The following is a 144,179-nucleotide window of genomic DNA, read 5'->3' on the forward strand; positions in this document are numbered from 1 at the left end:
TATGTTGTTGACACCATGTGCTAAAATAAGAGTGTGAACTACTATGTTGTCTACATGACAACTCAGTTAATTATGCAAACTACAGTGTTGTAGACACCATGTACTAAATTAGAGTTTCTTACTCCTGTGTTGTCAACAAGACAACTCATAAGAGTACGTAAACTCCTAGGTTTCAAACTATTAAATAATTAAATAATGCATTGGCCTAAGTAAATTAAGTAAAGTGTAATAAGTAAATACTTATTTACACTAACAAACTTAAGTAAAGTGTAAATAATAATTATTTACACTAACACCCCCACTTAAGTGCAACTATGGGGAATGCACTTAAGCTCACAAAAGCTATGATAAAAATGCATGATGGGTCTCGGCTACTAGGCCATGTTAGGTACCCAAGTACAAATGCAATGTTGTACATACAATGAAATGAAATCTCTCTAAAAATAGAGAAAGAGGGAAAACCTCATGCGAAAAACCCTTCCCCAAAAAGAGAGATAAGGAGAATAAAGAAAGATGCATGTATGGATGGAGTAATCAAGACCCCCCATTATGACATAAATCAAGCATATACAATAGAGTATCCCTCCATGAAATCACCCCCTTAGTGAAGGATCTCCTGATGATGAGTGCTTGAAGACAAAAGAGAATCCATTGCCTACAAACAACATTTCTCCCTTTAGGAAGAAGATACACCAAGTATAGGTGCAAGTATGCTTCCCACTATTGATAAGAAGATGGAAGAGGGATCCATATGTAGTATGTTGTGGATGCTACCTCTAAAGTCTACTCATATGTTGACAAGACCTTGATGAATGTAGATGCCAAGAACCAGTCTGGTGAATGCCCAAAAGAAGGTGGCAAACAAGGTAGCATGTCCATGTATGAAAGTGAATCAACCTGCAAAGACAATGAAGCATTCTGATAGGAAGATGTAGGAAGAGAAGAAATTTTTCCTCCCCTCAATAATGAATGCACACCCATGAAAGAATCTCATTGATGACTGGAGAAGTTTCACCATTAAAGTTGAATGAAGTTCCTTCTTATAGGAGGAAATGGTGACATAGTTGTAATAGAGAATACTCCCCAACTTGTAGGAAGAATCCTCATAAGATATGATTTTTGAGGACAATGGAATATAATCTCCAAAGAATGATGTGTCTCCTCTGAAGCAAAAGAGCCCTTCTCTGTCTATTGTAAAGAAATGTCCACAATCAAGTCAGTCTCGTAAGAAAGCTCAAGTGGTTGAGGATTAGAGTGTTCCCTTCCAACAAGTGAAGAAGTCTCCTCAACAAAGAGAAGATTGATGTCATTGATGATGTCTCCCACATCTTCAATGTGAGACTCCACAAATAGCCTTGTAATGTCTGGAAGGAAGTCATTCCATGAAGCTAAAGTAGGAAGACATGGTAATGCCTGTTGCACTGAATCAGGAGCATCTGTGGCTAGAACTAGATTAGTCGAAGCAACAGGAGCATCAAGAGGTGGGATCTCATCTAGAGTTGAAGGTACCATAACTAGAGTGACTGAAGATAGAATGTGTTCTAGAAATGGAGGAACGGTTGGATCTCCATATGCTTTCCAAAGATCCATTCAAATGTCATAAGGTTCAATTATCTTTCCAATTACATCAAGGAAATAAGCATTGATACTGAAAAAGATTACATCTAAATTTATTTTAAAAATTGTCAAATCATTAGAGGGCAGTTCTTTGGAAAATCGATAAGGAAATACTTCCTTATGCTCTCTTCTTAGATGATCAATTATCAAGGCACTCCATTTTTTATAGTTCCCATTTGTCAATCTCTGTCTAACACCAAATTGACACGTGAAACAAAACTCCATGAGATCAATAAGTTTATGCACCCTCCAAAATGCAAAAGTAAGCAATCAACCCCCCCAATGTATGATTTGACACTTTATACTTAGTGTGATTACAATAGCCACTTGCCAATTTTAGGCCTTAGTGGACTTTTGATTTTGCTGGTTACAACAACAAGTATGAAGCTATATCAAACTCAGCAAGATAAGACACAAGACCTCTCAAGGATCTAATTAATTACAAGTGCCAATAGGCCAAAATGAGACCAAATTATGAAAGTACTATGTGTACTTAGAATTATCCAAATTGATATCAGATCTAGAAAGTAGACAAAAAATCATGCACTCTCAAAAAAAAAATAACACCTAAATATGTGTCCAAATGAACCCAAACTAAGCCTCTAAAGTTGCAAAAATTAGGATTTGTAAGTTGCAGAAAAATATAGGAATAGAGATCTCAAACAACCTACACCAATGTGTAGATCACAAAATTCTGCCCCAAAAAAAAAAAAAGGAGACAATATGAGGGAGATATCACTATTTGAAAATCACCTCTATAATTATTTTTCCTAAATCAGCACCGTCACACCTCCAAAAATCAACTGACTCTAGATTTCACCTCAGATGTCCAATTTTGATGAAACAAGAGTCAATTTTGGGGTTTTATGACCTTCTAAATATGATGCCAATATCTTATTGTAGATTTGAAAATTAATTGCATAGATCTAAAGAGATCATACCAATTTTCGAAATCGAGCCTTCGGGTTTCAGTTTGCAAAAAAAAAGAAGCCTCAATTTTGACTACTGCCCAACATAGGCAAATTTATAGTCAAATTCATCAAATCAGCACTCCAGATGTAATGGTGAGGTCCTCTTTAGCTCTAGACACTCCCTAATGACTGTAGATTTGCCAAATCTAAATTGGTGGCCCTCCGAGAGGTGAAGCAAGAATGGTCTCCAATGACTATGAAATGACACTCCTATGGCTCTAATACCATGTAAGAATTTGTTATAGCTATGACACCATGAAGAATTTTTCTTAGGGAAAAATAACGCCAAGATCAAGAAGCACAAGACTAGCACAATATGGACCAAATAATGTATGATCATAACAATATGAATGAATAACTGATTATCTTCGGAAATCAAATTATTCAATCATAGATAATTAATGTTGTATTGATGTACAAGTACAATAGAAGTGCCTATATATAAAGGCCTCTAGAATGACTAGGAGTTAGCTAAATGATAAGCCTCACAACTAAGCACATGTCCACCAAGAGTGGATTATCCTCCATTGAGCACAGGAGTTAGTGCGATGATGAGAGGATAAGCCTACATAGGTGTGTCAAATAAAATTATGTTGTAGACATTATGTGCTTAATTAAGAGTGTGAACAACTATGTTGTCTACATGACAACTCAGTTAATTATGAAAACTCCAGTGTTGTAGACACTATGTGAAAAAATAGAGTTGCTAACTCTTGTGTTGTCAACATGACAACTCATATGAGTACACATACTCCTAGGTGTGTAACCTAATAGTTATTAATGCATTTATCCTAAGTAAACTTAAGTATAGTGTAAATAATAATTATTTACACTAACATTGGTAAGGATAAGTGCTACAAGAGGAGTGTCATTGGCAAAGAGGTTCCCTTCAAGGTCTCACTGATCTAGAATGTCCCATGTTAGCGAATCTACACAGTCACTTCACACCTTGGGCTAGAGCTAAGGGCGAGAAGAAGGTTGTAATAAGTTGTGCCTAGGTCTAACTCTTGGGAAATGATAGTTGTAAAGTATGGTCATGAAGCTATAAGGACTCATGGAGATAGAGCACAATGCAATGTTTATCTGTGTACCTAAAAAAATCTGAGAGGGATCTATAATCTCTAAACAAACAATAAAATCTCCCACTAATCCTGTAGTATATGGGGCATCTTAAAAGGAAATTGATCTCATATTTTGCCTTTGCTAAGGTATAAAGTCTTTGAGAATATTTCAAGTGAAGAAAGCTTCATCTAATTCTAGAAAATAAGAAAGCTCATGTCATATTTTTGGTACTTCTTCAGATCATGGCTTAAATAAAAATTTTATTATTAAAACAATGATTTATCCAAGTTTAAAATATATCAAGAGTAGGTTGAGAAAGTGCTTTTAATTTTTATATAAGTCATTTATCATGGATATGTCCTTTATCACCTATTACTTCCAAAGATTCTAGAGTAATTCATAGTAGGTGCATGTCAAAACCAAAGTACATAAGGTGTCTTACTAGTGCCTTGTTTGATATACACTCTATTCATAACATATACTATTGTATTTACCACTTCTCTCCAAAAGATATGTGATGCATTGTTTTTTAACATCATTTCTATTGTTGCTTCATTCATTAATCTAGTTCTCCATTCTACTATCACATTATGCTTTGGTGCCTTAGGGGCTGAAAGTTGTCTCTTTATACCATTGTGTTTATGAAAATTGTAAAACTCATTTGAAATAAATTATCCTCCTCCATCAAATCTCAAACATTTAATTTTAAAACTAGATTCATTCTAAAATCTACTCTTAAATATCTTGAATTTCTCAAAAACTTCATATTTTTCTCTAAGAAATGCAACCCACATCATTTTATTGACATCATCAACAAGAATAATAAAATACCTTTCACCATAAAATGCTCTAGACATTGTAGGACCATTCAAATCTATGTGCACATTCTCCAACTTTACTGAAGTAGAAAAAAAATTGCTTGGAAAAAAAATTATCTTCTGTTTTGCCAACACACATTATGTGCACATCATGTTAGTAGGCTTCACAATCTTAGGCAAGTCTCTAACTACAAATGTGATACTAACCTTCACAATGTTATCAAAGTTGATATGATAAAATCTCTCATGTTATAACCAATTACCATCATTATTAGCAACTACACATTGGTTCTATCATAATTTCTCTTATGTCATAACAATTGTCCATCATGGGAGTAGCCATGACAGACATCATGCTAAGAAACTCTAGTATGATGTCACATTGAGTAATTCTATAATGGGAACTTATGCATATGCTTCTTTCCACACATGGGAATAACCATGGTGGACATCATGTCAAGTGAATCCATAATATTATCATGACTCCTTAAAATAGAAACAAGTACTAACCATTGAAATATTAAAAAATATGACTCCTCTATATTTACACCCCACTTGTTATAGCACATTAGACCAATCCTTTGTTACAAACTTGAAAAGTTCTTGGGTGATATCAGAATATTCTAAAATTGCATCTTTCAATTAGCACAGCTAAAGCCTTCATGTGTGGTTTATCGACAACCTTCCATTTAGATAAGTTTCATTCATTTTTTGCCCCTTATGTTTTTCTTTTTAAACATAATCTTTTATAATGAAAAAGATACTTTTCTAATTGATGTATTAATCAATTTGAAGTATAATGGTTGTACCTTTTGGCATATTGAATTGTTTAGAGAAATTCATAGGGTCTTCACTAAAGGGGGAATACAATACCACATGTGTTCATATTGGAGCATTTTAAATGGGAAAAAAAGGGGGCAATATGTTGCATAAATGGGGTTAGCTAATACTTTTTGGGGGTAGGGTTAGGAGTTTATATAGGAAAATGGTGTGCAAGGTATTTAGTGAATATTAGAGCAAAGTGACAAAGGAGGGGCAATATTTTAAAAAATAGGTTAGATTCTTTAGTATGCCATGGATTCATGTTCTATGATTTAGGTTCACTAAGTGAAGCCCCATGGGGAGATCCCACCAAAGTAATTTTGTTTGATTTGGTAGCTGATTTATTTTTAAAATTAGGGAATATCTTCAACATGATAAATTTATCTATTAGTATCTAAGGGATAAATTATATTTTTGGGCACATGGAATTACAATAAAATGGGGATCATGTGTTTGATTTTTTGAGAGCTTTTTTTACCATAAAATAACTACAAGTATGTGATTCTAACACAATATTTATGGAAACATAAGTTAGAATCTTTAATTGTTCCAATGCTAATTTTGAATCTTGGTGATAATTCAATGCTATGATAGTTGTAAATTCAATGTTATGATAGTTGTCTATTCAATTCTAAGCACTTGTATAATGATTTTATCATCTAGAATTTGCATCAATGTCCTCTTACAACCCTAGAGAGGAGGCTGTCAAGTTTTGAAGGAGCTTTCTTACTACTACTCAAATTATATGCATAAATAGAGGATATACCATCTCTAAGAAATTTCAGTGAGTTGTTTAAATAAGATCAATTGGTGTGACCTTTTGTGAAGAATGCTACTCTTGTTGAGAGGGATTCTTAACATTAGTGATCCTTGCTATGTGCTAAAATGTGTATTTTTGGAGACAAAAAAAAATGAGGTGAAAGCCCTTGAGAGATGTTTCTCTTTAATGCATATTTCTTTGAGACAAAGAAATATAAGGTGAAATCTCTTGAGAGACGTTTCTCTTTAATGCATATTTCTCTAAGATGGAGAAAAAGGAGGTGAAAGCCCTTGAGAGTTGGCAGTGCTCTTTCCACTCATGGGAGTAACCATGGTGGACATCATGTTGAGAGACTCCATTAAGATGTCACATTGAGGGACTCCATGATGGGAGCTTGTGCATATGCTTCTTTCCACACATGGGAATAACCATGGTGGACATCATGTCTAGTGAATCCATAATATTATCAAGTTGAGAGATTCCATGATAAACATTTTTCCACAAATGGTTGTAATGTTGAGGGACTCCATAACATACTCTATGACATTATCACTCTAAGGTTTTCTATGATAAAATATTTTCCACAAACTTGTGAAGCCATTGTGAGTGTCATGTTGAGAGACCATGACAATGATATATATGGAAAGATACCTCCCTAGCTAAGAGGGATTCCATCCTTAAACATCACACACTAAAGGAAAAATTAAGCTTGGAAAAAAAAAAAATCAACTTTGACTATTTAACACTATTGATCTAGAACATCTTACCTCGTCATAAATTTGATTCAAAGCAGCACACATAATCTGTTGGAGCTCGATTGTTGTCTATCACTATGCCTTATATTACAACATTGTAAAAAAGCCTCTGCACCCAATCATAAATAGCAAAATATTTTCATTTAATAGCTATACATAAATAGCTTACCAGTACAATTTTGAAGCAGCAAACAAAAATAAATCAGATGTTTTTAGTTAAGTAGTTATTTACCCTTTGTGAAGATGAAGATTAATAAGATCGGATATACCTGTGACCATAAATATACACTAACTAATTTATTTTAAACTTCTTTGTTGGGGGCCGCGCGAACGCGAGCCCCCTCTGTCACAAATAAGGTGCTCTCCCTTCTTCATGTGCAATGAAGGTGCTCTCCCGAAGCCATCGGCCTTCCTGATCACCGATTGACCCCGCCCAGGTAAGTATGCTTTAAGCATGCGAGAGGTACGGAGATCGATACCCCGCATCTCCACTGAGTTTGTTTTCCTTCGTACCCTGCATCTCTGCACTCGATATTCTATGTTTCTTAAAACTGACATTTTTGCTCGAAAACATGCGAGAGGTACACGCTCTTCCTCTCCTACTTGTACTTACCTCCTCTCAATTCTGTCAACTCTTCTCGCGCATGTGGGATCATTACAACACTCGCTATCTGTCTCTTCATTGTCTAAACAAATGCAAATTCCATCCAGAGGGAATGATCAATGTGTCTCTGCTAGGTACATTCAATCAAACAATTAAATACAATGCCGCTCTTGGTTTTTAAACAAAATCGTCCTGCCCCTACTCTGCCCAAAACCATCATTGCCTTCTTTGCCTTCGCAATTTTATCCTCTCTTTTTAACCCTTCAAATTTTTGGAAGAAAAGTTATCATGCCCTGCACACTCTGTGCTTGTTAGTATGTAAACTGAGGTAGAACGCTCGCTTAGCATGGGAGAGGTACGGGGATCGATACCCCGCATCTCCACTAGATTGGTTTTCCTTCTTACCTTGCGACTCTCCAAACCATATTTGATGTTTCTTAAAATTGACATTTTTGCTCGAAAACATTGACCAATTGAAATCGATCTAATTGCTATGCAAATTTTCAACCGGATGAGAAAATGTCGAACAATTCTAATCTGATCTCAGCATGCGGCCCAAATTTGAATTGAATCAAGACAGTGAATTAAAAATTGAAGAGCATACAAAATCCCAATAGAGATGCAGGTCCTACTCAATACTAGTATGCGTTAGGGTTGTGCTTGTTCATTCATCTCTTCAGTTGTTAGTTTGTTGTTCTTACAACCATATTACTCTAGCATTTACTATGCAATTGTCAGTAATGATGATTCCTCCAAGCAAAGAAATTTTGAATTTTATGTTAATCTGCGGCTATTCATGGCAGCCCAGTATTTGGAGCCTTCACCTTGCATTACCCTTTATTACTACAGTTGTTAAGTTGTAAATCTAAGTTCCACCCCAAAATACAAGTCAAAGTAGTTACAAGATATCATAAAGCACCACACAAGCCTCAAAGGTTGTTGCACCTCCTAGCACACCAGTCCAAGCCATTGGTCAGTGGTACAGATTTAGCTGTAAATGATGTAAGTGTATAGTTTACAAATATTTCAATTTTCAAATATAACCATAAAAAAATATTTTACAAAAATTCATATAGATATCGTACATAGATCTGTTATCATATTCGGTCATTGTGGCATGGAAGACCTAAAAAAAACCTACCATTATAAAAAATTTCATCCAAAGAACATATCTGTGTTTTGGGGGTTTACATTTGTTTTTTACTTGATTGACGAGGGTTTGCAAATTCTCATATATGGTTGATCAACATTGGTTTTCGTCACACTTTGGCATTGCAATTGGGTATTGGAATTAGTTTATTATTTGAGCTTGCACATTGCTTAAGATTTCATCTATTTTCTTAAGGTTGCTCGACTAGGGAAATTATAAGATTTTTCTTCTTTAATATTTTTATAGAAAAATAAGACAAAGAATGATTGTCGACTCCCTTGCTATAATCAAAGACACAACGTTATGATTTGGAATCACATGCGCTAGCAAAATGAAGCTGAGTTTTCCACATTGGATCACTTCTCCAACCAAATGTCCCTCCTAAATAGACGAGGGAAATTTTTTCCTAGAACTAAGCATACTCATTGCATTCATACGAGGAGGAAAGGGTTGGATGTTGTCACATTGCATTCCTTGCAGACGGAAAAAATGTATCCAAGCACCTTTGCAATCCAACCAATGTTAGATGATATTTTTCGTTGCTTAGTTTTTGGATGACAACATTTACATCTGATTATTGTAAATAGTTATGTTCCTATAGTCTGTAGATGTTGACTATCCCGAAACAATAATTAGAGTTCCTGAAAGGCTACCACTGATTCAAATACCAAGTTGATTGTGCATATCTATTGGAGAAAATATCGATCTAAACAGAAGCACTAGAAATGGTAGACTTAATTGAAGGTTAATGAATCTCCCACCATCAATTTTTGTTCATCAGGAAACACCCTCAATCCATGGTTTTTGATACCATTGAGCAGAGGTGGTCGAGTGGAGGTATGGGTAGGGGGAGCTCAAAATTTGTTCATTTCAATTAATATGTAATGCTCATTTTTGGAACTTATTTAGAATGGAAGACCAAATTTTGATTTTAGGAGGTAAATGAGGATATCAATTTTTTTTTAAATTCCAATTTTGATTTTGCACACCCAAACATTGGATTAGAATTTTTTTAAAATTGCAAATACGAATTTGTGTCCAATTCTAGCAACCAAATAGGCAAGTGATTCATTCATACCAGTACCCATCAAAAATTTCTCTCTTCCCTACTTATAATAAAAATAACTAGCAATCACACCTTTGTGTGCAATAGGTACATCATAGAGGTAGTAAGATCATTTTATGTATTTCATGATTTACATGTCTCTTCCTCCCATACTCTCTATATCTCCTTATATCTCTATCAAAATATCGTACCATCTATATATGTTACTCTTTATCTCTCCCTCTCTATGTCTCCGTACATCTCTTTCTATAATTACCTCTTAATCTATCTCTATCTATCTATATATTTTTCTCTCATCATCGAACTTTATATTCATCTCTATCTCTATCTTCTTCTCTCCCCTGCATATCTAGATACATCTCCCTCTCCTTATCAATCTACTCTTTCCACCACTCCCTCCCTATATTTTTAAATCTCTACATCTCCATATTTCCTCCCCCATCTCTCCCTATATTTCTATCTCATTATCTCTCTATCCCTATATATATATCCCTTTTTCTACCTCTCTCAATATCACTTTCTACCTATCTAATTCTTTCTTCTTTATATGTTTATATCTTCCATGATCTACACTATCTCACTTTCTCTCTTCTTTATATTGCATTTCTTCTCAATCTCCATCTCCATACCCCCCCCCTCCCCCCCTCTCTCTCTCTCTCTCTCTCTCTCTCTCTCTCTCTCACACACACACACACACACACACACACACACACACACACACACACACACACACTCCATCTTTCTCTATTCCTATAACCCTCCCTCTCTATCTCTCTTTATATATCATTTCTTATCTATATCTTCATCATTCTCTCTCAATGACCTCTATTCAACCCTTACCCCTCTCTTTATCACTCTTTTATTTTTTCTATATACCTTTCTTTTATCCATTCATATTCTTGTGTACCAAACATATGCATTCATTATACATATCTTTTATATACCATAATATACAAAGAATGGTGGTAAGAATAAGTACATATCAAATAACATATGAAGTATTAAAATAAGACCTTTTGTGTAAGCTAAAAAGAAGGTAATTCAAAGATCACAATTAAATGCAATGTATAGTCAAAACTTTTCCTTGACTTGTTTGATTCTACACTATCATGATATTCAATATCTCCATCCAGTAGATGCCAAACCCATTGACTGAATACGATGCTCAAACTCAAACATGAAATCTTAAAATTGTTTTCGAGGGTCGTCCTTAAACATCACACACTAAGGGAAAAATTAGACATATAAAAATTAAATCAGTTTTGATTGTTAAAACTTTTATCCTAGAAATCAAGCATTCATGTGTGATGTTTAAGTTGTCCCCTTTTGAGTATACATCATAGAGTTTTTTATAATTTATAATATTCCCTCTATGAGACCCAAGATCTAGAAGCTTGTTGCATTTGATCTACTTCCTTGGCTATGAAAAGCCCTAAGATTGTTGTTAGGAATTGTCTGGCCTAGCAAATGTTGAAAGTGAAATAATCAAAGGTGCCAATATTGAGATGAGCAACATGGCTAGAGCCCTTGTTGTAGGTGATTCATTTCCAAGAGCAATAGTACAGCCTCTTCCATGAAGCCAAGTGGTCATCCATATCATTCAACTCTTGTTTGAAGCAAAGGAGGGCATCTTCCTCAAATAATGAGGAGGTGGAGGAAGAGCAATAGCAGGTTCCCACCAAGATCACCACCAACAAAAACATGTACTTGCACATGTTTTACTTGAGGCCCTCTCAATTTCAATAATACTAGTAATAATTATAGGGACACTACAAATTGATGCTTCTTCTTTGTATGAAATTGGTTGCAAATTGATGAGTATTTATAACACAAAGCCACACACTATGTGCATAAGACGTAGAAGTAATTGAGTGATTGCTTTCCCATTTCCAAAGTAATAATCAATTTAACAATAAAGAATAATTGTTATGGAATGATGCATAAGTTTATTTATTTATTTAGAATATAATATGATTGATTAAAATTCAAATGTTTGTTAGAATTTTCATATATAAAATATACTTAGTTTTTATTTTACACTTATTATTGAGCGAGTTTAAGAAATCTCACACCCATTTAATACATTCTTCTTATTTAAATAAGTTTAATTTAGTTAATTAAATATATTTTGTCAATAATTCTTTTTATTGAAAAAATAAAGTCATGAAGCAGCAACTTTTGAACTTTATGCAAGAGCGAAAAGTTATATTAATGATTGAATGATAATTTTTCAAATATTCAATGTATATAGAATTATAATTATAATAATATATTGTTTAAAATTTTGACTAATTATTAGTTCAATTGATGCTTATGTCCAACATTGAAGCTCCCATTCACTGCTTATAAAATATTTATGTGGTTAGAGTGTGAAGTAGTGGTATTATTTAATGAAATCTACTTAACATTGCACCAAATAGATTGAATTTAGAGTTAATGGTGATGAGCAGCTACTCTAGTTTACCGTCGTAATAGAGATGATGGTTATTTACTGTCTGCGCTTTTGATGGATACTGAATTTGGTTCAAATAGAGGTTGTTCTAATTTATTGCCATGGGAAGAAATTAAATGTGGATACTAACTATTTGGTTCATCCTTACCTACTTATGTTTCTTCTTTCACACTTCGGCTTTAGAATGGATATCATGAACAGTAATCATCAAGTTGACCTAACAGATGCCAATCCATGCTTTTCTTAAAAGGTAATATTGTGAATAGTAATCATTTGAATGGGCTAGATGATTTCAATGATCGTCCATTGTTATGGAGCATTATCAACCATCTATTGTCCAGATAAGGTCAAACATCTCATATAAGGAAAATGCCTATAGCATTAATTACAAGAAATTATCATTTTATGTTAAATAATTATGCATTTAATGTGGAGAGTTCATACGTTATTTTATTAAACCATAACATAAGTTACACGATTGATTCTTTACATTATTGAATAAATTGATATTATAAACTTTTATAAATGTTATTTAATACTTAGAATTAATAGATCTAAAATAGAAAATAATCTTTACTAATTTAATGATCTATGCAAATATGATTAGTTACTTACAATTTTTACAATTTTCTAGTGATAAAATACAAGAATTTACATTTTCATATGATCAAGCCAATGATAATTTTTTATATTAATATGTCAAAAGAGGTGAGTTATAGTTTAGAATTGTAATATTACTTTAAGAATATATAAATAATCATATTTTGAATATGCATACGATAACTTCTATATTATAGATTAATTAGTAAAGTGTTTATATTTTCGTGTAATTAATCCATTAACATGAGGTTTGATGCCTCTTCATTGGTGGGGGAATTTCGCCATTGGTGACCAAACTAACAAGAGCTCTAGAGGAGCTAGAGTCCCTACCTTTTGTGGGGAATAGAACATGGATTTAATTTTATAGAAAATAAAAAATATTTTTTGGTTATCAAAAAACTATTTTGGTCTTGGAGTCATTTTTCTTTATTTGTATCATTTGTTTCGAGCTATTTTGATGTGAAGCTAATATCTAGTTATTTTGATTTAATGTAATCATTTTTCATTATTTGTAGCATCTGCATATTTAGTTATATTAAAAATGGTTCTACAGATTTAAATACTCACTAAAATTCATTGATAAAGATATAAAAGAATATTAAAATTATAAAGATATGAATGTTGATTCCTTTTTAAAGAATTATTTAAAGAGTGAACTTTTTATTAATATTTTAACAAAAATCTATTTATTTCATAAAAATGATATTAAAATAGTATAATTATAATAATTTTAATTTAAAATTTGAGTTTGAATAAAATGTAGATTTAAAAATAGATTTGAATGATATTGAAGGTATTTGGTAAAGATTTAGAAAATATTTAAAATGAAAAAATTAAAGATGTGAATGTTTTAAAGATGAGTTAAAATTTCTTGGATTTGATTGTGTGAAGTTTTTTACCATCAACATTTTGGATCATACTACATGATCCATCATTAGGATGCAAGTGCAAGAGAACATGAAGAACAATTTTTTTTGTTCTTCATGTTCTCTTGCACTTGCATCCTAATGATGGATCATGTAGTATGATATGAAACATTGATGGTAAAAAACTTCATACAATCAAATCTAGAAATTTTAACTCATGTTAATGGATTGTGGAAATCTTATAGGTCTGTTTTAAAGATATTTTTATAAATTATTTGAAGAATGATTTTTTTTTTATTATTTTTTAAATATCTATTTATCTAATAATAAAGAAATAAAAGATTATTATTTTTTTTTAAATTAAAATTTTAAAATTGAATGATATGATTTTAGTTTAATAGTTTGTAATAAGATAAATAATAATTTAATTTTCTAATCAAATGACACATTCAATAAAAAGAATTTCTACTATGATATAAAAAAGGTTTTTTAAGTCTTTTTCCTTTATTCCATTCATATTTTATTTTATTATACTTTGTATAATTCTTAAGAGGAAGAAGCTGAATGGTAATGCCAAAATATATGTAATTCTTTTTTTTTCTCCCCTATAGTAGTCTAGGATTGTAACAACCCATGCTGCCATGTGTCTCTTGCTTATCCCACTCTGAATGGACCTCCACAGTAGGGATAGAAAGAATAATGTTGGAAAATTGCAGGAAGTTGTAGATATTGAATCGTGGCATGACATAAGTTGTAGAAAATTTAGGAAAGACACAAAATATGATGTACTTCTAAGTTTTGTGTATGCAGGTGCTAAGAAAGCATTAAATTAATAAAAAAACAACATTATATTGTATATAAATCTGCATAACGCATTAGTTGGGCAATGACTACCCAGGCAGTAGGATCGATTGCCTAGGTATGCCCCATCCACTCATGCCATGCCATACAAACATTGTAACTTGTTCCACCATACCTCCATCGTTGCAGTTTAGATTTGACTATTTTTTGCACGCATGCGGCATTAGTACTCTGTTCAATGGAGAAGTAGGTTATGTTCTAAAATTTTAAAAATAGATAAGTTAGAATCATTTTTTTTATGTTTTATTATTTATTGTAGTTAAAACTTTAACAATGTAAATTATGTTATTGGTATATTTATATGATTATATGAGCTATAAAAAATTATTTGATATTATATTTTATGACTTATAAAAAAATTATGTTTTTAAGATGGTTTTAAAACTAATATCATAAAACAATATTTATAACATTAATTTTTCACATTCATTTAACATAGAAATAATGGTTTAGAAATTTATCTATATTACAATTAACAATATAAGTAACATTCTTCATATTTAAAATAATAATAATTAAATGTTGATAAATATAATAATTAAATGTTGATAAATATTTTTATCAATCATCTAATTGTAATTCAACTATTTTCAATTCAATATTTTTAGTATTTATATTTTTACTTCACCTCTGACTAAAAATATTGAACTTAAAGCACTCAAATTACAATCATTAGAATAATTACTATAATATTATTAAAAATTTAAATGTTATTATTTTAATTTATTAAAAATAATACTATAGTTCAATTTTTAAATGTTATTATTTTAACTATAAGTAAAATATATTTAAAATGATTGTAAAATATTTTAACTATAGTTAATATAATTAAAAAAATAAAATTTAAAAATTGAACTATAGTTATTATTAAACTATTATTTTTAATAATTTAAAATAATAACATTTAAATTTTTAATAATACTATAGTTATTATTCTAATGATTGTAATTTGAGTACTTTAAGTTCAATATTTTTAGTTAGGTGTGAAGTAAAAATATAAATGCTAAAAATATTGAATTGAAAATAGTTGAATTACAATTAGATGACTGATAAAAATATTTATCAACATTTTATTATTATTATTTTAAATATGAAGAATGTTACTTATATTGTTAATTGTAATACAGATAAATTTCTAAACTATTATTTCTATTTTGAATGAATGTGAAAAATTAATGTTATAAATATTGTTTTATGATATTAGTTTTAGAAACATCTTAAAAACATAATTTTATTTATAAGTCATAAAACATAATATCAAATAATTTTTTATAGTTTATAAAATCATATAATTATACCAATAACATAATTTACATTTTTAAAGTTTCAACTACAATAAATAATAAAACATAAAAAATTATTCTAACTTATTTATTTTTAGACTTTTACAACATAACCTATTTCTCCATTGAACAGAGTACTAATGCTACATGCATGCAAAAAATAGTCAAATTTGAACTGCAACGATGGAGGTACGGTAGAACAAGTTACAATGTTTGTATGGCATGGCATGAGTGGATGGGGCATACCCAAGCAGTCGATCCTACTGCCTGGGTAGCCATTGCCACATTAGTCCGCAGTGCACATGATTTCTTTTTCTACAATTTGTCTGACGCACAATAAATTCCTCCTTATCTCCTCATGGTCAATATGACTTTATCTCATTGTCCTTGTCTTTTCACAATTTCTTTTTATTTTTAATTCACAAAAATTCCAAAAAGCCTAGTAAAATTCGATTCATTCAATCACAAATTAGAAATATGCATTGAATAATTGCTTTTTTAAATATTGCTTTTCCTAACTTTAGAATATGACATCGCAGGAGGAAAAAACAAATTCAACAGGGCCACCGAAAACATTAGTTCGCTGCTAATAAAAAATGGTCATTCGTCACTGGTGACGGAACTAATAAATAGTCTCAAAAAATTGTCGTCCTTGATTTCCGGAACCTTGTAGATTATTCCAAAATACCTATGATCGACGGGATCGAAAACTTCAGATTCGTTCACAGCTACTAAGAAATTCCAAAATTCCTCGCAATGTCTGTTTTTGACGCGATCCAAAAGTTTCAGAAACATTCACACTAAACGGCTCCCCAGAAATCCCAATTTTTTCCCAAACCCTTCAAACGGCCTCTGGAAATGGGCACTGAAATTCATTCATGATCATGTCAAAGATGAACAATTACGAGAAACTCCATGTCGTGGCGGTGCTGTTCCCGGATCTGGGTCACGCCATTCCCTTTCTCGACATGGCAACGCTTCTGGCCTCCAATGGCCTCACAGTCAGCTACGTCACAACCCAGGCCAACGCAAATCGCATAAAACACCCCATTTCAGAAGCCATCTCCAATGATCTCGACATTCGCCTCGTTGTGCTCCCCACGCCCGCCGTGAAAGGCTTACCCGCGGGCCTTGAGAGCTCAGATCTGATCCCAATGGAAGCCTCGGACCTAATTCGCGAACCGGCAGAAAAGCTTCAAAACCCCTTCAATCGTTGGATTGAGGGCCAATTGGAACGAGAAACGAATCCTCCGGTTTGCATCATCCACGATCTGTTCATCGTCCGGGCCCCGCAGTCGGCCCAAAAGTTTAATTTGGCAAGCGTTTTGTTCAACGCCTGCGGAGCCCTACCGACGGTGAAATTCATTTTAGGGCGCTTTCAATCCGTCGGCCATGGCGCCGTAATGTTGATCAATAATTTTCATGATCTGGAACCTGGGTATTTGCAGGACTTGAGAAATGTAACAAATAAGCCGGTTTGGGGAATCGGCCCTGTTTTTCCTCCAAAGGGATCTGACATGGTCGGCATGCGAGGGAGAGTGGCGGACATGAGCTTGGATCACTTTGAATTACAATTTTCCTCAACTTGGATCACTTTAAATTACAATTTTCCTTACCTTGGACCACTTTAAATTACAATTTTCCTTATCTTGGATCACTTTAAATTACAATTTTCCTTATCTTGGATCACTGGAATGAAATGAGCTGCTTGGGTCACATCGACTTACAATTTTCCTCAACATTTTCTTTTTAAGCCCACCCATCCGACTTTTTAAGCCCACCTATAATTAATCTTCAACTTTTTAAGCCCACCTTTTAAAGCAGAAATCAAAAAGTAATCTTCAACCCTCCCAACTTTGAAGAAAAAAATCTTTACCTGCCCTAACTTCGAAGCAGATTTACATCAATTAGATCGGATATATCTGTGACATATATAGACTAAGAAATTTATTTTTCGCTTAGTTTTTGAAGGCCGCGCGAACGCGAGCCCCCTCTGACACAAATTATGACGTGCACTCTCCACAATGGGAGATGCTAGGTAGAGCCCCCTTCTTCATGTGCAATGAAGGTGCTCTCCCTAGGCCATCGGCCTTGTTGATCACCGATCGACCCCACCCAGGTAAGTATGATTTGCTTATGCTCTTCCCCTCAACATTGTACTACCTCTCCTCCCTTGTCTCACCTTTCCGCCCGCATGTGGGATCATTACAACACTCGCTATCTGCCTCCTCATCGTCTAAACAAATGCAAACTACAGTCAATCAAACAGTCAAATGCAGTGTCACTTGGTTTTTAAAAAAAATCGTCCTACGCGTACTCCACACAAAATCGTGTAAAGCACATATCGTCTTCTTTGCCTTTGCAATTTTAACCCCCCTCTTTTTCCCTTCCAATTTTTTTTGTTAAGGAAAACTTACCTGTTATGATACGAAGAATATACGCTAAAAAAATTACAGAAAATGGGGAATGTAGCTCAGATGCTGGAGTGCTCGTTTAGCATGCGAGAGGTACAGGGAGCGATACCCCGCATTTCCACTGACGCAATAATAGGGACTGTGAGCCTGCAACTACAATTATTTAAATCTTCTTAAAATTGTCATCTTTTCCTCCAAACGTTGTTGACAAATTGAAAGCGGTCTAATGATACCTGGTCTGCAAGTGGAAAATATTATTTTCCAGTCTGCAAAACATTACAACCGAAGGCTTTGAGATGAGTCAAATTAATTAGCAGATGCTAGAGAGTGGATTGAGAGACTTAAGACCTGGTATTCACCTATAGTGTGGAAACAAATGGAATTCGCCCTTCTCCAAATGTGGAGTTCTGTTTGTACAGAAGAGAAAAATTGGAGCCCCCAAAATTCGAACCCTAAATGTTGAAGGGGTAATTTATGTTGTCATACCCACATTTCTAAGAAGACAAAAAAAAATCATTATTCATGTAGCTGGGAAGTTGTTGGCAATGCAGAGAGGAGTATATATAGAACAGATTGCTGAAACTGTCAATTTCATTTACTGAGGGTACGAAGTCGTCGCTTAAAAGTCTACTGCAAGTGCAGAAAATGTCTTCACAAATGTTCAAGAATTTGGAACTATTCCAAAAAAAATCAAATAAACCAGCGATGGTGGCTTTGTGTGCAATAGGTATGCTGAAGATATATTTTGAAGATCAATTATGAAAAATATATATAAAGAGGAGAGGGGTAGATAGAGACCTCTTTGTGCTCTAACTCTATTTCCCTCTCTCCCGCTCTCTCTATAACTCTATCTACCTCTATCTATCATTTCTTAATGATATCTCTCTAGCTCTATCTGGTGCAAGAGCACCCACATAAAGTATTTAGGTCAAAGTTTTATATAAATTATTTAGGTCAAGTTTTATGCATGAGCCAACTTGAGAAATTTATCTTGATTTCGTCATTAGGATAAGATAATTTTCTTGGGATTTGTACAGATCATTATGAGGTCACTCTTTTCCATTCTATATCAATCTAGAGTATTCTATAGACTATTTTTCGCTATTTTGCAATAATCTAGAATTTTCTGTAGACCATCTTAACAAGTATAAGTAGAGTTTTAGGTTTAGGTTTAGGTTAAGCTTGAGAGCAAAGTTTTTGAAAACAAAGTTATGAAGAGAAGAAATTTGCAGGAAGAGCTAATGTATGTATTGTTCATTTGATGAATTAAATAGAAGAATTTTATAATCTATCTCTTGCTGGTGCTAGTTCTTATTGCGGTTGTGTTTGCTTCCATTGCATTTATCTCTGCATCATTTTTTGGTATCCAAGCTTGGGGAAAGCTCTTGAGGCAATTAGATTTTATGTCTAGATCGGAGTCAAAAGCTGAAACATCAAACATGGTCACCAATGTTGAATTGGCAAAGAAGATGCAAGAACAAGAGAAAATCAATAAGTGGTTATTAGATAAATTTGAGAAGATGAAGGGCTGGATGGAAAAGAAAGCAAAGGTTTCCTCAAAGCAAGAGGAAGAAGGGGAAGAAGAGGATACCCCTGAGCAAGAGGTGGTTAACTTACCTACAGACTAGAGATACTTTATAGAAGCCCTTGAAAGAGTTGGTAAGAAGGATGCCAAAGGTGACCTACCCATCTTCTCAGGAAAGATGGATGCTAATGCTATTGTGGATTGGATAGAAGCCTTGAACAACCATTTTGAATGTGAAAATATAGTAGAGAAGGATAAGGTAAAAATTGCCAAGTCAAAGTTGAAACGACCAGCCCTCACTTGGTGGAATTTCATTCAAGGAGAAAGGGTCAAAGAAGGTAAGAACATGATAACTTCCTCGGAAAGGATGTGTGTCAAGGTGAGAAAAACATACTTACCTGAGGATTATGAAATCCAACTTCATTGAAGGAGACAAAGTTTAAGACAAAAGGAGCTAGATGTCACTGCCTATACTAAAGAATTTCAAAAATTAAGCCTGAGGTCAAAGCAGAGTGAATGTGAAAGTGTAAAAGTTGCTAGATATCTCAATGGATTGAGGTTGAACATTCAAAAAGAACTTAATTTATTATGTCCAGATACAATATAGAAATTTTATCAACTAGCATTGAAGGTGGAAGCCAAATTGAAAAGAAGACAAGAACAAAATAGTAGAGGAAGAGGAAGAAATCAAAGGGGAAGAGGAAATTTCCAAGGAAGAGGACAAAACCATGAAGATCGTAAGGAGATAAAGCAAGAAACCAGTCAAAGTGAAGGAAATTTCAGAGGTAACTTTAGAGGTAGAAGAGGCAATTCAAAAGGTGGATTTGGTGGTAGAAGGGCAAGTTCAATTGTTTGCTTCAATTGTAATAAGGAGGGACATTATGCATCTAGGTGTCCAGATAGAGCAAGTTCAAGTTCACAAGGTGAAAGAAGAACACATTTGGTACAAGATGATGAATACCAAGAGAAGGAGATGGTTGACTCAGATAGTGTACCTGAAAGAGGAGAAAGTTTAATGATGAGAAGAACACTTTTGAAAGTGCCTACTACCATGGAACCACCACAAAGGAAAACTATCTTTAGGACTACTTGCAAATCTAGAGGTAAGGTATGTAAAGTCATTATTGATTTAGGATCTAATGAGAATTTAGTTTCTCTTGAGATGGTTGAGAAGTTAAAACTTAGGAGAATACCTCATCCTTTTCCTTATAAGGTTTCATGGCTAACAAAGGGTCAACAAACTCTCGTAAATGAGCAAGCATGGGTTGATTTTCAGATTGAAAAGTATAAGGGCAACATTTTGTGTGATATAGTTGATATGGATGCATGCCACCTATTATTTGGTAGGGCCTGGCAGTATGATTTCTAGGCACAACATGATGAAAAACTTAATATATACACCATCAAGAAGGATGGAAAGGTGATTAGATTGATTCCATTTGCTGATCATGAGGAAGTGGAAGAAAATAAGGAGAACGAAGCCAAAATTATGAAGGTTAATAAAAAGGAATTCTTACAAGACATGAAGGATGAACCTAAGCCTTGTTTTCTTTTGATGCCTAACCCACAACCACAAGAACCCATTGGAAAAGATAGAAAGGAGGCTGAAACAAAGAAGGCAATTCCTAATGAAGTGAAAGAACTTTTGGATAAATATGAAGGTTTGATTTCAAAAGGTATGCCAAAATTTTTACCACCTGTACGAGACATTAGTCATTGTATTGATTTCATTCCTAGAGCTACTTTACCCAATGAGGCTGCATACAAGATGACACCACAAAAAAATGAAGAGATTGCTAGACAAGTAAAGGAGTTACTCAATTCTGGCTTGATTACAGAAAGCTTAAGCCCATGTGCTGTACTTGCTATTTTGACACCCAAGAAGGAAGGAACTTGGAGGTTTTGCATTGATTCTAGAGCCATTAATAAGATTACAATCAAATATAGGTTTCCAATGCCAAGAATTGAAGATTTGCTTGATTGTTTGGGAGGTGCAAAGTATTTCTCCAAGATTGACTTAAAAAGTGGGTACCATCAAATCAGGATAAGAGCTGGAGATGAGTGGAAGACAGAATTCAAAATGAATGATGGATTATATGAATGGAAGGTAATGCCATTTGGACTCTCTAATGCTCCTAGTACCTTCATTAGACTTATGAATAAAATACTCAAAGACTTCAATGGCAAGTTTGTCATAGTATATTTAGATGACATATTAATTTTCAGCAAGACAAAGGAAGAACACCTAGAGCACATTGACATGGTTTTGAGAAGACTTCATGAGGAGAAATTGGTAATAAATTTAGAAAAATGTTTGTTTATGCAAGAGGAGCTGACATATCTAGGTTTTGTGATCGCCCAAGGTTGCTTGAAGATGGATAAAGAAAAGGTAAGTGCTATACTATCCTGGCCACCCCCAAAAATATTTGGAGATGTTAGAAGCTTTCATGGTCTTGCTACATTTTACAGAAAATTCATAAGAAATTTCAGTCATATATGTGCTCCTATGTTAGAAACTATTAAAGGAGGAAGGAAGTGTAAGTTTGCATGGAGTCAATCAGCAAATGAAGCTTTTGAGTTGCTTAAGAAAAAGGTTAGTGAGCAGCCGATTCTTTCTTTACTTGATTTTAACAAAGTTTTCCAAGCAGAATGCGATGCTAGCAAGGTTGCTATAGGGGCAGTTCTTAGTCAAGAAGGAAAACTAGTGGCTTTCTCAAGTGAAAAACTCAATGAAGCCAAGTAGAAATACTCCTCATGTGACTTAGAAATGTATTTATTGGTTCAAGCTCTCAAAAGGTGGATACATTACTTATTGCCAAAGGAGTTTGTTGTGTATACTGATAACCAAGCACTTAGTTTTCAAAATAGCCAAGACAAATTAAGTCATAGGCACATGAAATGGATGGAGTATTTACAGGCCTATACCTTCACCATCAAGCATAAGAAGGGAATATCAAACAAGGTTGCTGATGCTCTTAGTAGAAGGAATCTAACTATCTCCCAGATATAGCTAGAATGTGTGGGAATTGAAGCAATCAAGGACATGTATGTAGTAGATCCAGAATTTGGTGACATCTACAAGGTATGTATGGAGTTTGGTGAGAGATACCATGTCGATTTTCCTGATTTCTTAATACAAGATGGACTTCTTTTCGAAGAAGGACAACTATGTGTACCTAGGTGCTCTATGAGGACAAACATTATCAAAGAGAAGCACAGTGGAACAATGGATGGACATTTTGGTTTGGATAAAACTTTAGAATTGGTTAGAAGGTACTACTATTAGCCTAAACTTTAGATTGTTGTGAGAAACTTTGTGGAAACATGTATGATTTGTCAAAGGGCCAAAGGAAGGACTACAAATGCTGGGCTTTATCAACCTTTGCCAATACCATCTAGACCTTGGGAAAGCATAACAATGGATTTTGTAATGGGGCTGCCACGGACACAAAAGGGGTATGATAGTGTATTTTTTTGTAGTAGACAGGTTCAGCAAATGCCTCACTTCTTACCCTGTAAGTCAACCAATGATGCTTCTCATATAGCCAATGTCTTTTTCAAGGAAGTCATAAGGATTCATGGGCTACCCCTCAATATAGTTTTAGATAGGGATGTGAAGTTTGTAGGACACTTTTGGAGAACTTTATGGAGGAAACTTGGAACCAATTTATCATTTTCATCGCCCTACCACCCTCAAATTGATGGCCAAACAGAGGTAGTTAATAGAACATTGGGCAATTTGTTAAGAACACTCACAAGACAACATGCAGCAAAATGGGATGTAATCCTACCCCAAGCTGAATTTGCATATAATGACTCCATCAATAGAAGTACATGAAAGTCATCATTTCAAGTGGTGTATGGAGTTCATCCTAGAGGGGTTTTTGAGTTAAGAGATATGAGTTCACAGCAACAAGTTAGTGCCCAAGGAGAAGAATTTGCTATTGCCATAAAAGAAATCCATGATGAAGTCAAAGCACAACTCCAACAAACCGCTAACAAGTATAAGAAGCATGTAGATTAGAAACAGAGACACTTAGAATTTGAAGTGGGAGATTTAGTATGGGAAAATCTCAAGAAGAAGAGGTTACCAAAAGGAAAATCTACCAAACTAATGTTGAGAAAATTAGGTCCTTGTCAAATATTAAAGAAGTTTGGACCAAATGCTTATGAGATTCAATTGCCACTTGATATTGGCATTTCTCCCATCTTCAACATAGTCGACCTCACACCATTCAAAGCACCCATTGAAGAAATTGATACAAGATAGATTACTAATATCGTAGACATTCAACGTCTACCATTTAAGCAGACACCACAACTAGAAAGGATACTTGACACCAAAGTCATTAACTAGTGAAGAGGAAAGGAGTCCAATCAGTATTTGGTAAAACTCAAAGGTTATTCTGATGAAGATGTTGTGTGGATGACTAAACAAGATATCAAGAAGAAAGGTACCACTCTACAAGAGCTCATCTCAAGTGGGCGTGAGATCAAATTTCCTGGGGAATATGGTGTAGGAGCACCCACATAAAGTATTTAGGTCAAAGTTTTATATAAAGTATTTAGGTCAAGTTTTATGTATTTAGGTCAAGCTTTATGCATGAGCCGACTTGAGAAATTTATCTTGATTTTGTCATTAGGATAAGATAATTTACTTGGGATTTGTACAGATCATTGTGGGGTCACTCTTTCCCATTCTATATCAATCTAGAGTATTCTCTAGACTATTTTTTCCTATTTTGCAATAATCTAGAATTTTTCCTAGACCATCTTAGCAAGTATAAGTAGAGTTTTAGGTTTAGGTTTAGGTTAAGCTTCAGAGAAAAGTTTCTAGAAACAAAGTTATGAAGAGAAGAAATCTACAAGAAGAGCTAATGTATGTATTTTTCATTTGATAAATTAAATAGAAGAATTCTATAATCTATCTCTTGCTGGTGCTAGTACCTATTGCAGTTGTGTTTGCTTCCGTTGCATTTATCTCTGCATCACTATCTTTCCCTCTCTATATCTTTGTGTCACTCTATCCATCTCAACCTCTCTATATTTCTCTCTATTTATGTCATTCCTTCCCTCCTCTCTCATTCACTCCATTACTCATAATTTTATTTCTCTCTCCAACTCTCCTATCTCTCCTTTCTCTATGTACCTCATCACTTGCTTCCTCTTTGATTCACTCCATCTCTACCACTCTGTATATGTATCTCTACTCTATTTATTTCCCTTGCTCTCCCCTCTATATTTCCTTATATCCATATCTTTCTCTGGATCTATCTCCCTATGTAAATTTCTTATGATTTATTTTATAGATATTGATGTGACCCAATGGAAACACTAATATAAAACTCTATTACTACCAATCCTAGTGACCTAGAATTAAATTTAAAATATAAATTTTAGATGATAGAATTTATTTTTTATTTTTTTATACTAAGGTGGGAGAGGTGAATCAACATATGCAACAGGAACTTAAATTAACATTAATTGAGTTCTCTATACCATAACCTTAGGAATTTAATGCAACTCTTATTTTAATATTATGAGAATGTAATAAAACATCCTAATGCACATAATGACACCTGGTATGTGTATAGAAACCTAAGATCGTGAAAAGGCTTGTAGTGAGAATTAAATGATTAGATTTACCATCCAAATTCACAAAAGTACTAAACCACTTGCAAAATGTAGGCACTAATCTACTGGAGACACCAGTCTCTTATTTTTATATGTGAGCATCAACCCAACAATTTTATAGACTTCTCTTTCCTAAAATTTGAGTAACAACTTAGATGACAGGTACTTAATCTCAATAATAATAATGGATTTTAGAACCTTTAATTTACTAATCAATTAAAAAACCTTTTACTTAAATGTTAAATGATATTAAATTATAATGTTGGGCATAAAACATCAATATGTGGTTTACATGTTTTATACTTGTATCTACAAAAGTACTTCAATACACAATCCCTTTGGAGGGATTTACAAGAGCTTTATATGTGCATCAAAAGTTGTAATTACAAACATAGGTTATTTGGATCTAAAGATTAATACATTTTCTAGTTAGCTTCAAAAATACTTTGTAAAAAAAATGCAGCAAGCTAGGTCCAAAAGCTCGAACATAATGTGCAACCCAATGTAGCATTATCTAGCTCCAAAAGTCATGTTTGTGCAATCTCCAAAAGATATATTTATGTATCGCAAAAAATATTAAAGTTGACAAAGGTAAATATGAAACAGATCTAGCCTAGAAGGTTTGCACAAGGTTCCACACAATGAACGTGGCATTTGATTCCTACCAGGGATCAATGTGATCCCAAGAAACATCCACCCCTAATTACTAGTATTCACAACATAGAACACCCATTGCATCATGCTAAGAACTTATACAAAATTTTTTCATCAACTTACTAAAGAAAATAATGTTTTGCCTCTTCTTTCTTCTTTCTCCATCACCATTTCCCTCTACCTCTCACTCTCTCTCCTAACTCTCTAACCCTAATACACATATAACATGAGCCTATTTGATAATGAAGTGTTATTATCTTCTTGATTATCTTATTGACATACTGTGCTAAATGACCTTCTAGTTGATCTCATTTATTGTACAAAACCAATAGACTACCATTGCAATGATCTTGATTGTTTATTTCGTTGTTTATAAAAATTTAGATAGGTATGATTCTAGTAAATGTGATTAACAATGACAATCATTAATTTTTATGACTGAGAATGTTTGTACAAATTTCTCATTTGGTGTGCATATCTATTCTAAAAATCATAACAATATATTCAATTTATTATGCACAATAATATTCCTTCACAATCCTTTGATACATAGTTTTATTTAGAATAAATGAAGCATTATAATTTTTTTACTCTTTATTTTAATTATTGTTTTTTTTTTAAATTAGATGTGTATAAACTTTTGAATTAATGTTATATCACTCTACTTACTAACTAAATTTTAGGAATATTAGCATCTTAATAAATTAGGCTCTAGGCTTACTAGACCTATTAAGAATAGGTAAACAAAATTTTTGCAATATGAGATTCTCTTTTGCAAAGCAATAAGCCCTCCAAAGACTTCAATAGTATAAGAATGGGTTATCTTATCAAAATTAATTTTCAAAATCTTTTGAATTTCTACCTTGGATGACAAAATCAATTCTATGGACATTTTCCAATGACATCAACACTTGAGGAAAAAAAAAGCCCATAGTGAGATTGAACATTTTTCATTGTATAGGGCATATACAAAACTTTCAACTTCTTTGAAGCCCATCAACCAAAAAAAAAAAATTGATTGGAACACAAAAAAGTCTTAATGGGAGCACTTTCCATAGAATTTGAATCAAGGAACAACAACCCATAGTTTACCCACAACCATAGCCTAGTTAATGTTACTTGAGACTTCAATTTAGCATGTATCTAGAGTGGGTGATGGACTTGCATGGTGATAGCGCATTCACCATTACAACATCCCTATAGTTAAACTCCATGTCATCACCACCAACATTAGCATTATTGTAGGCAATCATGAAATAATTTTGTAAGGAAAAATATTAGGAGGAAAAATAGTTGAAATGCAGTCAACACCATTGAAACCCTCTCCACACAAGATGAAATATTGTGAGCAATAGGGGAGAGGACCTAGTACTTGAACACCCTAACTTCACACTTATCAAACCCTACGTAAAAATTTCAAATTGCTCCCAATCTTTTACAACAACTTACTTGGCGAGACGCCTACTTATAACTAAGGTTTCAAGTCCATGTCACCCATTATGATGCCACATCAACATGCTTTTTGCCAAGTTGTCCAAAACAGCCAAAAAAAAAAAAGTGACACCAATGGTCATGCATAAAGGGTAATCATAGTTGAACAGTTGATGTGGCATCACATCATTGGTTAATTTTTACAACTAAGGGTACATTTTTTTCAATTTTGGGTTGTTAGCATAGTACTAACAAATTTAAAGCCACAAGTATTGGTACAATGTTGTCAAAAAAATTGGACATTAAGTCAGTAAGTGTAGGTATCAAGTAAAGAACTCCTATCACAACTATTGGAATGCATTCAAGTACTGGGTCCTCTCCCCTAGTGCAGAAATCTATTGCTATTATCTTGCCCTACGAACAAACTACTATCTGAAAATGCAGGTTGCAGAATTTTTTATCAAAAAGTTTGATTAGATTAGATTGGAGACTGTTCAATTAGTACCCAAATGAAAAAGAATGTGCCATTGACATTTTGGCAACCTCTTTGATTGGGCAACTATAATCTATTATCAAGGTTTGACTTAATGTTTGTGATGTGGAAAGTACATGGCTCGGTGGTGGAATCTGGATGGATGTGATGTCTTGAATGGTCATCCATCCCACTTATTCATTGACAATAGTTGATTTAAAAAAACACAAGTTGTCCTTTTTGTTGATATGATAGAGGAGTGAATTGTACAGAGAAAGAATGGATGGCAGGGATATATTCCATGGTCGTTCATCCCATTAAATGAACTATCCATCATTGATGTAAAAAAATAGGCCATCGAGTTCATATAAGGAAATTCCTACAATGTAATTATAGAAAATATTAGAAGATCAACACATTGTCCTTAATAGTGCATTATCATACAAGTAACCATGGAAGATATGAAGACATTTTTTTTAGCACTATGTTTATTAGTTTTTATCTTTTGTAACTTAAAACTTTTATTTTCAACCAACTAAGATAAATTTCTATCTAGTACATATTTATTCTTTATTTTTGAAAATTATTAGTTTTATTAGTGTATTTTGATATATTTTGATTTCACATTTAATTTACTCTATTTAAATACAACTTGAGAAATAAAAGTAGAGATGGGGAGAGATATCTAGGAAGACATATAGAATGCTTATTTTCTCTATCTTTATTCATCTATATGCATATTTGTTTCTCATTCTCTCTATCTTTATCTTTCCCTATCTCAATCTCTCTTTCTCTTTACTTCCATCTCTCCATTTATGTGTTCGTTTCTATTTTTATCTCCACCCCCACCTTCATCATTTTCTTCTTTTATATCTTGGTCTCTATCTCTTATTATCTTCATACATATAATTTTTTTATACATGAAACATGGTCATATATATCCTACAATTTTCTACACATATTTGAAATTTTTAAAAATTGATCACAATCAATTGTATAAATGGCATATGTAGCTCACTTGACATATTTAAGGGTTGTTGACATGAAACATGCTTTAATACAACCCATCATCAATATAGTACAATATGTCATACTATTGGGTTGTTATGTGTGATCATATGATAAAATACACTCCATAATTGATATACTACAAATCATAGATTACATTTATAAGATTTCTAAGCATGACTCAAAAATTAAATGTGACCCATAATTGATATAAAATATGAACCCACATTCCTAAACAATAAAGATTATATTGTTTTTCATTGAATATTAAAAATATATTTTAAAATCTATTTTATTCATAGATCATTTACATTGATGAACATAACAAAAGAAACAACAAGATGCCTTCTACTTTCCATGAGCATTGTTTACTTAGTACATGAAGGATATTTAGTAGGGAGGCGAAGGTTCCCACATATACCATGTTTCTCAATCAAGAGCTCAAGTGGAATTCTACCATTTGTTCCAAGGCTTCTAACACAAACATCTCATTAGGTTAACCAAGCAAGCTTTGCAAGAAGATGGGGATTTGGTGCTTTATTATGTGGAATGAGTGGGCAAGCCTCAAGATACTTATTGGACTGACAAAAAATCAAATGGTGGTGGATACTTCAAATTTGATAAGAGTAAAAACCACCAATATGGTGGTTTCCACACTTACACAAGGCAAGGCTAGAGATGGGAAATTTCCTTGCAAAGTAATGCTAGAGAGTGATGTAATCCTTGTATAGTATATTATGAACTTGGACGATGGATCCATGTATGGAAGCCTGTGAATGACCCATGCAAAGATGTCAAGGGTGGAGATTTATTATAGAAATTAAATATGGATATAAAATCTAATAAAATATGACAATATATGGAGATGTGATAATATATATTATGTTTGAAATATGGAGAGAGAGGGATCTAAAGGGACATAAAGTAATCGAAAGAGGCAACTATAGAGGTGAAAAGAATGAGAGAGGAGAAGATTAGGAGATAGAAATAGAGGGGACGATATGGATAAAGGTGGACATGGATATGGAAGAGATGGTTATATGCAGAGAAGAAAATGGATTGATTGAGAGAGAGGAGAGATGGGTGGATAAAGATCATGGAGACAATTATATATATAGATGATACATATAGATAATATGAGAGAAGGAGAAATAAAAATATTTAGATAGAGATAGGTAGTGATATAAATATAGAGATAGAGACAAAGAGAGAGGGATATAAGTATTGAGAAAGATGACAAACCCATTGCACACTAAAGTAGGATTGCTAGTTGCTATCCAAAAACATCTAGAAATAAAAATCTATAAACCTTGAGCAATTAAAATTGGAGCAATTTCTATCAAAAATTTAAAATGAGTGAGAAAACATCAAGAAGTTAAAATCTATGCTAAACTAGAGGTGTTACCATTAATCTACAAGGGCCTCAAAGGTATCTTAATTGGAAAGAGGCTCTCTTGGGGTTGGACTTTATAGTAATATAATTATTGATGGAGTTCATCACGTTATTTTATTTTATTGAAAGAAAAATAAATGTAAACTGATCTTTAATAATATCAATAATCATTAAATAAAAAATTATAGTTATACTTGCATTTATTGTGCGCCACCTATTCAGTAACAAATTCGTATGGTATATCTAGGTAACAAATGGAGACCGCTGACTACCCTTTCAGCTTTAGGTTTTTCTTCCCTCACAAACATGGTTGACAAAACTAAGTATGTGAAAACAAGAAAGGTTCTCCTACAAACCCTAAGCCAAAACCATTTATTTTTGGCATTGTCAATGAAAATGGAGAAGGTGGAAAGTTATTCAAATAGGTTATTGAAGGAATGTGTGAGATCTCGGAGGGTACCAAGTTCATCACAAGTGAAGAAGAAAGCAATGGAGAATGACTTACTACAAGAGGTGGAGGTAATATGTCATCCTCTACTAATATTATCATCAAACCCCCCAAAGGTCTATAGCCATGTAGAAGGAGATTTGCAAACTTAGGGATTCTATAATTTCTTTCGTTGTTGTGGATATTTCTACTTTTCCCTCTCACAAATATCTTGATGAATGGGTTCATAATGTTTGGAAAAAAAAACATGTTCTTCATTTTACTTATTATTGTATCTTTTCCTTAGCCATTCTTTCATGTAGGTGAAGAAAGTTTCCTCTATTTAGCCATCTATAATCCTTTGTTATAGATTAATAGAGAAGTTGAATGTTAATAGGAAGAGTGAGATAAGGATGAATACTATAGTCATCATTGCTAGATTAGGAAATGTGAGATCATTCTATCATGTCAATACTAAATTAGTCCTTGATGGAAGGAGGAAGGGAGGCTTGTGAAACTTTGGGAACAATATAAGGAGAATTTCTCCAATGATCAACTAGCACACCAAATTCCTTCGATTGCATGAGTTAAACACTAGAGCCAATGTATCCCTGATCTGAAACTATAGATCACCCTAGATCATCAATGGATTGGGATCTAGCAATAGACTCCTGCGAGGGTAGGTCTTGCTCTCTAACTCCAAAACCTAATGAGCAATTATAGAATCCCCCTAAACCCTAGTTGAGGACTCCTTAGTTTGGAAGCTTACTCCGTTAAGGGACTTCATGATGAAGTCAACTTATCTTTGTTGCCTTCGAGGTGGAGAGGCCCAAGGAGATTGGAGAAAGGTTTGGCACCCACGGATCCTTCCTAAGATAATTTTTTTCTAATGGATGACTTTACATGGGTCTATCCTCACTATGGATAATTTTCAAGGATAAAGCTTCTGCCAATTTGGAGGTGGCTCAATAGGTTATTAGACTCCTAAAGGAGTGTAGTGGAATCTAGCAATGGAACCCCTCCAAATCCCTTGTGCAGACTTGATACGTAGTGGGCTTCTACTTGGGGAGTGGGGCAAATGGTTGCATAGATTGATAAATCCAAAGCCTTGGCTAGGATGAATACGGTATAGAACCTAGCCCCTGAATCATGGTTTAAGCTTAATTTTGATAGCTTAGCCATAATGGGAAGTTGTATTGTTTGGGGTGTCTTATGCAATTCTATAGGGAAAATGGATATGGCATATTCTGGTAACTGTGGAGGTGGCTCAAATAATGAAGTTGAAGTCAAGGCTCTTCTACGGGGATTCAAACTCGTAAGGAAATATGGAATCAATAGGCTGATGGTCAAGGAGGATTCATTGTTAATTATCAATGTTGCTAGAAAGGATAGTCAAAGTGGTTGGGAGATCAAGGTGATAATTAAGGAAATTAGTAAGTTGATGGAGGAATATCAAGAAATCTAGGTGGATCATATTTATCGTGAAGGTAATTGCGTGGTGGATGAGCTAGCTAAATTTGGACACAGTGTCACAAGGCTAACTGAATGGGAGGACATCAATTTAATTCCATCATCAACTAAATTCTTAATGGAACATGAATGTACTTTGAAAAATGTCATATGAATCATCACTCTAAGTGGCACATCTTTAAGTTTCCACATGGGCAGGAAAGCAAATGGTCTCATAAAGTTTATGTTTGGAAAGATTATATGTGGATACACTTTAATAATTTCCTTGTCATAAATGTTATTTATTTATGCAAAAGGACAAAGGTGTTGGATTTTCTAACAGTCAAAAAACTAACTAAAAAAGTTAATAATGACATCTTGTGCATACCCCACTACAGTTATAGTTTGCATCAAGTGATTAAGGAAAGAAAAGGATAGTCTACATGTGCTAGGGAAAGAAATTTTCTGGGCTTCAGGAAACCTTATGACCATATGATGGTTTTCATCTACCTTCACATTTGCATCTTGGGTATTTTTAATTTAAATTCTAAAAACTGCCTTAACTACAACTCAGTGATGTCAAAAAGTTCAGTGGAGTTGGTGGAGAATTTTGAATAGCTGGTGGTTGAGTTGGGTGGTGGTATGGGAACCAACACTCATATTGAACCTGTGGTAGTTGAGGAGTACATTTGCAATAGTGAAGCGACAACAATGTATCTACAAGAGGGTGGCCTATTGCCCTTTATGGAAGGAATGGTACAACATGAGGAAAACATTTCTATGTAGTACTTCAATTCCTAGGACTGAAGTGTGGTTGCTAATGAGATGAGTTTTGAAATTATTGAGCATCTTATTGCTAAGGTTGGTGGGTTTTATGTTGGTGGCAAGAACTGGCGCAAACAAGCTGGAGTGAATGATGAGACTAGCTTGCAAAAATTCTTCAAATTTAATGAGGAAGCAATGCATATGCATGGTGGGTTTTCGAAGGAACACCTTCCTAATCCCTAGGACATCGTCTGCTATGCTATTATGAGATACATTACTTTGGAGGATCATTTTTAGGTACTCTATTTTTACCATTTCCCCATCCTTAACCATTTTAGAAATATTGACCAAATTTCTTTTCCATTCCTTTTGCTAAATTCCATGGAATATAGTATTTTCAAGGCTGGGAGGAAGTTGGAGGAGGGAAAAACCTTTTACCTCATCCACCAAGGTTTCATGAATTAGTTGTTTATCCATCACCTTGCCCAAAGCTCACCTCTCTTGGTTAACCCTCTAGCCACTACTACCCCCTAAGTCTCTATTGACCCTGGTCCTGGCCCTAGCCATAAAAAGATCAAGAAAACCCCCAATCCTAAGGTCAAAATTAGTCTCATAAACTCAAATACAAATACTAAGAAGGGAAAATAGAGCACTCATAGATCAAGTAAACATCTCCAAATGGAGAAGTTTAAGTCCCCTCCTAAATAGCTCTTCAGCTTGGAGTCTATGAAAATTGACATAAAACCCCTAAAGAGCAAGAAACCCCATCAGGATATTAGCGAGAATCTTGGCTCCAATCCCCCAAGCCCATCCCATATTTATGATACCTTGGAGGCTAATCCTTCCCTAGCTAGAAGTGGGGGTGAGGATATTACTTACCCTAGGAAGGACATTCCCAAAATGGGGAGAAAAAAGGGAAACACAACCATAACCAAAGTTATTGCAAGGGTCGGCTTGATAAGCTTGAACAATCAATGAAGGAGTAAGCTGATAATCATCCTAGAATCTACCAAATATTTGAAACCTTGGCTGAATTCTCCACTAAAGTGATGCATTCCACGACTACCACCCTTTACTTTCTTCATGTGAACAAATATGTGAAAGACTTGGACAAGGAGAGTGACACTTCTCGCTCTATATATGGCTTCTTGGTGGAAGACTAGATGAAGACCCTCCTGGAAAAACCTATCAAGGAGGAGGGGATGACTATGGATAGGGATGGACTTGAGGCGAAGGATGTTGAGGAACTAGATAAGAAGGAGGGCAGTTAGCACTTTTGGCTATTTTTGTTTTGTCTTTAATGATATCATTTAATCTTAACTTGATTCCCTATGGGGCATTTTCTTATTTGTATAAGTTTAATTACTGGACTGATTGTAGTAGTATGTTGTTTTACTATTGGAGTACTCTTCCTGATAATCTTCTTTATCATAGTAGGACTGATATAGTTAGGGTTTTTATGGATTATGTCTATTTCTTGAAGTATAAAATTGGTATCGGTTAGTAGATAGGGAGGTAACCTCCGGCGATTCCGTCAGCCTTTTTGTAATTTGGGGTGAACCCCCCATTTCTCTTGGTTGCTATCTATATACTTCAAAAACTAACGCACAAAGGTGGGCTACTTCAAGTGTATTTTTCTTAACTTGCATGTGTATCTACATTGATAGAAATTACAATCTTAGGTTACTAACCATTACAAATAAACATAAATCAATTAAAATGAGATCTATAAGATACACATGCATACAATATCAATATATACATGGAAAATCACTCTTAGGTTAAAAATCCTATAAAATATAATTTATTATTTACATACTTACAAAAATTGTCTAAATAAATTATAGATAAAACTTATAAATATCACTCAATTGAATAAAGTACGTTTCATTATAGAAAGAAGGAAAAACTAGAAAATCACACTTGTAACTCTACATATGACAAAACCCACATGACTCCACATATCTCACATGCAATATTATATAAGTTTTAAAATTTGTATGATTAGTACACAAAATTAAATCTTTGTAAACTATTTTTCTCAAATGATTTAATCCTTACCACCCATATACTATTTTCATTGACCACATTATGAATGATTTAAAATAATTAATTTTTTTATTAACTAATTTATTTGTTCAAATTTATCAATAATTGAATTATGAGAAAATAATTCATTTTTTTTAACAAATATAATGTTATATATTTAAATTTGTGAATATATCTAAACTTTATTAATTTCTAAAAAAAAATATAACTCATTACTAAAAAGCTTTGCCAATAAATTTACTTATTAGATACAATAATTTATAAATTTTTTTAAGGATTTCTGAGAGTTATTATGATCTTCTAATCACTTTCTTCAATTGTGATTTATAATGCATTTGGTAAGTTTAGAGCTTGAGATTAACCTTCTCTATCTAAATAGGTGTAACTATTTAATAGGGGAGAAATAATTTATATAAAGCAATACAAAATAATCTAGTAGGTTTTATCCAACTTTCAAATAAAAGCCAATCTTTAGGTTTCATGATTTATACAAAGCAATTGAGCACAAACTAGAATTACGAACAATTTATATATTTTAGGATTAAAATTTACATACTATCTTTTTCCATTTCAAAAGTAACAATAAAAATAATTTCAAAAATAAAATGTTGTCATTGTTAAAATTCAAACATGAAGATCTAAGAATTATTCTTCTGAAACTACACATAAGTTCATTGTAGCATGGACATCTTCTTCTAAACTTTTAGATCCAATGACAATCACCAGAATATATTTATAAAATAAAACTTAAAAGACATTCATTTTTCACGAAATCTAAACTCTAGGCCTCCACCCCAAAGTTTCGATATCAATCACTGTATTTAATGCAAGCTAAGTATAATAGTTAACTAATTTAAAGTATACATTAATAACAAGACACTGAATGTCAATTTTTATATTTAATATAAAAAAAATATTGAGAATCTAACTAATATTACTATTATTTGTGAGATCTTTGTTATAAAGAACTTTTCTAAATAGATCAAATATATCCACAAACAATAGATAGCATATAAGGTTTCTACACTTTCAAGGAGAACTAAAGCTAAAACAAGATCAGCACCTTATGCGTCAAAACATTCAAAGCTAGAATAAATTGTTTTTAAGCTTTCGATGTGAACTCGAGTTTTGCTGAAACAAGTGTTGTTTTGAAAGCTTGTGAGCCTAAGATTTGGACAACCGATGGAGTTCTCTGAGAAGGGTCTCCAGTACTGAAGCCTGACTCAAAAGTCTTATTCGATACTTGGATTCATGACATCTGATTCTGCCTCTCTCTCAAGCTTTTGTTCTTCTTTCGTCATACCTGACACTTTTGATGCCAGTAATGGGAGGAATAATGGCATGCAAGCCAGGTATTTGACTAACGATTGCCGCTTACTGCAAACTATGCTGATGCGGCCAGATTTTGATGTCGGTTTTTGACTACAAATTATATAGATCATGAAGATCAAATGTTAAAATTTTCGAAATTTTTTATGATGTTCTTCATTTTTTGAAAATTGATCAACTGTACAATTTTAATGAAAGATAAAGGCACCCCAAATAGAGGAGGGAAGTGACTACATTGTTGAAGTCTTTTCATAGTTTAGCCTATTCTACTAGTAGGTGGAGGGAGATGTAGGAGCTATGTTATAATGTTGTGATTTGTACACATTCTAAAAGTGTTCTATGATAGGCTTTGCCCCCCATGCTGGATAATAAATAGGACAATTCGCAAACACAACATGTATATGTCCTAGTACAGTGAATTTGTTTGACGGAAATTTGATTTACTTTATTTTTATAGTTTGTATACCAATAAACCATAAGTAGGAAACCTGATATGGATCTGAAACAGATTTGCTTTTCTTATAAATTTTTTTTCATCTTAGCGATGAACGTGCCCTTGTTTGCACGCTGGTCAACCTTTAATACTAATCGCATTTTTTGATGTTTCCACGGCATTTTCTCCTTACACGGCACCACGAACTGACACTTTGTGAAACCGGGATTTCACTATTATATTCTCTCCTAATTTGCTCACTTCACACTCCCTCTCCGTCAGCTATGTCACCACTCGCACCATAGCGCATCATCTACGAGGTCTCATCGACGAATCTCACCAGGTTCAGCTGATCTCGACATTCAGCTGGTCCGCCTAAGTCCTCTCAACGCCATGCAATAACTTGAAGAAAATACTGCTTGCATATTCGAGGTTAGGTGAGATGATGAAATCTTTTCATATTTTTTGCTATTCATTTTCGCTTTAGTTTTACTTTATTATCTTGTTGAATAATAAGAATTTCTATTGCTTATGATTTTGAAAAGATGGAATAGTAACATTTCAAAGTTTATATAGTCAGAATTTTAAATAATGAATAATAAATAAACTTATAAGTATTTAATTTTAGAAATTTAGATTATATTTAGTACATTAGATAATTTATCAAATATTTGATTTTTGATAATTTTGCACTTTTTCAAATGGCTGATTATACTTGATCTTCAATAAACTTAAACTTTTCTAAATTAGTGACTTGTTAGAAGAAGAAATTGTTAGAGGGGGGTGAAGAAAGTTTCCACTATCTAACCATTTAGGGGGTCCTTTGTTGTTGATCAATAGAGAAGTTGAATGCTAATAGGAAGAGTGACACTAGCACAAACACTATACTTATGACTATTAGATTAGGAAATATGAGATTATTCTATATGTCAATGCCATCATTGAATAAATTAGTCCTAGATAGGAGGAAGAAGAGAGGCTCAAGGGAGGCTCGTGAAACTTTGGGAATAATATAAGGAGAATTCTTTTGGTAATCAAGTAGCACACAAAGGTAGGTTGCTTGAAGTGTAATTTTAATAGATTGCACTTTTATCTACATTAAAAGAACTTACAATCTTAGGTTACTAGCCATCACAAATAAATATAAAGTAATTAAAATGAGAGCTATAAGATACACATGCACATATTACCATTATATACATGGAAAAACATTTTTAGGTAAATAATTTTATTAAAAAAATCTATAAAATATTATTTAATATTTACACACTTGCAACTTACATAAACTATAGATAGAACTTATAAATAACACTCAATCAAATTATTGAGAAGACACAACTAACAAATCACACTTTTAACTCTACTTATGACAAAACCTATTTGGATCCATATATCTTGCATGCAATATTGTGTAGGTTTTCCAATTTTGTATGATCACTGCAAAAAATTTAAGCTTTGTAAACCCTTTCTATTGTCTTATTTTGAAAGCTAAAGACCCTAAGATCTAGACAACTGTCTGAGCTAGTTTTTTGAGAAGGGACCTATTCATTACAAAAGACTCATTCAAAAGCTATGAAGTCTCATTCACTACTTTTATTCGTGAGTTCCAATTGTGCTTCTCTCTTGTGCTCTATTAGTCTAGCTAGAATTCAACTTGTACATGTCATTTATAAAAGCTTCCAATTCTATTTCTGAATAACCATTCTGTCTGATAGTACTTATAGCCATCTCCTTTAATTTTTCTATGTGATCTCTCATGTCTTCTCATTTCTTTCCAACTAGAGTAATTCTCATAGCTTCCTTCACTATTTTCCTCCTCTGGCAAACCATCCCTATGTTCACAAAACTAAATTCCTATGCGTAATTTAGGAGACACTAATAGGCATGGTGACATAAATGACCTCAAGGCCTTTGGGAGAGAGGAGCTAAGTGAGGTTGAAGAGAGGAATTAGGTGACTCAATTCTTGATAAGGCACTTCCATAATATGAGGCTTCTTCAAATTGCTCATATTTGTTGGCCAAAAAAAGTTGTAGATAAATGAAGTTAGAATATAAGACTGGAGTGTTGTAACAAAACTATTGATGGTTTGTTACCATAGCAAACTTGGGGCAGTTGTTGTGAAATATATTGCAAAAATAGAACAACAAAAAAATAATAGAGAAAGAAAGAACTTCTAGCTTAATTTTATTGAATAATAGATGTCAATTTATACAATAGCTTGACTCAACAACATTCCTAAATGACTGCTACTTAGATTGACAAAAAAGTACTTCATGATTGACAACACACACAAACTAGACAACTAACTGAGACTTATGGACACCTAACTCAAGCACATCTACAATAAGAACTTGATTCAAACTAGAACTCTTTAACTAAATCCCAAACTAAACTTGTGTTATTAGAAACTCAACAAGTTTTGCCACTTGTGCAACAATTATTTATTGACTATTATTGGAACATTAACTCCAACACCCCCACCTTAATGTGACAACTAAAAGAAACATTATGTAGAAATTATACTTTAGAAATATGTCATAGAGGAGTAAGACTTTCTTATAGTTATATAGCTATCATCTAGCTTTGAAACACCATTGCGCACATCATCTCCACATGAAATTTCTCATAAACAATGACAAGCTTCTAGACTTTTAGATCTCCCTAAACTATTGGACACACCATCTCCACATGGAATGTCTCATAACCCTCATAAAGGTATAGCTTCTCTAATCCTATAACACCTCAAACTATTAAACACTTATCTACATCCTTTCCTATTTTCCTAGCATAGACTTCTTCAAAATAAAACAAATTCTTCAATGAAATAATAATCATCTAGTGGTTCCTCTCTAGGCCTCATCTTCTTAACATCTTCTTCTCTAACAGATAGAAATTAATAGGAAGATAGCTCTGATACCATATCGGAAAAATAGAATAGCAGAAACATATTAGAGAAAGAAAGAACTTCCAACTTAATTTTATTGAATACTAGATGTTAATTTATACAATAGCTTGACTCAACAACATTCCTAAATGACTGTTAATTAGATTGACAACAAACCACTTCATGATTGACAACACACACAAACTTGATAGCTAATTGAAACTTATGGACACCTAACTCAAACACATCTACAATAAGAACTTGATTCAAACTATAACTCTTTAACTAAATCCTAAACTAAACTTGTGTTGCCAACAACTCAACAAGGTTTGCCACATGTGCAACAATTATTTATTGTCTATTGTTGGAACATTAACTCCAACACCCCCACTTAATGTGACAACTAAAAGAAACATTATGTAGAAATTATACTTTGGAAATATGTCATAGAGAAGTAAGACTTTCTCATAGTTATGCAACTATCATCCAACTTTAAAACACCATTGGACACACCATCTCCACATGAAATGCCTCATAACCCGTGTAAAGGTATAGCTTCTCCGATCCTATAGCATCTTAAACTATTGAACACTTACCTACATCCTTTCCTATTTTCATAGCATAGACTTCTTCAAAATAAAAAAAAATTCTTCAATGAAATAATAATCATCCGATGGTTCCTCTCTAGGCCTCATCTTCTTAACCTCTTCTTCTCAAATAGACAAAACTTAATAAGAAAATAGCTTTGATACCATATTGGAAAAATAAAATAGCAAAAATATAATAGAGAAAGAAAGAACTTCCAGCTTAATTTTATTGAATAATAGATGTCAATTTATACAATAGCTTGCCTCAACAACATTCCTAAATGACTGCTAATTAGATTGACAACAAACTACTTCATGATTGACAACACACACAAACTTGACAACTAACTGAAACTTATGGAAACCTAATTCAAGCACATCTACAATAAGAACTTGATTCAAACTAAAAATCTTTAACTAAGTCCTAAACTAAACTTGTGTTGCCAGGAACTCAACAAGGATTTCCACATGTGCAACAATTATTTATTCACTATTGTTGGAACGTTAACTACAACAAAATAATCAATTGATCTTGTGGTATTTGGAATAGGCTATCTATCTCTTGTGGGCACAATCAATTAATTTTGAAATGTAGAAATGGTATTTGTTTTTTGCAAAAGATAAATGTATAATTAGTGATAGACATCCAAAAATTGTACTAATGATTGTAGATTACATTAAATTTGTGATGGAAATAATTAAAAAGAATGTGCCTGATAAATATGCTACGACTGAATTAACTACATAATAGAGGGTTTAAAGACATTAATTTTAGACAACATTTAAATTTTTTCTTAAAGATACATTATATATATATAAGGTATATTTTTAGAGTTTAATTGAAATAAAAAGACAACAAACAAAAATAAGTTTTCTTAGGCTAGATAGCTTTTACTTCATTTTCCTCATCTAATTATGCCATTGAACTTATCTCTGAACTCATCGTTTGTTCCGTTGAAAAATGATAGAAATGCAATGATCAATGGTAGGAATGGGCGGTTACCACTGCAAAATCGTGGAAATAGTGATCATTCCATTAGATATTTTGATCAGGGTATATATAGAAACATCATATTTTATATTTTTGATGCCCTAAGATGCTGTCTTCAACATTTCTACCAGTAAACTCTTCTTCTTCCAGTCATGTAGCAACATATTGATCTGGTTTCAGCAATTGTGTAGCTGCTTGTCTTCAGTCTCACACCTGTCGCGCTTCCTTTCGTCATCTCCATATGACTTATGCCCTTCAATCAAACCTGACCCTTAGTCCCGAGTCTCCTGACACCAAAATTCTCTCTCATTTCACTTTTTGAATACTATACTTTTTTGGTTTTTAGATACTAGGATTTTTATTTTCTTGCTTATATTTCTTATAGATTCAGCCAGAGGATAGAGAAATGTTTGAGATCTAAGAACTTTATGCTGAAGATTAGGGTTTTGGCTATAAGGGACTAAAATGCACCTACATAACTAATAACTAATTTGTTTGTATTTTTTAACAGATTAACATTCATATAAAAATTTATAATTAATTAATAAAAGTGCATTTTGGCCCCTGTATAGACAGTGCCGAAGATTATTAGCTATTGTGAGGGCTTGTTTTAGCTGAAAGTTTTTATTTTGATTTTTTCTCCTACCTAGGGTTTTCTTCTTTATCAGACTCTAAAATGGGAGGAAATGCTAAAAGACTCTATCAATGGCTAGTACCTGGCTGCAAAGGTTGTGTCATTTGCAAGGGTCTATAGCCATGTCGTAAGAAACATGTCACAACTTCTAAGATGGAAAATTTAATTGGAGAGCTTTTTTGTATGGAGAGTAATACATAGTAATCGCGATTCCTAGAGAAAATATCATCAAATGCATGAATGGGTTGGCCACCAAAATGCAATTATGATTTGTGACCATACAACATGAATATATATCCAAGATCTTCCTCTTTAAAATAAATGTTTACCCATGTAAGAGATCGATTTTTGCTTACATAAAAGTCTTATTTAATTTTTTTTTAATTTAAAAATATCTTCGTGTATATTATGACATTATGACGCTTTGAATTTTATCTTTTATATCATTTAAATATATTTCCATTCCATCTTATATTTTTCTATGAGTGGAAAATGATTTGAGGGGACATTTATGAATTCATTTCTATTTTTATATGATGCATTGAATTTTCTTTTTCAATTTTTTTTGTTTCTAACTTCTTTGATATCTAAATCAAAAGAAACAAAAGATTATATATATATATATATATACATATGTATATATATGTATATGTATATGTATATATACATACATACATATATATATATCTATATATATATATATATATGTGTATATGTATATACATATATATGTATATATATATATATGTATATACATATACATATATGTATATACATAGATGTATATGTATATACATATATATGTATATATATATGTATATACATATATATTTATATACATATACATATATGTATATACATATACATATATATGTATATACATATACATATATATGTATAACATATACATATATATATATGTATAACATATACATATATATGTATATACATATACATATATATGTATATATATATACATACATACATACATACATACATATATATATATATATATATATATATATATATATATATAATAAAAAAACAATTCTAAGATTAGAAGATGAATTCACTATGACATGTGTAGTTTTAATATGTTATTTTTCAATTTCTTCCTTTTATTTGTAAATGAATTTATTTGAAAGTTTGAAAATTTAAAATGAGTTAAATACCATAAGTTTTGCATAGTAAAAAATCACCTTGATAAGTGAGCTTAGTTTCATCTCCCATTTTAGTTAATACATTAAGATTTTGGTAAACACATTTTATTTGTGCAATAATTTTTTTACTAATATAATTTTTTTTTTAAATTTTAAAAAATCTATAAACCTTTTACCCATCTAAGTTGATTTTTTATCTATCTAAAATAGAATTATAAAGTAAAAATGATTCTAAAAGTTTAAATCTATACGCATAAAAACATACTAATAAAAAATTATCTAAAGAAGTTTTAATCTTCAAATAAAGAATATTTATTTTAAAATGATACATTAAATAAAATAAAATTATCAATAATATAAGTATAATTGAATAATATTTTATTTAATGTAAATATATAAGTACAAATTATAATGATATATATATATATATATCTTAATTTGAATATTCTTGTAAAACATAAAATAAATTGTTTTAATTTATTCTGTTAGCTATTCATATTTAATTTTAAATAACAAGATATCATTTTAAAACTTTTATCAATTTCTAAATCTTCTAGAAAATGATTTTTGAAGATGTTAATTTTTTTAAAAATAATTCTTAGCCTGTGATATTGCTATCAGGATTTAACTGTGTGATTTTGAGTCAAACGCATTGACCCATGTTTCATGAGTAGTGATTCAACATGAATCCATCTCTCATGAGAATAAATGGAACACTTAGCACTCATTAGATCTAGGTGATGCTCATAGGGGTGAAGCACCGAGACTTCCCAGGAGGCCACCCATCCCAATACTACTCCAGCTTGAGCACACTTAACTACGAAGTTTCCTCCATGCTTCAACCCAAAGCTTGCAACCCCATTTGCAAAACCTTCACCAAGTGTTGTGCCTTATGAACCATTCATTAGAAAGCCCCTTAAGTACATCAATTGATAAGTAGAAGATAATTTCCACAGCAAGTCATATTGTGATATTGCTATCAGGATTTAACTGTGTGATTTTGAGTCAAACTCATTGACCCATGTTTCATGAGTAGTGATTCAACATGAATCCATCTCTCATGAGAATAAATGGAACACTTAGCACTCATTGAATCTAGGTGATGCTCATAGGGGTGAAGCACTGGGACTTCCCGGGAGGTCACCCATGCGAGTACTACTCTAGCCTGAGTGCGCTTAACTACGAAGTTTCCTCCATGGTTAAACCCAAAGCTTGCAACCCAATTTTCAAAACCGTTACCAAGTGTTGTGCCTTATGAACCATTCATTAGAAAGCCCCTTAAGCTCATCAATTGATAAGTAGGAGATAATTTCCACAGCAAGTCAAATTGTGATATTGCTATCAAGATTTAATTATGTGGTTTTGAGTCAAAATCATTGACCCATGTTTCATGAGTAGTGATTCAAAATGGATCCATCTCTAATGAGAATAAATGGAAAACTTAGCACTCATTGGATCTAGGTGATGCTCACAGGGGTGAAGCACCGGGACTTCTCGGGAGGTCACCCATCCTAGTACTACACCAGCTTGAGCGTGCTTAACTACGGAGTTTCCTCCCTGGTTAAACCCAAAGCTTGCAACCCCATTTACAAAACCTTCACCAAGTGTTGTACCTTATGAACCATTCATTAGAAAGCCCCTTAAGTAAGCTCATTAATTGATAAGTATGAGATAATTTCCACAGCAAGTCAAATTGTGATATTGCTATCAGGATTTAACTGTGTGATTTTGAGTCAAACTCATTGACCCATGTTTCATGAGTAGTTCTTCAATGTGAATCCATCTCTCATGAGAATAAATGGAACACTTAGCACTCATTGGATCTAGGTGATTCTCACAAGGGTGAAGCACTAAGACTTCTCGGGAGGTCACCCATCCCAGTACTACTACAGCTTGAGCACACTTAACTATGGAGTTTCCTCCATGGTTAAACCCAAAGCTTGCAACCCAATTTGCAAAACATTCACCAAGTTTTGTGCCTTATGAACCATTCATTAGAAAGCCCCTTAAGCTCATCAATTGATAAGTAGGAGATAATTTCCATAGCAAGTCAAATTGTGATATTGCTATCAAGATTTAACTGTGTGATTTTGAGTCAAACTCATTGAACCATGTTTCATGAGTAGTGATTCAACATGAATCCATCTCTCATGAGAATAAATGGAACACTTAGCACTCATTAGATCTAGGTGATGATCATAGGGGTGAAGCACCGAGACTTCCCAGGAGGTCACCCATCCCAGTAATACTCTAGCCTAAGCGCGCTTAGGTATGGAGTTTTCTCCATGGTTAAACCCAAAGCTTGTAACCCCATTTGCAAAACCTTCAACAAGTGTTGTGCCTTATGAACCATTCATTAGAAAGCCCCTTAAACTCATCAATTGATAACTGGGAGATAATTTCCATAGCAAGTCAAATTGTGATATTGCTATCAGGATTTAACTATGTGATTTTTAGTCAAACTCATTGACCCATGTTTCATGACTAGTGATTCAACATGAATCCATATCTCATGAGAATAAATGGAACACTTAGCACTCATTGGATCTAGGTGATGCTCACAAGGGTGAAGCATCGAGACTTCCCTGGGAGGTCACCCATCGCCGTACTACTCTAGCCTGAGCACGCTTAACTACGGAGTTTCCTCCATGGTTAAACCCAAAGCTTGCAACGAAATTTACAAAACCTTCACCAAGTGTTGTGCCTTATGAACCATTCATTAGAAAGCCCCTTAAGCTTATCAATTGATAAGTAGGAGATAATTTTGACAGCCAGTCAAATTGTGATATTGCTATCAGGATTTAACTGTGTGATTTTGAGTCAAACTCATTGACCCATGTTTCATGAGTAGTGATTCAACATTAATCCATCTCTCATGAGAATAAATGGAACACTTAGCACTCATTGGATCTAGGTGATGCTCACAGGGGTGAAGCAGTGGGACTTCCCAGGAGGTCACCCATCCCAGTACTACTCCACCCTGAGCGCGCTTAACAAACTTATACAAACTTACCAATTAATTCTTTATGCATACAACTCTGATGTTTAATTGAAATATTAAATTATTTTCATAAAAGAAAAGTTAAGGCCTTCTTCTACAAACTTACCATCTAACTCTTTACACATACAACTCTAATGTTTAACTGAAATATTAACTTATTTTCATAAAAGAAAAGTTAAGGACTTTTGAATATTTACCAAGGGCATTATTATTTGATTTCTTTGGGTTAGGGTGCATACTGATATGAGTAAAGGTATTTTTAAACTGTAATATATTTTTTCACTTTTCTAATGCACATTGGCACTCCTTAAGCGAACTTTCATTTCTAGAAAATTCACGTTGTAGAGTGTGATGACCACATTTGAGGCTCAGTGTCAGGCTATTTATTCCAAAAATAATTTCTTGACTAAGGTTTGTCTACACTATCACATTTTTTTGATGTCTTCAATCAAACATCCTCCACTTATAACTCCATGACTGACTAAATTTTGTGCTTAACTATGGTTTGCAAGTAGTGGCTGACATTTTCAATAGTAAGGGTGTGATCCCATAAGGGGGGTTGCAGGATCTATTTTTGTTGAGTGGGTGGTCCTATGAAATAAAATAAAATTTTCCTGTGGGATTAATTGGAATCTTCTCCTCAAAAGTAGCAGCCTCTACTTTTTAGAGTGCAGATTTAAGCGGGTGGAAAAGATGGGGGGCTAGAAATTGCCCCACCAACTTAGGCTTGTTATGCCACTTGTCAATCATATACCAATTTCTAATTTTTATGAATAAATTTTTTAAACATATTTATTTATTTAGTAAGTGAATTAAATATGTTAAAATTTAAAAAAATCACGAGACCACTAACTTCCATAAATTATGGGGTTTAAACTTTTTAATAATAACTCCACTAAAAAATTCATGGGACCTCCCACTTTAAAATAATCCTAAAAAATCTCTAGAGTATCGACTAAATATTTTTAGGAAGCCCCCCTCCATAGGACCGCACCCTAACAATATTCCTTGCATGCACCATATTGTGCGCAGGCACATTTTAGTATGTGTGACAAATATTTACTTTCCACCATATTTCTTGCCTAGATGTATTTTGCGCTATCTGTGGTGGTAGAGCGCATTTAGAAAGTAGTGAAAGATTTTTCTTGGTTGGAGAATTTCATGACTGAGGTGAAAATTGGAATGGCTTAAACATCACACACTAAGCTTAATTCCTAGACCAAAAGTGTTAAATAGTCAAAGTTGACTTTTTTTTCCCAAGCTTAATTCTTCCCTTAGTGTGTGATGTTTAAGGGTGGTAGTGAAAACCTGTTATCATTTGTTCACCCACCAAAGATTCAAATTTCAAATGTCCAGCCCATCCAACGGCTAGTCCTAGAATTAATATTATTTTAATGCCTAAGAGACATCAAAAAATCTAAACGATCAAACCTTGTAAAAGTTTCCACGGCCCACAAGTTCTCTTTCGTCAGATCTAAGTCAGATCTATGGTTGGCACTATCTCGCCATCCGAAGGTGCATAAGATTTACGTTTGCGACATGGCGCTTGGAGGACACGTGTCCTTGTGGGTCCATGTTTGGAGGTGCAGGAAATACAGACAGTGATACGTGGCTGATTTCTATTGATCGATGCACTAAGGAGCAGTATATCTTGCTTGCCGTTGGATTAAGTCAGATTGATGGAAGGCGCCATGTCGCCATGGTGAAGTTGCATTATCTTTACCATAGCGACATGGCACCCTTTTTCCACATGTCAGGGGGGCCAGGTCTCGCTAGGGTACGTCGGTCAGATATTGTCAGGTGTCATTTGGGTGTAGTATGGTTGCTAAGGTGGTGCCAAATATGATGGGCCCAGGGTAAGGATAGCACAGAGGATGACGAGTCTTCACGATCGTTAGATCAGAGCAGGTCAATGAAAGGAACTATCTCGCTATGGTGAAACTGCATGACAGATACCATGGCGACATAGCGTCTTGCCGACATGTGTCTCGCTAGCAAACCGGGGTTGATGGTTAGTGGCAGACAGTTAATGTCGCGGTCAGGTTGTAATCGCCATAGTTAATGATAACAGTTCGAGGGTGGTGCGGTTAGTCCAATAACAGAGGGTCAACCACGGAGGACTTCCCAGGTGGCATAACAAAAAGAGGTGATCGGCCCGCATGGCCCAATCGGTGCATAAGGAACTGTTTGACTTTCTCTAACCCTGCTGATTCATGAACCTAAGGGGCGAAGGTGATCGATTTTATCTTGCGATCTGATCTTCATGATCAATCCCGACCTACCAGAAATGAATGCAAAACATAGGGAGACACTCCACCATCTCAGTCGATCCATCTACCCAATCAGAACATCGATGGTGACGTTCTCAGTCCTCTTCGGACACCTGTTGTAACAAGATCAAATTTTCGTCAGATTTCCATGATTGTCCTCCACGAGACTTAATGGCAGATAGCTGCAGGGTCACTTCAGCAACAAAAGATCTCAGTTATGCCTAAGCTATAAAGGAAAATTTTATTATTTTTGTAAGGGACCCCTTTTCTGATTTCTCTGCAGTGTAAAATTCCCTTTGTCTCTGAGATGTATAACATTTTGTATCATCTCCTTCAGCCACCAATGCGTATGTGCGTTCATCTTGCCACTTATTGGTGTATTGTTGAGATTTGTGGCTCGCATACTGTGTCTATTTTTGGCCTATTGGATAATATATAAGCAAAATCCTTTCCTTGTGTTATTCAGTTTGGTTTCCTTATCTGTATGCAGTTACTGATTGACATAAGTCTGGTTGTGTATGTCTTTTGAATGTTATCTTGGTTTTGTAGTGCATATATGGGCAGAAAAGAAGTCTGAATACTCTATTTTGGTGCATCACCTCTCTAGTTTAGGTAGGGTAGAGTTGTTTTCTACATCTCCTTCTTCCCCTTTCCTTCTGGGAGTAGTTAGGTGCACCCTGATAGTAAGAGGAAGCTGGCCTTCTCCGGAGACTCAACCTCACAGTTCAAGTCCCACAGCTTGGAGGTTGTTTCCATGTTTCACTAGGTTGTCCTCGTGCATAGGCCTTGGACAACAATGCAAATCTAAGTGACAACGATTTTTGGCATGCCCAGTGAGACACTTTTTCAAACAAAATTTAAAGTCTACTGGTGTCAAGAAGAAAGAGTTTCAAAGATTAATGCTGAAGAAGTAGTGCTGGCTTCAGTATTCAAGCCTTCAAGAGGCTGATTCTTCAAAGTACTTGGCGACTTTGAACATCAAGAAATCTGGTTCAAGGCCAAAGTTGCAGTGATTCATGCCCAGAGTTGAAACAAGGGCATCTTCTAGAGGTAAATTTCAATATCAAGAGCTTTCTCTTTCAAATCCTAGAAGAAGGAGGACTAGAACTTCATTATCATCAGTTAGGGGTGTAATAACAATTAATATACCTGTAAGATCTGTCTCTACTCCTCCTATTGCTCGAACTCAGCCTAGATTGCCATCAACACTCATCAATAGAACACTTGTTTACATGGCACAGCCAAGAGTTCATGCTTTTGCCACCTTTAATGGTGGGAGTCCTCTATTGTTATCCCAAAGACATGATATACCAATATCTGCACTCAGAAGCATACCTGATTTTACTAGTGAAACTTCCATCTCCCCTTTAGAGCATATCCAAGAAGTAGCAAATGTCTGTAATATTCATGGTATTACAGAGGATGGTGTTGCTGTCAGAATTCTAGCCTCATCTTTAAAAGGAAAAGCATTACAATGGTAAAGAGGCTTAGCTCATGGTTCTATAACTGATTGGGATGGACTAGGAGCAGGATTATGCAAACATTTTGAGGATAGAAGTGACCATTTGTCACTTTTAGAGCAGCTGACTACTATAAAAAGGGCCCCCCATGAATGTATGACTGATTTTAACTATAGATTTCAAAAGAAATGGGATAGAATACCAACTACAGTGAAACCTACCCCTGGTAATGCCTTCTTCCTTTACCTTAGAGCTTTTAATAGTGATATTGCCACTACAATCCAAACTATGGGAGGAGATACCTTGCCTAATGCTTATGAGATAGCCATAAAAGCTGAGAACATCCTGATACAAGGAGGAAAATTGGCTCCAAGGCCCCCTATGCCTTTCTTTCCTAATGTTCCCAACCACCAACCAGCAATAGCTCATCTTGCTACAACTTCTACATCACAAACCCTTACTCCGGTCCCTCAAGCTTCCACATCTTCAAATGGGATAGATGAACTCAAAGAGATACTCCAAGGTCTAGTGCTGAATACAGATAAGAGAGAGAAGACCCTGGATAAAAAATTGCAAGAGCAAGGGAGGGAGTTGAAGGACCAAGGAAAGAGATTAGAGGATAATTTCTCTATGATACAAAAAATGAGTAACAAAGTAGTGGCCTTAGAAAGGCAGCAAGCTCAAGGTGGAAATCATCCCCAATTGCAATATCAAGCTCCAAATTGTGGTAGGCCTCCTAATCAATGGAATAGCTCTTTTGATCAGGGTAGGCAAAATAGTCATGCTTCTGCTTCAAGCTCAAATCAGAATAGAGCTATAGTCCCTCAAAATAACTTGGCCCAAGATCAAGATTTCTGTCCTTCTTGCAACTATTCTTATGCCCATTGCATGTGCTAGAAGGTAGAATCTTATTTGGCCCTAACTAACCAAGAACCTGCAGCAAAGCAACCATACAAGGAAGATCATCCCAAGGAGGCCTCATATATTCAAGGACGTGATGATTTCTCTTTCATGAATCATCAGATTGGGGAGCATTGTAATGTAAACCAAGATTTCGTTGCTCATAACACAAGAAGCAAAAGGAGAGCTATGGAACATGCTGCCCCTCGTTCTCCTAAGTAGGCCTCAACTTCAAGTGTTGCACCTCATGCACATGTAACAAATGAACAAACAAGTACTTCACAATAGCAAAAGCAAGATTGTAGAAAGAAAGATGCAAGTGATCCTTATGTTGCCCCATCTCAACCTCTTATAAGTGCAGCTCCAAAAGTTTCTACCAAAGTCCCTAATACACCTTTCAGTGTGGTAGAGCAAATGAAGAAGACAAATGTGAACATTTCTATGTGGGATGTTGTTACTACCATACCAATGCAGAAGAGGATGCTGCAACAAGAATTAGAGAAGGAACCCAAGGATTAGCCATCTACCATGGAGAGTGCCACAAGTCTAGTACAACCAGTAGGAGATGTGGAGACAAATAAAAAGGTTGGACCTCCTCCATTCTATGTTTCTCTGATTATAGGGGGCAAATTAGTCCACAATTGCATGATAGATTCAGGGGCTAGTAGCTCAGTAATGCCTAGGTGTGTTGCTGATGCTTTAGGAATGAAATATGAGTCCATTGTTAGGGATGTGTTACAATTAGATGGCAGTACTGTCAAAACTATAGGTATCCTTAGGAATGTGGAGATGGCCCTACATGCATGCCCTGGTTGCACTGTGATTCAAGACATTTCTGTTGCTGAAGTCAAGCCCTATTTTGCCATCTGTCTTTCAAGAGACTTCACTGGTCAAATTGGTGGATTCATATCTGCTGATTGGTCATATATGTCATTTAAGACCAGATATGGAGCCAATGCCTCAATTAGAGTAGAACCTCAAGCCCTTCATCACACTGAATCCTACACCCCCAATCCCATCAACATGAATTTCCCTATTCTAGAGATGGATGAAAATGACATAGTAAATGAGCCTGCCACTTCCATAGCAGAGATTCCTGATTTCTTCTTGGATGAGTGGGCAAATGCATATCAGTTTGAGCCTATGTTAGAGACTCTTGAGACAGGCCTTAGTACATATTGCATAATAGAGAAAGATGCTCAAGTTCCTGATCTTGTTGGGACTAATGATGAAATAAATGGAACATGGAGTATGTACTTTGATGGATCAAGGAATAGAAATGGATCAGGGGCTGGTGTTATGTTGATCTCTCCTGCACAAATAAGATACTACTTCTCCTTTAGACTCCAATTTAGTTGCACCAATAATGTGGCTGAGTATGAATCTTTGATTCAAGGTCTCTTACTTGCCCAAAAGAGAGGAATTCAAGCCTTGAGAGTATATGGGGATAGTGAGTTGGTAGTTAACCAAGTGAGAAATCAAAACATCACCAAAAATGGCCTACTCAAGTCTTACAAACACAGAGTTTGGGATTTGCTTGAGGGCTTCAATGCATTTAATATTCAGAGCATTCCTAGGAAGGAAAATAGACATGTTGATAGACTTGCAACAATGGGTGCAGCTTATGATGTACCAAGGAATCTTGAGGAGAGGAGGAAGCAACAAATTAAGGTTGTAGTGAGGCCTGCCATCCCTAACAACAACACTCATTGGAAGGTGTTTGATTTTGATGAGAAAATTGTGAGTTTCTTGCAGAATGAGGTAGAATTCTCAGATAGAAACTAGTCAAGACTTCAAGACCAGTATGGTGGTCAGATCATTCACCTCAGTTCTAACAAGTTGCCCAAGGGTCTCATTACCTTTGAGAGTGTCTTTAATCCTGATGATGAAACAAGAGGCAAAGGAATGAATCTAGTTGCAGAAGAGGATGATTATGCCCCAGTTACAATTGCTGATGGAAAATCTCTGAATATGGGGAAGGTATGTTCTAAAACTGAGCAAGAAAACTTCATTCAGTTATGTCAAGAATTTAATGATGTATTTTCTTGGACATATGATGAATTAAAAGGATTTGATCCTAGTTTGTTTTAGCATACCATAGATTTAGTTGATAAGGCCAAACCAGTAAGGCAAAAATAGAGGCGAGTGAATCCTAAGATTGAGCCCCTGATGAGAAAAGAACTATCCAAGTTGATAGAGGCTAATATAATATTTCCTATCAAACACTCATCATGGGTAGTTGACCTTGTCCCTGTAAGGAAGAAGAATGGAGAAATTAGACTGTGTGTGGACTTTAGGGATCTTAATCAGGCTTCTCTTAAAGATCAACATCCTCTCCCTTACATGGAGAAAATTCTATCCAAGGTCAATGGTTCAAGGAGATTCTCTTTTCTTGATGGGTTTTCATGTTATAACCAAGTATTGGTTAAAAAATCTGACAGACATAAGGCAACATTCACTACTAGATGGGCACCTATGCTTATTGCAAGATGCCATTTGGACTAACAAATGCAGGTGACACATTTCAGAAGGCAATGGAGATGGCCTTCAAAAAATTAATTGACAAGTTTGTCTTAGTATACCTTGATGATATAACTGTATATTCAAAAAATGTAGAAGATCATTTTAATCATCTAAGGCAGGTATTTTTAAGATGTAGAGAGTTTGGGGTTTCCCTTAACCCAGCCAAGTGTGTCTTTGCTACAAGCCAAGGAAAATTATTGGGACACATTGTATCTGAGGATGGGCTGACCATTGATCCAGAAAGAACAAAGGCAATACTTGCCCTTCCTCTTCCTAAACACAAGAAGGGGCTGCAAAGTTTTCTTGGTAGAATAAATTTTGTGAGAAGGTTTATTCCTAATCTTGCTACCATGGTGAAATCTCTTACAGCTATGCTTAAGAAAGGTATGGTCTTCTCATGGACCAAGGAAGGGAAGGAGAGTTTTGAAGAAATCAAGGTAGCCATAGCCTCAGCCCCTACTCTCATGACTCCAAATTTTGAGAAAGATTTTATCCTCTACACTCTAGGTGGTGAGTCAAGTATCTCTACTATCTTGACTCAAACAAATGGCAAGGATGAGGAGCAGCCCATAGCCTTCTTCAATGAAGGGCTCAAGGAATATGAAGATAAGTATAGCTTTGTAGAGAAGCAAGCCCTTGCAGTCATCAAAGCCTTGAAGAAATCCAAGCACCTCTTATCCCACAATAAGATCCATTTGTTGGTGCCCCATGCCAGTGTAAAAGACTTCCTGTTAAGCAAAGATATCAGTGAAAATAGAGCTGGATGGATCACTAGGGTAATGGAATATGATGTTGATATTCAGATTACCAAGCTGGTAAGGGGAAGAGGATTGTGCAAAGAAATGTTATCAGGCCAGGATTCTGATGAAGAGACTGCTATGATAGTAACAGAGCAACAGGAGGAAGGAAATGTTAATGGTCCAAGGAGCTAGATAAATGACATGAAGAGCTTCTTATCAGGGGATGGATACCCTCAGGGATTGGATAGAATCAAAAGGAGACAATATAGACTGCAATCCATTCCCTATGTTGTAATTGATGGTATCCTATTCAGGAGAGATTTTAATGGGATCCTATTGAGATGCATTGAAGAGGATCAGGCTGAAAGGATGATTAAGGAACTTCATGATGGCCCTGATGGTGGCCATTTCTTTGCAAGAACAACTACCATGAAGATCATGAGGGCTAGTTATTATTGACCATCTCTATTCCATGATTGTTATGGATATGTGAGAAAATGTGAGAAGTGTGCTTTCTTTTTAGGCAAACAGAGGCTTGCAGCTCTCCCCCTTCATCCTATTAAGGTGGATCAACCCTTTCGCCAGTGGGGGTTGGATTTTATAGGCCCCATTAATCCTCCATCTAGTGTAGGTCATAAATGGATTTTGGCTGCTACTGATTATTTCACTAGATGGACAGAGGCAGTTGCCTTGAAGGATGCCACAGAACCATCAGTTTTTGATTTCCTTGATGGAATTGTATCTAGAATTGGTGCTCCTTCCACTATCATCTCAGACAATGCTAGGTCTTTTATTGGAACATAGATTTGTGCATGGATAATGAATCACAATATCTACTTGAGCACATCATCAAATTACTATCCCCAGGGTAATGGTTTGGCTGAGTCTTCCAACAGGAATCTAATCAGAATCATGAAGAGGATAATAGAAGACAATCAGAGGGTCTAGCATAAGAAATTAAGAACTGCTCTGTGGGCTGATAGGATAACACCCAAGAGATCTGTTGGGAATTCACCTTTTGTGCTCGTATATGGTAGGGAGGCCAGACTCCCAATTTCATTGAAATTCACATCCTTGGAATTGGCTCATCGGCTAGAATTGATTGAAGATAATGCCATGTCAGTAAGAATGGCAGAGCTGATTGAACTAGAAGAAAAGAGAAATAAGGCTATGCAAACCCTAGAGATACATCAGCAGCAGATGAAAAGGAGTTTTGATAAGAAAACTAGGGTCAGAACCTTTAGAGAAGGAGATTTAGTCCTAAAATGGGATTCAGATAGAGAAAACCCAGGAAGGCATTCCAAATTTGACCCACTATGGAGTGGCCCCTATCTGATTGCCATTTGCAAACAGGTTAATGAATTCTAGCTGAGTAGACCCAATGGTGAAGTTTTTCCCATTCCAGTCAATAGGATTTATCTGAAGCCCTATTTTTAAAAATGAGGGTCGAGTTCCTGTATATAGGTAGTTTAGTTTCTTTTCTGTTGTTTCCTGCTTTTCAAGAAGTGTGCGGGCACAGTCGTTTTCCTGTGAGGTAGCAGGTTTTGAGGTGTCTTAGGTTGCAAAGGAAGTTTTGTTTTTGTTTCCAGTTGTAGTTGCAGAACTAGGGTTTTCAATGTTTTGATCTCCTCACAGATGAGTTAGGCTTTTGTAGTTCTCAGGTTCATATTTTTTGACTCCATAGCCCAATGGATTTTTCGTAGGCACTAGTCTGATGCATAGCAGGCTTGCATCCCCTGTGAGTCAACCAGAAATGTTATCATTTGTTCACCTGCCAAAGATTCAAATTTCAAATGTCCAGCCCGTCCAATGGCTGGTCCCAAAATTAATATTATTTTAATGCCTAGGAGACATTGAAAAATCTAAATGATCAAACCTTGTAAAAGTTTCCACGACCCATAGGTTCTCTACCATAAGATCTAAGTCAGATCTATGGTTGGCGCTATCTCACCATCGGAAGCTGCACAAGATTTATGTTCGCGACATGGCGCTTGGAGGATACGTGTCCTCGTGGGTCTAGGTTCGAAGGCGCAGGAAATACAAATAGCGATACATGGCCAGTTTTGATTGATCGATGCACCGAGGAGCAGTATATCTTTCTTGCTGTCGGATTAAGTCAGATCGATGAAAGGTGCCATGTTGCCATGGTGAAGTTGCATGATCTTTACCATAGCGACATGGCACCCTTTCACCATGTGTCAGCGGGGCCAGGTCTCGCTAGGGTATGTCAGTTAGATATTGCCAGGTGTCGTTTGGGCATAGTACAGTTGCTGAGGTGGCGCCAGATATGATGAGCCCAGGGTAAGGATAGCACAGAGCATGACGAGTCTTTACGATCGTCAGATCAGAGAAAATCAACGAAAGGTGCTGTCTCACTATGGTGAAACTGCATGACAGATACCATGGTGACATAGCATCTTGTCGATACGTGTCTCGCTGGCAAACCAGAGTTGACGGTTAGCAGCCGACAGTTAATGTCATGGTCAGGTTGTAATCACCACAGTTAATGATAACAGTTCGAGGGTGGCGCGGTTAGTCCAATAAAAAAGGGTCAACCACGAAGGACTTCCTAGGTGGCATAACGAAATGAGATGATCGGCCCGCGTGGCCCAGTTGGTGCATAAGGAACTGTTTGAATTTCTCTGACCCTACTGATTCATGAACCTCAGGGATGAAGGTGATCGATTTTATCTTGCGATCTGATCTTCATGATCAATCCCAACCTACCAAAAATGAATGTGAAACATAGGGAGACACTCCACCGTCTCAGTCGATCCATCTACCCAGTCAAAACATCGATGGCTCCATTCTCAGTCCTCTCCGAACACCTGTTGCAACAAGATTAGATTTTCCTCAAATTTCCATGATTGTCCTCCGTAGGACTTAATGGCAGGTAACTGCAGGGTCACTTCAGCAACAAAAGATCTCAGTTATGCCTAAGCTATAAAGGCAGATTTTATTGTTTTTGTAAGGGACCCCTTTTCTTATTTCTCTTCTACTGCTCGCAGGTCTGTAGTGTAAAATTTCCTTTGTCTCTGAGATGTATAACATTCTGTATCATCTCCTTCAGCCACCAATGCGTATGTGCATTCATCTTGCCTCTCATTGGTGTATTGTTGATATTTGTGGCTCGCATACTGTGTCTATTATTGACCTATTGGATAATATATAAGTGAAATCTTTTCCTTGTGTTATTCAGTTTGGTTTCCTGATCTGTATGTGGTTATTTATTGACATAAGTCTAGGTGTGTATGCCTTTTGAATGTTATCTTGGTTTTGTAGTGCATATATGGGTAGAAAAGAAGTCTGAATACTCTATTTTGGTGCATCACCTCCATAGTTTAGGTAGGGTAGAGTTGTTTTCTACATCTCCTTCTTCCCCTTCCTTCCAAGAGTAGTTAGGTGCACCCCGATAGTAAGAGGAAGCCGACCTTCTCCGGAGACTCAACCTCACAGTTCAAGTCCCACAGCTTGGAGGTTGTTTCCGTGTTTCACTAGGTTGTCCTCGCACATAGGCCTTGGACAAGGGTGCAAACCTAAGTGACAAAAAAACCCACTATCTTAAACCTGACATGATGATGGTAGTTTGCGCGCCTCTTTTTGAAATATTCCAAATACTCCTCACATGCTTGCTCTTTAGTCTGCATTTTTAATTCCATTTACTTGTGCAAACAAAAATGACAAAGCCTTGTATCGGATGCGAACAAACTACTCGTAAATAATGTCCAACACCTATGCATACATCCCAAGCAAGATCATGTTATGGAGTGGGTGAAAAAAGATAGGTGAAAAGAATAGAGGGAGAATGGGGTTTGAATTGTGTATAATGTTTGGCAAACTAAACCATACATCTCTTTCACATTCCAAAAATTGTTACCCATGGTTTATGTTGAGATAGTGTTTTTCCTCTTTCACATGTATAAAAGGAATTTTGATAAAATTGTCAAAAGAGGGTTTTATTTCGTTGTAGATTAAAATATACATTCAATTGAATTTTGAAATTTTAGTATTAAAAGAACTGTGAAGATTGAGGTTTTTTTTGCTCTGCTAGGGTTTCTTGCTTCATGTGAACTTTTAATTTTCTTGTGTACAACTCTTCTTCTAAGCTTTCCTTCTATAGGCACCACTTGTCACACCACATTTACTATGCCAGCTTTTAGGTTAGGATATAATGGCTCTGGCTAGGGGTGAATTAGATATTTCTGGTGTTCACGCTGCTACTTTGGACTGCCATGGCACCACCTCAAAACAAACGCCCACACAAGTTCGTCTTGAAGGTTTTTCACAAGGTATTCCTAACATTATCCTTCCTTTGCAAGAATTTGATGCTACATGTGACTGGTTAGAGCAACATACCTTGATAGGTTATTTTTTTGGTAGGACTCCTCCTGAAGCTATGCTCAGAGAATGGGTTAACAAGTGCTGGACTCCTCATGAAGTCCACCTTGATGCTGTGCAAAACCTTACTGAAGGTTTTTTTTTATTTCGCTTCGCTAACCCGTCGCAAGCAGACACGGTCTTTAACAATGGACCTTGGTCTGTGCGTTCCTCTCTGCTTGTTTTCCAAAAATTGTCCCGAGACTTCACAATCTCGGATGATAAAAAGCTTAGGGTTCCTGTGTGGGTCGAGTTCCTAGGTCTACCCTTTCCATGCTAGCCTTTCATTGAGTCCATTGCCAAAGCCCTTGGAAAAGTTGTCACCAAGGAGCTTGAGAAATTTTTTAATGCTCACCTATAGTGATGCGTTTGCATCGAAGTTGATCTTTCCAAAGATCTCAAGGATTCTATGGAAATCTAGATTGGAGCTCAAACCTTCTCCTAGAAGGTGCTTTACTTGAACCTACCTAACACCTATTATAGGTGCCAGTCCATGGAACACAAGATTAGGGATTGCCCTTTGGCTACGCCTAGGGTCAAGCTCATGCCTAAAGAAGCGCCTGCCAAATAGGCCGAAGGGAAAAAGGAAGAATGGGTTATTGTTGGGTGCAAGGACAAGGTTACCTTGAATCCCTTGCCCCCCAAGCAATCCTATGCGGTGGTCATCGCGGCTCCTCCTATCCCCACAAGAGCATCAGCACCATCTAGCATGGGGATGCAAGTGGCTTCCACATCACCTATTTTGGGGGTTGCGCAGGTTCCAAACCCTACTAGTACTTAGGGGATTAAGGCGACCACTAGGGTTTCTGCCTTGGTTGGGGTTTGTACTCCTCTTGCAATTTTTTCCATAGTGCCATCAGTGACAAGGTGTTCTCGTAGTCCTCCTAGACATGCGGAGATACCAGAGGTGAAATGACAGGCTATTAGGTCAAAGGATTTCCCATCTAACTTCCACATGATTTCTACCCTCTTGCAGAATAGCTACTCCTCTCTTGAGGATGAGGATGATATGGAAGAGTTCTCATGAACTTCCTCTCATGGAATGTTCGAGGTCTTACAGACCTCTGCAAAAAATTTTATGTCCGGGATACCCGTCATAGACTTGGTAATTTAGATTTTCTCTGCCTGTAAGAAGTTAAGATTTCTAGTTTCATGCTTTCTGCTGCGTGCCACGTCATTTGGCAGGATGGTGTTATGTTTTCCTCTTAGCATGAAGCTGGCCAAGGTGGTGTAGTTACTCTCTTGTCACCTCACCTTCATTCTTCTATTATTTCACACGGTTCTAACCCCATGCAAAGAATTATTTGGCTTTTGCTTTCCATTAACAATCATTCTTTTGGAGTCATTAATGTTTATGTCTCCAATGATGTTGTGGAAAGGTCCTAGATGTTGGTTTGGCTAGCTGACAACTTGCCTCCAGCTACTTGGGTCATGTGTGGGGACTTCAATATGGTTGAGGTGGCATCTAACAAAGATGGCATTCTGCCTCTTCGTTGGACAGCTGGGGAAAGAGAAGCTGCATACTACATGCAAAATAAATTAGGCCTTTTTTATCCCAATACAAACCGCTGCCAGAGTAGTGGGGTTCGGCACACTTGTTCCAACTTTCTAGCTGGCTTTGACAACATTTTAAAATGTCTCGATTGTGCTATGATCTTTGCACAATCTTTTTTCTCCTTTTGTGAAGATCGAGATTTTCCTTTCATTCCCCTGACAGATGTGACGTTATCCGACCACTATCGAATCTATTTTGTCATTTTTTGGCAAATAGTTGTCCCCAAGGTGGCCAAGTCTCAGTTCTTCCTCAACATGTTTGTGTTGATGCATGCTTCTACCATCTCACACATCCAACATGTCTGGAATTTGGAGCCATGTCCACATTCCCAAAGGGGCTGGATTCAATGGTGGAATGATGCCATTACCACAACTGCTCAGTTTATGTGCATCTATGGGCGTCAGTTGGCAATATTCAGAAAATGATCTTATGAAGCCAACACCCTTGCCCTCAAAAAAGCCTCTGAGGCTCTCACCTTCAACCCCTTTGATGTGGATCTACAAATTCAACTTGCCAAGCTTCACTATGATAAGAAAATTGCTGAAAACTATGTTTCTCGAGGAGCCCAAACCAAGGTCCATCTCCACTAGTTGGAGGTTGGCAATAAAGCCTTGAAGGAGTTCTTTTGGGCTCTCCAAGCCCGTCATACCAATTTTGGAATTAAAAAGATCAAACAGGGAACAACTATTCTGTCCAGTCTCTCTAACATCCTACAAGCATTCATTCATCACTATGAAAACATCTTTTCTTCGTAGGGAAATTTAGTTGCTTAGGAGGAAGCTCTAAGAAAGTGTATCTCTGGTACTCCAAACCGCCTTGCAGTTGAGCAATGTGCTTTCTATGAGCAACTTCTTTCCCTCATAGACCTTAAAGAGGCAATTTACTCCATGGCAGATGACAAGGCCCCTAGGTGTGATGGATTTCCCTGTGAATTTTACAAACACCTTTGGGAGCAAATAGGTCCTGATCTGCACAAAGTCTATCTCGAAGCATATCATTCTAAAAGCTTAGGAGCGATAATAAATAAAGGGAATATCAAATTCATACCTAAATTTGGTGATCTTGAGGACATCTGCAATTGGAGGCCCATTACCCTTCTAAATGTATCTTATAAGATCATTGCCAAGGCACTCTCTCTCAAAATCAGACACATGTTGCCTTTAATTGTGGGGCATGAGCAAACTGGCTTCATCAACTCCAAATATATGTTTGACAAAATCATTGCTATCTAGGAAGGTATGGAATGGGCTCGCAAGGCCAAGTAGCAAGCTATCTTTTTAAAGATAGATTTTGCTAAAGCCTATGATTGCATTGAATGGCTCTTCATCTTGGCTATGCTTCAGGCTCTGGGTTTTGGTTCCAGTTTCCTTCAGTCTGTGGAGATGCTCTTTCATGATGCTAATGCTTGCATTACTATCAATACTTCGCAATCTGAGACTTTTGGACTTTTTGGTTCAATCAAGCAAGGTTGCCCTTTAGCTCTAGCGCTTTATGTCCTTGCTGCTGAAGGTTTTGGCTATTTGCTAGCTCATTCTGTGTCTTTAGGGCTAGTTAATGGCATTTCCTTGCCTGAATCTTCCTCCCAGTTATTCAATGGTCATTTTGCTGATGATTCCTTTCGTACTCTTCTTGAGGATGAAGAAAACATTAAAAAATGCTTTAAATTGTCTGGACACCTTTTGTCAAGCCTTTGGCTCTGCCATCCAATGGCATAAAACACTCAGTTACTGCTAGTCTTTTTTGCTAGCTCCACCTTGCCTCAGCCAATTTTAGTGGAAATGGGTTACTCACAGGGAAATCTTTCGCTTTCTTGGCATTCCCTTTGCCTTCCAGGCCTCTCCTGTGGAGCTTTGGAATGTTGTGCTTGCCAAGATTAACAAAAAGCTTGACTATTGGATCACCAAGCTGCTTTCTCTTGTTGGTAAATTCCAGATTTGTTCGAAGATTCTGGTCGCCACTCATGTGTACTACTCTTCTTGTTGGGCTCCCTCCAAAGCTTCCTATCTTAAGCTGGAACGTTTTCTTAGAGATTTTCTTTGGGCTTCTGGTTCTGACCATCATGGTTTTCACTAAGTTTCTTGGAATTTTTGTTGTCTCCCAAGAGATTCTGGTGGTCTTGGCCTACTTTCCACTAAAAAATAGGCCCTTGCTCTCTGTGCAAAATGGATTATCCAAGCTATTTTTGGAGATGAAGCCTGGAAGATTCTGGTAAGGCACTGCATTTCTTTCGGCTTCCCTATTAATAGTCCTGCATGGAAGGGGATTGGTTTTCAAACCCTTCTCATCATGTGTGAACCAATGGCCATACAGGGCTCATTTGTTATTAAGAGCATCTGGAAAGCCTAGGAAGCTATTAAGCCTTGGCTTAGTTGGGCTGGAGATGAGTTTCGTAATGGACTCTTCTTGAATCAATAGAACATTTGGTGGTCTCCCCTGTTTGCCATTCAAGGTACTCCTCTCGCCAAGACTCAAGGTGCCAGTGCTTTGCATTTTTTCAAACATGGCATCCGAACTCCTAAGGATCTCTTTTCAAGAGTCACCATGAGTTTCAGGTCATGGGAAGATATGCAAGTCCAGTACCGCCTTGTTAGTACAAATCGATAGCCTTTTGACCTACTGTTGTCTTCCATCCCTATGCACTTAGTTCATAAAGTGGAAATTCAGACTGTTCATCCTTGGTGGCATGATTGGAAGTGGTATCTTGACACTCCATTTTCCAATTATAAGCCCAATATGGGGTACAGATGGCTTTCGCCCCATCTTCTGATGGTTGACACGCTTAACCAGTGTTGGCATTTGCAATCTTCACTTTCTCAATGGAGAAAACATTTTGACACTATTTGGAGTGCTATTACAGAACCCAAGATTGCCCACTTTGCTTGGTGCCTTGCCTTCCAAGGTCTTCCCCTGGGGCCTCAGCTCAAGCACATTGGGGTTCCTGATCCCAGATACCTTTTCTGTGGTCAACCTAAGTCTTTTTTGCATATTTTATGATTTTGTAAGCGTGCTCAAAATTATTAGCACTGGATTCATGATTTTTTCAAACCTTTCAGACCCGAACCATTTTCATGGCACATGATTCTGCTGGGTGATTCCCCCATAATTCCTCAGAAGTTCACCCAGATTTGGCATACCTTTAGGATGGAAATATTGTTTTCTTTGTGGAAAGATAGGAATGTTGTTCTATTCACTCACAATTTTTTGGATGTTAACATTGCTATGTACATTAAGGCATGCATTTGTAACAATGTAATTATGCAGATCCAAGTGCAAGCTAACAAAGTTGCCCTAGAAGTTGCTCACTTGCAGGAGTTGATAAACCACTTGGGCAATGCTCCTTGCACCATTGCCAGAGTTCCTCCAGATGCCTCAACTGATGCCTCAATGCCTCATGGCCACCGTTCTTGGAGCCAGTCTTCAGGCCACCACTCGCACATGCCGCGCTCCCAGGCTTCCCGCCACTGCTCTCCCAGTGGTAGTGATGGCGGATGGAGGCGCCACTCTACTTCCCCACCCTGTGGTGGTTCTGGCTGGTCCCTAGCTCCTCCTCCTGGGCCTCGACGAGCGCATTCTGCCTTGCCTGAGCTTGGTGATTTCTCTTCCCCGGCCAGAGGTTAAAGATGCGGAGGCTGCCACTGATCCTGCTACTGCTGATGACGGCTAGATTGTTCCCAATCTGCCCCACAATCCCATTGATGCATGGGGATTTCTTTATAAAGATGATCCTCCTCCCTCGGCTGGCACTGCCTTGGCAGCCTGAGGTTGCTAATTATGTTTTTTTTTTTATGAATAGTTGTTGTTTCCAACTAAGGCCATGTTTTTAAGTCCGGCCTCGGCCGTGTGAACTCATTCGCAGGGTGATGTTGTATCCCCTGACCCATTTTTTGTGAATTGTAATCTTAGCATGTTTTTATTAATAGAAAAAGACTATTCATCCAAAAAAAATTCAGTATTAGTATTCTTCCAATCACTTTCTTTGGTAAATTTCAGAGAAGACAGAACTACTGTTGCCGCCTCTTCCTCTGTGGACTTTAATCCCATCTCAACCGTAGCGGTAGGCCTTATCCTATTGTTTTAATATTGCCGTTGAGAATTGCAGAAATCTTTGAGCTGAAACGAATAGTGTTTATCGGTAATGCCTGAGCCAGGGTTTTTTAAAATTCTGCCAAAATAGATAAATCAATCATGATACGAATGTTAAAATCAGAAAAGGAAAAGAAAATTAAGATTCCTCTGAAGCCCGATTGAAGGATTTGTCAAACAAATTTTGTGTTTCCTTTTCTCCCGCGTATATTTGTGGGGAGGGACATATAGAAGAGGACAAGACGGATTAATGGCACCATGTTGAATATTCCAGTAGGGAATTATGAGACAGTGTCGCCTTCCTGCAGATGAACGTGCTAAGCCACAGGCTTTGTATGAGTTAAAACTCCAGATTTGTGGCAACACAGAGATTTTTCCTGACCTACAACTTCTGAAAATGGTGCTCGTCGTAATTAATACAAGCTTATCTGCTTACAATTTTTCTTTCTTATTTTCTCATAATTAAAAAGTAAGATTACCCTAGCAAAAATCCTCTCAACCAATAGAAAATTAGGATTTAAATAAAAAAAGATTTTCTAAATATTTAGAAATTTAGACTTTAGAATAAGACAATTTGTCCTATAGAAGCCATCTCCTTCAATTTCTCTGCGCTCTCTCTCATCTCTTCGCGTTTCTCTCCAACCAGAGCCATTCTCACAACGTCCTCTACCCTTTCCGTCCTCTGGCAACCCATCTCTGTGCTGGCAGAACTGAATTCCTACGCCCAATTCTGCAAGAAGCTTTGAATTGAAGTGCTGATCTGCAAACATGGGCCATGCAAGAATTGGAACACCAAAATAAATGCGTTCGAGCGCAGAGTTCCAACCGCAGTGGCTTATGAAGACACCCACTGAGGGATGAGAAAGAATTACATGTTGAGGCGCCCAACGGCGTATGATTAACCCTCTCTCTTTCGTTCGCTCCAGAAAGCCCTCTGGCAAATATTTGCTAATTTGATCTGAGGATGCCGACTCCATTTGTGGGTACATTTTGATAGCCCAAACAAATGGCTGTTCGCTGGCTTCAACACCTCTGGCGAAGGCCCGTGTTTCCTCTTCTGATAAAGCGACCTGGCTTCCAAATGAAACGTACACGATGGATTGAGGGCCTTTCGAATCCAGCCAGCAAACCAGCTCGTTTTCATCGATGTCCACCATTTTCCCTCTCGTATTAACATTTCCTGCTCCACCAAATAAGTTTTGTGGATGCATAGGGCCTACAGCCCAAACTGGTTTTGCCAATTTTTTAAAGTGCTCAACATAGAAAGGCTCGAGTTCGTTGAACGTATTGATCAGCATTCCCGACCCTTTGCAGTGGTATGTAGATATTGATAAATGATTAGTCATCATGGAGCAAAAAAGGATATAAGTTACAACCATGAGACAATGATTTCCTTATGAAAATGAATAAGATCTACATCAAAAGCTAGGACTACTACAAAATGATCCAAACAAATATTAAATATTATAAGGATCAATGTAATGTCATAGAGAACAACACGACATCATGAATATAACGAAATAGTGAAATATTATGAGAAAAAGACAATATAAGACAATTTTTTAGCTACAGTAGCAATAAAGAGTAGATCGTAGACATTGGACTACAGTAATTTGGAATTGCAAATAATGCATGCACTCTCTTCAGGTGTTATTCATGCCTAAAGTGTTTTAAAGAAGGGTTTCTTTAATGATGTCAATGATCAAATATGTAAGCAAAAGTGATATAAGACTCACCCAAATCATTCCATGCAATTATAGAAAGGATGAAAAATATTGTTATTATGACCACAAAAGTGAAAATAAAGCTATAGTATTCTATCTATAGACACAAATCTTGATTGAAATATGAATTATCATTTACTTGCTTGATCGTGAATACAATAAAAAATAAAGTTATAGTATGCTATCTGCAAACATAGGGCTTGACTAAAATGTTAATTATCATTTAGTTGCTTCATTGTGAATACAATCAAAAGGGAGTTTCTTGAAGTTAATTTTTTAAAATTTATATATATATGTTAAAAGTACAAGGCAAATGATTAAGTTTTGGATTTTAGAAGTCTTCTACATACTACATTTGGGAAAAATGATTGATAGGTAACTATTGGACAAGTCTTTCATTCATGAGGATTTCAAATTTTGAGACTAATAAACTCAAAACCACATCCAAATTTCAGTATCTTCTTAAATTAGACTTGCAAACAAAGCAACAAGACCAATCAAGAAGTCAGAGAAAGAATAATCCAGAGGCCTTCATTAAATAAAATGGAGAAATTCAACTAGCAAATTTGATAGAGCGATATTGTTTAGGTGTGATCTTGACTAAAATGTGAATTATCATTTACTTGCTACCATAGATAGATTAATTCTACTATTATTTAGGTGTGATCTCATTAGTATAAATTAAAAGTATATTTTGTATACAAGTGTACAACAGAAAAGCATAAATAGAAAGGAAAAATGAACAACAATTTCAATTGGAAGTTCTCATTAATAAGACATCTAGTTTTGTGTAAATTTCCACATGAATATTAGAAGAATGTAATGTGGGATAGTAAGAAGACACTGGAATATGAAGGTTGCAAAAATACTATCATGGAAGATCAAAATATTATTTTCAATAACGAGATGATTTAAAACAAGCACACAATGATTATGGTGTCAAATGACATAGTCCTTTCATTGAGTAGTTGTCAAGAGAACATCCCCTCACCTCCAGTCCCTAGCTAGCATATATGTTCTTGTGCACTATAGAAAGCTTCCTATGTGGATGTGAGAGATTGTTGGAGATGATTGAATTCAAGTGTTTCCATTTTTAATGCACCAAGTCTAAAGTTTCTTGTTGGCTTCTTTTTTGTTAATTAGGAATGAACACCTGGTTAACATTGTTGTAGTTAAAGGTGAGGAATTGTGTTATTTCCATAAAAATATCAAAAAAATAAAGAATAAAGGTAAATTTTGAAAATTGAGATAGACCCTTGTAGCTAGTGAAATAACCAATAGTAGTTTCTTTCCTAAATACATGCATCTAGTCAAAGATAGGAAATCATAGCTAAGGTCAATGAATCTAATATAGGGCATTGAAAAAATGTAAACATTGTCATTCACACTATTTTAATATTTTGTTAGTGTTTGAAATGTAAATATGTATGTTGTGACATCGGTATAGGCATTTGTATTATTCACTTATAAGTTGTAAAATTTGATATTACTCTCATGCTTAGGTGTCCTTGATAAATGTACTTCACAATAGAGGCATTCAAAATGATTAGAGATTTTTGAACTGCCACATGCTTTCCTTTGTTATCATTTTTATTTTGTAGAATATTTGGTAAGAAAAGAAAATATAAATGTCCATTACCTATGGGCTTGTTTTTCAAACTTGGATACATTTCTCTTGCATGTAGATATGAAAAATATTACATATGAAGAGTTCATTGTGTTATGTTAGGGCTAAGAAGGGTATGGAGGCCTATTGTTCTATGAGTGGTAACCTAGGAGATGGATGATCATTGATTGTTCTACACTACTAAGCTATTATAAAGTAAAGAAGGAAATTATAGCACAACATAAAAGGGAGATAGGTGGCATGATGTATTTAGCATATAAACCCAAGCATTACTTATTGGTTACACCATTTATATTATATGTAGATCACCAAACATTGATTGATGGATTTGGTAAGCAAGCCCGTCATTTAGGATCTAACTAAGTGGGGGGTCAATGTTAATTAAAAAATTCACATTTAAACTCATTGTTTGGCTAAGGAATAGTCATGCCATAGTAGGCAAACTATCCAAGATAAAAGTTTTAGGAATACTTTAAGGGGATAGATAAAGACTTCTTAGGTGCTCTTTAGTTCCATATCTAGGTGATATTAACATAGTATGAGAATATTAGAGATTTCTTATCCACATATTCATTATTGAGGGACATATAGAATGTGGATCAAAGAAGGTTGGTACAAAATACAAGAGCATTTCAATTGGTCAATGTGTTGTACAAAATGGGGTCTGACTAATTATTATAATTATGTTTCATGCATTGAGTGTACTTAAAGAAGCATGCAAAGGTATAGCCATTGGGCAAAACATGGAATACACTTCTAGAAAGTAAATGGTTGCCACCTCCAAGCCAACCACCCTGCATGAGGACATCAATATAAGATTCACCCTTCACAAAAATAAATAGAGCAATCACAAATGTAACATTAATGAAGATACATCATCGCATGCACTAACCAAGAACATCAAAATAGATTCTTCTTCTAAAAATATTGATAAAGAAATGTAAGTTAACAAAAATCATCCATACATGTTCCTTATGTCACCGTTCTAAATGACAAGCATTTAAGGACGTTTCTACTAAAGTAGAAGCAATAAAAACTTAAAGCTGTTCCCTTCTTCGTGTAATATAGTCCTTTATATAAGAACATAAATTAGAGCATGGTGTCACACTTTGTTCATTTCACTCAAACATCTTATGAATAGAAATCATAGAAAAATCAGGAAAAAAGGAGGTTTAAATTTTTATTAAATACTTCACAATGCAACAAAAATTAAACTTTCTTGGATAGATGTTTTAACAATATTCAACACTATCTTTTATTTCTAGGAAATGGAAATTCTATAAGCTTTCCTCCAAAATCTTAAATTTCCATAACTAACTAACTGAATAATAAATCCATAAATGTCTTTTGAGGAAATTTAGTTCTAATTATGTGACCACCAGTCCTTGGACCCCAAAAAGTGTCTGTGAACTTGAAGTTTGGGGAAGAGAAAAATGATGCAAAGTTCTCATGGAGAATTGCAAAATTTTAAAGATTCAAAATTTATTTAAACCCATGGAGAGGCCTAATACATGTGCTCTAGAAATTTTTATGCTTTGAATAAAATTTAAAAATGCAATGAAAATGCTATAGGTACTAGAGGCACCTTGTCTAGAAAAGAAGCAAGATATATTTAAAATTAGTATTCATTTTGTCTACATGCAAAATGCACATGGATAAGCCAAGTATTGAATAGGTGTGGGGTTAATACCACCAGAAATTTAAACATGGCATAAGAGAGGGGAATAATAGGTTCATCATCGATGTTAGATGGGGTGTCATCCATGTCTATTTTAGTTTCAATTTTGATTCGGCATGTTCTTTTTCCTTGGAAAATAGGATTTCCCAATCTTTTCTTATGGAGATTATCTTGTGTATACAAGGGATCTTTTGAGAAGACTATTAAAGCATTCATCACACAAGAAGACCCTCCATTGTCTTGCACATATGCATTGTCATATTGCTACTTTTGTTTTAACCCAATTGCTACAATTTAGTTTTATCTATCTGCCTGGGAAGAGCTACACGGACCCTGTCAAAATTGATAGTAACATTGATGATTGAACCATTCAAGCCATATTGGGCTCTTTTGTATCCTAATTGTCTGATCTATGCTAAAGAAATGCGAAGGGAGACAAGTGTTTCTTCCAAAGTAGTTAAGGAGTGCACAACATCAATACGGTTATTGCATCTAATGTTCCATGGAGCTACAAAAGATGGGATATTGCCATTTGTGGTTGCTTTTATATATTTCTTGCAAATGGGCTGGCCTATTTGAAATATTTTGCTAGTCATGTCAATGGGAAGCAAAGACAAAGCATCAATGAATGTTTCCTTGGCCACATAGAGTTTTTTTTGGAAATATAATATTTCACACAAAATGCATGAGTGTGTAGGAGTGTCATTTATGCTTCATAGGTGTCAGCCAGTGGTTTTTCTAAATGTATTATTTTCTGGACTTGTAGAGACATTTTTTTAAGGTGGATGACATGGTCTTGTCTTGTAGATTGGGCATCTTCTTTTCAGTTGTAGGCATAAGTTTCTTTTTCCAATTGTGGTTTTAATTCTATTTCCATCAATGTTGTCAATGGATGTTTGGGATATTTTCCTATTGCGTATTGGGGTCAGTGCAAGAAGTTGGGTCTCATTTTTTGCCAAAAAGTGGAAGTGTTTTTCCTGTTTTTGAAATATTTTGTCAATTGATGCCAAAATTTGAGCCATTTAGAGATTAAATATTAAAAAAAATCAGAAATAAAAATTGTAGTGCCTGGAATCTTCTTTTTGAATATGTAATTTATTTGTATACCCATATGATGGATTTTTTTTTGGTATGTATCTTCAAAAACCAACTTTTCAAAATGCCTATTTCAGAACCATACCATGCTCGTGTACGAACACCATAATTTGACACAAATGAATGAATTTTTGTGAATCCTTTTAAATGGAGTTACCTAACACACCAAAGATTGATGAGAATATTTTTCTTAAATTTTTTAATGAATTTTTTTTTATTATTAATTTTTAATTGGCTATGAAGGAAAATTTTAAAACCTCTCATGTACAGACACCATAATTTGATCAAAATTTTACTTTTTTCAATTTTTTTTTTTCTAACTTCAAAATAATTGAATGTAGATTGATGACATATAAATTAATTTAAGAAAAATTATAAAATAAAAAAGTTATTAAAGTTTTAGTGAACATTGCTATTTTACATTTAGGTACCACCTTTGATTAAAAAATAATAGAAAAATAGTAAATAAAATCATAACACTATAAAATATATATTTATGAAATCAGGTCAGTGAGAGCTCTAATGGGTTTTTGTTTCATAAAAAAAATTGATCGGGAAGACCCTCTAAAAATTATGGCAAGGCATGAATTTATTAGTTCAATGTCTTAGCCAATTTTTGAGAGGCCAAGGCATAGGCTTGGTCGCAGCAAGCTTGTTTCAAACCAAAATCTGAGGTAAGAAAAAAAAATCTCGCCTCATGTTGTATGAAACGGGCACCCGTTATTTGAATTTCAAAAAATGGGGTACCTGTTTTGAAAAGCTAAAAGCGGCATGTAAAATCCGCCGAAAACTTAAAAAATTGAATTTTTAAGAAACGGGTACCCGTTTTTTACTTTTAAAAAATGTGTACCTGATTTTAAAAAAAAAGGCACCCATTTTTTATTTTTTAAAAATGGGTACCCATTTCTTAAAAATTCAAATTTTTAATTTTTTGAAAAATGGGTACCCGATTTTAAAAAAATAAAGGTGCCCGTTTTTTAAATTTAGGGTCGGGCACCCGAGCCAAAAATGGGTGCCCATTTTTAAAAATTGGGTACCCATTTCTAAGAGGTCTCATTCTGTAGATTTGACTTCTGTGTAATTGCAACCCAACTTTGTGCATTCACCCATTGATATTTTCAATTTTCGTAATGATTGTCTTGTATTCACATTTGTCGTAAAATGGTTGGAAACTTTTGTATTTTCCACAAATGTTGAGGAGGAATTGTTTGACTTGTTTACTATAGATGGGTTGGGCATAGCTTGTGTTAGCATGGGTGCATTTTTGTTCATGTCATTGACTAATTATTTAGTTAGTTGGAGTGGTTCGTAATGACAGTGCCCTTTGTTTGTTGTGAAGAAAATTAAGTTTATGAGTTTTCTTGGTTTTTTTCAATGGCTAAATACTTCAGGTCTGTGTAGTAAACTTGCCTGCCATACATGTATAGTAGCATGAAATGTGTATGAGATCCATAATAAGAAAATTTTAGAACCCTTTAGGCTAGTTCCAACATAGGACATTTCAAGCCTCAAAATTAATAGTTGTAGTTGGATGATATTATTGTTATGCATCGGAGTAGAATATTGGAGAGTTTGGAATTCTATTTTTGAAACCCTCATCCTACGCAAGTTCTTTTGTCTTGAATTCTATGTAAATCGTAAACCATTGATGGGTGTAAATCATGTTTGTAATAGGCTAAAGCTTCAACGCAACCATTGTGAAGGTTATGCAAGAAATGGTTGACAAGCTCATTACGGAGCTCATTGGGTGTGTATCAGCCATGAAGTAGAACATGGATTGTGTCAAAACAACAATTTAGTTGGAGTGGTTCATAATGACAGTGCCCTTTGTTTGTTGTGAAGAAAATTAAGTTTATGAGTTTTCTTGGTTTTTGTCAAAGGCCAAATACTTTAGGTTTGTGTGGTAGACTTTCCTGCCATACATGTATATTAGTATGAAATGTGTATGAGAGCCACAACAAGTAAAATTCAGAACCCGTTAGGCCAGTTCCAGCATAGGACATTCCAAGCCTCAGAATTAATAGTTGTAGTTGGATGATGTTCTTGTTATGCATCAGAGTAGACTATTGGAGAGTTTGGAATTCTATTTCTGAAACCCTCATCCTATGAAAGTATGTTCCTTTGTCTTGAATTCTATGCAAATCGTAAAGCATTTATGGGTGTAGCTCATGTTTGTAACAGGTTAAAGCTTCAACACAACCATTGTGAAGGTTGTGTAAGAAATAGTTGACAAGCCCATTGTGAAGCTCATTAGGTGTGTATCAGCCATGAAGTAGAACATGGATTGTGTCAAACAAACAATCACCAACTTTGAATTTGAATGTATCAATATCAAAGTAATGTACTTTGTCTAGCACCTCATCAATTGATATTATCTTTGATTTTTCATGTGGTCAATATGTCTCTACTATAATTGGGTTTTCTGGTATGTGACCTATTTTGGGAGACTTGGTTGGAAACATATTTTCCTATTGGTATGCAAAACTAATATACAAAAATATAGACTTCTTTTACTTTCACTATGGGAGCCACATCAACATAGCAATGAAATAGAGAAAGATAAGGAATATGAGAACTTAAGTATTGAATCATGGTATCGATGGAATGTAATGGCAACACTATGCAAATAGAAATTTGACAATATCAATTAATAAGTGGGTACAAACTTGGCAAAATATGAAAGCAAGATCACTTGTTGTATATTGAGCACAACAACACCTATAGAACAAGGAGAATGTCATATTGGGAAAGTAAAGAGGTACATCAATGAACAATTATAATGTAGTATAAATAAATTTTGTTAATCATGGTCATTATAATTCTAAGGATAAATAAGCACTAAATGCTTTTCTTCCTTTTGCTAGATCAGGTATCGTATGAATTTTATGTAGATGATTGAACTGTGTAATAAGGATTGATTAAATCATGATGAAAGATCAAATAAGTTCTTAGATAACAATAAACAAACTTAATATTTGTAGTTCGACCAATTCAAGAACATCCTAGAAATTTGATCAATTCTTGTGTCGCCAATTGAAAATATAAAATTCATTATGGAAAGCATATTTCTACAAATACAACCTATTTATTCATTTGTTTGAGCATGAGGGAAAGGTCAGTAACATATTTTCCTATTGGTTTCACATGCAAAATTAATATACAAAAATATAGACTTATTTTACTGTCACTATGGGAGCCACATCAACATAGCAATGGAACAAAGAAAGATAAGAAATATGAGAAATTAGTATGGAATCATGGTATCCATGGAATTTAATGGCAACACTATGAAAATAGAAATTTGACAATATCAGTTAATAAGTGGGTACAAACCTGGCAAAATATGAAAGCATGATCAACTTTTGTATATTGAGCACAACAGCACCTATAGAACAAGGAGAATGTCATATTGGAAAAGTAAAGAGGTACATCAATGAACAATTGGGTTAGTGCAAGAAGTTGGGTCTCACTTTTGGCCAAAAAGTGGAAGTGTTTTTCCTATTTTTGAAATATTTTGTCAATTGATGCCAAAATTTGAGTCATTTAGAGATTAAATATAGAAAAACTTTAGAAATAAAAATTGTAGTGCCTAGGATCTTCTTTTTGAATATGTAATTTATTTGTATACCCATATGATAGATTATTTTTTTGGTATGTATCTTTAAAAACCACTTTTTCAAAATGCTTGTTTCAGGACCATACCACGCTCATGTACGGACAACATAATTTGACACAACTGAATGAATTTTTGTGAATCCTTTTCAACAGAGTTACTTGACACACCAAAGATTAATGAGAATATTTTTCTTGAATTTTTTAATGGATTTTTTTTTTTTTATTAAATTTTAATTGGCTATAAAGGTAAATTTTAAAACCTCTTGTGTACAGACACCATAATTTGAACAAAATTTCACTTTTTTCAATTTTTTTTTTAAAACTTCAAAAGAATTGAATGTAGATTGATGACATATAAATTAATTTAAGAAAAATCATAAAATAAAAAAGTTATTAAAGTTTTAGTGAACGTCGCTATTTTACATTTAGGTACCACTTTTGATTAAAAAATAATTCAAAAATAGTACATAAAATCATAACACTATAAAATTTATATTTCTAAAATTAGGATAGTAGGAGTTCTAATGGGTTTTTTTTTTGTAAAAAAATTTTATTGGGAAGACCCTCTAAAAATTATGGCAAGGCATGAATTTGTCAGTTCAATGCCTTAGCCAAATCTTGAGAGGCCAAGGCATAGGCTTGGTCTCACCAAGCCTGTCTCAAACCAAAATCTGAGGTAGGAAAAAAAATCCCGCCTCATGTTGTAAGAAACGGGCACTCGTTATTTGAAATTCAAAAAATGGGTACCCGTTTTGAAAAACTAAAAGCAACATGTAAAATCCCCCCAAAACTTAAAAAATTAAATTTTTTAGAAATGGGCACCCATTTTTTAAAAGTTAAAAATGGGTACACAATTTTTTAAAAAATAGGTGCCCATTTTTTAAATTTAGTGTCGGGTACTTAAGCCGAAAACGGGTGCCCATTTTTAAAAATCGGTTGCCTGTTTCTAAGAGGTCTCATTCCGTGGATTTGACTTCCGCGGAATTGTGACCCAACTTTGTGCATTCACCCAATTATAATGTAGTTTAAATAAATTATGTTAATCATGGTCATTATAATTCTAAGAATAAAATTTAAGCACTAAATGTTTTTCTTTCATTTGTTAGATCAGGTATCTTATGAATTTTATGTAAATGATTGAACTGTGTAATAAGGATTGACTAAATCATGATAAAAGAAGAAAGAAGTGCTTAGAAAACAACAAAAAAGCTTAATATTTGTAGTTCGACCAATTCAAGAACATCCTAGAAAATTGATCAATTCTTGTGTCATCAATTGAAAATATAAAATTTATTATGGCAAGCATATTTCTACAAATAAACCTATTTATTCATTTGTTTGAGCATGAGGGAAAGGTCAGTAACTATTGAGGTCCCTAATAGAGAAGCCTTGGGGCAAACTTGGTTGTAGCACACCCAATGGTTAGGTTTTCTTAATTTGGACTCACTTGACTTGAAAAGATCTTAAAAGTATTTTTTCTGTTGGTGAGCACTACATGATTTGTAACATGTGTAGTACAATGAAAGTTCATATATAAGCATTTCCTCTTTAAAATTCTTATTCCTAGTTTCTTGATGTTTGATGTATCTACGAACATAATTTTGAAATGCATGGAAAATTAGTGTAGACATTCTTGCTAACTTGTTCATTTTGTTATCAGATATATTGTCAAGTGCATCTTTATGACTTCCAAATTTGAATGGGACATTAGCATTTTACCTCTTAGATCAAACCGCCTATAGATTTTCCAGGTAATATATATTAGGCACACAAGAAGCTCCAGATAAGTGGCCAAGATCGAAGGTCATTTCATTCAATATATGAACCCTTATAGATATAAGGTCTATACCAATGTACATTGACATATCCAAATGTTAAGTTATATGTTTTCCTAATAAACACTGATTACCATACTTATTAATTTTTAATTTTACATAAACGTATAAACTAAATGGAGTTATATAGTTGTCTTAGATTATATGGTTGGGAAACTTTAGCAAAAGTCTATGAACTAAAATGAGTTCTAGACTTATCTAAGATCATATTGATAAGTTTCTCATAATTGATTTCTAGTATGAATTTTGAGTGAAAACAATCATAACCTAATTGTTGTTAGAAACATTCCTATGTTTTACATAGTTGGAAAAAATAACTTGACCATTATGTAACAAAGGAGAAGCTATGAAGAGTGAATGAACTCAACTCTCCTGAATCATGATGGTTCTTAGTAAGGAAAACCGATCATATTAAATTATGTAGAATAGTGACTAATGTAGGATGTTTGTATTGTAGTTTGGGTTGGTTCTCCATTTTTTGTCTTTTATCATTTCACTTGCTTACTCTTTTTTTTGCTTCAACCCATTTGAAGTAGGTCAATAGTAACAACATCAACATAAAAGAAATAGATATTATGCTAGAAGATAAAGCACATTTAACAATCATAGCATGAATACATTTATTGTTGCAATGAAAACAATGCTTCTAAGAAGCCACAATCTAGTTTTGGAAATAGATTTCTACATAAAAGTTTTGATAATTGATTGGTAATTTTCCTTCATTTTTTGTAAGCATAGTTCAATGTGGCAGCTACAGTGCCAAAATTTTCTCTTCTTTGAATTCCTCTTCAGGCTCTTCTACTTTGTCGATTCTTGATCTATTTTTGATAAAACTATGAACTCTATTGTACTTAATAATTATCTCCTTAGAAAGCATTGGAGCAGTGCGGCCACAGTCAAAAGGGAAGTCCCTATTGGCTAAGGGTTTCCCCTTAGCAGTGTGGGTCTTAGTTTTTGTGCACGCTTCTAGACATTGGACTGGGTGAGCCAATTTCTTTTTTTTTGTTTAAACGTAGGCATTTGATTATGCTTGCAACTAGCTAGTTATCCAACATTGGCTCTACATCCACTTTTGGTATGATGAGAAAGGTCGCATTGGTCCTCTTACTTCAATGTGAGTGTTGCATGACTGAGCAGAAATATTTCTATTTCTTTTTTGTTCTCCTACCATTGCTGGCTACATGAAACATGCATGCTAGTGGTGTTAGCAAGAGAAAGAAGCATTTTAGCAGTCCTAATATTGGTATCTTTTCTTCTACATATTCCTAATTACTTAAAAAAAGAACATACAATTGCTAATATAAATTAGTAACAGTCTAGGCAGACTAGATACAATGGATAGAGGGGTGGCTGATAATATTTTTTCTTGGCCAAGTGAATGTGATTTAAAGGAGTGAGGTACATATTTTGTCAACTAAAAACTATAGTAAATTAAATGAGCTTATTTCTAAAGAAATATTCTTAATTAAGTTTAAATTTAATTTATATTTCACCATGTGACACTCTAGATGGAAGATTGGTATTAACCTTGCACTTTAAAGAGTCCTTCCAAAGGCTATGATAAAGTGCTAAACTAAGGATAAATATAATGCTTCCCTTCTATGTAATGGTATAATGCTAATTCTACAATCATTTTATTACTAGTCATGAGGATTGGGGACATAATGATAGAACATTAATTACCATCTTAATGCTTTATCCCCATTGCTTAAAAATCCTAACACTTGTATCAAATTGGAATTCAAAGATGGTCACTCCTTTCAACCATGTATTTGGTAAGACAATCAAATGAATTTTGATAAGATTTTGATTAAATGACTGGAAACCTTATAAAAAAATTTAGATCGATAAGTATTAGCAAGTTATATATCTATTATCAAGTTCTATGATGTTAAAACCTTAGACCTTATGTTGGCCATGGATAATTCTTAATAGGTCTTCAATGGAATTACTGTTGTGATATTTGGAGTGTAGGTTGCATACCTAAGGAAATTTTCTTGGTAAGATAATACAATTAGAAGATTCTATATGCATGATAATTATAGAGTTGTCACATTTATGATATGTATGGGACTCATTTTTGTGAATTTGTAGGGAGATACATAGTTTCAGAAATGTTAAGACTTGAAACACCTTGAAATGATGGAGAGTGTTTGGAAAATTTCTTAGAAACATGATAAAGCAGGCATAGTATGCTTCTTTATCTTTTTATGAGGACTAAATATATAACTTAGTTTTCTTAGGTGTCATCTAGTCATATATTTATTCACAAGTTTATTTTGTATCTTTTCTGGGGCTATGAATAGTTCCTCATAGAACAAATTTAAGTTGGTAAGTTGGTTCAAAGACAAATGGTACAATGATTTACTAGTCAAAGCGGAGTTTGTTTATTAACCTAGCATGCAAGCAAAAATTCCATAACTGCCAAGTGTCACTATTCTGGTTGTAGAAATCCTCTGACATTCATAGTTGGAGACCTCTGTGGAGCATTCTCTGAAGTTTCTATCATTCTTAATGTAAATCTACAAGTTGTCAATTTTTTATATGAAATTTTCTAATCTATATGTAAATAAAGTTTTCCTAAATAGTTTTTTTATGCTATACAAGTTATGTTTTCCATTAATCTTGTGTTACCTATATGCATACTAGCATCAATGAAAAAGATAACTTTAGTTGAAACACATTATTACAAATGACATTTTCATGAATATTGGCTAAAGATGTCTGGTTTTGAGAATAAGCTAGATAGAGGAAATAATTGGTTTTTAAAATCTGGAATGCAATAATGTTTCAAATTTCATATGCAAATTTGTTGACAAGTCTCGAAAGAATATTTTGTGACTCTCTTTAAAAATTTATTTTTCACTTTAATAGAACAATTCATAGGAAGTCTATGTTCTCCCAAATCAATATGGAGTCCTAAATAGGACTACAATAGTACTTTTTCTCATAAGATTTTAAAATTTAAAATTTCATTTATACAGTCTCTATGAACATGTTTCTTCAATCTATCCTAAATGTTCTTTTTTCTCATGCCATAAATCAGAGCTCTAAAGAAAGAGTGTTGATGTCCATTCAAATAGAATGAAGGGGACTTTTGTTAGATATTGTATCATCAAAAAATTGAAGCACTTCCATTTAGCATTGGTTTAGCCCTCCGAGTAGGTGATTTGAGATCATGTCAAGCACCTTGAATGGGTCCTCGGCTTAGATTTTGATTTTTTCCCTTGATTGTGCCACATTTTCCACTTTCTTTCTGCACTTTTTAGCATTATGGAATGAGATCGTGAGATTTGTGACCTCAAGGACAAGGTCAAAATTTTAGGTCAAGGATAACCTCAACCCTAACTAAGGTCAGAGTTGACCTTGACCCTGACCCAAGGTCCAAATTTCAAGGCTCCATGATTTCTGGATGTTGGATTTTAGAAAGAATTATTTTCCTATTTTCGAATTGGCTGTTTTGGTCTCTAAAATGGTAAACTCTTAAATATCATTTAATCTAGGTCCATTTCTAGGGGTAAGGGCCCAATAGGAATTTATTTCTCATAGAGTCATATGTCGGCCTCTCGAGGAGTTTGTGCCCTGGATCTCTATAAAAGGAAGTCTTCCTCTCTCATTTCAAAGAGATCTCTTTTCATAATCTCTCCATCAAGTTTTAGAATTAAGCATCCATTTTCAGTCATTCAATCCTTCAAGTATTCAGGCATTCAATTCATCAAGGAGATCCATTTGTAGCCATTGAAGAATTCAAGCTCTATGAAGCCCTCTTGTTGAAGATCCATCCATTTCCATTCAAGATTGTTGTTGAAGATTTAAGACAATTGATTGGAGACATCCTACATCCTATTCTACATTCATTTGGAGCATCCATACTTGTGGATTCAAGGATTCAAATCCTCCACAAGGGTTTCAACATAATCAAGGTGAATTATTCCATTTACTTTTTTTATTCCAAAAATTTTAATTCAATTTCAAGGTTAATTCCTCAATTGAGGTTTGACTAAGGCAAAATCCCCCCCCCCTAAATAAACAAAACTATTTTTCTTGCATGTGCATGTGTGGAAAAGTGAATATTAGTGCAGATTTGGATAACCTTTTTGCCAAACTTTCAAGATTCGCGAATAAAATTTTTGACAGAGTAGTGCATGTCAAGGTTGACTTTTTGGGGTCAAGGTTGACTTTTTCTACCTAGGTCAAGGTCGACCTTTCTCAGAAAAGAAAAATATTTCTAGATTTTGTAGATCTCGCAATTTCAATTTAGGTTCATGGAAATCAATAGTTTCTGAGACTGTCTGATAAGGTTTTCATCCGATTATTTTTTTGAAGGTAAGTACCCTTTTATTTCTTAATTTCAATATTAGTCTCCTATATTTACATCCCATATCATAAGAATTTTTATGTATGTGTATAATATTTTTTTAGGGTCTCTTTCATGTGCATTATTCTAAACCCTATTCACCCATATTTTACATATTACATTTTGGTGAACCTGATAAGCTTACCCCCTCTCTTTTGTGGAATTAGATGCCCTATTATGTTTTTGTTGTTAGATTTCCCTTCATATTAAATTTTTGTGAAACCTACTAGCTTACCCCCTCTCTTTTGTTTAATTAGATGTCCTATTGTGTTTTTGGTGTTAGATTTCCCTTCATATTATCTTGTGTGTTCACCTTCATCTTACATATTGGTGAACCCGCGATAGATAACTCTCTCTTTTTGGTGTTATATTAGCATTTTATGTTAGATCTTATATGCATATAAAAGTAGATTTCTTGTATGCTCTTGTATTTTTCAAAAATACTAAAAAAATGCAAAATTTCTTCAAAAATACAAAAACATTTACATGTTTCACAAGATGAATGACACTCTAGCTATTTGTAAAAAAATAATTATCCCTCTGTAGGTGTCCCAATTCTTCCATGAAGAATTGAAGCCATATCATCTCCTTGGCTACCTTTGTAGTAGCAAAATACTCTGGCTTTGTAGTAGATAAAGCATTAACCTTCTGCAACTAAGAAACCCAAGTCACTGTTGCCCCACCAATAGTAAATACATAACTTGTAGTACTTCATTTGGTATCAAAATCCCCTGCCAAATATGAGTCAACATAGCCCTGTAAATCAGTAGTAGAGCCCCCAACATGCAAACACTTACCAAATGTTCCTCTCAAATATTTGAGAATCCATTTAACTCCATTCCAATGTTCAAGGCTTGGATGACTCATATACCTGCCAATAACTCCCACTGCATGTGCAATATTTGTCCTAGTACATATCGTAGCATACATCAAGGTTTCTATAATTGAAGCATAGGGTACCTTGGACATCTTATCCCCCTCTTCTTGTGTCCTTGGACACATCTCCTTAGTCAACTTCAAATAACTAGGTAAAGGTGCACTGACAACTTTGGCATTCTCCATAGAGAAACATTGCAACACTTTCTCAATATAATCAACCTGAGACAATGTCAATTTTCTATTCTTTCTATCTCTACAAATCTTCATACCAAATATTTTTTTATGCCCACAAATCCTTCATAGAAAATGAATGTGCTAACTGTTCTTTTAACCCCTTAGTGTGATCCATGTTAGACCTAGCTACAAGCATGCCATCAACATATAAACATAAAATAGTGTAGCTGTCATCATCCAACCTCTTAAAATAAACATAATGATCTGAATGAGACCTACTATATCCATGCTCGTGCATAAAACTGTCAAATTTAAGATACCATTACCAAGGTCCTTGCTTCAAGCCATATAAACTTTTCCACAATCTACACACTAAGTTCTCCTTGCCTTTGACCTCAAATCCCTATGGCTATACCATATATATCTCTTCATCAAAATCACCATGAAGAAAGGTAGTTTTAACATCAAGCTGCTCCAAATGCAAATCTTCAGTAGCCACAATACTTAAAACAATGCGAATAGAAGTCATTTTAACAATAGGAGAGAATATCTCATAAAAATCAATGTCATTTTTATGTGAAAATCCTTTTACCACTAACATGGCTCTAATACCACTTGTTAGGATTAACCATAGATAGAAATAGTTATTTCATCCAAATATCACCAATATCAAAAAATAATAGATCGCACAGAAGAGAACACAAGACACAAAGATTTAACATGGTTCACCCAATCCCTGGGCTATGTCCACCAACAAAAAGTCCAATATTATTATTATCTAGTGATTACAATCCATAATCCCTTATATCTCAATACTGCTACAAGAAGCTACAATATCACCATACATTATGAAATCCCTAACCCTAAGCCATTTTATACAAGCTTTTTACTGCTTATAAAATTAGGGCTAGAATAAGTCATCCAATAGAAAAATAGTAGTTGATGTCTTTTACAATATAAGGTTATTTTTGGCTTCAGGGGCATTGCCCCCGAAAACCCCCGCAGGGGTGTTGCCCCTTGACCCAACCCTATACTGTGACAGGGAGTGCACCTAGGGCACTACCCCTTGACCCCATCTTGAGGGTGCTGCCCCAAAACCCCTATAGAAATAAGTTGGGGACAAACCATGTGGAATAAACCTCTGAGTTTGATTAGGGTAAACATCACAACATGAGGACCTAGATCTAGAGAGAGATAGGGGATAGGGGTTAGGGATTAGGGGTTGTCAATAGAGAGATAGGAGGGGCGGGTTAGGCATTAAGAGTTGGAGATAGAGAGAGGGGTTAGGGGTTAGTTATTAGAGAGAGAGAGAAATAATTTTTAAAACTCAAACACAACACCACTTTCACATACTTGTGAGGGCCCTCCAAGCTATTCCGACATATATATGATTTGCATTGTATGCATGGGCATGTTCTTTTTTTTCATCTAACATATATTTTGTCACCTTTTTTTCCTTTTTTACATCTAAACCAAGGGTAGGGAAACTGATATGGATTTGAAATAGGTTTTCTTTTCCTATGCTATTTTTCTTTTTCTTTTTTTAAAATCTTAGCGATGAACGTGCCCTTTTTTGGACGCTCCTCATGCATTGTCAACCTTTAATAGTATTCACATTTTTTTATGTTTCCATGGTATTCTCTTCTGACACGCCACCTCAAACTGACACTCAGTATTACTGAGGTTTCACTATTCTTATCTTCATAATGTATTACCTGAGGTTCGCTATTATCTTAGTCATTAAACATGAGGCTGAGATTCTACACCTTATCAACAATATTTTGAAAAACACTCCTTCCTCGAATACTAGGCAGAAGAAAGCTCAACAGAGCCATGAATACGATCCAAATTGAATTCAATTAGGTTAATGAGATCTAATTACTAGTCATTGAATTTAAGGATTCACTGATTCAATTCATCAAGGAGATGCATTAGTAGTCATTGAAGAATTAAAGCTCTATGAAACCCTCTTGTTGAAGATTCATCCATTTCCATTAAAGCCTCTTCCTAATCCAAAATCCATTCAAGATTGGTGTTGAAAATCTAAGACAATTGATTTGAGACATCCTACATCCTATTCTACATTCATTTGGAGTATCCATACTTGTGGATTCAAATATTTGAATCCTCCACAAGGGTTTCAACATAAGCAAGGTGAATTGTTTCATTTACTTTGTTTATTCCAGCAATTTCAATTTAATTTCAAGGTTTATTCCTAAATTAGGGTTTGACTAAGGCAAACCCCTCTCCCCCAACAAACAAAACCATTTTTATTGTAGGTACAGGAGTAGAAAAGTGAATATCAGTGAAGATTTGGATACCCTTTTCGTCGAACTTTCAGAATCCAGAAATAGAATTTTTGTCAGAGTAGTACAGGTCAAGGTCAACTTTTTGGGGTTAAGGTCAAATTTGTCTACCTAGGTTAAGTTCAACCTTTCTTAGAAAAGAAAAATATTTTTGGGTTTTGTAGATCTTGCAGTTTCGGTTTAGGGTTCATGAAAATCAACATTTTCTGAGATTGCTTGATAGGATTTTCATCCGATTCATTTTTGGAGGTAGGTACCTTTTTATTTCTTCATTTCAATATTAGTTTCCTATATTTATATCCCATATCATAAAAATTTATATGTATGTGTAGAATATTGGTTTAGGGTCTCTTTCATGTGCATTATTATAAACCCTATTCATCCATATTTTACATATCACATTTTGGTGAACCCGACAAGCTTATACCCTCTCTTTTGTGGAATTAGATGCCCTATTGTGTTTTTGGTGTTAGATTTCCCTTCATATTATTTTGTGTGTTCACCTTCATATTAAATTTTGGTGAGACCGACAAGATTACCCCCTCTCTTTTGTGGAATTAGATACCCTTTTGTGTTTTTGGTGTTAGATTTCCCTTTATATTATGTTGTGTGTTCACCTTCATCTTATATATTGGTGAACTCGTGATAGACAACTCTTTATTTTTGGTGTTAGATTTTTATTTTATGTTAGACCTTACATGCATATAAAAGTAGATTTCTTGTATGCTCTTGCATTTTTCAAAAATACAAAAATATTTATATTTTGACAAGATGAATGACACTCTGGATATCTGTAAACAAATAATTATTCCTTTGTGGGTGTCCAAATTCTTCCATGAATAATTGAAGCCATATCATCTCCTTGACTACCTTTGTAGAAAAAATATGCTCTACCTCTGTAGTGGATAAAGCATTAACCTTCTAAAACCAAGAAACCCAGCTTGTAGAAGTTGTGAAAACCAACTTCACAGATCGCCAAGAACACTTGCATGCAAATAACCTGTGTTGAAGAGAAACTAGAAAAGGAAAAAATAGAGCTTGGAAAATCTCAACAGTGTGAGAGGGAAATTTTATTCCAAGTTATGAAAGAGAAAAATATAAGAGTTCAACCTTAAAGGTGAACGAAACCCTAAAAATAAATAAAGCTAGGTTGGGCAATATAATTAATATATAATATATTAATTATATGCACCTAAGAGATAGCTTAAGTAACTAGAGTAATAAATAACTTAATTAATTAAATCATTCAACATGATCTAATTAATAAGCGTAACAAATAATTACTCTAACACCCCCCCTTAAGCAAAGCTTAGGAGGTAAGCTAACCTAGCAAAGCTATGAAAGCAAGAAAATGGGTCCCGGTAATAAGGCCTGATTAGGTACCCAAAAGAAGCAAATCTCTATAAATTGGAGACAAAGGAGAAAACCCAATGGGAAAAACTCCTCTCCAAAAAGAGATGAAAAAACAATAAAAAGAAATGGCTCAAGAGACTCTCAAAAAACCATAAGTACAACTAGCCCCCCCATGAGAGAGAGAAGAGACAACAAAGCCCCCTAGAATGATGGAGCCCCTATACAAATGAGAAAACAAGTGGAACTCCAATGTAGAATAAACAAAGGTATAGAACAAGGAAACCGCTAAAAGACTGGAAGGCCTAACTGATGCTCAAAGGATAAAACATGAGGATCCTGAAAGGGAATGCCCAATCTGGGTGTGCTGATACCATCATGAAGGAGGAGATGAATGTACTTTGTAGAATCCTCAATTGGATGTGGTGTGGTAGTCAAAACAGTGATCTCGAGAAAAATACAAAGGTTCAAGTGTCCTAACTGCACCACATGATGCTATCGCAAAAGAGAAGAGGTGTGCTTTGATAGTGGAGATGGTGGACCAACGTGCGAAAAAGTGTAGAGATTGGTGGTATGATCTATTTTCCCTATAGCAATAAGGCCTCCTAATGTACTATCCTAAATGAAGACTAAATCTGCAATGAACTCAACTGTCTTCCCTGATCCACTGCCTGTATTCTGATAAATTGAGAGAAGGTTTGTAGACAGATGGAACATACAATACATCATTGAATGTGCCACCCTGAATGCCAACTGAACCATTCCCATAGACTAGTAGGGTAGTGTTATTCCCCATTAGAACATGAGGAATGGGAGAAGCCTAAATAGTGGAGAAGACCCCTTGAGAAGATGCCATATGGTGAGAAGCACCTAAATCCAGTATCCAAGGGACTTGGGAAGGGGATGCAACGGATGCCCGTAATGCATGACCCTATCCAAAATCCAGTGTAGATGTCGACGAGATGGAAGAAGACTGAAAGGAAGACCCCTATGAGGTAGAAGAGGAGGGAGATGAAACAGTGCTCTTCTGAAGAAGAGCTTGCAAATCTGTAATCTATTTCGCATAGCCATCAAATCTCTTCTGAAAACAATGTGACTTATCATGAAGTCCCTTCTGACAATAGGAACAGGTAGGAGTCTCGGTTTTCTTTTTCTGCTTCTTAGAAGAAGATAATGAACCAATAGAGTGTTGAGAAGAGGAATCTGATATCTACTTCGGCTTTTGTGTATGCTGAGGTAACTTGGAAAGCAATGCATGTGATTGTGAACCTGTAAGTGAATCCATTTGAGTGAGCTTGAACTGCTCATAAGTTAACCTGTCACAGAATGTCTCAAAAGAGGACATAACATGTCATGCACCTAGAGCATCCATAGTGGAGTAGAAAGTAGAAGTGAAAATCTGATAAGGACCTCGAAGCTTTGAGAGTATCAGAAAGATACACTCATCATATGACTTTGTCTTTCCAACAACCTATAAAATAGATCAAAGAGACTTGAATTTCATCAAGAAGTCCTCAATGCTAGTGAATGATTTAGGAACCAAGGAGGTGAACTCTACATCTATCTGTAGAACCCTGAACTAATTCATTGTGCTAAACAAGGTGGAAAACTTGTCCCACATAGCCCTGGGTGTAATCAAACCATCCAAATGAAACAATAACCCATCTGAAATATTCATTGCAATGAGGCTTATTGCCTCATCCATCTTATTGCACTACATAAGAACCTCATAAGGCCTCTGTAGAACTAATTGAGCGATATCAAGGCATGACCATAACCCCTTTTCCATAAGCAATCTGGTCATCTGTCCTTTCCAAGTATGGTAGTTGTGAGGTGTAAGATAGGCGACATAAGAGTCCGCCATTAAGAGAAGAAGATGGAAGTAGAAGGGTCAATTTTGAAGTAAATTATAGAAAAGAAAATGCTCCCCCCCCACAACATATAAATATATTCCTCAAAACCCAAAAAAACAACTACTGGAAGCACAAAAACTAAGAAAAAAACTTGGACGCCACATGTAGAGAGGAAGGAAATGAAGCCTCTACTTCAATGCCAAAAAAAGGAGCTCAAATAGACTCAGAACAAAATGAAATATTCATCATCATCTCTGTCTTGGAACCAAATTTCTAGCATTTCTTTCAGATCGAAAAAAGTCCTTTGTATGCTCTAGTTATGGACAAAAAATGAACTGTTGCTCCAAAATCAAGCTCACTGGAAAAATACAATCATGGGAGAAAATTTGACGGCCGTATGGCTGTCAACTGCCTATCACCAAAAAAAAAAATTTGGTTGCCAGAAAATGACGTCATTAGTGGGAAAGGTGACGTCAGCAACTGGCAAATGATGTCAACACCAAAAAAAATTCACCGATCAAAAAGATGACATCACAGGTCAGAAAGATGACATCAACAACTGTTAGGTGATGTCACCTCTCGAAATGATCACGTCACAGGTGTAGGTTTCCGGTCAGTGGTGCACCACCAGTGGTGGTGGCCGGAGGGTGGCCCGCTGGTGGTGGTGGGGTGTGGGCCACACCATTGGCAGTGCGCCGGGTGCGATTGAGCACTAGCCGGGAGCGGGTGGCACTCTGGCGACATCAGGGTGGCGCCCGGGTGGCTGCTTGTTGGAGTGGCCAAAAAATCCCTTTTTTGATTTTGATTTTGATTTTCTCAAAAATCGTGTCCGTACAACCTTCCAGGGGGTCAAATTTTTTTTCTAGTAGCTACAATGACCAAAAATTTAAAAAAATTTATGATTTTTTATTGTACCAGGCCTTCTGAGCGCGATGGCAGCATCCATTTTTGCCCAAAGTGCCCTGAAAAAATTTTCCTCCTTTCGATTGAAGAAAAAACCTCAAAAAAGTATGGTTTTCTGTCTCTAAATCGCAGCCTTCAAAATCTCCAAACCAGGAAGTAGTACGGACGCTCTGATACCATGTAGAAGTTGGGAAAACCAACATCACAGATTGCCAAGAACATCTGCATGCAAATAACCAGTGCTGAAGAGAAACCAGAAAAGGAAAAAGCAGAGCTTGGAAAATCTCAACGGTGTGAGAGCGAAATTGTATTCCAAGTTATGAAAGCAAAAAATACAAGAGTTCAACCTTAAAGGTGAATGAAACCCTAAAGGGAAATAAAGCTAGGTTGCGCAATACAATTAATATAAAATATTAATTATATGCACCTAAGAGATAGCTTAAGTAACTAGAGTAATAAATAACTTAATTAATTAAATCATTCAACATGATCTAATTAATAAGCATAACAAATAATTAACCTTCTGCAATCAAGAAACCCAGCTCACTGCTGCCCCACCAATAGTAAATACATAACCTATAGTAATTCACCTGGTATCAATATCCCCTACCAAATCTGAGTCAACATAGCCTTGTAAATTAGTAGTAGAGCCCCCAAAATGTAAATACTTACTAGTTGTTCCTATCAAATATCTAAGAATCCATTTAACTCCATTCCAATGCTCAAGCCCTGGATGACTCATATACCTGCTAACAACTCCCACTACATGTGCAATATTTAGCCTAGTACATACCATAGCATATATCAAACTTCCTACAACTGAAGCATAAGGTACCTTGGACATCTTATCCTCCTCTTCTTATGTCTTTGGACACATCTCCTTAGTCAAATTCAAATGACCAGGTAAAGGTGTACTGACAACTTTGGCGTTCTCCATAGAGAAACGTTGCAACACCTTCTCAATATAATCAACCTGAGACAATGTTAATTTTTTGATCCTTCTGTCTCTATAAATCTTCATACCAAAGATTTATTTTTCTGCCCATAAATCATTCATAGAAAATGAATGTGCTAACTATTCTTTTAACCCCTTACTGTGATTCATGTTAGACTTAACTACAAGCATATCATCAACATATAAACATAAAATAGTGTAGTTGCCATCGTCCAACATCTTAAGATAAACACAATGATCTGAATGAGACCTACTATATCCATGCTCGTGCATAAAATTGTTAAATTTATGATACCATTACCGAGGTGCTTTCTTTCCAGCCATATAAAATTTTTTGCAATCTGCACACTAAGTCTCCTTACCTTTGACATCAAATCCATGTGGTTGTACCATATATATCTCTTCATCCAAATCACCATAAAGAAAAGTTGTTTTAACATCAAGCTGCTCCAAATATAAATCTTCAGTAGCCACAATACTTAAAACAGTGCGAATAGAAGTCATTTTAACAATAGGAGAGAATATCTCATCAAAATCAATACTCTTTTTCTGTGCAAATCCTTTTACCACTAACTTGGCTTTGATACCACTTGTTAGGATTAATCATAGATAAAAATAACAATTACATGCAAATATAACCAATATCAGAAAATAATAGATTGCACAGAAGAGAACACAAGACACAAGGATTTAACATGGTTCACCCAATCCCTAGGCTACATCCACCAATAGAAAGTCCAATATTATTATTATCCAATGATTCCAATCCGCAATCTCTTACAGCTCAATACCGCCACAAGAAGCTACAATATCACCATACATTATGAAATCCCTAACCCTAAGCCATTTTATACAAGATTTTTACTAACAAAATTAGGGCTAGAATAAGTCATCCAATAGAAAAATAGCAGCCAACGCCTTTTACAATATAAGATCATTTTTGGCTTCGGGGGCAACACCCCCGAAAAGCCCTGCGGGGGTGTTTTCCCTGGCCCCCACCCTATACTAGGATAGAGAGCGCACCTAGGGTGCTACCTCTTGACCTCATCTTGGGGGTGCTACCCCCAAACCTTCGTAGAAATAATTTGGGGAGAAATCGTGCGGAATAAACCTTCAACTCTGATTAGGCTCCACATCACAACATGAGGAACTAGATCTAGAGATAGACAGGGGATAAGGATTAGGGATTAGGGGTTGTTTATAGAAAGATAAGAGGGGAGGGTTAGGCATTAGGAGTTGGAGATAGAGAGAGAGGGGTTAGTGGTTAGAGATTAGAGAGAGATAATTTTGAAAACTTAAACACAACACCACTTTCACATACTTGTGAGAGCCCTCCAAGCTATTCCAACATATATGATTTTCATTGTATGTATGGGCATGTTCTTTTTTAAGTCTAAGATATATTTTGTGACTTTTTTTCCTTTTTACGTCTAAACCATGGGCAGGCAACTGATATGGATCTGAAATAGGTTTACTTTTCGTATACTATTTTTCCTTTTAAAAAAAAAATCTTAGCGATGAAAGTGCCCTTGTTTGCACGCTCCTCATGCATTGTCGACCTTCAATACTATTCATATTTTTTTATGTTTCCACGGTATTCTCTTCTGACACGACACCTCAAACTGATACTTAGTATCATCGAGGTTTCACTATTCTATTATCTTTATCTTAGTCATTTCACATGACTGTAAGGCTGGGATTCTACACCTTATCAATAATATTTTACCAAAAAACTCCTGCCTTGAATACTCAACACAAGCAAGCTTAGCACAGTCATGAATACCCTGCAAAAACCCCACGTCGTAATCGTGACGTTTCCTACAATGGGTCATTGCATTCCATCTCTTGACTTAGCAAAAATGCTCGCTCCACACTCTCTCACCGTCAGCTCTGTCACCACTCGCACAATAGAGCACCGTCTATGAGGTCTCCTGGACGAATCCCACCAGCTCTCTGCTCATCGGGATATTCAGCTGGTCGGCCTAAGTCCTGCCTGAGGGATGCGAAAGTATGGATCTTATGCCACGTGCATCTTCCCTCTTCGTTATTTCACTCGTCGAGGGGCTTCGTGAGCCATTCGAACAATGGCTCGAAGAGCAGGGGAGTCGTCGACCGGTGTGTATAATCAGCGAGTTATTCGTCGAGTGAACTGTTTAGTCCGCCAAGAGATTTGGAATAATTACAGTCATTTTTGCTCCGTATGGGGCGTTTGGAACATCGGTATTCCACTCCATCTGCCGCACCATAACCACTGGTACGCTGCGCAAAGAGGGCGATTGTGTTATAATCGATGATATCTTGTCATCTCTAGTGAAATTTGGCAAGGAACAGATACCTCAGAGATTTCTTGAGCCAGATCGAGAGAGTCTAAAGTTTTTAATTGGGAAGATGCAGTCGATTGGAGACTGCTGGGGAATGCTCGTCAACACGTTCGAGGATGTCGAGCCTCGTTATCTGCAACACTTGAAAAAAACGGGAAGCCCGTTTTGTCTTTTGGTCCCGTGGTTCCTTTGGGTTGCATTGCCAATACCAGAGGGAAAAAATTGGACATTAGCAAGCAAAATTTGACGCAATGGCTAGATTCTCAAAGCCCCATTTCGGTTTTGTATGTTTCCTCTGGAGGCCAGGCATTTCTTTCACCAGAGCAAACAAGGGCTCTGGCCAGGGCTCTTGAAGTGGGCCATCAATCTTTCCTTTGGTCCATTAAAGTTTCCCCAGAGACTTTATCTGGAGAAGTGAGCAGAGAAGAATTATGCGCTTCTTACCTTCCAGAGGGATTCGTGGAGAGAGTTAAGGGGTTGGTCATATGGGGATGGGCACCGCAGCTTGTCATTTTGTCCCACCCATCTGTGGGTGCGTTCATGAGCCACTACGGGTGGAATTTGACTCTAGAAAGCATTTTGATGGGCGTAACGATGGTCACATGGCCGATGTTCGGAGAGTAGCATTTCAACTCTAAGCTGGTCACTGAGAAACTGGGCATTGGCGTCCAGTTTTGCCAAGAGAGGGATACGATTCCTTGTGAAGAGAAGGTGGATAAATGTGTTAGACTTGTCCTCGGTAGCGACGAAGGTAAAGAGATGAAAAATCGTACTGTCAAATTTCAGAGAATGGCGAAACAATCTGTGGGAGGAGGAGGATCTTCAACCCTGAATTTAAAAACTTTTGCGAGTGAGATGCATAAGCTTATGGATTGTAAGGCTGAGGATAGGATTGGTGCTGGATATAATGTAAGCGTCTGATGTATTGTTCAGAAGTAACGTCATTACTTTCTTTTACCAATCGTTTTTATTTCATATTGGCTAAAAGTACCACTTGATTTCTAATTTGTACTCAAACTTTTCTAATTATGTTTTTTTTAAAAGAGTGCACAATGTACTGAGCAAAACGGCCATGCTTAAATATCACACACTAAAGGATGAATTAAGCTTCAAAATAAAAGTCAAATTTGATTATTTAACACTTTTAGCATAAAAATTAAGCTTAGTGTATGATATTTAAGCCCTCAAAACATGGATATTATGCATATTTATCCTTGCAAAAAGTGCACATATCACACTCATGTTGTTGTGGAGAGCAATCACTATAAGCATAGGTAAAAGAAGAGACGTGGTTCAATCTTATTTAAAGTGGTCAAGTTTGAGGTTGTGGATTATCTTCATGATCTCAAGTTTGAGACCACCCCAAGTTTGAATGGTGCATGAGTGCCCCAAGAGGACTAGATTCACCCCACTCGCCTCAAATTCGGTGGTTGCACAGGTAGCCGAGACACCCCCTTGATTAAAATACTGTTTGCATTTCTAAATTTAGGTGAGGTGACGATGGAATCTTTTCATATTATTACTTATTCATTTTCATTGCATTTTTATTTTATTATCTTCCTAAATAATAAGAATTTGTATTATTTAATAATAATAAAAAGAAACAATCACATGTCAAAGTTTATATAATAAAAAAATTTATTAAAAAAATAATAAGTCTTAATTACTTAGTTTTAGAAATTTACATTATATTTACTAAATTAAGTAATTAAAGTATCATTGTAGGTTTGGACTTCACTTCATTTTCAATGAATTTGAACTTTTCCAAATCAATGACTTGTAGTCTTAGAAGGAGAAACCGTTAAAGAGGGGTGAAGAATGTTTCCATTATCTAGCCATCTAAGGCAACAAGGGGTTCCTTGTTGTAGATCAATAAAGAAATTGAATGCTAAAAGAAAGAGTGAAACTAACATGAACGCTATACTCATTATTGCTAGATTAGGAAATTTGAGCTCATTCTATCATGTCAATGCCATTATTGAATAAATTAGTCCTTGATAGAACGAGGAAGGGAGGCTTGTGAAACTTTGGGAAAAATACAAAGGAGAATTCCTCCAATACTCCAATAACACGTAAAAGTAACCTACTTCAAATATAATTTTACTAGCTTGCACTTATATCTACATTGATAGAAATTACAATCTTAGATTACTAACCATTAAAAATAAATATAAACTAATTAAAATGAGAGCTATAAGATACACATGCCCACATTATTAATATTTACAAGAAAAAACACACTAAAATAAAAAATATAATTTAATAATTACACACTTACAAAAATATATCTACATAAATTATAGATACAACTTATGAATATCACTCAATCAAATGAAAAGTTTAATTATAAAGAGAAGACACAGCTAGCAAATCACAGTTTTAGCTCTACATATAACAAAACCCATTTGACTCCACATATCTTGGATGCAATATTGTATAGGTTTGACAACTTTGTATGATCATCACACAAAATTAAATCTTTGTAAACCCTATTTTCAAATGATTTATTCCTTATCATTTTGCATATACTATTTTCATTGACCACATTATGAATGATTGAAAATTATTATAATTTTTTGAACAACTCGTATTATGTCTTCAAACTTATCAATAATTCGTTATTCAAATTATTTCATTTTAAAAATATTTCTTACTTTGCAATTATTAAATAATATGTATAATTCATAAATAAAAACTAGTATTACATAAAAATATTTGAATTTTGAAATATATCTAAACTTTATTTTGTTAAAATATTTATAATTCATTAGCAAAAAACTTTGGCACATAAATTTACTTATTAGATGGGATTTTTTAAGAGTTTGTTACAGTTATAATTAGCTTCTAATTACTTTTTTGTGATGATTCATATTGCATAAATTGGTAAGCTAAATCTTTCATATTAACCATCTCTGTCTAAATAAATATAACCACAGAATGGGAAAGAAACAATTTTTATAAATAAAAAAGTACAAAATAATCACGTTGGTTATTACTAGCTTCCAAATAAACATTAATCTTTATTTTTTATAATTTTTATTTCACAATTGAATACAAACTAGACTTAACAATAATTTTTGACATTTTATATCAAAATTTAGATTGCAAATTTGCAGCTAGAGATCCTTTTTGCTTGGTTACATTTGTAGACATCTCCTTCAATTTCAAAATGAAAAGATTAAATCATAAATTAAAACATAAAACTTATCAAGACGACACTTGTTTATTCTTAAAATTCGCTTTCCCTCTTGATCAGATCTAGTTTAAGTTTATGATTTAGTCAATTCTGATAGATGGCAACTCTCGGCTTGGATGTTGAGGAATTAGATGTTATCATATATTTGACCATAACAATTGCCACTCATTTCAAATTGCTGATGCGACCAATATTTTTTTTTGTCGGGCACGCCTGATTTTGTTGTTGACTTTTTTAGATGTTGGAATGGATTGGGGGTGGTGGAGGGAAGCGTCTACGCAGCAGACAAAATAACCATGATTAAATATTTATTTATTATTTGATATTAATTTAAAATTACAATAAAACTATGTCAAAAACTTTAAGGATTACTAAATTATGGTAAACAACCATTCTGTCGGCTATTTAGCCACTTCGGTGGTGGAGTGGAGAAGGGGAGGGGGGTGATTAAATAGAGGGAAAGATTTAGTCACAGATCGGGCTAAATTTCTATATTTAGAATTCTTAAATTATAAATTAAATTTTGTTATTTTTTAAATATACCTTTGTTTCTAAATGAAAATCTTACTTAAGGTTTTAGCTTTTGGGTATTTATGGATCTCTCTATATGAATCGTGGAGTGCAAAGTTGTTAAAAAGTGTCATCTCAAAATGTATGATGCCTCTATATTCATGCACCAATGGTTACTCACTCAAAAACACTAGTACTTGTGGTTACACATCACATAGTCCTTATGAAATATCCCAAGAGTGGTGCACAAATTGGTCAATCACCAACCAAAAAAGGTTAAAAAATGATCGACTATGACACGTGTTCTTTTTTGTGGCTCTTATAAGAGTAGTAGTTGGGGGTATCTATGACAAAACTATCACACTTATTAAACCCCTTATCAGTTAGTCTCTTCCCTAAGTTGTGTTTCTTAATAATTATGATAGGTCAAATTTATGTTATTTTAAAGTTTTTATTGTTGATAAATATTTAAATACTTAAAATTGAATGAAATTTTTTCTCAAATTTAAAAGCAACAAAATTTGTGATGTTATAATAGTACATTAAAAAAATAGTATTTAGTGTACAAGTATTGGTCTCATCTTTTAGAATCTTTTTTGGACACTTTATTTTAACATACATATACATGTGTTATAAATAGATATATTTTATTTTCATTTAAATCAATTTAAAATTTATGGTTGAATTTGATTTCAACTTAATAAACAAATTATGAATACATGTATTTGTGTTTATTTATACAATTATCTAAATTTACATAATTTTAAAATTTATTTCATTTTACTTGAAAATTTTCATTTTGTTTTATTTACATTGTCTATTCCAGAATTATTATTATTCTTTTTAATAAAAGCTTGGTAAACTTTTTAATGTGATCGAGATTGTTGGCACAACACATCCTTCAACTCTACTTGAAATACTTTTGACATAGAGCTATGAACTAGCGAGCCACAAATAGAGGACCTTGTCCTCTTTTTAGAGAGAACAAAAGAAAGAGGGTTAATCATACCTAGTTGGGTTCCTCAAATGGTAATTCTTTCTCATCCCTCAGTAGGTGTCTTCATAAGTCACTATGGATGGAATCTGCACTTGGAAGCATTTCTCATGGTGTTTCAATTCTTGCATGGACCTTGTTTGGAGATCAAACACTATGAACACGGAGAGGGGATGCCAGACAAGGAAAGGGTAAAGGAGGTTGTGAGAATGGTTCTAGTGAGGAAGAGATGGGAGACCCTATAGACAAAGTGAGGGAGATGGCTACATATGTTGCCAGAGGAAAGAGTAAAGGAGGTTGTGAGAATGGTTCTAGTGTATAAGTTGAATTCTAGACCAACAAAGCTCAAGAGAGAGGTTGAATCAAATCTCATGAAGAGGTTGATAGTGATCTTTCACTTTGCTAATGTTCCTTCTGGGCTAGTCACCCATTTTTGACTACTTGTAATATCAAAAATAATTTCTCACATTCTTTCTCTATGTTTGATTGGGGAAGCCCCCTCATTTAATAGCCATATTTTTATTTTGGTGTATAATTTACCTAAAAGTACATAAAGGAGAAAACATTGAAACTAGAACAAGATGAACAAAAGAATCCCCAGTGATATGTATATGAATACCAAATAGGATTTCACAATGGATAATGATTGCAAAATGATGTTTAGAAAATTTTCCATAGTATCACCTCTTCAAAATGTTATCCCCCTCTTTACATTGCCAAAGCTTTGTATTTATAAATTCCTATTGTAACTAACTTTTTAGGTTAGTAACTACCCAGGTTAGAATATTGGGGCTATTCCTATTTTTTCCAACCAACTCTAACATTTTACAAAAATGAGATAAAATCATATCTTTTCCAAAAGCTGAAATTAATTACATTCAGTCACATAAGTCACTTTTTCAAAAAAATAATTGAGAAAATATTCACTTGTTTCTTCTCTTCTCCATTCTTTTGCACAGATTTCTAGAAGGCTATCATTGCTTTCATTTTTTTCTCTTTCATAATTAGAGGCACATGTAGGGTTTGTAAGGCCACGTCTTTATCATATTTTGAAGAATAGTTATAGTTGAAGGGCTAAGATTCTCATTATTGTATAGGCTTGTCATTCCTCTCTAGGGTTACTATAGGATATAGAAAAGAATTGTTCTTATAATTGGCTATACTCTAGGACTATTTTAAAATCCTAATGATACATGTAATTATTAAAAGCCTAAGGATACATGGAATTATTTTATCATGTTACTCAAAATGAAATTGGTGTTTGGGGTTCACCTACAAGTGTTGTCAAAGCCATCAACATAGAAATTATTTAATAGGTATAGAAAATCCTTCTTCCTCTTGAATGTAAACCATGATTAAGTGATTTTACAATTAAAAAGTTATTTTTTGTATGTTATTGTCCATTACTAACTACAATAAACCTAGACTGGCAAGTAAGGTTCAAAATATGCATTAGAACTACATGTGGTTTTGCATATCTTCATGAAGAAGTTACACTAACAATTGACATTAAAAGTAGATGTCTATAGATTTGGGGTACTTGAAATTGTTAGTGAAAGGAAATATGGACACAAACCTATTAATCGAAGAGAAAATCCTTTCGAAAATGGTAATGAAAAGATGTCTTTCATTATTTGATTCCCTACTTGTTCGTGAATCTTAGAATTTAAATTTTCTTTTCTAAATGTGCTCCTTGTGGGGATTCACAAAAAATGAGATCTTTTGTTCTGATGTCTGGGGAAGTGATTAGAAAATAATACTATGAGAATACTTAGTATAAAAAGGATGTAATATTTGTTTTTAAATAGGATTTAATGCAGTGTCTATAATGACTAAATTTGTTAGCAATAAAATATGAATGAGCATCCCAAGATTCTTGTCTTAGATATCAAGAATGGAATGAATTTTATCATTAGCACTTTGGCCTTTATGATGCCTAGGTAATCCAATATTAAAAATTGTGCTTCAAATATTACTTGACTAGGACACCTTGTTTTAGTTTGGAAAAAATATGATTTACTACAATCTTTGTACCATGCTTTAAGACTTTTCAGTATGTGCAGCATCATGGTGGACCAAAAACTGGCGATATGGGAAAAAAACTAATCTAAAAATGTCCAAAAGAGATTTGAAATTTTTTGCGATGTTTTTCCCTAGTCCTAATACCAAACCAAAAAAATGCTACCTAAGCATATTGGGTATCCAATATATCGGATACCCAAAACTTGCGCATACATTTTTTTTTTTAATGAGAATTTTTTTCCTCATTTCTTTCCAACATTCACAGCTTAGCATCAGGCATCAGATAAAAAATAAGGTATACAATAACCCCAAAATGCATCCAACTACTAGTAAGTTAATTTTTAATCATTTTTAAATTGATTTAGTAAGTGATTTTTTTTAATTTAGATTTTTATAATGAAAATAGAAGTTTTTATAGTTTGATTTATAAATTATTTATTCAAATTGTAAGTATATGTTCATTTGCATTATAAATAGGCATGGAAGACCCTAATCAACCTCCAAACAATCCCCTGTCGAACAATGATCCTCAAAACAATCCAAAACCACTACTACCCACTCAAAACCCTCCTTGAATTCAAGATCTAATTGAAGAAAATATAAATCAATTGAGGGTTGTGCAACAAACATATAACACTATCCATAGTTTATCTCTAATGCTAGTCACTCTTAATAATATTGTGGCTAATATTGAGACCCTTACCAAGCAGCATGATGCAACTCTTCATTGGCATGATGAGATGCACCACTAGTTTGATGATGGTTTGGATTATGATGGGGTTGCATCCCTTAATATTAGTAAAAGGGAATAACCGGCCTATCTGCCAACCCAAAAACTAGTATAGTAGTTGACCTTAAAAAGCCAAAATTATCAATCAAATGGTGCACTATTGAGGCCTTTAGAACTCATTTTTGGAATCACTGGTGGATGTTTTTTGACAAACCACCACACAAAAATTTGGAGATGCCCATATATTTCTTAAAATAATTATGTGCTAAGTTTTTCAAAGGGAAAAAAGTTAATTATTAGAGCATGAGGTCAAATATGGGTGTAGGAGTTGGAGCTCCACGGGATAGACCCAAGGTGAAGTGGAGGAAAGCCACTACATTTGTCCTCCCTCATTGATATCCCTACCCCTCCTCTAGTCCAACATCCTAATGTCATCACTGAGGCTAGTGCGACATCTATTAGATCCATTCATCATTTGACCAATCTACTAGTCACCCAGACTAGGTCATTATTTCCTCCTCATGTTGATGATGCATGCGCTACTATATTTGGCAATTCCTCACATGTCTATGTGCCACATACTTTTGTTATGTGAAAGAATCTTTTTCTGGGTTTCATTACTGATTATAGGTTTCAATTTGAGGTTGGGGATGATGACACAATAGACATGGCTACAGAGACATGCACAGCTCCCACGAGAGACAAGGAGGGGCGAGCAGAGACATGGGCTTCTTCTTTTATGGTAAGTCCATAAATTTGATTCATCATAGCATTGTTAATTTTAAATCAATATTTATATTAAAAATATTTTTATAACATCATACTTATGTACATTATGTGATTCATTTACGTCCAACTAATGACATAGGAGGAGATCAAAGATTTGGATGTCGTCACACTTTCACCCATTTCATTTGGCCTTGAGACCTCTACAGAATGTATTATTTGATTACTTGTTAATTTCCTATTTGATATTGTATTTTACATGATTTCTCATCTTCTTTTTCTCTTGTAGGTTTCACTTGTCAGTGGGGGATAGTACAAGCAACACCCTCACTTTTAGATGGAATATGCCATATTTTTTTGATTTCATAGACATAGTTTGATGGCATGTGCCATATTTTGTATACAGATGTACATTTTGACATACATTTTCATCAAATTTATATATGATTATATATTTTGATATGTTATATTATTGTGAATTGTTGTGCATGTGTATTTGTATACTTTATAGAATCTTGTTTATTTTAATAATGCTCATTATAATCTTTTTAATTGAATTCTCAATCATTGGAATCTTGTATATGGTTTATGAAATCTTATTCATTGTAGTTTTGTTCATTAGAATTTTGTTCATGGTTTATGAAATCAATATCACACTAATAGAAAAGAATTGAACTACTCCAAAGATTTAAGAAAGGTTGTGTGGATACTCGTACCCACACCCTTGGTACTCATACCCATGTACCCAAGTACCGAGTACATGTATCCCAAGCACTGGGCACTCGATGGAGAATATCATAGCTAAGGACTTTGATTAAGATCTCTAATTTTTTAAAAAAAAATTTAAAAAAAATTGTGTATTAGCTTGTCATTCATCAAGCTTAATTCAATACCTAATTAGTTTGAAACTTTGATACAATATTGATTACCACTAAAAATTTTCATTGTTAAAGTCAGAAGTTTATCATTTGCAATATGTCATTGTCATAAGATTTATGATCTTCTTGTTCATGTTTAAAGTCCACCTTCTCTGTCATGCATCTAAACATTTATCATATATTATTATTACAAATATATAGAAATTTTGAAACTGAAAACAATACATTACATTTGTAAACTTTATCATTGTTCTTGTTATACATCTAAACATTTATCACACATTATTATTACAAACATATAGAAAATCTGAAACTGAAAACAATACATTACATTTGCAAACTTTATCACTATTCTTGTTTTGAAAAACCATTTTCATGACTCATAATTTTAAATTTTATATAAATATAAAAATATAATTAAAAATAAGGTTTGGCATACTCAAGTAACCCCATCCCCTATTATGAAAAATAGTTGAACCCATACCCTAAGTACCCCAAGTACCCCAATCCCCGTACAACCTTGGATTTATGCAACCTCAAAATCAAAATCCCTCGTTAAGAAAAAATAGTGAGAAACGAAGACAAGGCCTTGAAATTTTTCAACATCCAACTAACCAAGAACACAATGAACAAACAAAACAATAAGGGCTTTGAGTTATGACCCTCGAAGGTCATTGCTCAAATGTCTTTAATGCACATTATGAGCACTTTGCTGTGTGGTGCATTAGCTTGATTTTTCACCCAGCCAAAAGATTTGAAATACCTTGTAAAAATCATGAGGAAAATGTGTTTTTTTTTCTTAGAGTTTATAAAAATTTGTCATTCCTCATGAAAAATCCCTAATTATTCTTTCGCTAATGTCTTTTGTGCCCTAGATTCCTAAAGTTGGGTTCACATTGTTCATATGTTTAAAAATGTGCAGGAAGGTTTTTAAATAAAGCCTTAAAACCTTTGAAAATCATTTTATTATATAATTATCGTGTAGCCTTTTGAATATTTCTGTGAAAATATTTTTTACTCTAGCACTTGACTCCTTTTCAACCTTAAGTTTTCCTTGTGTTAGCTTGCCCTTGGTTTTCTTTTAAGTTTCTTAACCCAGGGAGAGTTATCTTCATGATCATTGATCAAAGACAAATGGACTATCATCACGTTCTCACTTTTTGAAGATGCGTGACAATTAGATAAAGTGAGGAAGCAACAAGTTGACACATATCCCTGTGGGCCCCTCATTGGTTTCTAAGCAATATAAAATGGTGCATCTTTCAAGTCATTGATCATATGTAGATTGACGCTTGTTGTATTCTGACTTTATAAAGTTGCACGATGGATAACTAAAGTGAAAATATGAGCACTTGAGACGTGGACATGGTGGGACCAGCCTCAGTTGTGGGCTGCAAAAAGGAATGCATCAAAATAAGTTGTCCAAATGGAACACTTAGTTTGGTTGGAGTTTCTAACTGTTATAAAGGATCTTCACTTTTTGGGCATCGTTGATCAAAAGCAGATCAACATATGTCTCTTTCTCGCTTTTCAAAGTTGCATGAAGATTAACAAAAGTGAGAAAGCAACATAATGACATGTGGAAATGGTAGGGTCGTCTCATGCTATGAGTTGCCAAAGGTTGTTGTCAGTATGAGGCTCTAGGTGGTGAGTTTTAATTTTCTATGGATGTGAAGCATTAGGAAAAGTTTTTCTTGATCATAGTCGTACGATCTTAGAAGATCAACATCTCTCTCTTTCTCTCTTTTCAAAGATGCATGAAGAATAACCAAAGTGAGAAAGCGATGAAGAGACATGTGTATTAGTGGGCCCAGAGTTTTAAAATGAATGGTAGGTGGCAACACAATTAAGATTTTCTAAGTTGCGCAGCTGCAAAAAAGAACCATGTAGTCAAATTTTGAATTATTGCATGATTGCTAGTGGTCAGATAAACTCCAGCTTCTAAGTTGTGAAGATGTGAAAGATAGTAGCAATTAAGTTAAGTAGTCATCACATCTGTGTAGGGAGTTAAAGTCAACCTCTGGTCAGAGTAGCGATGTAGCAAAATACTTTGATTGCATCTTCGTAGGATTAAGTGTTGAGTTAAAGATTCAAGTTGTGAGGTTGAAATGAAGTGAAATATTTAACTTTGAAAGGTTATTGCACTATTGCAGGTTACAAACATTGAAGGGATTTCAAGTTGCAAATGTGCGAAAGTTAATCAAAATAGTAAAGATAACAATCTTCACAACATCACATGGTTATGCCAAGAGTAGCAATTTTGAGTTGCGAAACTATGAAGGACATTTCATAGTTTTAAGGAAATGGTCATCGCACCGTCACAAGGGTTTTAATTGAAGTGAAAGACAAGTTGCGAATGTGCGAAAGTTAATCAAGACAGTTAAGGTCTAGGAAATCGCAGCATTGCAAGGAATTAAGGTTAACCTAAGATCAAAGTTGCGAAGTGGCAAAATGATTTGTTCACATCTTCATGGGGTTAAAGCTAAGGTTAATATTTACAGTTTCAAAACTACAAACAATGAGAAAGTTGAGTTAAAGGAAATCCCAACATCGCAAAGTTTCAGTGGCAGTTAAGTTTTTGGGTTGCGAAGCCGCAAAACAAGACATTAGTCATCCAAGTTAGTGATTGCAACATTGCACAGTTAAAGCAAGATTTATGTCTAGTGGTTGCAAAGAGGTGACAAGGTTAATATCTCTAGCATTGCAACATTACAAGTATAAAAAGTGTTAAGTTCTAAACCACCGCAAATATGTGAAATGGTAAAACTGATGGTAATCACTCAATCGCAATGGTTAGTGAACTGAAGTGATAGACAATTGTGAAATGATGACAAAGCATAAAATGAAGTGAATGGAGTTTCATAAGCCCTCGCAATCAATGAATAAATAAGGTAGTGAAGTGGCGATTAAAGGGAAGAGCAACATCATAGGCTAGGCATAGCAGTTATGAAAAGGGGTAGCGAAGCCGCAAAATAGCTAAGTTAGCCCAATTCACATGGTCCCAGCCAAGGATAAAGAAAGAAGGAAAACTCCAGTGAAGTAGTGACAAAGAAGAATCACATCATCATAGGCATAACATCATAGTTTGGTTTTAAGGCCGCAAAGTTGTGAGAAGCTAACATGTGTGAGGACTTGCTGACAAGGTGACAAGTCTAACCTATCAGAGTGTGATGCATGGCTCTTACTAGGTAGTCAGCTAGAGGTTTGATTGAGGTGGCAAAAAACACTGGGTTTAAGGCTCAAACTGTAGAGCTAGAGCATTGAACAAACAAGGATGAGCATTGATGCTCGATCTATACAGCAATGATGCTCATTTGGTTTTTAGGTGGAACAAAATGAGATTTAGAGACTTAGATGAAATCAGATTCACTAAATGGCCACCAAGAAAGAAATAAATGTTTTAGAGGAAGTTGGAGATGTAAAGGCAATAGAAGAAAAATTGAATTAAATTGAAGACTTTGCAGTAAGTACCACTAGAAAAATTTTGCAACTACTTCCCCAAATTTTGTTCGAATGCAGAGAATTTTTTGTAAAGTAACACATAGAAATATCTCTATATTTTGTTTTCAAGTAAGATTTTGATGTGTGTCCTCCCATTTGAAGCTTGTTGCAATCCTTCTCTATAAAAGGATTTCCAAGATGTGGAGTAAGTGTTCCATTTTTATTCCTGTGATACCATTTGGTTGGTTCTAGTTTTATTGAAAATAATTCACTACTATGATACTGCAAGGTTGGTTCTAGTTTAGAAGGTTTTCCATTGTTGTGATACCACCTTTCTCAGCATTTATCTCTGTATATGAACAACAGTTAATAAATTAAAGAGATAGTTTTAGTCTATTCAACTATTTTATGAGTTATTTTCATGCATCCTCATATATTTATTTCAAGGAAATAAATAAAATGAAGCATTAAGTTTTATCTTCAGTATAATTCATGTCTCCTATCTGTGTTGTCTGCAATATTTTGTGGTTTCTAAACAAAGATCTTAAACCCAGTTGCAACTCCTTAAAGTTGTATGTCTCAATATATTTTGTTGTTGGAACAAAGAGCCAAGTAAATGCTTGATATATTTGACAAGATTGCAAATTTCATGGTGGGATAGGTCGAGTATGAGGTTCAGTCTTGATGCATATGTCTAATTGACAAAGTGATAGGATAGATCTAGAGTCTTGATATATGAGATGTATCAATGATATCCAAGGATGTCTGTTAATGATTTTTGGAATTGCCCAATAGATAAGGCACTAATCAGCTATAGGATCTATATGTTTGTTGTTCATACCTTGGTTTTCCTGATAATCAACACATTAATCAAAGTATTTTCCCTTCTTGTTGAAGAGCTAAAAGGATTTACCCACACTTATCTTGTCAAGTTCATAGGTCATGTTATTAGCTATTTCATTTCTATATTTTTTTAATGAGCAATTGAAGAATTGGGGTTTAAATATGCTTTATCCAAATTTAGTTGTATGCTTTTGGAACTAGTACCATATGAAAGAATCTAAGGTTCACCTGCCTACATCTTGCAGAGCCTGAAGAAGAAGGAGTATAGCCTTATAGTTGACCCCGGTGTCTAAATAGGTATGTTGAACATAGGAATTAACTACCCCTAGATTTATTTGTTCCTATCATTGGGTTATTCAAAAGTTGTTAATTCAGGAGCCAACATAGTGTTCATGAATTTTCTAGTGATGAACAGTTCAAAATTTGTGCACTGATAAAATAATTCACTGAGGAACTTTGTGAAGTTTGGCATTGACCAAGATCATTATGCCAATATCAAATGAAATTGAATCTCCCAAAACTGAGAGAGGTTATTGTGGACATCAATATATGGTCCTATGGCATCTAATAATTTTTCAATAGGCCTCACGAGTTCTAAGTTACAAGTATCAGAATATTGTAGCCCAAATGTGCTCAGGACACCTTGGAGACACTCTGGTTTGAGGTGCTTGTGAACATTCTAGGGTATCCATGGTTAAAACAATAGTGTCATTGAGGTTCAACTAGCCATCTGGAGCTAACTGCACCAATGAAATGATGCCATGGTAAACAATTTAAAAGTTGTGTATTGGTGCACCAATTCACTATGGAAAATTGTGAGGTCTGGCATCGACCGAGATCGTTGTGCCAATATTAAAAAAAAATCAATCTCCTAGAACTAAGAGAGGTTATTGTGGACATCAATATCATGGTCCTCTAGCATCTAATAGTTTTTTGATAGGCCTCACCAGTTATGAGTTACAAGTGTCAGAAGATCACAACAAAAATGTTCTTAGGGCACCTTGGAGACACTCTGGTTTGGGGTGCTCGTGAAAGTTCTAGGCTCTCCATGGTTGAAACAATAGTGTCACTATGGTTCACCCGACCATCTAGAGCTAATGGCATTGATGAAATGATGCCATGACGAATGGTTCGAAAGTTGTGTAGTGGTGCACGAATTCATTGAGGAACACTGTGAGGTTTTGCATCAACTGAGATGGCTATGCCAATTCCAAATAAGATTGAATCTCCTAGAACTAAGAGAGGTTATTGTGGAAATCGATATCATGGTCCTCTAGTATCTAATAGTTTTTCAATAGGCCTCACAATTTTTGAGTTACAAGTGTCAAAATATCACAACCCAAACATTATTAGGGCACCTTGGAGCCATTCCAGTTTGGGGTCATCATAAACATTCTATGCTCTCTGTGGTCAAAATAGTGGCTTTTCTAGGGTTCACTGGCCCACTTGGAGCTATTGGCACTGAAAAAATGATGCCACGATGAACAATTTGAAAGTTACACAATGGTGCACCAATTCACCGAGGAACACTGTGGGGTTTGGCATCGATTGAGATGGATGTGCCAAGTCCAAAAAAATGAATATCCCAAAACTAAGAGAGGTTATTGTCGACATAAATATCATGGTCCTCTAGCATTTGACATTTTTTTGATAGGCCTCATGAGTTTTGAGTTACAAGTATTAGAAGATCACGGCCCAAACATGCTTAGGGCACCTTGGAGACACTCTAGTTCGGGGTGCTCGTGAATGTTCTAGGATCTCTATGGTTGAAAAATTGATGTCACTGGGGTTCACCCGACTATCCAGAGCTAATGACACCAATGAAATGATGCCATGACGAATGGTTCAAAAGTTGCGCACTGGTGCACCAATTCACTAAGGAACATTTTGAGGTTATCATTGACATCAATATCATGGTCCTCTAGCATCTAACAACTGGTCAATAGGCATCACGAGTTCTGAGTTACAAGTGTCAAAAGATTGTAGCCCAAACGTGCTTAAGGCACCTTGGACACACTCCGGTTCGGGGTGCTCATGAACATTCTAGGCTCTCTGTGGTCGAAATAGCAGTATCATTGGGGTTCACTCAAGCATTTTAAACATCACCAATATTAATTAGATTAACTAAAAATGTGATTTTTATGCTCCCTCCATGTTATTTAATGACTTTGACTACTTTGACCATTTTGATCAACCTTTGACCAATATGGACTAATAGGCAAAGTGGTTACATAGATGTCTATAAGAATGTACCATTAATCTATTTAATATGAAAACACTAATTAGTGAACCTTATGAAAAGATATAATAAATCAATGAGTTCATATTTCCAATATTTCAAGTGTTTCATCATAATTACAACTGAATGATATAAATATGAATATATCTTTGCCATACAAAGTTATATATATGAAACAAAAGGTACAAAATGCACATCGTTGTGCATACTAGAAAGTCCTTTTGTATATCATTGATAGAACCATATTTGATGTACACAACTACCAAAAAGCCTAGAGACTAAACTATCATAGAATTTTCTCTATGTTGCTCCTTAAAATTGTTTATGTCTTTATGCACTGCTATGGTTGAAGACACCTACAACTCAATATCATAGTAAATGTTAGTATTGTATGCATTTTATATTAATTACAAGTATAGGCATATAATTGACATATGAAACTAAATTTAAAGCATATAATGAACATATGAAATCTTGTTATGAGTTAGTATTACCTAGTGAAGTGTTCCTAAAGGATCATCTCTATGCTTGAGGGTCTCCAATAGGGCTCCATGATCAACATTACCAATATTAAAAAGCTCTTTTAATTTTGGACTTTCTTGACGCTTCAAAAAATTCACATTTTCTGCTATAATAAGATGTGAATATATGAGAATTTTTTTGTGCTTCTCATAGTCTTCGAAAGCGGGAATTTCATTATTTCTAAGCATGTATCTCCACAACGATGTTCCAACAACAACAACTAAACTAGTAGGATATGTGAATCCATTATCATCTATAATCATTTATTCAAGATTTTTTTTACCTCTTACACAATGTGCTAACCAATAATCTGATTTCTCATCATTCCCTTGTGGTGCAACTAATGCAAAGACATGTCCTGGCTGAAGAAGATCTAATAGATGGTTATGGCCAACAGACCTATCCATCTCATCATTTTTGATAGAGGGCATGAGATATAATGGAGTAATATAATATGGAGCCTATGTATCCACCCACTCACTCAACTCATAGTGATCCCAATCAAACTAAAAATAACTAAGACAAAAGAAAGCTAGATGTCGTGTCCAAATCGTCCATGTACTATGATCAGAGCTGCATAATGAATGCATCGTTAAAGAATATATGACTATAGCACAATCCAATCAATCACCTAAGGAGTCCTCCTCAACCTTGACCAAAATAACTTACGCACTACTGAATTAAGAGTCCCCCCTATGATAATGTGGATGTACACCAATCAGCTATGGTACAAGCATCAAGAAGTTTTTCTCCTTCACTAGAGCTCTCTTCACACATGCCCCCACTCCATCATGCTACTTTTTACCATGTCTAGACTCAAAAAGTCTCCCAATATAGGGTACAACCATCTTTACATGCATTCTACATAACTAATAAAAGATGCAAGCATTTTTGAATTGACATGTGCAATTATCTGACCAAATGAGATGTCTATCCCTAGAAATATCATGTTCTCATACAGGAACTCAAAATAATTCTTGAAAAAATGTTGGAAAAACTCATAAGAGTGAGATCTATCATTGCTCATTTAAAATTTAACTCTTCGATTATCTTCCGGTTAACTTTCGCACTATCAAGGGCATTTCTATATGTTATATGGAAAAAAATAGCAATCTGAATGGAGTTGTAATATTAAGATTGTGTCTCATTTTGGGGGTTGTAATGTATAGTTCTGTACAAAGTCAACAACTGATATAATAGTGCCAATGGGGAAAGTGCCCTTACACATTCTAAATTGTTGATCCAACCACTAAGACCTATGACTATGCCTTGCATACTTGTATGAAATATTTTCCTTGAAATCCAAAACAAAATCAGCCATACACATTTGTTTTGCAACCAACTCACATCTAGAGCCTTCACCTCCATTATTCAATGTGTATTTCATCATTTCATAAACCTTCTTTGAAACTAACATCTTTCCAATATCTTCTTCGCACGCCTTATGGAAATATGTCACAAATTTTGATAAACTGCCACATTGTGAGCACTCCTCATTTAAGAAATCGTTTCTATAAAAGAAACGACCATCATCTCTAGGACATAAGAATTGATCTAGTAATGATCTTGATGATTTTGGAAGGCAACTAACACTACAAATTTCCAACATTTCATTAGTATGTAAAGAAGAACGGATAGAGTGTAATACTTCATGGTGCATAGAAAACTCCATATGGTATTTGCAACAACATGTATTGTGAATCTTAAGAGGCACACAATAAAATAGCTTCATTTATCCAAAAGCCCTTTGTGATATATGCAATGTTGGATTAGTCTCACAAAACTTTTTGAACAACATTTTTTGACTTACCTCCAAATAATGTTTTGGATGCGGGGTCCGGTCTTTATTGCCAATTCTCAACTTCAAAACATCCATCGCATTTGGTGACACTCTTGAGCTAGAGTTCCAAAATTGTGTGATTTTTTCCTTTACACCCCATGTTAGTTTCTTATCAAAATGTGTAAGTCTCCCACAATAAGCCCATGTATGAGTTTGAAGAGGATCGTCAAATCTCTTTCTTCTTACAAGTGCTCTACTTAAAGTCATACGACTTATGTTTAAGTAAACACGACTTTTTTTTAAGTAAACACAAGTTTGTCTAAGAAATCTCACTTTTCTTAAATGATGACTTACCAAGGAAGTTGTAATAACCCTACTAGAAATTGTCTTGTCCTTTTCCCTGCTCTTTTTTCCTATGGTATTGAGAGCATTGAAAAGATTCTTCACAATAATGGCATTTCTCTCCATCTTCTTGTTGACACAAGTTTTCAATTTTGATAGCATAGGTTTTAGTTTTTGCATCCTTAACAATTGCACAAAAATTTGGAGTTTCTCCATCAATGTCTTGTTGCCAAAAAACTATTCATATAATCTTGAAGTCCATAATTGAATTGTTCTATGTGATCTCTTCCCTTCCAATGTTCTCAAAATGGCCTCATCAATCTCTAATAACCACTTCAGTGTTCTACTAGGTTTAGGATCAGATGCTTTTCTATCTTCATTAAAAACCTCATTTTGATTATAATGAGGAGATGTGTAAGGTTCATTGGCAAAATTATCACTATCGTTCTCAATTGTTATATTTTCTCTTTGAAGCTCTACATTCTCCTCTGTGATTAATACATTGTCATTCACAAGATTAAGTTGATTCATATTATCAAATTCGACATCATCTTCACTAGACACTAGACTATTATAGGCTCAACCTCATTGACATTTAACATACCTTGCCTCTTTCTACAATGGGTTTTCCTATCTTTTTCCCTATAATCTTCAATAACTTCATTCATCACCTTCCTCTTCTATTTAGACTTTTGCTTACTACTGCTCCCCATACTGTCAGCAATTTATGGACACCAAATCAATTATTTCAACAAATTTTTGAAAGTTTGGGCCCCAAATTTTGTTTTTTCCTTGCAAAACCCACAAACCTCGTGAAAAAGAAATTTAAAATTCACATGTCTCAAGTATGGGAACCATTGTCATTTAAAAAAAAGGTTTTCTAGTAAAATATCGATATCAGGTATTCGATATATCATATACCTAGTATCTCCTGCCTAAATATATAAAGGAACCTTAAGGAAAATGAAGGGTTAGGATTGAAAGTTGAGGAAGGGTCCTCGTTATCCCCTCCATGATCCATGTGAGGTGTTTTTGTGTGTGTGTGTCATGAATAAGATATGATTGAATTGTTAAGGGAATGTTTAGTTATTTAAATTATTTTGTAAGTTGATTTTTTTAGGTAGTGGATATATATTTTATTTAAATAGTATTGATTTATCTAGTTATTAGTACATTTTATTTAGAATGTATGCATGTGTGCTAGGAGGTCGATCATACTCAATTAGTAGGTGATGTTAGTTATATTTAGTAAGTTAGTGGTTTGTTAGTGAAATCAAATTAGTGAATTTTATTCAATTAATAACTTTGAATGAGGTTATTTTCCTATGAATTAGATAAATGATAATATTTTATAACTATAATAGTTACATGTTGATTTTGTAGTAAGGTTTCTTTTAATGTTAGGGAAGCAAATTTATAAATACGTTGTTATGCACACATGTAGTCAACCTTTTAAATGATAACCTAATAGATCAAACCTTGTATAACAAAATTAAAATGTGATTATTTCTTGCCTTATATGGTGTACTTATAATTCATGAAAAAATATAATTATTCTAATTGATCTCATGGGTCAAAAGGGGTCATAGGTTAACCTACGACCTCTTTCAACCCATACAATCAATTAGAATATGTCCCTATGGGTCATAGGACCTCTAGGAACATATGTTGTCATCAAATGTGTCAAAAGGGGTCCTATGTTAACCTATGACCCCTTTTGACCCATACGATTAATTAGAATATGTCTCTAGAGGTCCAAGGAACCCTAGGAACATATGTTGTCAAATGTGTCGAAAGGGGTCCTAGGTTCACCTACAACCCCTTTCAACCCATGCGATCAATTAGAATATGGACATATGTTGTTATCAAATGTGTCAAAAGGGGTCATAGGTTAATCGTCGACCCGTACGATCATATGTCTTCAATAAATGTGTTGAAACAGTTCCTAGGTTAACTTATGACTCCTCTCTACCCACATGATCAATTAGAATATGTACTTAGGGGTCCTAGGACCCCTAGGGACATATGTTTTTATCAAATGTGTCAAAACGGGTCATAGGTTAACCTACAACCCCTTTTGACCTATACAATCAATTAGAATATGTCCCTAAGGGTCCTAAGACCCCTAGTGACATATGTTGTCATCAAATGTGTCGAAAGGGGACCTAGGTTAACCTATGACCCCTTTTGACCCATACAATTAATTAGAATATGTCCCTAGGGGTCCTAGGACCCCTAGGGACATATGTTGTCAAAAAATATGTTGATCAGGGTCATAGGTTAACCTGCAACCCCTTTTGATCCATACAATCAATTAGAATGTCCTTAGGGGTCCTAGGAGCCCTAGGGACATATGTTGTCAACAAATGTGTTGAAAGGTGGTCATAGGGTAACCTATGACCCCTTTCAACCCATACAATCAATTAGAATATGCCTCTAGGGGTCCTAAGAACCCCAGGGACATATGTTGTCAACAAATGTGTCAAAAGGGGTCGTAGGTTAACCTATGACCCCTTTCAACCCATATGTTCAATTAGAATATGTTCCTAGGGGTCTTAGGACCCCTAGGGACATATGTTGTCAACAAATGTGTCGAAAGCAGTCATAGGTTAACGTACAACCCCATTTGAGCCATACAATCAATTAGAATATATCCCTAGGGGTCCTAGGACCCTTAGGGACATATGTTGTCATCAAATGTGTCGAAAGGGGTCATAGATTAATCTTAACCTCTTTCGACCCATATGATCAATTAGAATATGTCCCTAGTGGTCCTATGGACATATGTTATCATCAAATGTGTCGAAAGGGGTCATAGGTTAACCTACGACCCCTTTTGACCCATATGATCAATTAAAATATGTTGTCAACAAATGTGTCGAAAGGGGTCATAGGTTAACCTACAACCCCTTTCGACCCATATGATCAATTAGAATATGTACATAGGGGTCCTAGGACCCCTAAGGACATATGATTCATAATATAATATAATATAATATAATATAATATATTCAAATATAATATAAAATATTATAATATAATGTAATATAGAAAAGTATACTATTAATATATTATAACACACAAACAAAAATACCATTTGTAATATTGTTGTTACACTTCACATGGATCATGGATGGGATAACGAGGGCCCTTCCTCAACTATCAATCCTCACCCTCCATTTTTAATTTCATTCGTTAACTTATTTAAGCAGGAGATGTCGGTTATCTGATATATCAAATACATGATATTGTTTTAGATACCCAATATATCGGATACCCGATTAGGCTTGGTATTTACCAAGCCTCCTTGGTCAACTCAAAAAAATGATTTCTCCCCATTTAGGTGACTTCCAGACTTCGAGGAGGTACCTAATGACTTTTAATAAGATTGAATTTGGTAAAACGAAAACGGTTTCTTGAGGATGTTCTAAGCTTTCCAGTAATATAATTGTTGTCAAAATATGAGTTTGATAAGTAATTATTACTTATTTTTAAATTAAGATATCTATAAAGTGTTGATTTACATAGTGATTGAAAGATGTCTATAACTTTCAAACCGTAAAACATTTTTGAAATCTGAAAGATGCATCACATTCTATGCTTCGCCTACTATAATAAAAAATAAAGAAAAATTAAATTTGGTAGTGTGTTGAATTAGTTAAAGTGGTCAGACAGAAGCCTCTTTTCTGAAAATGTTGTAGCAAAATAATCATAATTAATTCTTTTTTGGAATAAAAATATCCAAAAATATGCATCACATCCAGGCATGAATCTACTTCTTATATCTAGAATCTTATAATAAAATTATTATATGATTGTGATTAAGGCGGTCAGACATACACCTACTTCTTATTTTTGTCTTGATATTTTTGTACTACTACATTAAAATACACATTTTTGACTAATCAGATTAAATTATTTTCATATAAGGCCTAGTAGTTTAGAAACTACATTTAATTTCCTATAGATTTTATTGTTACAACTTTTTAATATAATTTTCATAACTAGAAAAATTGCATGTCAAGTTGATATAAACCTAATTTGTTGATTTTAGAGTGCCACTTAAGGGTATAGTTTGGCCCACCATGATCCTACATATACCCTTCCTATAATTAAAGTGTCTGTGTCAAGGGAATAAATAAAATCAATGAAGAAAAATAGTATTTCCTAAAATAATTCTTCATTATTTTTACAATTTAACACTATTCAAAAAAGATGTGTAAAATAATCCATATTCAGAGAAGAGACAAATCTCCAAAGATAGAAAGGGAGTTTCTAAAATACACAATTCAAATCTCTAAAGATAGAAAGGGAGTTTCTAAAATACACAATTCAAAACATCAATTTAACTTACTCTGATAATGAGTTACTTAGCAAAGTATATAACAATTAGGCTAAATTTATAGGAAAATAAAGTTTCTATAGAACAACCCAAACTATTTTTCAAAAACTAAGACACATTCTTTAAAATATATAGGAGTTAGAGAGCTAGACATATGTTTAATGGTGCTTGTAGATGGAAAGTAGGAAGTACTTACAAAATATATGTTGTACTCCCAAATATCAAATAAGCTTTGAAGAAAATACAATTTCCTATTCAAACAAAATTACTTAAGGAAACACTCTTTCCTTAATCTATGTACCATCCATGCAGAAAACTCATTTGAATGCTTTTCAAATGTTTATCTTGTTTTAAATATAAGATTTCAATACTTTTTAAATATTTGGTTCTTTTCTCCATGAAATATCACAAAAGAGAATGATCTTACTTTCATGTAAAGAACTTACTTTTGTGTAAAATCAATCCCCAAAATTGATTCATTTATTCAATCTATTAATTCCATATGTGATGTTCAATTTCTATATATAGTCATTATTCTTTTTAGAAATAGGAAATACTGAGAGGTGGGGGAGGGGGTGGGCGAATTAGTATTTCACAAACTTTAACCCAAAACTAGATATCTTTTATAACTCTATAACTTGCATAAGAAAATAAAGTAATTATGTTGAACTAGTAAACACAACCATGCAATAGAGAAACTCACAACACTATATTTGTTAACTCGGGAAACCCTGGTGGGGATGGTACCCACAAAATGATCCACTACTCAAAAGTATCTTGTGAAAGATATTGACCCTGTTAGGAGTCTGTTACATAAATATAGTGTCTCAGTCCTTGTTAAGGACTAGGCCTTGTTAAAAGCCTCAAACCTGTTAGGAGTTTCTTAAACCCTATTAGGAGTTGGTATAGACAAATACAAAATGTATGCAAGATGAGCTCACTACCCAAACATGTAATATACAATGTAGTTCTTCAATACAAAAGATAGATACAAAAACCTTTATACACTGTACCCTTGATATCTTCAATATTTGATATCCTCTTTGTTGTTCTTCACAAAAAATTTCACAGTGTTAGAAATGTTTTAGAATAACTGAGAGGGGGGGTGAATCAGTTATCCAAGGTCTAAATGCCTTAATAATACTTTTTCAATAAATATAGTGAGCCCATTAAACTATCCATGCATCCAAGCTTAAAACATCCATCTTAGCAAGTTACAACAAATCAACATGTAGGAATATAACATGCAAGATCAACACATGACACAGTGATTTACGTGGAAACCCAATTTTGGAAAAACCACCAATAACATGCTACTCAATTATCACTCTTCTAAAGTGATGCCCTATTAAAGGCCTACCTTGTTAAAGGCTTACAACACACTATTAAATGTGACCTTGTTAGAGGATTTCACCATACTGTTAGGAATGGGCCTGGTCAAAGGACTTTGGAACATTCACTTGGAATGTCACCCTGTTAAAGGATTTACAACATGGCTATTAAACCAACCTAAGTCCATAGGATTTATACTAACTATTACAATTGCTAGAGAGTAACAATAAGGGCTTTTGATCTGATACAACTCACAACATATCTTGCAAATTTCAGATCACACTTCAATTCAATCTTTTGCTTGGCTTCAATCACTCTAGTTCTGACAGCTTGTCCTCCCTTCAAGCTTTGTCTCGTTGAGTCTTCATACTTGTCAAACCAATGGAAACATCTTTGTGGTCACCTATCGAAATAGAGTCTCTATACTCTCTTCCTCCTTAACACCTTCTTCATCACTTCATGCTTTCATACTTGACCAACCTCTTGCTTCATGACCTATGACTCCTTAAATAGAAATCTGGATTGCTTTTCCTACTCTAATCTTTCCTTTCCAATTTAGGGTTTCGATGAATTAGGTAGGATACAATGTATCTACTCCATATCTTATTTCTTCTAGAACCTTCATGTGGAATCCAGCTATATTTGCCCAAAAATGGTTTACATAAGGTTCTGTGCCACCAGCTCATCATCCTTATCCTCCATCTGGTTCACAAAATTCTAGGTAACAACCATGTTAGCTCAAATCTGGTGAATCTATGACTTTTCAAATAATGCAGCAGCTTGGCACTATTGAAACTCTGACACTCGACATCCACTAAATTTTACTGATGTTCGGCACTTCATACTTGCTCAGCACCTGAACTTCACTCAGCATCTGAACTTTACTTGGTACCTGAAGTTCACTCGACACCTGAACTTCACTCGGCATTTGATCTTCACTTGGCACTTGATCTTCACTCAACTCCTATTGACAATTTTCTCAGCTTGAGCTAACTTGCTCGACTCCTTCTGATGAATTTAGTCAATCTTTGTAGACAGTCATAATACAACTTCTTCTTCTACAGTTTCTAAGTGTAGCCAACCTCTTCATCTTCAAGTATATTGTCAATACAACACTTTATCATTGTCTTAACTGATCTTTGCACTTCATTACAAAACCATAACTCAACCTTTCCCTTAGGTGCTTTTGTTACATCTTATTGACTAAGTCCTCTTCATCAATCAACTAAGTGATAGTGCTTGGATCTTATAAGCAATTGTCATTCTACCAAATAGCAGGTTTGACATCAGTGACAAAATAATGATTGAACACATTCTATATCAACAATCTCTTTCATACAGTGATCTTTTCAATCAAATTTCAACAAAAAGTTCGTATTCCTCTAATCATACATCAAAATTCACATATTACACATTCCATTCATGCCACACAAAACTTTGCATATTGTAAACTTCTTATATACCTTTACAATTATGATATTATTGTCCAGTCGAGTATAACTTTTTACACATTTTACAAAATACATTACTAAATCTTTCCGTCTTAGGGTTAACATCTAAAATTTCATCCCTAATTAGCTAAGTAATTATATTGGTGAAAAAAATAATTCCTTAACCCAAAATATCCAATTTCTTGTCATGCTCTATTCTACCTGTACACTTCCATAACTGGTAAATTGCTTATAACTTCTTCTGTATTGTCTATACTAACATGAAAAATTTCATACATCATCACCATGATGTCAAGTAGTTTTAACTAACCTCACATGTGTCCATGTTATTCCTGTGAAGCTCACCAATCAAAACTCTATCTACTCTGCTAGATAAATGATATGATACTTAGACCATTTTCTAAGTAAAACTACTTTAACTGAATATTTATGATCTACCATCTTCATACTAAAGATATGTTTCCATAAATCAAAACATAAAATGATTACCTTATCCAAATTTTCAACAATACCCTTCTTTGGCATTGATGACAACATGTGGAAAAATTGGCTAAGTCCCAAAAATTGACACCTTCAAAACTTTTACAAAATTGGCCTTGAATTTTTTTTAAAATTTCAAAAATTTGTGGATCATTAGATTTAACCATATTTCCTTATATCTCCTAAATACATTACATTACTCCCCCTTTGACTATAGTTCAAGTTATTTCATTACTCCCTCTATCTTATATTCTTTATGCATATACAATGTTATTTACCTTTCTCTCCCTTCTAAACATATACATACATTAATACAAATTCTATACAATTTTCCTTACCTTCTCTCCCCCTTTGACATCAATGAAAAAGGTGTCAAAACTTATTCAAAATTCAAAATTGTATTACCTCTTCTTTATGCTGAATTTGAGACTCTAGATATGCAATTTGCAAAGTTTTTCTTCAATTTCTCAAACTCCTCCTATCGGGTGTCCTTTACTGCCTCTAATATGATGAGAAACACACATAGGCCATAGGAGGCCACATCAACTAAATTTAGGTCTGTATATACAAACTTATCAAATTATTTCTTGATTGTAAGACATTACTCAAGTTGTTTATGTACATTACTAATTTTTAGTGTCAAATGTTCTCTTAGCAAGGAGATCCTTTTCACTACCTTCTCTTTCTTTAGCTCAATTATTATTATATCATCGTGTATCTATGCAATCTCTATCTCTAGATCTTCAATGCTAGCATTAGGTTGTTGCAATCTGGATGTCAATAATTGTAACTTGTTCACTTTTGCACTAAACTCATCATTCATATCCTTCATGTAATTGTATTACAAGGTGCATTGTCCATACAATTTCTCTCCTTCATCTAGACATTTCCTTAGATGCTTGATGCAAGCATCGAGTGACTACAAATAATTTTTTATATTGGTGTATACTATGGAAAACAATTTTGCATCATGTTGTGATTGTGCTTTTACTGCTGCTATGTTAGATAGTTGTGTGAATTCTTTATCTAATGCACTTATTAGATCACCTACTCTTGTCTGAGGGTCAGTATCTGTTACCTTGATAGATACAACTTCTTGCAGTTTGTCAGATACCTCACCTAAGGTTTTCTCTAGGATTTTGACCTTTTTTTTCTTCTTTCAAATAACTTACTTAATGATGAAATCAAATGTTGTTGATCATCATCATCAATTAAGTTTTCAAATGCTCTTATCAAGGGAAGTTGTCCTTTCTTCTCTCTATCTTATTCCTCTTCTTTCTTCTTTTTCTCTCAATCTTTCTTCCTTTTCTCCTCTTCTTCCTTTCTCTTTCTCTCCTCACCTTTCTTCTTCTTCTTCTCTTCTTCTTCCTTCTTTTTTTTTTCTCATCTTCTTATTTCTTTTTCTTCTCTTCTTCTTCTTTCCTTTTCTATTTTCTCCTTCTTTCATTTTCTTCTCTTCTTCCTCCTTTTTCTTTTTCTCATCTTCTTCCTTTATCTTCTTCTCCTCTTCTAACTTTTTCTTTTCTGCTTCTTTTTCCTTCTTTTCTTTTTTCTTCAATTTGTTTCTTCTCTTTTTTTAACTTACTTTTCTCCTCTTCCAATTTGTTTTTCTCCTTTTCTATTTTCTTTTTCTCTTCTTCTATTTTTTGCATTCCTCTTCATTCTTCTAACTTTCTTCTTCCGACACTTTTTTCTTTTCTTCTTCTAACTTTATTCTTTCTTCTTCCTTCTCTTTTTCTTTTCTTTTTTCTTATGTTATCTCTTCATCATACAAGCTCTCATAGCTCACTAAATTATCAATAGGTGTACCAAATTGTTCAAAGGGATCTTCTGCAACATTAAATGTAACATTAGTGTTGTCAATTTGCATGGTATCCACACTTACTATTACCTATGGAACTTCTACTACTACTGGTACTACTATGCTTTGATGGTTTAGGGGTTTGATGTCCTTCATCATTTGTTTGATTTCTTCCTAAGTTTCTTCTCTCACCTCCTCATAGTTTCTACCCATAATTAATATAGCCCTTGTCTTGTTCCTTAAATAAGTTTCAATATTGTGTACTAATCTCTTTAAGTGATCCTCATTGTCTACTACGCACAACTTTTTGATCATGTTTTCTCTAATCTTCTTATCCTCTTCTTGTACTCTTCTTCTTTTGTTTATTATCATCTCATACAAATATTTTTGAATCTGATCCTTAATGTCCCCCAATTTTTTTTTTTCAAAATCATATATCTGATTGTAGAATTCTCTAACTGTAACTTGTCAAAGTTTCTATATAAGTCATAAAAATTATTTAACTGAGAAAAGTTACCTTCGTTTGTGATTGTGTTGTCATTTTTCAATCTTAGGCCTCCATGGTTTCCTACCTTTTCTCATTGACTCTATTTTTTCTTGCTTAGTAGGCTCTGTGTCTTTTTCCTTCTCAGGTGTTTCTACTTGACCTTGCATCTTTGTTCCTTCAGATGTCATCAAGACCTTTTGTCTTTTCCCTAGACCACTTGCCATCTTCTTAGCTCTTTTGTGTTTTGGTCCTTCTCCCTGCTATTGCTTTACTTCAACTAATCTAGCTGATTTTCTCTTTGTTTCTAAGGTTCTTACTTCTTCTTCTTCTTCACAGGATTCTACTGACTGAACAATAGGTTTTCTCATTAGTTGTTCTCATGATATGACTACGTATGGAATTATTTGTTAGAAGCAATAGTCCACCAAGATAACTGAGAGGAGGGGGGGAGGTGGAGTGTTGAATCAATTATACTATAATTAAAACATTTAACCTCTTGAAACAAACTTATCCATTCAACCAAAGTAAACAAAAACCACAAAGATGCACACAACAATTACACCAAAAATGTTGACTAGGGAAACCCTTGATTAGAGGGAAAACCTCGATGGGAATGATGCCCACAAGATGATGTACTAATATAAATATTCCTTATTAGAGGATGGACCCTATTAGGAGTCTATTACGACATTTAGTACAAAGAGTCCCTGTTAGGAGACTCTGAATCCTTGTTAGGAGATTCTAACCCTATTAGGAGTTGTGCCAACCCTATTAGGAGTTGTGGAAGGCAGCTGAACCCACTGTCCAAATAGCTTCAGGATCAGATCAATGAACCCACTATCCAATTGACCTTGGTACTATTCCTTTTAGAATAATAGATGTGAAACAAGATTTTACTTCTTCCTCTGTCCAATATGTTAGAATTCTTCTCCTTCAGAGAAATTGCAATTAGATCTAGAACTCTGTACTCAGTAACAATGACCCTTAAGGTCACTTACACGCATTGGCAAGTTGCTCTGCTCTGTTGCTCAATAATTTTCAAGTCTTCTTTGCTCACACCCTTTTTGTAAACATGGAAAACATTTTTCCTTTATACCATGCTCAATAATAAATCCTTGAGTCGGCTTCCCACTTAATTATAATACGTTAATTAAATGAATACACATTTAATTAATGCTTTCGGCTCACAGTTATAAAAAAACTTTCACACATGTGACTTCTGTACATGCCCACTCTCTAACGTCATCAATGGTAAGTATACTGTCTCCAGTTAACTATGCAACCTTTCACTACATCACTGATGAACTGTAGCAATCACACAATAGGAACTTCTTTCCTAATACTTTGTTTCCATATGGTTCTTTGTAGATAAACCATATCTTCTGTACACTATCAAATTAGGTTATGCGCACTTTTCCTCGCAACATAGACATACTGTAGTATGTGGTGGTAACTGTGCATAGATAGGTAAGTAAAATACTGTTCTTAATACACAAAATCACAGTCTACTTCTCTATCAGTCTTTATAGATTTATTACTATGTTGTTATCAATGACAAGCACAGTCATCATATCAATGTTCTGCAATGCTTCCCCATAGAACCAACATTCATGCTAACATTATTGATGTTGTTGCTTTAGGTTCTGCCATAGTTACTCCTTCTAATGGTCCTGCTATTGCTTGTGGTGTCACATACATTATCCCTTGTTGACCACTTTTCTTACAATTGCTGCTTCTTCATGGGTCATTTGTACTTCTTCCATGAATTTCCTCATTGTAGGCTTAACCTTCTTATGTGCTAACTTCTTAATCAAAGCTTGATCAGTCCTTTGCATCACTTCTTCATATGTCCCAAATCTGTCAAATTCTTCATCTCTAGCTAACTTAATAATTTCTTTTACATATCCTTCACCTTGTTCCTTAGTGATCTCATAACCAAGTGGTTCAACATAGATCATTCTTGGTTCACCTAGTTCTATGTAAGTAAAATCAGCATTAACCATAAAACATATGTCATTCTTGAATTTATTCACAACAAAAAGTGGAATTCTATATCTTTATTTCATCTCTACTTGGAAATTTTTCATAATAAGATCTGCACTATTATCAATCTTGTCAATTGGATTCCTTGTATACAAATCAATAATCTTTTCAATAGTGCACTTATCATTGTTAAGCAATTCAATGATTGATAGAAATGGAAATCTCTTAATCAGATTGAATAACATGTAAACAATCAATGATTTAAATCTGAATTTCTTGTCTTTCACTTTCTTGATCCTCTCCAAATTCCCTATCAACTGTGCTCTCAGGATTTCACACATATTTACATTTTATCTTTCCACACCCAAAATTTAGATTGCATGGATGAAACTTGTTGCTATATCATCTTCTCTAGACCTATCACTTGAATCTTAGATACTTTGTTTCCATACGTTTCTTTGTAGATCAACCATATCTTCCGTACATAGTCAAATTAGATTATGCACACTTGTCCTTGCAACATAGACATACTGTAGTATGTGTTGGTAACTACTTATAGATAGATAATTAATATATTGTTCTTAATACACAAAATCACAGTCTGCTGCTCTATCAGTCTTTATAGATTTGTTACTATGTTGTCATCAATGACAAACACAGTCATCTTATCAATGTTCTGCAATGCTTCCCCATAGCATCAGCATTCATGCTAACATTATTGATGTTGTTGCTTTAGGTTCTGCCATAGTTACTCCTTCTAATGGTCTTGTTGTTGCTAGTGGTGTCACATACATTATCCCTTGTTGACAACTTTTCTTACAATTGCTTCTTCTTCATGGGTCATTTGTACTTCTTTCATGATTTTCCTCATTGTAGCCTTAACCTTCTTATGTGCTAACTTTTGAATCCAAGCTTGATCAGTCCTTTGCATCACTTCTTCATATGTCCCAAATCTTTCAAATTCTTCATCTCTAGCTAACTTAATAATTTCTTTTACATATCCTTCACCTTGTTCCTTAGTGATCTCATAACCAAGTGGTTCAACATAGATCATTCTTGATTCGTGCCTAGTTCTATGTAAGTGAAATCAGTGTTAACCATAAAACATATGTCATTCTTGAATTTCCTCACAACAAAGAGTGGAATTATATATCTTTGTTTCATCTGTACTTGGAAAGTTTTCATAATAAGATCTGCATTGTTATCAATCTTGTCAATTGGATTCCTTGTATACAAATTAGTAATCTTTTCAATAGTGCACTTATCATTGTTAAGTAGTTCAATCACTGATAGAAATGGAAATCTATTAATAAGATGGAAAAATATGTAAACAATCAATGATTTAAATCTGAATTTCTTGTTTTTCACTTTCTTGATCCTCTCCAAATTCCCTGTCAACTACGCTCTTAGGATTTCACACATATTTACATTTTATCTTTCCACACCCAACATTTAGATTGCATGGATGAAACCTGTTGCCATATCATCTTCTCTAGACCTATCGCTTGAATCTTAGATGCCACGATTCTGCATATAAATCTTACATCATGTTATTGTATCTTGCTTATCACAATCCCTCTCCCATTGTATTCAGACTTGGTGTTTTCCAAAACATGTTTTCTCACATTCTTCTCATTTACTAGGGTCTATCCTTCATTGCATAATCTTGTTACTTCATGAATCAAGTTAGCTAATATGTCTATTACATTGTCTCCTAACTTGAATTTCCCTTCATGAATTCGGCTCAATACTATTTACCCAATCTTCATTTTCAAACTCATGTGAAAACATGAACTTAATTATTTCATTCTATTCAAGGTGTTCATAGCCGCTCTTAAGGCTCATGCCTTGGTAAATAAATATGCTCAAATTCATTTGATGTCCTTGCCTCAAATTTTCTCTTAAGATAGCTACCTATGTCTTCTAGGTACAAAACTTCGTCTGGAATAACAAAAACTACTACCATAGGGTTTTCTTCCAAAGGTTGAATGGGTTTTATCTTAATTTTCAGTTTTGCCTCATCTTCAATATTGTGAATTTAACTTCTATCCATGTCTACCACAAATTCTAATCACAAATTCATAGATAATCTTACAAAGTTTGATATATACCTCAATTATGTGAAACATAGTTCTAATGAATTTTCTTCAATACTACTTAGATTGCCTTGAATTCACATTAAATTCTTTCCTTAACTCATCACACATTTGAATGATGCTGAAAATCTTGATTCTAACCCTTTAATCCTTTGCATTCACCAACTTCATTAATTATGCAAGTATACTAATCATAAAAAGTTGTTCATTCTTTACCAGTAACTTGTTTTGATCCATATAACCGCATGCAATCTTCAAATGTGTTGCACACTTAACCATGGCTTCAACACATCATCTTCTACCTTGTACTGACTATGCACATTCTAATTCAATCTTTGTCATCACTTCTACCTTTCTAGTACTCGATCTTTAATAGAAACAATCTTAATTCAAGTAGGATGAATCAAATACAATCTTTGACATCAATTTGTCTTTAGGTTCTTCATTTGAGTTTTCTTCCAACACTATATGTGAATTAGATGGATCTTTGGCTTTGACAAATATCTTCTTGAATTCTTTTGTATGTTCCTTTACTTCATCTTTCTTACTATTAATGCTACTACCATTCCTTCTAAAATTTCTATTCATGTTCCTTCTAAAGTTTGGATTCCTCATATTTCTCCTCAAATTCATTCTCCAAAATCTTACTATATGACCAGAGTTATTGCATAACTAACATTCTGGTCCACTACTTCCAAATCTAGGTTCAGGTTGTTCGATAGGTGTTATGCAATTCCTAGCTATATGTCCAAAGTTGTTACACTTATAACATACAATGTTGTTCCTTGTTCCATTAGTTCCTTCATTAGATCTCCTTCTTTTACTTGCAAGGTTAGTACCTCAAAACATTCTCCTATTGCTACTATTATCAAATTTAGGTTTCCTACAATTAAGTGCTCTATGACCAAAACCATTAAAATTATAACAATAAAAATAAGTAAAATGTTTAAGTGGATTACCTATGCAGTCCCTATTCATATGAATAACTTCATTACATAGCATAGCATCTACCTTTGAATTCATACCTCACTTCTTTAGGTGATTCAATTTTCTCAAATTGCTTAAGTTCATCAACTTGTTTAGGTTTCTTAACATGTTCAATCTCTTTAGGTGTATCAACAAATTGATTTGACTTAATCTTATTTAGATCTTCCTTGTCATGCATAGGCTTGTGAATTTTAGGATCTGGTTCTTTTCTATCTTCATTTTTCTTAGCTGACATTTCAATGAGATATCCAATACTAGTTTTATCATAAGAAGGTCTATCTATACAAATTTGTTCATCAGGCTTCTCACTACTAGAGTATAACTTCTCAAGTTGTTGTTTGGTCTCAGTTAACTCTCCTTTGACAATGATATTATATTTCTCAATTTCTACATACTAGAACTTAGTAGAGTCAAGCTTAGATGTGACTTTTGTAAGATTTGATCTTAGATCTGCATTCTAAGATTTCAAATCTAACTCAATTTTGCTATCATCTTTCTTCATGCTCAATTTTAGATTAGTGATCTTTAGTTCTATTGGTCTAAGATTCGTTTTGACAATCGAGTGTCAACACACTTAACCAACTCTCATATAGAAGCCAAGTACACTATATGTGTTGAGCCATAATTCCAAAAGGTGTCAAGTGATCTTTAGGTGCTGAGTGAAGATCAAGTGCCAAGTGACTTTAGGTGTCGAGTGATCTTCAAGTTTTGAGTGAAATAGAATTGCTATAGATGTCAAGTGATCTAGTTTTTCTATATGAGTCGAGCATCAGAGATATCATGTGCCAAGTAACATAACTTCACAAACTCAGATGTAGACCATTTTTTTGAGCCGACATAGAAGAATCTCGAAGGATATTAAAGATAAGAATGAATCTTTTATATTTCCTATGCAATCTACATGCAACCAATAAGAAAAATGGAGAAGACATGCAACCAATAAGAAAAGTGCAAGGAATGAGCGAGAAATAATGATTTAATATGGATCGTAGATCCATACCTAACCCTAAGTCTTTGAAATCTTTAAAAGGAGGAAGAAACCCCATTGTATGTGTGGATGAATGAAGAGTATGGGTAAACTATAGTGAAATTCAGAGGGAAGTGTGAAAAGACTTAGAGGAATAGTATAGCATTACAACATCCAGTTGATGAAGTATATTGCAAGGGCATCGAACAAGATATTAGATCTTAGAGGATCAATATCAAAAGGAGTAGATTAAGTGCTTGAATTCAGCAATCAAGGATTGTAGGCTATCAGGTTTATCAATCTAATAGTCTCTAGAAATTGTATTAGAAAGAAAATCTTATGTTGATAGATTAGCTTAACAATTAAGTTGTAGAACCTTTGACAAGGTGATGAAATCCTTTAATAGGGTGACACTTCATGTAAAGGGTTTGTAAATCCTTTAGACAAGTCACTATTGATACAGTGTAAAGCCTTTAACAGGGAAGACCATCAAAAGTGGTCAAACATTATTGCTGCAATGATATTTCTGGGTGTCATCCCCACCCCAATTTTACATTCTCATTTTGGAGGTTTCTGGGTTACCAAATTTGGTGTTATGTGTTGTTGATGCATGTGTTTACTTTATGCTTATTTGATATGTTTACATGCATGCAGTTTATTTTTAGTTAAAAGTTTTTTAAGGTTAAAGTGTGATACTTCTGATTCAGCCTCCTCTCTCAGAAGCATTCTTCCAATTTGATTATTCCAACAATTGGTATCAGAGCCTAGTTATCTCAAGGAGAAGCTTTACAGCTTGGAGAGAAGATATGGGATTGGAAACCTACAAACTTGGGAAGATCATAGAGAATCAGGCAATAGATATACAACTTACTTTACATTCATTGGAGGAAGCCAGAGAAGAACTGAGAAAATCCTTAAAGAGAAGAAGAGACATTGCCATAGTTGAGAATGATACACAATACAAGGAGATTGACACCTGAAAACTATTTGCAAATGGAGATTCCAAAGAATATGATACAACAATATCAGATATGATGGAAAAGAATAGTGCTCAAGCAGAAGAAATCAGAACCTTGAAGATTGAACAAGAATCACAAGCCATAATGCTTTGTGAAGTGACTAAACAAAAGAAAAGAGCCATTGAAGAAAAATCCATGATAGAAGATGATAAGAGAAATCTTACCCACAGACTAGAGGAAAAGACAATTGAGTTTGAAAGAAACTCAAACATGTAGCTAGACACCTTAAGCCAGATGATGAATGCACATCATGAGCTAAATATGAAGGACATTGAGATCTCTACACTAAAAATGCAAAATGAACAACTACAAAATTACTTGAGAAGAGAAAAGGAAATTTCAGAGAGCTTCAAAAAACCTAATGAAGCCATCAAGTACTTTGAATAGATACTAGAATCACCAAAGTCCAACAATGACACTCCAGGATTAGGATACACCAGCACTGAAGAAGGAGAGTCATCCAAGACTACAAAAGAAAGAAATAACAAAGGTAAGAACTCAAAATCTACTTTTCATAATTGTGGTAAGAAAGGACATACTTCTAATGTATGCAGGAGCAAAAATGCCCATTAGCATGATAAGCCTAAGAATGCAAGCTATTTTCATGAGTGCAAGAAGCAAGGACATCAAGCACATGAGTGTAGGACTAGAACTATCAAGACACCAAGATTTGAAGGTCACTACTAAAACTGCAAGAAGTATGGATATAGAGCCTTTGTATGCAGATCAAAGCCTATGTGGACTTCAAATCAACCAACAAAGACAAAAATCCATGGAAATCACTACTATTGGGATTACAACACCAGTTATAGCTATCATTACTCTCAAGAATATGGACACATTCCTGAATATTGCATAAGGACACATTTTAAAGGGAACTATAGTAGATGGTTGAGTCAAACCATATGTTTTAGTTGCTTGAAGACTAGTCATATCAGCAAGAATTGTCCAACAAGGTCCAAGGCACCAAGTTATGAGTTCAAAAAAGGGAAGGAAAACGTTGATGTGGAACACATCAGAGGAGAAATGAACAAAACATGTAAGAAGAAAGATGAGTGCAGCACATCAAGTGAAGGGATCACTTCACCTAACGGGTCAATTGAACACACTTCATCAAACTAAGCATGCATAGGTGTATGGGACTGATATACATAGTTATATCATGCATTAGTCCCAAGACAAACAAGCACTACAAAGAAGAAAACAACATGAATCAAGATGCAAAGTTAAGACTTGAAGTTTCTGCAAATATTGCTGAGTTGGCCTTAGATGCCGAGTAAATGTCAGTTGCAACAAAGTTTATAGTTGATGTCGAACTGATCTTCAGTTGATGCCGAGTTAGGGAATTTCAATGGAAGCTGAGTGATGGAAATCTAGTTGGAGCCAAGTGAAGGAAGACCAATAGAAGCTGAGTCATGTTGAAACCTTCAAGAGCTGAGTGTACATTTGTATACACACTAAGCATTTAATGTTACGTTTTGAAAGGTATAAGGTCAAATTTTTTATCATTTTACACCATTCAAACATAGACCAAAGACAAGAAGAGTGCAGAAGAGATCAAAGAACAACATTGAAGCCATTTGCATGGATTTCAATAGTGATCAAGCACAGATTTTGTTGATCTAAGGTATTCTTCAAGTATCGAGTTGCGCAATGTTAAAGTTTAAATCTTTTAATACCCTAGATCAGTGAAATGGCTTCTAGTTCTAAGAACCCAAAGGATAAGGAAGGTCATGAGGTCCAATTGGTTAGTAATGAGGTCAAACAACTAGATTTTAGATCGATTCTAGAAGTCATCCATAAAAATGATCCTACCAGCACATTATCCATGATTCCACCCAAAGTTGTAATGGTGCAAGATGTGAGGAAGTGTTACAACTATAAGATAGGAGCTATAGAAGACCTAGAAATCTTTCAAGTATATGATAAACTATGTGATAACAAAATATTGAAGGATGAATTCCAAATTATTGAGAAAAATGGTTTAACCAGTGCCCTAGTTTTTCCCACAATTTTAAAAATAGAATGGATACATATTGTCTTTAGCCGAATTCATGATGGATGTTTGTGGCTGGAAGGAGGACCAGTTAAAATAATAAAGAGGATAGTGCATAGGGTTACAGGATTTCCAACACTAGATTGGCATAAGGCCCTAAGAAGTGACTCAAAAGAGGCCATTGCAAAGAAAATCAAGGCCAAATGGAATAAAAGGGGCATGACCATTGACATAATCAAAAATCCCCTTCTAGATTTTGTAGTAAGAGTGATTTCTCACAAGTTCTATCAATCCAGTAGACTGAATACTGTACTATGTATTGTTGTGGATGTAGCCTATAAACTTTTTAAGAAAGATCATCCATATGATCTAGCAGAACTGATGTTGTAGCAGATAAATGAGAACCTAGGAGCAATCAGAAGATCTAAAGGAGCTCAGTGCAAGTTTGGTTCAATCCTTGTCCTCATATTCTTCAATGTTTTGGAAGAATTTCCCTCAATTGGTAAAGTGAACTAGAAATCAAACAAATCTACAATTACTCAAATCAATGAGTACATTGATCAAATGGGTGATAACTTTGAAGCACAAATGACAAGCTACTTTGAGGATTTCAAGAAATTCATGAAACAAAGATTGAGAATACCAGTTTCCCTAGTGGAACAACATGTCAATGACATCTACTTCTTAGTTGATATTGATTACACCTACATCCAAGCAGTAGTTCCAAGGGTTAGATGGCTAAGACCATTGGGTTATGAACTAGATGTGGATGAAGCATCAACAGCAATCACAACATTACTTGCAGGGGAAATAGATAAATCTGCCAAACCTTTTGGTACATTTGATGTTGTGAAATCCAAAGTTGAAACAAATTTGAAGATAGCCTCTATGATTAGGAGGAAAGATAAATTGGTAAAGAAGATAAAAAAGAAATTTGGAGAAGGAATTGAGGTGGCAGATGAAGAAGAAGAAGATACTAAGGATGATGATGATGATGATGATGAAGAAGAAGAACAAGGGCAAGGCCCAATGGAATTAACTCAAGGCCTAGGAGAAGATAAGGAGGAAGGTGTCGAGGAAGAAGAAGTCAAGGAAGCACCAACACAAGTCGAGCCAAAGAAAAGAAAAGCCAAAGAATAGCCTCCAGCCCAGCCCAAAGCCAAGAAGGTTACAAAACCTACATAAGCAAAGCAAACACTTGCAACAAGAGCTACCATAAGGGCATCTACTCAAAAGGCCAAAGAGAAAACCAAAGAGAAGAAGAAGGCCACTGAGCAGATTGGTGGAGTGGAGAAGAAACCAAAGAGGAAATAAATTGCACAACTAGAATCTGATGATGAAGAAAGAATAGAATCAGATGACATCAGCCAATTTAAAGTGGTAAGCCATCCTCCTAAGTCACACATAGATAAAATCTGTGAAAATGTTAAGAATGCAGATTTTACTGATTTGAAAGATATTGATCTCAATAAGTTAAGTAGAGAGAATCAAAACAAGATAGAAGAGTCAATGTATGCCATGATGGCAGAATTCAAGTACACACCTCTTGAGTTAGAAAATACTATGCCTAGGGAGTTATATGAGATTATTGAAAATAAATGTCATTATTGTTTAAAAATGGAGAAGGAAATAAGAGAATCGATCCTAGCACAAGTGATGCCTAATTTGACTAGAGGCCAAATAACTAAGGCTAACAAGAAACATGGTGGAAAATTTACACCAAAGTATAGAGCCTTTAGCATCCTACAAAATAAAATTGAAGATGTTGTCCAGAAATCAACAAAAATATGCAAGTTGATATATGGCTTGACTACTGTCAAGGATGGAGAAGAAGATCCCATTGAGGGATAGAACATTGAAGAAGATGACAATGCAGATAAGGCAGAGGCTAGTGAGAAGGAGAAGGTAGAGAAACAAAATGAGGAAAAGGAAATAGAAAAAGGTGAAGAAGAGAAGAGAGAAGAAGAAAAGAAAGAAGAAGAGAAGAAAGAAAAAGGTGAGGAGGAGGAGACACAAAAAAAAGATGAAATGGCAATAGCTGAGCAGGAGCAGCAACAAGACCAGAGTGCGCAAGACACACAATTGCCACCTCCTAGCCCTCCTCATGTAACCATCACACCTATAGACACTATAACTATAAAGGATTTTCCTAAAAAATCTTTTCAAAACATCAATCCACTAACTGCAGAGGATCTCAAAAAGATCCTTGACCAATCCACACAACAAGAAAAATTATGTACAAATCGTATATTGGTCAGTGTGGATGAGTTACAAAAGGTAGTAGCTGACACAATTAGAGATAAGGTGAATCCATAAGAACCACCTTCCATCATCTCTATAGCTACTAGTAGTCAACTTCCAATGTAAATAGTTGACACAATGCAGCAAAAGCTGAGTGCAGAAGTAGAGAAAGATACATCAACAAAGCAAACAGGATAGATTGCTACATCTGATCCTACAGTACAATCAATAAGTACACCTCAGATTATCATGATTGATCAAGGGAGAATAGGTGAGGAAAAGGAGGGAAAATCAAAAGAAGAGGAGTAGGCCGCAATACAAACATTAGCAGAGTTACCAAAAATTGGCACTCCTACTAAAACTCTTTAGAAGCCGAGCACTAAGATGATACCATTGCAAATCTCTACACTAGGCTCGAGCTCAACAAAGGTGACCAAGGTAGTTCACTATGGAGACCCTGAGTTAGATGAGGAGATAGTCATACCTAGTTATGACTTAAAAATAATAAGCATTGAGCAAATCACTGAAATGCAAGAAGCACTGAATAAGAGAAAAAGGCAAGAGATACTCAGGAAGGAGTATAAACAAAAGCAAGCATTACATGAAATCAAGGACATCTTTTTGGATGCATTTAGCTTGTAGTTTCCAGGTGAGACAAAGCCTATAATGGAACAATTGTCAGATATTGTTGACCAGGTGACAAATGAAGACCAAGAGACCAATGTAAAACTTATGGAATGGTCTGAAAGGAAGTTTCAAGGGAAAGTAAATGAGAAAATATCAAGTGAAATTGCACTTTCCAGGTTGAGTTGGCAAAGATGATTGACAAAGTGAAAAAGGTACTTGAGAATGTATTCTCATTGTACAAAAATTTGTGTGACTTTTCATACTTCACACAGGACACAAGCCAAAGAATAATGAGCTTGGAGAGAAATTTAAAGATTTCTAGCACTTAGCTACCAAAAGATCCAGCTCAGAGTGAAAAGCATTTTGCTCAAACGCTTCATACTCAGAAAGAATTAGCTTTGTTGATAGTTGAAGAGGCCACCATCAAGGCCAAATTGATGCAACTACAATCTTCCATAACCCCACACTTGGAAGTACTCCATAAAGAACAAGCCTATGCAAAGACTGTTCTCAAGAAAGATCCTAATCTTTCTACTTTAGATGGACTTGTTCACCTTACTATAGAGACTGCAATCCAACACAAGTCATTGGAAATTGCTTTGAATAATTGGGATGCAGCTCTCAAGATGATTATGGAGGCAAATAGTACATTTTTGGAAAAATATTGTCTTAAACCTTAGTACCCTTTAACATTAGTGTCAAAAAAGGGGAGATAAATAAAAGGGGGAGATATAATATGGGAGGAGATATAATGTTTTGGGGAGTTGTAAACAAGAATGAAAGATAACAAGGGTATAGAGTACAGAAATAGGGCAAAGGCAAAGAGTATCAGATACATCAACACAAGAATTTTGGTTACAAGAATGAAATGGCACAATTAGCTTAGGGGGAGTTATAAGAATTTTAAGGTATATTATTCCTTACAAAATTTTGAAATTTTTTTTGAAGTTTTGTGCATATGCCGAACAGATTGGATAATGTAAGTACTCATAAGGTCAAATAAAAAATGCTCAGTTAAGTATCTTTGACACTTATGTCAAAGGAGGAGATTGTTGTCTTAGATTGGTTTTGACAATCGAGTGTCAACACACTTAACCAACTCTCATATAGAAGACGAGTACACTATATGTTCCGAGCAAAAATTCCAATAGGTGCCGAGTGAAGATCAAGTGCTGAGTGACTTCAGGTGCTAAGTGAAGATCAAGTGCCGAGTGACTTCAGGTGTTGAGTGATCTTCAGGTACTAAGTGAAGATCAAGTATCGAGTGAAACATAATTGCTATAGATGCCGAGTGATCTAGTTTTTCTATATGAGTTGAGCATTAGAGATAACATGTTTCGAGTAACACAGAATTAGCATATGAGTTTGTAACTTCACAAACTCATATGTAAACCATTTTTTTGAGCCGACATAGAAGAATCTCGAAGGATATTAAAGATAAGAAAGAATCTTTTATATTTTCTATCCAATCTACATACAACCAATAAGAAAAATGGAGAAGGCATGCAACCAATAAGAAAAGTACAAGGAATGAGCGAGAAATAATGATTCAATATGGATCATAGATCCATACCTAACCCTAAGTCTTTTAAATCTTTAAAAGGAGGAAAAAACCTGATTGTTTATGTGGATAAATGAAGAGTATGGGTAAATTATAGCAAAATTCATAGGGAAGTGTGAAAAGAGTTAGAGGAACAAAACAACATTGCAGCATCTAGTTGATGAAGAACAGTGCAAGGGCATCAAGAAAGATATCAAATCTCAGAGGATTGTAATCAGAAGGAGTAGATCAAGTGCCTGAATTCACCAATCAAGTATTGTAAGCTATCATGTTTATCAATCTAATACTCTCTAGCAATTGTATTAGTAAGAAAATCCTATGTTGATAGGTTAGCTTAACAGCTAAGTTGTAGAACCTTTGACAAGGTGATGAAATCCTTTAATAGGGTGACACTTCATGTAAAGTATTTTTAAATCCTTTAGATAGGTCACTATTGATACATTATAAAGCCTTTAACAGGGTAGGCCTTTAACAGGGCAGACCATCAGAAGTGGTCAAACATTATTGTTGTAGTGATATTTGTGGGTTTCATCCCCACCCCAGTTTTACCTTCTCATTTCAGAGGGTTTTCGGGTTACCAAATTTGGTCTTATGTGTTGTTGATGCCTGTGTTTACTTTATGCTTATTTGATATGCTTACATGTATGCAGTTTATTTTCAGTTAAAAGGTTTTTAAGCTTAAAGTGTGATACTTCTGATTCACCCCCCCACCCTCTCAGAAGCATTCTTCCCATTTGATTATTCCAATAGTTCATGCTTTAGGATCTCATTTTATTTCTTCAATCTTGAATTTTCATCATTATCTTGGATTAGATATGTAGATTCTTTCTTGGATTTGAGATAATCAATCTTATTTTTGAGGTTTCCAATGTAGACTTTTTCATCTTCATATATGTCCTTCAAAGCATCTCTTTCTTCAATAAGAATGTCAATCTACTCAAGAGCCTCTTCTAGGTTCTTCTGTAACTGCTCCATACCCATAGGGATCTTACTTAAGTCGTTAGGCCTCTTTTAAGTAACTAGGCTCTGATACAAATTTTTAGAAATAAGAAATACTGAGGGGGAGGGGGGGCGGTGGTTTGAATTAGTATTCAAAATTTAATCAAAAATTGGATATCTTTTATAACTCTATAACTTGCATAAGAAAACAAACTAATTATGCTAAATAGTAAACACAACCATAAAATAGACAAACCCATAATACCATATTTTTTAACTAGGGAAACCCTGGCCAAGGGAAAACCTTTGTAGGGATGGTACCCACAAAATGATTCACTAATCAAAAGTCTCTTGTGAAAGATATTGACCCTATTAGGAGTTTGTTTCATACATATATTGTCTCGGTCCTTGTTAGAAGCTTCAACCCTATTAGGAGTTGCTTCAACCCTATTAGGAGTTTCGTATATACAAATAAAAAATGTATACAAGATAAGCTCACTGCCCAAACATGTACTATACAATGTAGTTCTGCAAATTTACAAAAGATAGATACAAAAACCTTTATACATTGTTGATGATATCTTCAATATCTAATATCCTCTTTTTCATTCTTCACAAAACTTTGTCATAATTTTTATTCCTTTGATCATACATAATAATTTTCATCTTACACATTCCATTCATGCCACACAAAACTTCACATACTGCAAACTTCTTATATACCTTTACAATTATGATATTATTGTCTAGTTGGCTTTAACCTTTTGCACATTTTACATAATACATTACTAACTCTTTCCCTATTAGGGTTAACATCTAGGATGTCATTGTTGAAAATGTAGTATAGACTAGGTGACTAAGAGGGGGGGTGAATCAAAAACCAATAAAACTCATACTTTAATTCACCAATTAAACATTCACCATATAATTTGATCTAATTACATGCATGAAAGAATGAAAGCAATAAAACATTCATAACACTTGACACAATATTTGGTAACCCAGAAACCTTCCAAATAGAAAGTAAAACTAGGGTGGGGATGATACCCACAAGCTTTATTAGTACAGTATAAAGTTAGCCTGCTAAAGCTTACAATTGATCACTTCTAATGATCTGCCTTGTTAGGAGCAATAAGGACTGTTAGGTCCAACTTTTGAAAGGATTTATAACATACAATGAAGTATGCAATCTATTAGGAGATTTGGAAAATATTGTTAAGTCTACCTTGTTAAAGGATTTGGTCGATGCACCTATTAGGATGAATCAATGGCTGATCTCTGATCTACAACTCAATTTGCTAAATGAGATTCCTTTGAAATACAATGATCACCTGACTGTGATAGATAATACTCTATTTTTTCTTATACTCCTTGTAGCCTTCTTAATTTGCACTCATCTACTTCTTTCTTGATTCACTCTGATTCATTGGATATGATAAAATGTATTACATATATACCAATCCAATAAATTAACTTCTGGAGTCGGCTACAATACCAAATTCAAGAATCTTTACTAAGTCAGCTCACTGCTAGAAATCGGGTTCTAAAGACCACTTGGGTGATGTTCTGATACATGGAAACACTATCAACTCAAAAAAATTTGGCATTCATTTGACACTGGTGGTGGTTTACATTGATCACTTGGAGTAGTAGGAACTCAGTTGGCACTTGGTGACTTGATGAACACTGAAGAACTTGGTAGATACTAAAATGCTCAGTTGACACTGCATGGCCCGGTCAACACTACCTTTTGTTTACTTTACTAACATTGTCAATTTAGTAGATACTGATAAGCTCAGTAGCAACTCTAGTTTTCCTCAGATGCTCAATAGACATTATGAAGCTTGACATGAATTGCAATCTGACTAATTGGCTTGGTAGCAACTGAAACACTTGGTTTGCACTGCTAGCAGTATGATAAGATCGGTAGCAATGTAACCAACTGACTAAGTGTTAAGTCACTAATAGATAAATGGTTTGACCTTAATGTCAACAATCTCCCCCTTTGGCATTAGTGACAAAAACACTTATCATACCAAAATACTAAATACTCAAAATTCAAGTAAAAAACTCCCCCTATCAACATGTATGGGTTTGCAACTCCATTTTGACTGATGTCTTTTGTTGATGTTGCTCGGTAACCTCTGACTCTATTTTTTAAAAAAAATTTAAAAAAATTTTGTAAACATATTTTATGCTTTTTATATATATCTTTCATACTTTTCATATATTTTCTTCTTGTATATATACATCCCATATACATTCACCCTTGTGTATGATAATACTATATTCTCTCCCTTTTTGACACAAATGCCAAAAATGCATAACTACAAGGTAATGCCAAAATGTGAAAGGAAATCACTCTGTACCTTCAAAATTATGGACATTGTCTTGTCCCAAGTCTCTTGCAAAACTTTTGAACTGTGCAAAGCTATCTGCACCTCTGTTGATAGTTCCATCATGTGATCAACTATACAAATTTTTTTGTCATGGATCAATGTTTTTACATTGCATCCATGTTGGGAAGTATCATGACCTATATTTCTATTAGTGTAACCCTTATCCTGGCTTTTTCCCTCAACAATTCTTCCTGGAGATCTATTAGATATTTGATTTTCACAAAATATGGAGAACTACGGCTAGGATCAAGTGAAAATTGATGTGCACTTGCCTTCATGTCAGCATCTATCTTAGACAATTTTTACTTTATTTCCTTAGTGAAGTTATATGTATCACTCGATTTCACAAATAAGGAAACAATATTATTTACAGAATTTTGAAAATTTGAAAGAATAGTGGATAGCTCTACTAATCAATGGCTATCTTCTGAGCCACTTTCTCCAAGACTTTATTTTCAAACTTCTTTTCTGCCCTCTGCAAAAGTTTTTCTTGTCCATCCACTTCCTCATTATACTTGTGAACAATGTCAAGAAGTTGATCCAAAATTGGTTGTTTATCATCAACCTCAATGTTTAGTGCATCAATAAATATGTCCTTGATATCTATAAGCACTTGATTCTTCTTTTTCTTTTCCTCTTTGAGATTTTGTTATTTTTCCCTCTTCTTCCATAGCTCATCAAGGGTATCCATTTGATCAAGAGTCAGATTGGAAAGATCCCAATTTGGTATTACAATTTCCTCCTCTAGATCAATTTCTTCTGTAGAGGCTTCTATCTCTTTACCCATTTCCTTATGAATAATTGAAGGAATAATTTCCTTGTCTTTCTTCAAAAATTTAGTGCTCAATTGAGGCTTCACCTCAACTATCATTGCACTTTCCATAGTATAAATAATGGTAGAAGTAACAACAGTAGAAATAGTATCAACTACAATTATAATAGAAAAACTTACCGATGTTGGCTATGACTCGGTTAGACCTAATGCTGAGATGATTTGAACCTATTGCTCGGTAGATGAAGTAATGGAAACTTCACTCATCATTACACTCGGTAGTATTGCTCCAATAGTTAGTTGGGTGCTTGGTGAAGTAGTGTTTACCTCAACTAACTCAGTAGCAACATTCTCTAAGCTAGGTGGCACTAAGACATTTCTCAGAGAGAGAGGGAGGGAGGCCATTACCATTGTTGCTATCTTTTTAGGATCTGAGTCTTGAATACTCTAAATTTTAGGAAGATCTCCTCTTGTTGCTTCTTGATACTCTTCATTCTCTACATCATCTTCTTCTACATTGTCAATTTCATCAACTCCATCATCATTTATCTCCTCATCTTCTTTTTCTACTTCTTCTTCACCATCCTTGTCATCAATTTGCATCACTTCCTCACAAGGATTATGCAGACCATAGATGTTCTTCCATGTAGTTGTGTTTGACTTCACAATAGATTCAATGTCTTTTGATAGGATCAGGAATGGATTGAACTTAGGGGTCAACTTTATTTCATTCTTCTTCAATGATTCCTTCACTTCCTTATCAGATAGACTCAACATAAGTTGTCTCAGGGTTTGTTCTCTAATGTCCTTGGCAATGTTTAATGCATTGTTCCATTGTGGTGCAATTGCATTCAGTAATACATCAAGAACTTACTTGGTCATTTCATCTAGAGAATACTTCCACTTAGCCATCTTAGGCACTAAGGCTTCTTCAATCTGATTTCACTTCTCTTTTGTTTTTGTTTCATATCTGAGATATTTGAATTTTGCCATGCGTCCTCCATTGTTTAGTCTTTTTATTTTATCTTGGAAGGTAGCGAAAGACCTCTTCAAGACTACTTCATCTGATAGCTTGTCCTCCCTTCAAGCTTTGTCTCCTTGAGTCTTCATACTCGTCATACCAATGCAAACATTTCTGTGGTCACCTATTGAAATAGAGTCTCTGTACTCTCTTCCTCCTTAACACCTTCTTCATCACTTCATGCTTTCATACTTGACCAACCTCTTGCTTCATGACCTATGACTCCTTAAATAGAAATCTAGATTGTTTTTCTCGCTCTAATCTCTCCTTTCCAATTTAGGGTTTCGATGAATTAGGTAGGATACAATGTATCTACCCCATATCTTGTTTCTTCTAGAAACTTCATGTGGAATCCAGCTGTATTTTCCCAAAAATGGTTTACATAAAGTTCTGTGCCACTAGCTCATCATCCTTATCCTCCATCTGGTTCACAAAATTCTAGGTAACAACCATGTTGGCTCAGATCTAACGAATCTATGACTTTTTAAATAATGCAGCAGCTCAACACTATTCAAACTCTGACACTCAGCACTTGAACATCACTCGGCACCTAAACTTCACTCGGCACCTGAAGTTCACTCGACACATGAAGTTCACTCGGCACCTAATCTTTACTTGGCACTTGATACTTGCTCGGCAGTTGATACTCACTTGGCTCCCATTGAAAATTTGCTTGGCTTGAACTAGCTTGCTCGGCTCCCTCTGATGAATTTAGTCAAGCTTTGCAGATAGTCACATTACAACTTCTTCCTTCGATTTTTCTAAGTGTAGCCAACTTCTTTATCTTCAAGTAGATTATCAATTCATCACTTTATCAATGTCTTAATTGATCTTTTCACTTCATTACAAAACCATAACTCAACCTTTCCCTTCGGTGCTTTTGTTACATCTTATTGATTAAATCCTCTTCATCAATCAACTAACTAATAGTGCTTGGATCTTATAAGCAATTGTCATTCCAGAAAATAGTAGGTTTGACATCAATGAAAAAATAATGATTGAACACATTCTAATTCAACAATCTTCCACATAACAATCTTTCTAATACAATGATCTTTTAGATCAAATTCCAATAATCTCCCTCTTTGGCATTGATGGCAAACCAAACTGATCAACCAAACCAAAAGACTAACTAATCAACCAAGTTAACAAATTACTAACTAGGCTAAAACAGTAAGTCAAATGCCAAAAAGAAAACTTGTGAACTTTGTATCTCCCTTTGATCTTATTCTTCTGAGCTGCTCCCTCTGAGATCTATCATCTTGATTATCTCATGTTCCTTTCTACTATTTCACATGTTCCTTCTGCTACTTCTCCCTTTGTGATGTTTCACTCTTCATGATCTAATCAGTTTCTACTCTTTCACTCACTCTTTCTCAGCTATTTCTCCCTTTTTCAGGATTTGATCAGTTTCTACTATTTCTCCCTCTTTGACAACAATGCCAAAGACACATTGTTTCAGCATCATATCATGCAGATGTACCAGTTACAAATTTCCAATCTCTCCCTCTGTCACCTTGCTTGTGAATTATTTGGATTTTTAGTACTTTGATTACTTCAGGCTGGACCTAAAGTAAGTAACCTCTACATCAACTTGTATCATCTGAACAATTCATTTCACTTGATGTAGGGCAGATTTGTTGTTACTCAAACAACCTTGGTTAGGGGTATCACCCCTAACTTACCTCTAAGATATTCAAATGCATCTTTAGGTAATGATTTTGTGAAGATATCAGTAGTTTGTTCTTTTGTATTGATATATTCCATCTTCACTTCCTTGTCTTCCACCAATTCTCTTACATAGTGATACTTGATTGCAATATGCTTTGTTTTGGCATGCATCATAAGGTTCTTTGATATGTTGATAGCACTTGTGTTATCACAATAAAGTATCACAGGTTCAGTTATTTCTTCCTTCATTCCCTTCAACAGATGCTTGATCCATATAATATTGGTACAATTGATAGCAGCAGCAACATACTTAGCTTCTGATGTACACTGTGATGCACATCTTTTCTTTTTACTAGTCCATGTGACTAATCCTTTTCCTAGAAAAAGTGTTCCTCCACTAGTGCTTTTTCTATCATCTATGTTACCTCCCCAATCTGCATTAGTGTAGGCCTTCAAATCAAAATTTTCAGTCCTCTTGTAGTACAAACCAAAATCATTTGTACCTTTTAGATAGCTCATTATTCTCTTGACAGCCATAAGATGATTTTCTCTTGGGTTTGCAGAAAATCTTGCCACTATACCAACAGATAAAGCAATATCTAGTCTGACGTGTACAACATATTGTAGCTTACCAATCATGGATCTGTACATTGTCTAGTTTACTTTAGTAAAATCATCATTCTTAGATAACTTATGTCATGTAGCCATTGGTGTACTTACTGGTTTTGATTCATCTAAACCAAATGTCTTGAGAATTTCCTTGATATATTTTGATTGGGTTACAAATATACCATGTTTTAATTGTACTTGCAATCCAACAAAAAATTTGATCTCTCCAAACATTGACATATCAAATTCATTTTGCATCTGATCAGTGAAATCTTTGCATAGAGCATCTTTTCCTCCAAATATTATATCATCAACAAAGATCTCAGATATCAAAATATCTTTACCTTTTTCTTCCTTGATATACTGATTGCTATTGTCAACTATTTTCTCAAATCCTATTTTGACAAGATATTTGTGAAGTCTCTCATACCATGCTCTAGGTGCTTGTTTCAGACCATAGAGAGCTTTATGCATTTTACAAACCTTATCCCTGTTGTTCTCATCAACAAATCCCTCTTGTTGTTCAATATAGACTTCCTCTTCCAGTATACCATTCAGAAAAGCAAACTTTACATCCATCTGATAGACTTTAAAACCTTTATATGCAACATATGCAAGTAAAGTTCTTACTCCTTCCATTCTAGCAATAGGAGCAAATGTTTCCCCATAGTCTAATCCTTCTTCTTGAGCATAATCCTTACATACTAGTCTAGCCTTGTTTCTAGTAATCTCACCATTCTCATCTAGCTTGTTTCTGAATACCCACTCGGTGCCAATTACATTTTTGTCATCTGGTCTAGGAACTAAACTCCAAGTTTTGTACTTCTTTATTTGATCAATCTCTTCTTCCATAGCTTTATACTAGTCACCATCTTGTAATGCATCAAACACTATCTTAGGTTCAAACTTGCTTAACAGACATGATTCATTCCTTAGTCTATTCCTTTTCATTGCTCTTGCATCTTTGTCACCAATTATCTATTTAGCAGGGTGATGTTTCTTCAAATATTTGGATAATCTTGGTTCTGTCATTGTTTCAATGTTTGATCTATCAGATTCAGGGTCACTATGCACATCTCTATCAGGTAGTTCTACATCTCTTTCATGTGTACTAATTTCAGAGTCAGAATGTGCATTTTCTTCATTCTACAACTCAGCTTCTGAATGCAGCTCGGTATTCGTTGGTTGTGACTCAGCTAAAACTGAAATTTTCTGTTGTATCTCAATTTTATTGACAACATCCTCTTCAACAGACATTCCTTCATAAGAATATACAAAGGTTTTGTATTCTTCTAATTTCTTTGGTTCTTCAACTTGGACTTTTGCATGCTCATCAAAATTTACATTTGCACTCTCCACAATTTTGTTCGTGTTAGTATTTAAACACTTATATGCTTTACTTCTAGTGGAGTAATCAAGGAATATGCCTTCTTTAAGGATATAGCATTTGCAACCAAATACTTTGAAATTCTTTACATTAGGTGAATGACCATACCGTAATTCAAAAGGTGTTGCATTTGTACCCTTCTTGACTTGTACATGGTTCAGTGTGTGAATAGCTACACTTACAACTTCTCTCCAATATTTTAGAGAAACAATATTTTCCATCATCAATGTTCTAACATAGTCAATCACAAATCTATTTCTTCTCTCAGCAATTTCATTCAATGGGGGAGTTCTAGGGGTTGATGTTTATCTCTTGATTCCTTTGTCATTGCAGAATAACTCAAATTCATTTGATGTGAATTCTCCACCTCTGTCTGATCTCAGGCATTTCAAACTCTTTCTTGATTCCTTTTCAACTCTAGCCACATACCGCTTAAACATTTGAAAAGCATCAAATTTTTATTTTAAAAACATAACAGTCGTCATCCTGGAATAGTCATCAACAAGCAACATTATATATTTATCTCCTTTGTAACTTTGCACTTCTATTGGACCACATAAATCAGTATGGACTAACTCAAGTGCTTCTTTAGATGTATAGGTTTTACTCTTGAAACTTGACTTAGTCATCTTTCCTAGCTGACATTGTTTGCACATGATGTTGTTATGCTTCTTCAGTTTAGGTAAACCTCTGACTTTCTTCATTTTGTTGATATTGACCATATTATCAAAGTTGACATGACATAGCATTTTATACCATAACCACACATCATCAAATTTTGCAACAAAACAAGAAGCATTTTCTATATCAAGATCAAATAGATTACTCCTTGTTTGATCTCCTTTTCCTATCAGCTTACCATCAGTATCATAGATTTTTGCAGTTTTGTTTCCAAATTCTACTTTGCATCCTACATTGCCTAACTGTGAGACACTCAGCAAATTGTAGTTTAGTCCTTCAACATAGTATGCATTATCACATTAAATTTTCTCTGTAAGCTTAAGGGAACCTTTTCCTTTGATTTGACATGGAGCATCATTTCCAAATCTAACACTATTTCCATCATACTGAGTAAAGTTAACAAACTTACTTTTGTCTCCAGTCATGTGATGTGAACATCCACTATCTATGATCCATCTATCATTCTTGTTCATACATGTTACTAGTGTTGTAGGATCTTCTTCATCAGACTGATCCTTCATGGCCACATAAACAACTTCATCATCATTATCATCAGAATCTTCTTCAGCAATATAACACTTCTTGCCTTTGTCTTTGTAATCTTTCTTATCATCTTCTCTTCTATTTTTGTAATCTCTCTTGTAATTTTTGTACTTGCTACCTTCCTTGTAATCCTTTTTCTGTGTACACCTTGCAGTAATATCTCCTACTTCATTGCAATTGAAACAAATGATAGGCATCTTACCCTTGCCTCTATGAAATCTTCTAGCCAGGAATGTTTCTAATTGTTCCACATCTTCCTCATCAGTGCTACTGTCACTGGATACATATTTCTTCTTTCTTTCCTTCTTTGATTTCACCTGTTCTGTATCTTGCAATGATAGCTTGGCCTTGAAAGTAGATTCAACCTTCTCAGGTCTGTAGTTGTCAAAGTTAGATAACTCAAATGCAGTAAGTCTACCCACTATACCTTCAAAACTTAGATTGTTTCCTGGTACACATCTTAGCTCTTGTATAGCTGATACTCTAATAGCATAGATAGGGAGCAAGGTTCTTAGAACTTACTATTAATAGTATCATCATCTAATTGATCACTCAAACATCTTATTGCACTTACCACTTCCTTTATTCTAGCGCCATATTGAGCAACATTCTCACCTTCTTCCATTCTCATGTCATCAAACTTTCCTCTAAGGCTTTCTCTTTTTGCTCTTTGGACATTCGGATCTCCTCCATAAATGTCTAAGAAGGCTTTCCACATTTTGAATGCAGTGTTATATCCTTTGATATCATCAAATTTAGCATAGTTAAGTGCAGATGTAATCTCCAGCATTGTCTGATTGTGTTCCTATTTGTTCTTCAAATCTTCTACAGTAAGAGTACTAGTAGGATCAACATGTTTAGTAAAAATTAAACTTTGGGCATAATCACCAATGGATCCAAGATGCAACTTCATCAAACTTTTCCATGCAATAAAGTTGTCTTTGTTGAGCTTGGGAACTTCTCTCTTAGGCATTTTGATCTTTTTTGCTTCTAGTTCCTTTAAACTAAATCAGTAGCCAGTCTCTGATGCCAATTGTTAGAAATGATTTAGAATAACTGAGGAAGGGGGGGGGGGGGAGGGGGGGGGTGAATCAGTTATCCAAGGTCTAAATGCCCTAATAATACTTTTTCACTAATTGCAGTGAGCCCATTAAACTATCCATGCATTCAAGCTTAAAACATCCATCTTAGCAAGTTATAACAAATCAACATGTAGGAATAAAACATGCAAGATCAATACATAACACAGTGATTTATGTGGAAACCCAATTTGGGAAAAACCACTAGTAACATGCTACTCAATTCTCACTCTTCTGAAGTGATGCTCTATGAAAAGCCTACCCTATTAAAGGCTTACAACACACTGTTAAATGTGACCTTGTTAGAGGATTTCACCATACTGTTAGGAATGGGCTTGATTAAAGGACTTTACAACATTCACTTAGAATGTCACCCTATTAAAGGATTTACAACATGGCTATTAAACCAACCTAAGTCCATAGGATTTATACTAACTGTTACAATTGCTACAGAGTAACAATAAGGGCTTTTGATCTGATACAACTCACAACATATCTTGCAGATTTTAGATCACACTTTAGTTCAATCTTTGCTTGGCTTCAATCACTTCAGCTCTGACAGCTTGCCATCTTTTCAAGCTTTGTCTCCTTGAGTCTTCATATTGGTCATACCAATGCAATCATCTTTTTGGTCATTAATCGAAATAGAGTCTCTGAACTCTCTTCCTCCTTCTCAAAACCTTCTTTAGCACTTCATGCTTTCAAACTTGACCAACCTCTGTCTTTGTGACCTAGGACTCCTTAAATAGAAGTCTAGATTGCTTTTCCTGCTCAATTCTCCCTGTCCAATTTAGGGTTTCGATGGATTAGGTAGGATACAATGTATCTACCCCATATCTTGTTTCCTCTAGAAAGTTCATGTGGAATCTAGCTATATTCACCCAAAAATAGTTTACATAAAGTTCTGTGCCACTAGCTCATCATCCTTATCCTCCATCTGGTTCACAAAATTCTAGGTAATAACCATGTTGGATCAG

The 144,179-nt window shown here is 34.7% G+C and overlaps 1 non-coding gene and 2 pseudogenes across 1 annotated transcript; 1 reads left to right on the plus strand and 2 right to left on the minus strand.

Annotated features, from left to right (window-relative positions):
- Positions 1-7,120: 7,120 nt before the first annotated feature.
- Positions 7,121-7,250, minus strand: LOC149579780 (U1 spliceosomal RNA; annotated as a pseudogene).
- A 9,255-nt stretch (positions 7,251-16,505) lies between these two features.
- On the plus strand, positions 16,506-91,429 carry LOC149579781 (UDP-glucosyl transferase 73B2-like; annotated as a pseudogene).
- Positions 17,653-17,814, minus strand: LOC149579782 (U1 spliceosomal RNA). The gene has a single exon (XR_016357530.1). It is a non-coding gene; the product is annotated as a U1 spliceosomal RNA (small nuclear RNA).
- Positions 91,430-144,179: the final 52,750 nt, after the last annotated feature.

This window comes from Cupressus sempervirens, chromosome 1 (genome assembly GCF_028749045.1).
Source record: "Cupressus sempervirens isolate cs-2001-9-10 chromosome 1, ASM2874904v1, whole genome shotgun sequence".
Taxonomy (NCBI): domain Eukaryota; kingdom Viridiplantae; phylum Streptophyta; class Pinopsida; order Cupressales; family Cupressaceae; genus Cupressus; species Cupressus sempervirens.